A 106,274-nucleotide genomic window follows, 5' to 3' on the forward strand; every position below is an offset into this window, starting at 1 on the left:
AATCCTTTAACCAGCTCCTCCAGCCCAATTGGCGCCCCCAAACCAGCCACCTGCGTTTCCTCCACCCTCGGGAACTTCAGCTGATCCAAAAATCGTCGCATCCCCTCTTCCCCCGCTGGGGGCTCAGATCTGTACAGATCCCCATAGAAGTCCCTAAATACCTTGTTTATTCTCACCGCACTCCGCACCATATTCCCCCCGCTATCCTTAACTCCACCTATCTCCCTCGCTGCCTCCCTTTTACGAAGCTGGTGTGCCAGCATCCGACTCGCCTTCTCCCCATACTCATACGTCGCCCCCTGCGCTTTCCTCCACTGTGCGTCTGCTTTCCCTGTGGTCAACAGGTCAAACTCGGTCTGGAGGTTCCGCCGTTCCCTGAGTAGTCCCTCCTCGGGGGCCTCTGCATATCTCCTGTCCACCTTTAAGATCTCCCCCACCAACCTCTCCCTCTCCCTCCCCTCTCTCTTCACCCTGTGGGCCCTAATGGAGATTAGCTCTCCCCTGACCACCGCCTTCAACGCCTCCCAGACTACCCCCACCTGCACCTCCCCGTTGTCATTGGCCTCCAAATATCTTTCAATGCACCCCCGCACCCGCCCGCACACCTCCTCATCCTCCAATAATCCCACATCAAGGCGCCACAGCGGGCACTGGTCCCTCTCCTCTCCTAACTCGAGCTCCACCCAGTGCAGGGCGTGGTCCGAGATGGCTGTGGCCGAATACTCCGTTCCCTCCACTTTCGGGATTAGCGCCCTACTCAAAATAAAAAAATCTATCCGGGAGTAGGCTCTATGGACGTGGGAAAAGAATGAAAATTCTCTGGCCAGGGGCCTGACAAACCTCCATGGATCCACTCCCCCCCATCTGGTCCATAAACCCCCTAAGCACCTTGGCCGCAGCTGGCCTCTTACCCGCCTTGGACCGAGAGCGGTCCAGTGCTGGGTCCAGCACCGTGTTGAAATCCCCCCCATTATCAAGCTTCCTACCTCCAGGTCTGGAATCGACCCTGCATGCGTTTCATAAATCCGGCATCATCCCAGTTCGGGGCATATACGTTTACCAGTACCACCCGCACTCCCTGCAACCTACCGCTCACCATCACATATCGACCTCCATTATCCACTACAATATTCATTGCCTCAAACGACTCCCGCTTCCCCACCAGTATTGCAACCCCTCTGTTCTTCGCATCCAGCCCTGAATGGAATACCTGTCCTACCCATCCCTTTCTCAGCCTAACCTAACCTCAAATGTGTCTCCAGAAGCATAACCACGTCTGCCTTCAGTCCCTTTAAGTGCGCGAACACCCGGGCCCTCTTGACCGGCCCGTTCAGGCCTCTCACATTCCAAGTTATCAGCCGCCCCCCCCCCCCCCCTCCTTTTCTAGGCCAGCCACGTGCCCGCGCCTCCCGCACCCTCCAGTCCCCCAGACGGCGGACCCCCGCCCCGACCACCTCGCCTACTTCCAGCTCCCCTTTGGCCAATGCGATACCCCCCTCTGCCTATAGTGGTGCCTATCCTGGAACGTGACCCACAATCGCGCTGGCTGCAGCATACCAAACTTCAGCCCCTTCCGATGGAGCACCTCCTTAGCCCGATTGAAACCAGCTCTCTTCTTAGCCACCTCTGCACTCCAGTCCTGGTAGATTCGGACCTCCGTGTTCTCCCACCTGCTGCTCCGCTCTTTCTTGGCCCATCTCAGGACACACTCTCTGTCCATAAAGCGGTGAAACCTCAACACTACAGCCCTTGGCGGCTCGTTGGCCGTGGGTCTCCTTGCTAGGACCCGGTGAGCCCCATCTCGCTCCAGGGGTCACGGGAAGGCTCCCGCGCCCATCAGCGAATTGAGCATCATGCTCACATATGCCCTGGCATCGCGCCCCTCCACTGCTTCAGGGAGACCCAGAATCTGAAGATTCTTCCTCCTCGACCTATTCTCCAGGTCCTCAAATCTTTCCGCCCACCTCTTGGTGCAGCGCCTCATGCGCCTCCACCTTCACCGCCAGGCCCAAGATCTTGTCCTCATTCTCCGAGGCTTTTTGCCGCACCTCCCGGATCGCCGCCCCCTGAGCCTTCTGGGTCTCCACTAGCTTCTCAATCGCCGCCTTCATTGGCGCCAGCATTTCGGTTTTCAGCTCCTCAAAGCAGCGTTTAAGAAACGCTTGCTGCTCCTGCGCCCATGCTGCTTGGTCTCCACCCGTCGCCATCTTGTTTTTTCTCCCTCTCACTTTTCGCTGCTCCAAGATCACTTTTTTCACTGCTCCACTTCTGGTCCAATCTATATAATGTCGGTGGGACCTTGCTGTCACCTTCCCACACTGGAAGCCGTCGAACAATTGCCGTTGGGGCCCCTCTAGAGAGCCCAAAAGTCCGTTCCCGGCGGGAGCTGCCGAACGTGCGACCTACCTAGGCATAGCCGCAACCGGAGTAAAAGAGATTCTACACGTCGACAGGAGGTATGTGGAGACTCCAGAGATAGGGCTTTTAAGGGAACGGCGGAGGCTACAGGCGGAGTTTGGCTTGTTAACCACAGGGAGGGCAGTGGAACAGCTCAGAAATGCGAGGGGGGCGATATACGAGCATGGTGAGAAGGCCAGCAGGATGCTTGCACAGCAGCTCAGAAAGAGGGAGGCAGCTAGAGAAATGGGGAAAGTCATCGACGGGGATGGGAAGTTAGTTAGGGACTCGGCAGGGATGAGTAAGGCGTTTCGGGATTTTTACAGCAGGTTGTACAGGTCGGAACCCCCTGCGGGGCCAAAGGGGATGAGGCACTTCCTGGAGTGGATGACTTTCCCGAAGGTGGACGGGAAGCTGGTAGAAGGGCTGGGGGCCCCGATCGGGTTGGAAGAGATAGTGGAGGGCTTGAAGGCGATGCAGTCGGATAAGGTACCCAGCGGAGTTCTATAAAAAGTTTTCCGGGATATTGGGACCGGTGCTGATGAAGGTGTTTAACGAGGCAAGGGAAAGGGGGGTTCTGCCCTAGACGATGTCACAGGCCATGATTTCGCTTATCCTGAAGCGGGACAAGAACCCGGAGCTATGTGGGTCTTACAGGCCGATTTCCCTGTTGAACGTAGATGCCAAACTGTTGGCCATAATTTTGTCCTCCAGGATTGAGGATTGTGTGCCGAACGTCATTGTGGAGGATCAGACGGGATTCGTTAAGGGTAGGCAGCTGGTGGCCAATGTAAGAAGGCTGGTAAACGTGATCATGATGCCCCCGGAGAGTAGGGAGGTGGAGGTAGTGGTCGCGATGGATGCGGAGAATGTTTTTGACCGGGTTGAGTGGGATAATTTATGGGAGGTTCTGGAGCGGTTCGCATTTGGGAGGGGCTTTATTGACTGGGTCAGGTTGCTGTACCAGGCTCCTGTGGCAAGTGTACGGATGAACAGGACGACTTCGGACTATTTTAGACTGCTCCTCACTACTGCTTATGCTGGCTGTAGAGCCGCTGGCAATTGTTCTGCGGGCCTCAAGGGGCTGGAAGGGGCTGGTCTGGGGGAGGGGGGGGGGGAGGTGGCGCACAGAGTCTCGCTGTATGCGGACGACCTGCTTTTGTATGTTTCGGATCCAATTGAGGGGATGGAAGACATTATGGGAATTTTAGGGGAATTCGGCCGGTTTTCGGGGTATAAGCTTAATATGGGGAAGAGCGAGATGTTTGTGGTCCAGGTGAGGGGTCAGGAGAGGCAACTGGGGGAACTGCCATTTAGATTGGTAGGGGACAGTTTCAGGTACCTGGGTATCCAAGTTGCACGGGATTGGGACCAGTTACATAAATTGAACTTGGCCCGGTTGGTGGATCAGATGAAGGAGGATTTCCGGGGATGGGATGCGCTCCCGTTGTCTCTGGCGGGCAGAGTTCATACGGTGAAAATAACAGTCCTCCCGAGATTCCTGTTTGTTTTTCAATGTCTCCCTATCATCCCGCGGTCCTTTTTTAAGCGGATCAATAAAGTTATAGCGGGCTTTGTATGGGGGTGGCAAGTCCCCGCGAGTGAGGAGGGTAATGCTTGAGCGGAGTCGGGGGGAGGGCAGGCTGGCACTGCCGAACTTTAACAATTATTACTGAGCAGCTAATATAGCCATGGTTAGGAAGTGGCTGGTAGGGGTCAGCATGGGTGCGTATGGAGGCGGCTTCTTGCATGGACAAAGGTTTGGGGGTGCTAGTAGCTGCGCCTCTGCCGTTCCCGCCAGCGCCGTACTCCACCAGCCCCGTGGTGGTGGCGGCCTTGAGAGTTTGGGGGCAGTGGAGGAGATCAGTGGGAACAGTGGGAGCATCGGTCTGGTCCCCAATCTGTAATAATCACCGGTTTGCTCCGGGGAGGATGGACGGGGGGGTTCCGAATTTGGCGGAGAGCGGGGATTGAGAGGATGGGGGACTTGTTTATAGAGTGGAGCTTTTCGAGTATGAGGGCGCTGGAGGAGAAGTTGCATTGCGAGGGGGAAACAAATTTAGATATCTGCAGGTGCGTCACTTTCTGCGTAGACAGGTACCAACCTTCCCACTCCTGCCGCTAAGGGGGATTCAGGATAGGGTAGTTTCCAGAGGATGGGTAGGAGAGGGGAGCGTTTCTGACATTTATAAGGAGCTTATGGGATCAGAGGAGACGCAGACCGAGGAGTTGAAGTGAAAGTGGGAGGAGGAGCTGGGAGGAGATATAGAGGACGGCCTTTGGGCCGACGCGTTGAGTAGAGTCAACGCGACCACAACGTGTGCCAGGCTCAGCCTGATTCAATTCAAGGTCGTGCACCAGGCTCACATGACAGTGGCCCGGATGAGCAGATTCTATGGGGTTGAGGACAGGTGCGCAAAATGTGCGGGAGGACCGGCACGTTTTGGACATGTCCAAAGCTTAGGGGATTTTGGCCAGGGTTTGCGGACGTCATGTCCAATGTATTAAATACAAGGGTGGCATTGAGTCCAGAGGTGGTGATTTTCGGGGTGTCGCAGGATCCAGGAATCCAGGAGGAGAAAGAGGCAGACATTCTGGCCTTTGCTTCCCCGGTAGCCCAGAGGCGGACATTACTAGCATGGAGGGACTCAAGGCCCCCGAAGTTGGAGACATGGCTATCAGACATGGCTGGCTTTCTCTGCCTGGAGAAAATTAAGTTCGCCATGAGAGAGTCATTGTTAGGGTTCGCCCGGAGGTGGCAACCATTCATCGACTTCTTCGCAGAGAATTAATCGTCAGCAGAAGCGGGGGGGTGCGTAGAGTAGGGGGTTAAGTAATGGTGGGACCTGTGGGGGAGGGAGGAAATATTTGCACTATTTTTATATTTTTATGTTTACATTGTTTATATTGCTGCTGTTACAATGCCAAAAAAATACCTCAATAACATGTTTATTAAAAATACAGAAGGAAGGGAGGCAGAAGACGGGAAATTATAGGCCGGTTAACCTGACTTCGGTCATTGGTAAGTGTGGTGGTATGTATTAGGGGTAATGTGGTACCTGTGAAGCCGAGAGGCTATTGGCTGACAGGTCCCGGGTCCTGGTTGGATCTGCCGACTTCTGGCTCCGCCCTTAAGGCGGAGTATAAGAGCCCGAGCTTCTTCCCGCAGCCTCATTCTGTTGCTGAGCTGCTGGGGACAAGTCTCGCTTAATAAAGCCTAGATCGACTTCATCGCTTCTCGTCTCGCGTAAGTCATTGCGCGCTACAATTTATTAAGCGAGCTTAAAAGACTATGGAGCTCCGGATCGCCCCAGAGTGCCTGCGGATCAGCCCCCATGCAGCGAACTCGGCGGCCGTGTTCAAACACTGGCAAGCATGCTTAGAAGGCTACCTCCGAACGGCCCCCAGCCGGATCACGGAAGAGCAGAAAATGCAGGTTCTGCATTCGAGGGTAAGCCCGGAAATTTACTCACTAATAGAAGACGCAGAGGATTTCCCGACGGCGCTCGCATTGCTGAAGGGCATCTACGTTCGGCCCGTAAACCAGGTCTACGCGCCCCATCAACTCGCGACGAGACGGCAAATTCCCGGAGAATCGCTCGAGGAATTCTACGGCGCGCAGTATGCAGACAAGGCCCGCCCGCTAATACAGTCCACTACCTTCCCCCTGTCGACAGAGGCTCGCCAGGCCTTCAGCCGCATCAAAGCAGATATCGCAAAGGCCACGATGCGCGCCATCGATGAGTCCCTCCCCTTCCAGGTCGAGAGCGACGCATCCGATGTAGCTCTGGCGGCCACCCTTAACCAAGCGGGCAGACCCGTGGCCTTTTTCTCCCGGACCCTCCACGCCTCAGAAATCCGCCACTCCTCAGTGGAAAAGGAAGCCCAAGCCATAGTGGAAGCTGTGCGACATTGGAGGCGTTACCTGGCCGGCAGGAGATTCACTCTCCTCACCGACCAACGGTCGGTAGCCTTTGTGTTCGATAATGCACGGCGGGGCAAAATTAAGACAAGATCTTAAGGTGGAGGATCGAACTCTCCACCTACAATTATGAGATCTTGTATTGTCCCGGAAAGCTGAACGAGCCGTCCGATGCCCTATCCCGCGGCACATGTGCCAACACACAAATAGACCGCCTCCAAGCCCTCCACGAGGACCTCTGCCACCCGGGGGTCACTCGATTCTACCATTTCGTAAAGTCCCGCAACCTCCCCTACTCTGTGGAGGAGGTCCGTACAGTCACAAGGAACTGCCACATCTGCGCAGAGTGCAAACCGCACTTTTTCAGGCCGGATAGAGCGCACCTGATCAAGGCTTCCCGCCCCTTTGAACGCCTCAGTTTGGATTTCAAAGTGCCCCTCCCCTCCACCGACCGCAACGCATACTTCCTGAACGTGGTGGATGAGTACTGACGAGTACTCCCGTTTCCCCTTCGCCATCCCCTGCCCCGACATGATAGCGGCCACAGTCATTAAAGCCCTTGGCACCATATTCACACTGTTCGGTTTCCCCGCGTATATCCATAGCGACAGGGGGTGCTCCTTCATTAGTGACGAGCTGCGCCAGTTCCTGCTCAGCAAGGGCATAGCCTCGAGCAGGACGACCAGCTACAACTCCCGGGGGAACGGGCAAGTAGAGAGGGAGAACGGCACGGTCTGGAAGACCGTCCTACTGGCCCTACGGACCAAGGATCTCCCAGTTTCCCGGTGGCAGGAGATCCTCCCGGACGCTCTCCACTCCATCCGGTCGCTGCTGTGCACCACCACTAACCAAACGCCTCATGAGCGCCTCCTTGTCTTCCCCAGGAAGTCCTCCTCTGGAACGTCGCTGCCGACCTGACTGGCGACCCCAGGACCCATCTTGCTCCGGAAACATGTGCGGGTGCACAAATCGGACCCGTTGGTCGAGAGGGTCCACCTTCTCCACGCGGACCCGCAGTACGCCTATGTGGCGTATCCCGACGGCCGACAGGACGCGGTCTCCCTGCGGGACCTGGCACCCGCCGGCAACACACACACACCCCCGACACCGATCATAGATTATCATAGATTTTCATAGAATTTACAGTGCACAAGGAGGCCATTCGGCCCATCGAGTCTGCACCGGCTCTTGGAAATAGCACCCTACCCAAGATCAACGCCTCCACCCTACCCCCATAATCCAGTAACCCCACCCAACACTAAGGGCAATTTTGGACACTAAGGGCAATTTATCATGGCCAATCCACCTAACCTGCACATCTTTGGGCTGTGGGAGGAAACCGGAGCACCCGGAGGAAACCCACGCACATACAGGGAGGATGTGCAGACTCCACACAGACAGTGACCCAAGCCTGAATTGAACCTGGGACCCTGGAGCTGTGAAGCAATTGTGCTAACCACCATGCTACCGTGCTGCCCGGAGGGATCACCCCCTCCCTGTCACCGGCGCACCCCACGGCCGCCCCCTTCCCGGGGGGATCGGTCCTCCTCCCGTGCCTGCCCAGGAGTAAAACAGGAACAAACAGCGAAACGCTCCCGGAGACGACAACGCCCGAGCAAGCACCTGCACCACCACCGGGGCTGAGGCGATCGACGAGAAAGACCAGACCGCCCGCTCGACTCGTGGAATCCACATGACACCAAGAAAAGCAAGAATGTTGTTGTAACAAAAATTTTTTTTGCTCGTATTGTAAATAGTTCTCACAAACTTGTACATAGCCCAGTGTAGGGCTAAAGCTGTATTAACACAGTCCGAAATTTGTTCCAGGGCCAGCCTTGTAAACCCTTACCACCATGCGAACCACCACCCCGCCGGGTTCCTTTTTAACAAGGGATGAATATGGTGGTATGCATTAGGGGTAATGTGGTACCTGTGAAGCCGAGAGGCTATTGGCTGACAGGTCCCGGGTCCTGGTTGGATCTGCCACTTCTGGCTCCGCCCTGAAGGCGGGGAATAAGAGCCCAAGCTTCTCCCCGCAGCCTCATTCTGTTGCTGAGCTGCTGGGGACAAGTCTCGCTTAATAAAGTCTAGAGCGACTTCATCGCTTCTCGTCTCGCGTAAGTCATTGTGCGCTACAGTAAGATTTTAGAGTCTGTTATTAAAGATGAGATCGCAAAGTACTTCGAATTGCTTGGTAAAATAGGACTGAGTCAGCACGGCCTTGTCAAAGAAAGGTCATGTCTGACAAATCTGTTAGAGTTCTTTGAGGAGGTAACAAGGAAGTTAGACAAAGGAGAACCAATGGGTGTGATTTATTTAGATTTCCAGAAGGCCGTTGACAAGGTGCCGCATAGGAGACTGTTAAATAAGTAAGAGCCCATGGTGTTAAGGGTAAGATCCTGGCATGGATAGAGGATTGGCTGACTGGCAGAAGGCAGAGAGTGGGGATAAAGGGATATTTTTCAGGATGGCAGCCGGTGACGAGTGGTGTGCCTCAAGGGTCTGTGCTGGGACCACAACTTTTCACAATATACATTAATGATCTGGAAGAAGGTACTGAAGGCACTGTTGCTAAGTTGATACAAAGATCTGTAGAGGGACAGGTAGTATTGAGGAAGCAAAGGGGCTGCAGAAGGATTTGGACAAGCTAGGAGAATGGGCAATGAAGTGGCAAATGAAATACAATGTGGAAATGTGTGAGGCTATGCACTTTGGAAAGAGGAATTGAGGCTATTTTCTGAATGGGGAAATACTTAGGAAATCAGAAACACAAAGGGACTTGGGTGTCCTTGTTCACAATTCTCTAAAGGTTAACGTGCAGGTTCAGTCAGCAGTTAAATGCAATGTTAGCATTCATGTCAAGAGGGCTAGAATACAAAACCAGGGATGTACTTCTGAGGTTATATAAGGCTCTGGTCAGACCCCATTTGGAGTATTGCGAGCAGTTTTGGGCCCCGTATCTAAGGGAGGACGTGTTGGCCTTGGAAAGGGTCCAGAGGTGGTTCACAAGAATGATCCTTGGAATGAAGAACTTGTCGTATGAGGAACGGTTGAGGACTCTGAGTCTGTACTCGTTGGAGTTTAGAAGGATGAGGGGGGATCTTATTGAAACTTACAGGGTACTGTGAGGCCTGGATAGAGTAGACGTGGAGAGGATGTTTCCACTTGTAGGAAAAACTAGAACCAGTGGACACAATCTCAGACTAAAGGGACGATCCTTTAAAACAGAGAAGAGGAGGAATATCTTCAGCCAGAGGGTGGTGAATCTATGGCACTCTTTGCCGCAGGAGGCTGTGGAAGCCAAATCACTGAGTGTCTTTAAGACAGAGATAGATAGGTTCTTAGGTTCTTGATTAATCAGGGGATCAGGGGTTATGGGGAGAAGGCTGGAGAATAGAGATGAGAGAAACATCAGCCATGATTGAATGGCGGAGCAGACTCGATGGGCCAAGTGACCTAATTCTGCTCCTCTGTCTTGTGGTCTTATGCTGGGATTTGGAGTTAATTTACGGAGGAGGTAGACAGATTTTTAATTAGTTGGGTTTAAGGGTTATGGAGAACAGGCAGGAAAGTGGCGTTGAGGATGAGAGAAGATCAGACGTAATGGCGGAGCAGGCTCGAGGGGCTCAATTGCCTACTCCTGCTCCTAGTTCTCAGGAATTATACTTTGTTTTTCACTGTTTATTTTATATGCGCTTCTTATGATCCATATAGAAGTAAAAACTATGCGGTTGTGCAAATGGAAGCATTTTGAATGGTCAAGTCCTTTTTCGATAATTTTAACTAATTGTTATAAACGACCGAAACAGCCAATAAAAATATTGCCAGCAACTCATTTTTTTTAAAGGTCATTCATCACAATTAGGACTGATTGAGAATCAGCCTGTGCAGGAACAAATACTCCAATCAACAAGATGCATTGGCTGCCATTTCCTACGTCTTATAGATCCTCATTCAGTTTGATAAATAGTAGTTAACTTCCTCTGAAGAAATCAAAATAGATATTGACATGAATTCATGTGAGTGGAGCCCAGGGAGTCCAAGACCAATTTCAGGTGGCTTTGTCTGGCAGAATTCCGTTCCCTGTCCTAGAGATTTTCTGGAGACCTTGGAGCAAGTTGGTGGTCAGAGGCAGGCTGCTGATGCAGACCTACCAACCTGTGACTATCTGCAGCCATTTTAGGTGAGGAAGTTTCATCTGCAGCCATTTTATCAGCCCAGCAACTTTGAGGTGGTCCCAAAGAAGGCAGCAGTTTGACCGTGACAACAACACACCTCAGCACTTTCCTCCAATAAGAACACTCCTTTTCAAATTCATCTGACAACGCAAAATCAATTCTCCTAGATAAGTTGCACCTTTAAACAAACTTACACATGCTGTTAAATATAAGCTTGGGCAGATTTATTGTCAGCAATATCTTTTTAAATTTTTCACCAATTAGAGTGCCCATCGACAGACATTTGTTTTCCTTTACTAGGGTCAGGGAATAATTTGCAAACATAACAGTAGATTGCGTTGGTGGATTACGGAAAAAAATCAACCAATTTCTGATTTCATTTTTGAAATAAATTTAGAGTACCCAATTAATTTTTTCCAATTAAGGGGCAATTTAGCGTGGCCAATTCACCCATGTGATGAACGGTTACTGTAAACTATATCAGGATGGACACAGGCCTAAAACCAGAGAAGCTCAACCTGGAAGCACGGACACCAGAGGCAAAGGAAATTTTTTAATACTGGCTCCGATGCTTCGAGGTTTACCTGGACTCCTCAGAGACTCCCAGCAAGGGGCCGCGCAAGCTGCGTCTACTCCACGCCCTGGTGAGTCACAGAATCTCCGCCACGCTTGAAAAGGCGACGACTTATGAAGAGGCGGTCGCGCTACTCCGCAAGCGGTTCGTCAAAGCTATCAACGAGGTGCACGCCAGGCATCTGCTCTCTACCTGCCGGCAGAGACGGCTCGAAAACGGGGCAAAAGACCTCCAGGACACGCTAACGCTTGCCTCCTCACTGGAGGCGGCCTGACATAATTTGGATATGTACCCCGCGGACTCTGCGAGCCCCCCCCCCCGTACTTCCTCAGACTCAGCCATGTTACAGGCCTGCACCATGCGGCGACCCGCTCATCATGGGGGCACACAGTGCTACTTCTGCGGGCAGGGCCAGCACCCACGCTCATGCTGCCCAGCCCGCTCCATGATCTGCAGCGACTGCGGGAAGAAGGGGCATTTTGCGAGAGTCTACCTGGCCAGACCCAGGGGCCAGAAGAACAAAGAACAGCCGGCCTGAAACTCAGGCTCTCAGGCCCGCAGACCTCGCAATGCGGCTGCGCACCAACCCGACACGCCCCCTTCTGACACGTCATCAGCCTCGTGCGAATCATGGGAGCGGCCAGCTTGTCGGCGGCCAGCTTCTCGACCCGACATGCGCAGCCGATGGCGGCGGCCATTTTACAAGTCCGACTCGGCTGAGGACTCAGACTACCCACGAGTGGGAGCGATCACCCTCGACCAAAACACCTGCAGAACTCTATGATGCAGGCCCAGGTCAACAGGCGCGACACTGCATGCCTCTTCGACTCCGGGAGCAAGGACAGCTTTATCCATCCTGAAACGGTAAGGCGCTGCTCCCTGCACACCCATCCCGCGTCCCAAACCATAGTCCTCGCATCCAGGTCCCACTTGGTACAAATCAAGGGGTACTGTATCTCTCGTTCCAGGGCGCCAATACACGTTTCAAATTTTACATCCTTCCCCACCTCTGAGCCCCCCTGCTGCTTGGACTGGATGTTCAGTGCAGCCACCGAAGCCTGACACTGAAGTTCGGCGGACCCTTGCCCCCCCTCACAGTATGCAGCCTTGCGACACTGAAAGTCGCACCCCACTCGCTATTCGCGAACCTCACTCCCGACGGTAAGCCCGTCGCCACCAGGAGCCAGCGGTACAGTGCCCAAGATATGACTTTTATCAAGTCAGAGGTCCAGCGTTTATTGGGAGAGGGGGTCATCGAGGCTAGCAACAGCCCTTGGAGAGCACAGGTGGTGGTAGTCCGGTCCGGGGATAAGAAACAGATGGTCGTGGATTATAGCCAGACCATAAACCAATTCACGCAGCTTGATGAGTACCCCCTTCCTCGCATCGCGGAAATGGTCAATCGGATTGCCCAATACCGAGTATTTTCCACGGTCGACCTCAAATCCGCCTACCATCAGCTCCCCATCCGACCAAAAGACCGGCCCTATACTGCCTTCGAAGAAACCGGCCGGTTCTGCCACTTCCTCAGGGTCCCCTTCGGCGTCACAAATGGGGTCTCCGTCTTTCAAAGGGCGATGGATCAAATGGTGGACCAGTACGGTTTGCGGGCTACATACCCGTACTTGGACAATGTCACCATCTGCGGCCATGACCAGCAGGACCATGACGCAAACCTTGAAAAGTTCCTCCAGACCGCCCGAGCCCTTAACCTGATCTACAATGAGGAAAAATGCGTTTTCCACACAACCCGGCTAGCCATCTGTGGCAATACTAGGTATTGCGGTGCCTGAGAGGTGGATGACCATTGGCTAGACCCAGAAGTCTACCATTTGCTGATGTACATAGCTCCGCCCTGAGAGGCGGAGTATAAGAACCAATGCCATCCCAGCAGCCTTCACTTTCTGTATCGAAGCTTCTGGGGAACAGTTCTAGCAGATTAAAGCCTATTAGTTATGACTCACCTTGTCTCGAGAGTAATTGATTGCGCATCCCCATCCTCGGCTGTGTCGTGGAAAACGGGGTCCTAGGTCCCGACCCCGACCGCACGCGGGGCGCCCTTAAGGAACTTCCCCTCCCCCGCAGCCTCAAGGCCCTCAAACGGTGCTTGGGGCTCTTCTCCTACTACGCCCAGTGGGTCCCCAAGTATGCGGACAAAGCCCGCCCACTCGTAAAGACCACCACTTTTCCCCTCTCGGCTGAGGTTCGATTGGCCTTCAACCGCACCAAGGCCGATATCATTAAGGCCGGAATGCACGCGGTGGATGAAACTATCCCCTTCCAGGTAGAGAGCGATGCATTAGACATCACCCTGGCTGCTACCCTCAATCAGGCAGGCAGACTAGTAGCGTTCTTCTCCCGGACCTCACCGCCTCCGAGGTTCGACACTCTGCAGTCGAGAAGGAGGCACAAGCCATTGTGGAGGCTGTGCGGTGCTGGAGGCACTACCTAGCCGGTAGGAGGTTCGCGCTCATCACCGACCAACGGTCGGTCGCCTATATGTTCGATAACACGCAACGGGGCAAAATAAAAAACGATAACATTTTGAGGTGGAGGATCGAACTCTCCACCTACACCTACTACGATATCAAGTATCGTCCAGGGGAGCTCAACGAGCCGCCAACGTGCAGGACGACCGCCTGCAAGCCATCCACAATGACCTCTGTCACCCGGGGGTTACCCGGCTCATCCATTTTATCAAGTCCCGCAACCTACCTTACGCAACCAAGGAGGTCAAGGCCATCATCTGGGCCTGCCAGATCTGTGCGGAGTACAAACCGCACTTCTACCGGCCAGACAAGGTTCAGCTCGTGAAGGCCTCGGGGCCCTTTGAGCGACTGAGCGTGGACTTCAAGGGGCCCCTCCCGTCCACCAATCGTAATGCCTATTTCCTCACCATTATCGATGAGTTCTCCTGCTTCCCATTCGCCATTCCCTGCACCGACATGACCTCAGCCACCGTGATTAAGGCACTGCACAGCATCTTCACTCTGTTCGGTTTCCCCGCTTATATCCACAGCGACCGGGGTACATCGTTCATGAGCGATAAACTGCATCAGTATCTGCTCAGCAAAGGCATCGCCTCGAGCAGAACGACCAGTTATAACCCGCGGGGAAACGGGCAAGTGGAGAGGGAGAACGCAACACTGTGGAAGGCTGTCCTTCTGGCCCTACGGTCGAGAAGTCTCCGAACTACCCTGGCAGGAGGTCCTGCCTGATGCCCTACACTCCATTAGGTCGCTCCTCTGCACGGCCACGAATGAGACCCCTCACAACCGATTGTTTGTCTTCCCCAGAAAGTCTACCTCCGGGGTCTCGCTTCCACCTTGGCTGACGGCTCGGGGACCTGTTCTTCTCCAGAGGCACACGAGGAGCCATAAAACGGACCCCCTGGTCGAAAAGGTCCGATTACTCCACGCCAACCCCAGTTACGCCTACGTCGAGTACCCCGACGGCAGGCAAGATACGGTTTCCCTCCGGGAACCCGCTGGCACCCGCTGGATCCCCCACTACAGACGCCCCTTCCCGTGCCGCTCCCCTGCAGGACCCGGCACCCCCTACAACACACCCCTTCCCGGCCCCACTCCCCGTTGGTGAGCACCTACCACGCGCGCCCCTAGTGCCCCCCCCCCTTTGTACACCCCGCCATCACTGGCACCGCTACCCCTGGCCCCACCTATTCTCCCTGTGACCTGTTCCCCTGTCCTGACCCGGACTGAAGCTCCGACCGCCGTGCTCCCGGACGTCCCCTCAACCAAGACGTCCGAGTCCGCTGCACCACCGCCCGAACTGAGGAGGTCGATGAGGACAATCCGGCCACTGAGACGGATGGACTTATGATGGCACTTCACCCCCGCTGGACTCTTTTTTTAAACAGGGGGTGAATGTGATGAATGGTTACTATAACACTGTACCCTTGTCATCATGTAAGGTGATGTCCCCTTTAAGACCGGGCTTGGAACCCTGGGGAACGCCGCCTCCGGCTCCGCCCATCTGGGAGCCGTATATAAGGGGCCGCCTTGTGGGCAGCGTAGCTATTAGCACACGTCTCGGCACCAGTCTAGTTCTTAGTTTATTAAAGCCTTCTTTACCGTTTACACTCTAAGCGTCGTTATTGAGGGTACCACAACCTACCCAGCACATCTTTGAGTTGTGGGGGTGAGACCCACGCAGACATGGGGAGAATGTGCAAACTCCACACGGACAGTGACCCAGAGCCGGGATCGAACCTGGGACCTCGCCACCGTGAGGCAGCAGTGCTAACCACTGGGCCACTGTGCTGCCCATTTCTCATTTCTGTCATCCCATTTCTCTTCACCCTCAGTGACCATAACACCTATAGTTTCTGCTTTGGATGGTAATAAATATTCCATCGTATCCAATGTAACAGATTTTGGCCATATGCAATAGCTTTGGGGAAGGCCTCCTCCCTTACTTCGACAAAAATCATCAATATCTTGTAGTTCCATTGTCACTTAATGCCAAACTATCTTTCTGATTTGGTTCATCTTCATGCCTTGCCTTCATTTTTCTGTGTTTTTGACTGCAATGCTCTTGATGACGTTTTATATCGCTAAAAGTCTGACCTCAAATAAAGCATCAGACTGAGCAAGGGTTCACACAGTCAATCCCACTATTTATCAGGCTCTGCAAAAACAGTATTTATCTTTAAACTATGAAACTGTGATTCTATAACATGCTCTCTCCCCCTGCCCACTCCCTCATACACTGTCTCTCCACACACCCCTTCACACACTCTTTCTCTTCCCAACCCCCTCAGTTTCCCTACAGCCCCTCACCCTCCCCCGCCACAATCCCCCCCCCCCCCCCCCCCCCCACCACCACCCCAGATTCTTCCCTCGGCCCCCTTTTTCACCTCATTTTGGGTCCTCCATCCACTGCCTCTTTGGGCCTGGGGTCCTCGGTTCACTGCCTCGTCTGGGCCCTGGCATCCTCTGCCCGCTGCCTCGCCTGGGCCCTGGTGTCCTCTGTCTACTACATCGCCTAGGGTCCGTCCATTATCTTGGCCACCTGGGGCTGCTCACTGCCTTGCCCTCGCCTGGGGCTTGCTTCCTCCCCTCACTTGTTGGGGCCTGCTGCCTGGCCCGTGCCTGGGGCCAGCTGCCTCTCACGCACCTGCTGGGCTCCAGCGCAGGCTCACTTGCCCCAATCGTTTGAATTTCCTTTCTTGGAAACTTACCTTCCCCCCTACGTTTTGTTGCTCATCCAACCACAGACTGATTCCTCTGCATTTCCGCACTAGTGAGCTATCAGCAGTAAATAGAGGGAGGAATCATCCTGCGACTGGATGAGCAACTTTATCGCATTTTCAAAGATTAGTCAGTCAAACGCCATTCCGGCACTATCCTGTATGTTGACGCCCTTGTCATTTGAGGGCCACGTGCCTGGTGCAAGGTGTATTTCAATGTAAATCTGCCCCTACAATCTACCATAGCCAACCTTCTCCCAAGCAGGGGAGGCAGTGGCGTAGTGGTATTGCTACTGAACTAGTAACCCAGGGACCCAGGTTCAAATCTTGGCACTGCAGATGGATAATAATAACAATAATAATCACTTATTGTCCCAAGTAGGCTTCAATGAAGTTACTGTGAAAAGCCCCTCGTCGCCACATTCCGGCGCCTGTTCGGGGAGGCTGCAACGGGAATTGAACCCGCGCTGCTGGTCTTGTTCTGCATTACAAACCAACTGTCTTAGCCCACTGTGCTAAACCAGGCCCTAAAATTTTTATTCAATAAAAACCTGGAATTTAAAGTCTAATTATGACCGTGAAACGATTGTTATAAAAACCCATCTGGTTCACTAATGCCTTTTAGGAGAAGGAAATCTGCCATCCTTACCTGGTCTGGCTCCAGATCCACAGTAATGTGGTTGACTCTTAACTTCCTCCTCAAGGGCAATTAGGGATGGGCAATAAATGCTGGCTCAGGCTGCAACACCCACGTCCCATGAACAAATTAAAAAAAACACCTTCATGGTTTTAGAGTATGCAATTACATTTTTCCAATTAAGGGGTAATTTAGCATGGCCAATCCACCTAACCTGCACATCTTTGGGTTGTGGGGATGAAATCCACACAGACACGGGGAGAATGTGCAGTGACCCAGAGTCGTGATTGAACCCGGGTCCTCACCACCGTAGGAGCAGTGCTAACCACTGACCACCGTGCCACCCTACTTCATAGTTTCCTTAGTTTAGATTTAAGAACATAGTTTTGATTCAATTACATCACTTTCAAACTCAATATAAAATTCCATCATATTACTGTCACTCTTCCCCAAAGGCTCATTAACAAAAAGGTTATTAATTAGATAAAAGTAAAATACTGAAGATGCTGGAGATCCAAAATAAAAACAAAAACTCTGCAGGTCAGGCAGCATCAGCGGAGTTTAATTTCCATTTTTGCCATTTCTTTTATTTTATTATTTTTGGTCCATGGGTCCATAATTAAAACATACCTTTAAGTTGAAGACCCAAGCTGTGTTCCTAAGTTTTGTATTTTGGGGAGGAAGAACAGACTTGTTGCCACCAAGTGAACCTGATGAACAAACTTTGGAGGAAGTTGGTTCGGTTGGTTGGCTGGCAACCTGTGGTTTGACCAGGGCAGTGTTCTGCCTGACAACAGTCAGTGATTGGTTCCTGTGTGATGCTTTCTGAGAGAGCTTGGCAGAGGTTTTTAAGATCCTGGAAGGAGAAGGAATGCATTCTCTTTCTTACTGGAAGAATTGCTTTTTTGTTCTAAAACCAGTGAGTGCCTGGCACATCTTTGCAGTAAATTTGAAATCATCCTGAATGTACAGAAACAGTAGACAACTTTGTCAGAAGCTGTGAGAGCCTCTAAGGAAGAGGAGCTGTGTTTCTTCCTCTCTCTGCTGCTGGCTGCCTGCTGTCATTGTGAGACTGAAGTCATTACAAGTTGAAGGAAAGGGAAGTACCAAACTGAAGGCCTAACCTTGAGAAAGAAACTGACTAGAAGACATCCATCTAAATCAAAAATCCTTTATTATTTTATTTTATTAACATTTTCCTTACCTTTGATTTGATTTGATTGTCACGTGTAACGAAGTACAGCGAAAAGTATTTTTCTGCGGCCGAGAGAACGTACACAGTACGTACATAGTAGACAAAAAGAATAATCAATAGAGAACATCGACAAACAGTGACTGGTCACAGCGCGGAACAAGGGGCCAAACAAAGCAAATACATGAGCAAGGGCAGCATAGGGCGTTGTGAATAGTGTTCTTACAGGGAACAGATCAGTCTGGGGGAGAGTCGTTGAGGAGTCTTGTAGCTGTGGGAAAGAAGCTGTTCCTATGTCTGGATGTGCAGTTCTTCAGACTTCTTTACCTTCTGCCTGATGGAAGGGTCTGGAAGAAAGCAATGTCTGGGTGGGAAGGGTCTCTGATAATGCTGTCTGCCTTCTTGAGGCAGCGGGAGGTGTATACAGAATCAATGTGAGGGTGGTAAGCTTGCGTGATGTGTTGGACTGAGTTCACCACACTCTGCAGTTTCTTGCGATCTTGGACCGAGCAGTTGCCATACCAGGCTGTGATGCAGCCGGATAGGATGCTCTCTATTGAGCATCTGTAGAAGTTTGTGAGAGTCGATGCAGACATGCCAAATTTCTTTAGCTTCCGTAGGAAGTAGTTTCAACCACCATTTCCCCTCTGTGTTGTTTGTCTGAGTGTCTGTAGAGAGGGGGGTAGTTAGAAAGTGGAGGGGGGAATGTTGAGCATCAGGGCTGTTTAATTATAATTACTGTAAATAATAAAAGGTAGCTTGTGTTTAATTTTACAAACCTGGTGACTGTAGAGAATTCAACTCAACCAAAACCACAGCTATTGATATAAAATCTAAGTTCACCAGAGATGCGACTCGGGCCAAATGGGATTGGAATTGACCGTGTGCTAGCCCAGCGTGACAGAGAGATGTTTTGAGTCCAATATGACTCTACTTCAGAACAGTTCCAAAGAAGCCATTCGAACTCAAATAATTAACCCTGTTTCTCTCTCACAGATGCTGCCTGACCTGGTGAGTTTTTCCAGCACTTTCTGAGATTATTGATCAGCCCTTTCTCATTACATAACTAGCTCTAAAATAGCCTGTTTTCCAGTTGGTTCCTCAATAGATTGCTCCAGAGAACCATACGTTTCAGAATTCATCTTCCAAAATATTAGTGATAATTAGGTTTACCCAGTCTATATGTAGATTAAAGTCCCCAATAATGATTGTATTCCCGTTGTTGCATACACCTCTAATTTCCTGATTTATAATGTGTCCTGCATTATCATTACTGTTTGGTGGCTGATATGCAACCCTTCATTGTTCTTAGATCTAACCAAATTGATCCTACATCTTGATCTTCCGATTGAAGATCCTTGCTCACTAATTTAGCTATTGATTGGCACCCGCTATTTAACCCTTTGTGCAATGAGCCCCCAAGCATTGAACTCCATGGCTTACACTCACCTCTCCATAAGGGAGAAGTGACACACCTACCCCCCATAGAATCTCTACAGTTCAGAAGGAGGCCATTTGGCCCAGCGAGACTGCACCAACCCTCTGAAAGAGCACCCCACCCTATCCCAGTAACCCCACCTAAACTGCACATCTTTGGACACGAAGGGTCAATTTAGCATGGCCAATCCACCTAATCTGCACATCTTTGGACTGTGGGAGGAAACTGGAGCACCTGCAGGAAACCCATGCAGACATTGGGAGAAAGTGTAAGCTCCACACAGGCAGTCACCCAAAGTCAGAATTGAACCTGGTTCCCTGGGCACTGTGAGGCGGCAGTGCTAACTGCCGGAATGTGCACGGGCAAGTGTCGCATGTATTGATCGGGCAATGGGTCAGAGCATTGTCAGGTCTCCAAGATGCTCACATTTCTGTTTGCTTCCTTTCAGTTTTTGGGTTGAGAGGATGATGGCAGTGCTATTGATAATTGTGGACCAGTAGCAACAACCAGACACCATGCGGTTGCATTGGGTAGGACCAGTGCCCCGCACAAGAGGGGGTGACAGGGCCCGTTGATTCACCGAATGCAGGCCCACATATGGAGGTGGTTCAGAGGAGACACAGCCAGCCACGGGTCTACCAGAGGAGAGCATCATATCTCCAGAATGTCAGGCGTCCAGAGTCGGAGATGACTGCCTCTGTCCCGAGAGAGAGTGGACCACCTCTGCTAGATGATGCAGGAGTTGGCACCACCTGAACTGGGATGTTACCCATTGTCTGCAGCCCTGAAAGTTCCAGCCACGCTGAACGTTAATGCCAGTGTCTCATTTCAGGGCTGCATGGGGGACCTGTGTGGCATATCCCAGTCTGCCGCACATAAGTGCACAAGGCAGATGCGCTATTTGCGAGGACCCCATGTACATTAATTTGGACCAGGCACAGGTGAGCCAGGACCACCCGCTTCACCAACGTGGTTGGCTTGCCCCAAATGGAGGGTCTCATAGATTGCTCACAGGTGCCTTTGCATTCCCCATGGCGGCATGGGGAACCCTTTAGGAACTGCAAAGGACTCCATTCCCTAAAAATGCAGATCGTCTGTGACTAGGTCATATGAAAAATGCAGGTGTGTGCCCATTTCCAGGGGAGCATCCATGACAGCTGCATTTTTAGATGCTCTCAGATCCCAACCATATTCAAGGGAAACAAGCAGCTGAATGATTGATTGATATTTATTGTCACATGTACCGAACTACAGTAAAAAGTATTTTTCTGCAGCCAAGGGAACGTACACAGTACGTACATAGTAGACAAAAGAATAATCGACAGAGTACATTGACAAATGGTACATCAACAAATAGTTGATGGCTGGAGGGATGACTCCTCAGGACAAAGGGGTGGCTGGCCCCAAACACAATCTGAGACCCGATACAGTGAGGCTCATGCTTCAACATGTACGCTGCTTGAGCTGGCAGTAGGCCTGCTAAAGATGCAGTTCCAGTGCCTGAACCAGTCAGGGGGAGCCTTCCAGTACCAACCCCGAGAGGGTGCTGTGCATCATTGTGGTGTGCTGTGCTCTGCAAAACCTGGCACTGCAAGAGGTCGAAGGGCTGGATGAGGTGGTACATAGGTACAGAGATATCAGGAGCAGAAGTGGGCAATTCAGCCTTCGACCCTGCTCCACTATTCAATCAGATCATAGCTGATTTACTAACTTGATAGAGTTTTTCGAGGAGGTCACTAAGATGATTGATGCAGGTAGGGCAGTAGATGTTGTCTATATGGACTTCAGTAAGGCCTTTGACAAGGTCCCTCATGGTAGACTAGTACAAAAGGTGAAGTCACACGGGATCAGGGGTGAACTGGCAAGGTGGATACAGAACTGGCTAGGCCATAGAAGGCAGAGGGTAGCAATGGAGGGATGCTTTTCTAATTGGAGGGCTGTGACCAGTGGTGTTCCACAGGGATCAGTGCTGGGACCTTTGCTCTTTGTAGTATATATAAATGATTTGAAGGAAAATGTAACTGGTCTGATTAGTAAGTTTGCAGACGACACAAAGGTTGGTGGAATTGCGGATAGCGATGAGGACTGTCTGAGGATACAGCAGGATTTAGATTGTCTGGAGACTTGGGCGGAGAGATGGCAGATGGAGTTTAACCTGGACAAATGTGAGGTAATGCATTTTGGAAGGGCTAATGCAGGTAGGGAATATACAGTGAATGGTAGAACCCTCAAGAGTATTGAAAGTCAAAGAGATCTAGGAGTACAGGTCCACAGATCACTGAAAGGGGCTACACAGGTGGAGAAGGTAGTCAAGAAGGCATACGGCATGCTTGCCTTCATTGGCCGGGGCATTGAGTATAAGAATTGGCAAGTCATGTTGCAGCTGTACAGAACCTTAGTTAGGCCACACTTGGAGTATAGTGTTCAATTCTGGTCGCCACACTACCAGAAGGATGTGGAGGCTTTAGAGAGGGTGCAGAAGAGATTTACCAGAATGTTGCCTGGTATGGAGGGCATAAGCTATGAGGAGCGATTGAATAAACTCGGTTTGTTCTCACTGGAACGAAGGAGGTTGAGGGGCGACCTGATAGAGGTATACAAAATTATGAGGGGCATAGACAGAGTGGATAGTCAGAGGCTTTTCCCCAGGGTAGAGGGGTCAATTACTAGGGGGCATAGGTTTAAGGTGAGAGGGGCAAAGTTTAGAGTAGATGTACGAGGCAAGTTTTTTACGCAGAGGGTAGTGGGTGCCTGGAACTCACTACCGGAGGAGGTAGTGGAGGCAGGGACGATAGGGACATTTAAGGGGCATCTTGACAAATATATGAATAGGATGGGAATAGAAGGATACGGACCCAGGAAGTGTAGAAGATTGTAGTTTAGTCGGGCAGTATGGTCGGCACGGGCTTGGAGGGCCGAAGGGCCTGTTCCTGTGCTGTACATTTCTTTGTTCTTTGTTCTTTGTTCTGACCTCTTCCTGGTCTCAAATCCACCTCCCTACCTGTTCCCCATATCCCTTGAACCTGTTTTTTAAAATCAGAAATATATCTATCTCCTTCTTGAAACCATTAAATGATTCAGACTCCACTGCATTATGGGGCAGCAAATTCAACAAATACATCACCCTCTGTGAGAAGTAGTTCCTTCTGATCTCAGTTCCCACAAGGGGCAACATTTGGGGTGGAATTCTCCATCAGCCAACGGCGGAATCGGCAAACACAATTGGACAAAGAATGGCACGTGAGGCGAAAGTCGTGGCCGGCGCCTGGCACCCGACAGAATGCCATGCTCAACAGGAGCCTCAACAGCGGCGTCAGTGCGTTCTACTCTGCATGTGCAGTAAACGTTGTTGGCATATCATTTGCAGGTCTGACCTGGTATTCTCCGGGGCCTCCGTGATGATGTGCCTCTGCGAGGAGGAATTACTAAGGACGAGGTTCACTTGTACTTTCAAAAATTGGGAAACATGCGCTGTGGCTGCTGAGGGAGAGAGGCGGGTACGGAAAATATCCAACATCGCCATAGTGTGCTGACAGTTGAGCCAATGGTCGGAGCGCTTCTGCCAGGGCTGGGGGGGGGGGGGGGAGTAGCAGGGTGAAACCAGGAGGTGGGCCGTGGGGTCAGGGTGGATGGCATGGAACACCATTGCCGCAGCCTGCAAGGCAGCCATGTGACTGCGCACGCTGCTAACTGCCCACTGTGAATTTAGTGCCATGGATCATATGGGTGTCTCCCCAGGGCCCCCCTAGGTACCCAGTCGACCCATCAATGGGATGGGTGCTCTCCAGCGCACCAAGTGCCATCTTGTTGGCTGGGAAGTGTGTGTGTGGGGAGTGGAGTGCTGATATGTGGCTGCAGCTTGTAAGCCTCTCGAGTGCCAATCCCGGCTCCAGCGAATCTGACACCATTTTTCATTGCAATCGCCCGTGTTCTCCGTGGGGCCGGTGCTAGCCCATTAACAGTCGTTGAATTGCCCCGGGGCTGGCGCCAATTTTGCTGTCATAAATGTCCACCGATTCTGTCCCAGCGACCACACTGAAATGGAGAATCCCGCCCTTGGTCTATGTTTACTTTATCAATCCTTTTAGTATTTTATATACCTTGATCAGATCCCCTCTCATTCTGCTAAACTCCAGCAAGTATAAGCCCAAACTGTCCAATTTCTCGTCATACATCAACCCTTGCATCCCTGGAATTAATCTGGTGAACCTCCTCTGAAACTGCCTCAGATGAGGAGGAAGTTGAAGGGGGTGGCGATGGACAATCCCAGAGGAGCGAGAGGAAGGACCACAATTGGTGGCCAGTGCCCAAATGACACGCAGGGCTGGGGACGCCCTCATTGCCTCTCGATTTGGAGACGACCGGGACTATGGGGGCAGATATGTCTCCGGGTGGGGGTGTGAGACCATCTCACTTGCGTCTTGCCAGTAGGAGGTAATTCTGTTGATTGCTCCTTTCATGGGCAGGGTGTGAATACAACATGAGCGGTCGATGCAGGAAAATGATGATGACTTGCAGTGAAGACTGAGCAATGCTCCTTAGATCTCCTGCGAATATCTGACTACTGCCTGACTGAGGCATGAATGTGAACTGCCACTGAACAGGGTGATCTAGAGATGATGAGATGCTGAATGACACATCATAGCTGCTCCTGCCTCCTCAGAGGTCAAGGGTCCCATTGTGGATCTCCACCTCTTTGCGAGATGGACATATTTTCACGAGCTTTCAGCTGATGGTATTCTCATGATGAATGAATGCTGCTAGAAATGGAAGGCCTGTCCATTAGCCTGGGTGGGTGGGGAGTGTTGCTTTGGGTGCAGGGGTGTTTGTGAAGGCATTGCCAGTATCATGTCAGTATGACTGCGTAATCACAGTGGGGATGGAGGGTGGGTTGGAGAATTATTGAGCTCACAGAGAAAATGGAGGAAGCACTGGCGTGGCTTGGGAGTTGGCAGAATGTGCCGCAATGAATTGAAAGCAAGGGACACTTTATGAGTGATCAACACGACACTTAATACATTTAATGGTGCTAACACTGGTGATTAGTTGCTATTCGTGCCTATGTTCACCCATGCCCACTATGTTATTATCTTTTCTTTGCCTTTCTCAGCCACCCGCTATGTCTAGGTGTACCCCCACGATCTGCAGCTGAGGATGAGGCGACATGTTGCGTTTCATGCCCTGTTGCCTGAGATGACCTTGGTGGATGTGGCCTGGAGGGCCTAGACCCTGAGGATCCAGAGCTTTCAGGCTGCACGGGCGTTGCAGTGCTGCCCTCCTCGGTATACGGGAGCTGCAGATGTGTCAGTCACAGGCAAAGGCTGGACATAGATGGGCTGGACATACCCAGCGTCTCTTGGGTGAAAAGCCACGGGCTGCGCTCCTGCTGGTCCTCTTCCCTTTGGATACCCGGAGACCGCTTGGCTCCTCCAGGGATAGAGGGGTAGCTGGAGTGAGATTCAGAAGCCCCGCCGTCCTCTGGCACAGACACTCGTCGATTCCCACAAGTGCCTGCACCATGCAAATGAAGAGCTGCACCATGGAACGCATGCCCTCAGCCATGGAGGTCATGAGCTGAGCCATGGAATGATCATCCTACACCAAGGTCTCCACTGTGAACGCCACCCTCACAGTGTTGGCCTCATTGCCTTGGAGTGTCGGCACCATTTCCTCAGGCAGAAGACGATGGGCCTCCTCCAGTCGCCCTTCCAGTCTGAGGAGAGGTGCTGTCATCCCTTCCTGATGCTTGCACCTCTGCCTTTGCAGTTCCAGCAATTCTGGGATGACCGAATCCAGGGGAACGTCATGTGACCGTGGCTCAGCAGGGTCCTGGGCTCCGGCTTCCCGCCGAGTGCCGGAATGCTGGGATGTTGCTGCCTCCGCCTGCTATGGATCATCAGCTGTGACGTTCTCACCAGTGAGTGACCCAGAAACCTGCCTATAACCTAATACCACCGAAGTGTGAGTATCTACACTGGTGGAGGTGCAGGTGACAGCTGTGATGCCTCTTCGGTGCTCAACTCTGAGATTACCCCTTGGAGCTGCTCGGGTCTGTGGTCTCCGGAGGGCGAGAGAATGGGCCGGGCTGCTCAACTGATTGACCAGCAAGGGAAGTGAGATGGCATTAGTGCAGGACAGGGTCATACTGATAGAAGAAATTGAACTCATGTGAGGTTTGCATCATGGTTCGATGTGTTCAAGGTTCTCACTTGTGTCTCTTGCCCCCACCTTTCCCTCTGTCCGAATGCGGTCCTGCTCCTGGCCAGCCAGCTCAAGGGCTTTCTCTTCAAACGTGATGAGAGTCTTCAGCTCGGGCATCACACCAGCTGGTTGTGCCCGCTCACGCCAGTTGTGCTCGAGGTTGCTCCGAAATGAGACAGATGGGGAGAATGTGGGCAGGAGTCATGCCAGGTCAAATGGTCATGAAGTCAGGAACGACTGGGGGAATAATAGGGAGTGTGGCAGGATGAGCATTGAGACCCCGTGAGGTGGCGGGGCTTGAGATCATCATAGAAGTGTGGTGGGTGCATGCGGCTGGACACATGAGGAGGCAGACTTACCCTGGCTGTATCCTCGTCCTGTTATGCAGTGAGCTAGTGCTCACTATCGCTGCCACACCTCCCACGCAGCGTTGGTCACCTTGCTGGGTGGCCGTCTGCTCACGTGAGGGTAAAGGAAAACATATCTCTGCTCCATCCCGTCCAGCATCTTGGTGAGGGCTCCCTCTGAGAAAGGTGGAGCTGTCTTCCTGGCTGCCATCGCCATTCCCCCCCACCACCGCCCCTCTCCTCCACCCCACAAACCCGCCGATTCAAATTGGAACAAGTGCTGAGATCAAGTAATTCCTGGGCGAGCGAATCAGTGGCAGGCCGCAGCTGATCCATAGCAGACGCCATCTCCCTGGCCTTACACTCATCCCTCGAGCAATTCGACAACAAGGACTCCGACAACAGACTCCTATGTATTGACTACAGCTCCGCATTCAACACTATAATCCCAGCCAAGCTCATGTCAAAGCTCCAAAACTTGGCTCCTCATTCTGCAACTGGATCCTTGTAGCGCACAAAGACTCCGAGAGACGAATAGAGTGAAGTTGATAAGGCTTTATTAAGCGTGACTGTTCCCCCGCAGTTCAGTAGACGACTGCCTGCGGGGGAGGACTCCAGGTACTTATACTCCGCCTTCAGGGCGGAGCTAGAGGTCAACGTCCAACCAGGAACCGGGATCTGTCAGCCAATGACATCATGGCTTCACAGTCCCACATGACCCCTAATGCATACTACCACATTCACCCCTTGTTAAAAATGAACCCAGCGGGGTGATGCTTCGCATGGTGGTAAGGGTTTACAAGGCTGGTCCTGGGAGGAAAACTTTCGCATGTTATTACAGTATGTACAAGTTTTTTTTTTGTTTAAAACTATTTACAGTAATCGTCAGGAAAAGACAAAATGTTCTCGTTAAAAGTCCACATATTGTACTGTTAGATCGACGCCACAAGTCGGTCGGGCGGTCTGGTCGTCCGTGTCGATCGCCTCGGCCCCGGTGGTGGTGGTGGTGCTTGTTCCGGTGTTGTCGTCTCCAGGAGCCTTACGGTTTCAGCTTGGGCTTTATTCCTGGTCGGGCCTGGGAGGAGGACTGATCCTCCTGGGACGGGGGCGGTCGCGGGGTGCGGCGGTGGCAGGAAGGGGGTGGGGTTGGGTGATTGGTGTCGGGGGGTGTGTGTGTTGCCGGCGGGCGTCAGATCTCGCAGGGAGACCGTGCCCTGTCGGCCGTCGGGGTACTCCACGTAAGCGGACTGCGGGTTCGCGTGGAGGAGGTGAACCCTTTCGACCAACGGGTCCGACTTGTGCGCCCGCACATGCTTTCGGAGCAAAATGGGTCCTGGGGCCGCCAGCCAGGTCGGCAGCGACGTTCCAGAGGAGGACTTCCTGGGGAAGACAAGGAGGCGCTCATGAGGCGTTTGGTTAGTGCTAGTACACAGTAGCGACCGGATGGAGTGGAGGGCATCCGGGAGGACCTCCTGCCACCGTGAAACTGGGAGGTCCCTGGACCGTAGGGCCAGTAGGACGGTCTTCCAGGCCGTGCCGTTCTCCCTTTCTACTTGCCCGTTCCCCCGGGGATTGTAGCTGGTCGTCCTGCTCGAGGCTATACCGTTGCTGAGCAGGAACTGGCGCAGCTCGTCACTCATGAAGGAGGACCCCCTGTCGCTGTGGACGTATGCGGGGCAGCCGAACAGTGTGAATATGGTGTTCAGGGCTTTAATGACTGTGGCCGCGGTCATGTCAGAACAGGGGATGGCGAATGGGAAGCGGGAGTACTCGTCCACCACATTAAGGAAGTATATGTTGCGGTCGGTGGAGGGGAGGGGTCCTTTGAAATCCAGACTAAGGCGTTCAAAGGGGCGGGAAGCCTTAGTCAGGTGCGCACCATCCGGCCTGAAAAAATGTGGTTTGCACTCTGCGCAGATGTGGCAGTTCCTTGTGACTGTACGGACCTCCTCTAAAGAGTATGGGAGGTTGCGGGACTTGATAAAGTGGTAAAACCGAGTGACCCCCGGGTGGCAGAGGTCCTCGTGGAGGGTTTGGAGGTGGTTAATTTGTGCGTTGGCACATGTGCCGCGGGATAGGGCATCGGACGGCTCGTTCAGCTTTCCGGGACGATACAAGATCTCGTAGTTGAAGGTGGAGAGCTCGATCCTCCACCTTAAGATCTTGTCATTTTTGATTTTGCCCCGCTGTGCATTATCGAACATGAAGGCTACCGACCGTTGGTCCGTGAGGAGAGTGAATCTACTGCCGGCCAGGTAATGCCTCCAATGTCGCACAGCTTCCACTCTGGCTTGGGCTTCCTTTTCCACTGAGGAGTGGCGGATTACTGAAGCGTGGAGGGTTCGGGAGAAAAAGGCCACGGGTCTGCCCGCTTGGTTAAGGGTGGCCGCTAGAGCTACGTCGGAGGCGTCGCTCTCGACCTGGAAGGGGAGGGACTCGTCGATGGCGCGCATCGTGGCCTTTGTGATATCCGCTTTGATGCGGCTGAAGGCCTGGCAAGCCTCTGTCGACAGAGGGAAGGTCGTGGTCTGTATTAGGGGGCGGGCCTTGTCTGCGTACTGGGGGACCCACTGGGCGTAGTATGAAAAGAACCCCAGGCAGCGTTTTAGGGCTTTTGAGCAGTGCGGGAGGGGAAATTCCATGAGGGCGCGCATACGTTCGGGGTCGGGGCCTATTATCCCATTGCGCACTACGTAGCCCAGGATGGCTAGCCGATTGGTGCTAAAAACGCACTTGTCCTCGTTGTACGTGAGGTTCAAGGCTTTAGCGGTCTGGAGGAATTTTTGGAGGTTGGCGTCGTGGTCCTGCTGATCGTGGCCGCAGATGGTTACATTGTCGAGATACGGGAACGTGGCCCGCAACCCGTGTTGATCAACCATTCGGTCCATCTCTCGTTGGAAGACCGAGACCCCGTTTGTGACGCCAAATGGGACCCTTAGGAAATGGTATAATCGCCCGTCTGCCTCGAAGGCTGTGTACTTGCGGTCACTTGGGCGGATGGGGAGCTGATGGTAGGCGGACTTGAGGTCCACGGTGGAGAAGACCTTATATTGGGCAATCCGATTGACCATGTCGGATATGCGGGGGAGAGGGTACGCGTCTAGTTGTGTGTACCTGTTGATGGTCTGGCTATAGTCTATCACCATCCTTTGCTTCTCCCCTGTCTTTACGACTACCACCTGCGCTCTCCAGGGACTATTGCTGTCCTGGATTATGCCTTCCTTTAGTAGCCGCTGGACTTCGGACCGAATGAAGGTCCGGTCCTGGGCGCTGTACCGTCTGCTCCTAGTGGCGACGGGTTTGCAATCCGGGGTGAGGTTTGCAAACAAGGACGGGGGTTGCACCTTGAGGGTTGCGAGGCCGCAGATAGCGAGTGGGGGTATTGGGCCGCCGAATTTGAAGGTTAGGCTCTGTAGATTGCACTGGAAGTCTAATCCCAGTAATGTGGGGGCGCAGAGTTGGGGAAGGACGTAGAGCCTGTAGTTTTTGAACTCCCTCCCTTGCACCGTTAGGGTAACTATGCAGAAGCCTTTGATCTGTACGGAGTGGGATCCTGCAGCTAGGGAAATCTTTTGTGCGCTGGGATGGGTGGTCAAAGAACAGCGTCTTACCGTGTCGGGGTGGATAAAGCTCTCCGTGCTCCCGGAGTCGACTAGGCATGGCGTCTCGTGCCCGTTTATCAGCACCGTTGTCGTCGTCGTCTGGAGTGTCCGGGGCCGAGCTTGGTCCAGCGTCATTGAAGCGAGACGTGGTTATAGTAGTTGAGCATCCTCTTCGAACCCCGTGGAGCCGTCGACACTGGGGTCCGTTGTTGCCGTCCAAGATGGCGTTGGGTGTGAACAAGATGGCTGCCCCCATGCATCGCACATGGCTGGGGGGTCACAAGATGGCGGCGGGGGTGGACAAAATGGCCGCCCCCATGTGTCGTACAGGTCTGGGGTGGTCCAAGATGGCGGCGCCCTTCCTCCCCTCGTGGTGGCCGGGACCCAAAATGGCGGCGTCTGCGGGTCGCACATGGGGCGCTGGGGGGATTGGGGAGCGTTAGGAACGCATGGGGCTCCCTCTTCTCTGGGGACAGCGGTGGTCGGGACCCAAATTGGTAGCGTCGGCGGGTCATACGTGGGGCGCGGGGGGGGGTTTGGGGGGCGTTAGAGACGCGCAGAACTCCCTCTTCTCCGGGGAGAGCGTTGGTCGGGACCCAAAGTGGTAGCGCCGGCGGGTCATACATGGGGCGCGGGGGGTGGGGGGGGGGGGGTTGGGGAGCGTAAGCGGCGTGCATGGCTCCCTGTTCTCCCGGGACAGCGGTGGTCGGGACCCAGAGTGGCTGCGCCTGCGGGTCGTACATGGGGCGCTGGGGGGGTTGGGGAGCTTAAACGGCGTGCAGGGCTCCCTGTTCTCCCGGGACAGCGGCGACCTCGCGGGACCGGCACACAGCCGCGAAATGGCCCTTTTTCCCGCAGCTCTTACAGGTCGCTGCGCGGGCCGGGCAGCGCTGCCGGGGGTGTTTCGCCTGGCCGCAGAAATAGCAGCGGGCGCCCCCGGTGCGACTTGGCGTTTGGACCGCGCAAGCCTGTGGGGTGTCCGGGGGGGGGGTGGGTTTGTCGCGACGGGTACGTACGGAGCCCAATGGGCTGCCGCGCGGTCGGGGCCATAGGCGCGGGTATTTTGCGCGGCCACGTCTAGGGAGGCTGCTCGGGCCCGTGCCTCTGAGAGTCCTAGCAACTCTTTTTCTAGAAGTCTTTGGCGGATTTGGGCGGAGTTCATATCTGCCACAAAAGCATCGCGCATTAACATGTCCGTGTGTTCATTTGCGTTCACCGACGGGCAGCTGCAGGCTCGTCCCAAAATTAGTAGCGCGGCGTAGAATTCATCTATCGATTCTCCGGGACTTTGCCGTCTCGTTGTGAGTTGATAGCGAGTGTAGATCTGGTTTACTGGGCGGACATAGAGACTTTCTAGTGCTGCGAACGCCGTCTGGAAATCCTCTGCGTCTTCGATGAGAGAGAAAATCTCCGTGCTTAACCTCGAGTGCAGGACCTGTAGTTTTTGGTCTTCTGTGACCCGGCCGGTGGCCGTTCTGAAGTAGACCTCAAAACAAGTCTGCCAGTGCTTGAAAGCTGCTGCTGCGTTCACTGCGTGGGGGCTGATCCTCAGGCTTTCCGGCATGATCCTGAGCTCCATAGTCCTTTAGTCACGCTTAATAAATTGTAGCACACAAAGACTCCGAGAGACGAATAGAGTGAAGTCGATAAGGCTTTATTAAGCGTGACTGTTCCCCCGCAGTTCAGTAGTAGACTGCCTGCGGGGGAGGACTCCAGGTACTTATACTCCGCCTTCAGGGCGGAGCTAGAGGTCAACGTCCAACCAGGACCCGGGATCTGTCAGCCAATGACATCATGGCTTCACAGTCCCACGTGACCCCTAATGCATACTACCACAATCCTCGACTTTCTGACCCACAGACCACAATCAGTAAGAATAAACAACAACAATTGTCTACAACAGTCCTCAATACCGGGGCCCCAGAAGGCTGCAAACTTAGCCCACTACTATACTCCCTGTACACACACGACTGCGTGGCAAAATTTGGTTCCAACTCCATCTACAAGTTTGCTGACGATACGGCCATAGTGGGTCGGACCGCGAATAACGATGAGTCCGAATACAGGAGGGAGATGGAGAACCTAGTGGAGTGGTGCAGTGACAACAATCTCTCCCTCAATGCCAGCAAAACTAAAGAGCTGGCCATTGACTTTAGGAAGCAAAGTAATGTACACAACCATGTCTGCATCAACGGGGCCGAGATGGAGATGGTTAACAGCTTCAAATTCCTAGGGGTGCACATCACCAACAGTCTGTCCTGGTCCACCCACGTCGACACTACCACCAAGAAAGCACAACAGCGTCTATACTTTCTCAGGAAACTAAGGAAATTTGGCATGTCCACATTAACTCTTACCAAGTTTTACAGATGCACCATAGAAAGTATCCTGTCTGGCTGCATCACAGCCTGGTATGGCAACTGTTCAGCCCATGACCGCAAGAAACTTTAGAGAGTCGTGAACACAGCCCAGCCCATCTGCACCAACCTGCCTCCCATCCATTGACTGCATCTACACCTCTGCTGCCTGGGGAAAGCAGGCAGTATAATCAAAGACCCCACCCACACGGCTTACTCACTCTTCCAACTTCTTCCATCAGGCAGGATATACAAAAGTCTGAGAACACGCACGCAGCTTCTTCCCCGCTGTTACCAGACTCCTAAACGATCCTCTTATGGACTGACCTCATTAACACCACACCGCTGTATGCTTCACCCAATGCCGGTGTTACCTAGTTACATTGTGTACCTTGTGTTGCCTTATTAATTATTTTCTTTTCTTTTCTTCTCATGTACTTAATGATCTGTTGAGCTACTCACAGAAAAATATTTTTCACTGTACCTCGGTATACGTGACAATAAACAAATCCAATCGAATACAATCCAATCCAGATTACAACTGTGATGTTCTTTGCTTTCTGAATGAAGAAAGCTTTGAAGTGTAGTGTCTCATAAAGAACAATAAGCTACATTTTGAACAAAGCTAATTTATTAACACTACAACTAAATTCAACTTGCTTACTGAGATATAAAAGATGATAAATAAACTAAACTGCAATTCCATCTACAAAGTTTCTGAAAACATGACGATTCTCTCTCACGATTTATCACACACTCCCCGAATCAAGGGTATCATATGATCCACATGTATGTGCTTGATCGCGATCTAGTGGTTGGCTGCATTTACATTAGATTGTTAACCCTTCATTAACCTTACAATATACATATTGTCAGAACTTTCTTTGAAGAGTTGCCTTTTAATCTCTGTTCCTAGCTCTCGAAAACCTGCCTTTAGGACCTTGTCCCTCTTTCTACCTACGTCATTGGTATTGATGTGGACCATGACTTCTGACCTCCCCCAGAAAAAGACCATGATGGTGTTCAGTGACACCCTGTACCATGTCACCAGGGAGGCAACCTTCCCTTCTCGAGTCACATCCGGGACACAGTGACACAGTGGTTAGCACTGCTGCCTCACAGCACCAGGGACCCAGATTCATTTCCTGTCTTGTGTGGAATTTGCACAATTCCTTGTGAGTTTCTTCCGGGTGCTACGGTTTTCTACCACAATCCAAAAATGTGCAGATTAGGTGGATTGGCCATTTTAAATTGCCCCTTGGTGTCCAAATGTTAGGTGGGGTTATGGGGCTATGGCAAGGGAGTGGCCCTAGGTGAGGTGCTCTCTCAAAGGGTTGGTGCAGACTCGATGGGCTGAATGGCCTCCTCCTGCACTGTAAGGATTCTGTCAGCAGAAACCCCTGTCTTTTCTTTTAATTATCCTTTCCCCTACCACTATTACTCTTCTCCCTCCCCTCCTGTGCAGCTGACACAGGTTTAGCTCTGGTTACACTCGTAGAATTACAGAATCCCAATAGTGCAGGAGGAGGCATCAAGTCTGCACCGACCCACTGAAAGAGCACTCTTCCGCTGCCAATCCACCTAACCTGCACATCTTTGGACTGTGGGAAGAAACCAGAGCACCCGGAGGAAACCCACGCAGACAATCACCCGAGTATTGGACCCGGTTCTCTGGCGCTGTGAGGCAGCAGTGCTAACCACCTGTGCCACCGTGCTGCCCTCCCATAGAATCCATAGAATTCCTTCTCTGAGGAACCACCATCCTCACCAGTATTCAAATGGTAAACTGGATAGTGAGTGAGACAGACTCAGGAGATTCTTGGCTGATCCTTCTGGACTATCTGGTGGTTACCCATTTTTTCTCTGTCTTACGGATGGTGCCACAGTGACGCCAGCCGTTGCTCGAGTTCTGAAACCCGGAGTTCCTGTTTCTGCAGCTAGTGACGCTTCCTGTAAATGTGATTGTCTGGGCCACAGGAACCTTGACTTTCCACATGACACAAGATGCACATTTCATACGCCAGTGCCAACTTGGCATGCCTTAAATTTACTTTACAGACGATGGAAGCCAGAAACCTAGACCCTACCACTCCTAAACAGCTGTTTACTGTGAATAAACCTTACTATTACTAGTGAAACCTCACAATGACAAATAATCCGCATTTTGAAAGAGAAATTAGAAAATACTTATCAACCCTCCCCCAAAATCACTTAGCTGTTTCTATGCAGCGTGACACTTTGAATTTTTCTCAGAACACTGCCAGTCCTGGGGCTGCCCTCTCTGACTTATGTACAGACTGATGTTGCTGCAATGGGAAGGGTAGGTGTGGGGTGGGATGTTGAGTGGGGAAGCTTGGAGGGGGTGGCAATGGAAATTTTGGTTGACCTGTCATTTGTCCTTGTCACATCAACACGGCATGGTGTGTTCCCGACTGCATATACACCTGCTGACCTGCTCTCTCTGAGTTTGACTATCTGCGATGACGGTGTGCTGCTTTGAGTGCGATGGACAATTAGATGCTCGCACTCGGATAGATGGTTGGTGAAAGGGAAAAGTCTCTATATGCACATCTGAAATTCAGCCCCTGAGGCATTGTGATGATATAATTTAAGGAACAGTGCCGGGACCTGCTGAAGCTGCCAGAATGCAGCCATGTCCATGGGAAGATGTGTCAATATAAAGTTTCTGCTGTCTGTTCCTTCATTCAACGCTCAGCTACAATTTCTCTTGTCTCTATAGTTTCCTCCAGTGTAACTAACCAGTTGGTCAACCATTATAGTTCTTCCTCACTAGATTGACAACAGACATCTCCTCCTAAGGACCAACAAAATGATAACAGTTTCCTACCTCACAGCAGGAACTGTGTCCAGAGAGACTTTTATATTGGGCCCAAGCTGGGGTCAGTCCTCCTCGTCCTGAGGGCCAATCTCTGCCCACTATCCTCTTCCGGGATCGGAAGGCCTTACTCTGTTACGTCCCTGTCCTCCTCCCCTTCCACCGAAGTGAAGGTTCCACATTTCGGGGCACTTTCTGCCAAATGTGGGTCTGGTGAATTAAGAACTTTATACCACTTTGGGGTGTTGTTAAAATTCAGCCCCAATCTTTCTTCATCTTTAATGTGCTCTTTCGCTTCTTTCATTGACTGGACAGGTTTCAGCTCTTCTGTATCTGAAATGAAGGAGGGACAAGGGCTAGGTTGTGATGAAAGGACTGAAGAAAGTGAAAACTGTGTGCTTATACCATCTGCAACCAGGGATTCAGGAAAGAGCAAGGGATGAGTGAGAAGTGTGTTAAGAGAAGGACACATACCATCATCATCAACTGCCTCAATGCATAGAATCATGGGGGGGGGGGATAAAACCGAGAGGTGAAATTTGTCCTCCTCAAGGTCTTTCCTGCTGCTACTTGTTATTGACATTTTGAGCACATTTTGAGCACAGAAGGACGCCATTTAACCCATCGTCTCCACCCTGTTCAACAAAGATTTGACCACACTAATCATATTTTCCAGCATTTGGCCGACAACCCTGGAGCAAGTGAATATCTAAATGCTTCTTAAATGTTACGAGAGTTTCTGACTCAACCACCCCTTTATGGCAGCGAGTTCCAGACACCCACCACCCTCTGACTGAAAAAGCTTCTCCTCAACTCTCCTCTTAGCTTTCTGCCTCTTACCTTAAATCTATGACCCCTGGGTACTGATCCCTCTGTTCATGGAAAAGTGCCTTCCTATCCACACTATCTATGCCAGATATGCATATAGACTATATCAAATGTATTACCTTCATCAACACTCGATTACCTCATCAAAAAATGTGATTACATTTGTTCAGACATGACCTTCCCCTAGAAAATCCATGCTGACTATCCCTGATTAATCCGTGTCTTTCCGAATGCAGATATATTCTGTCCCTCAGAATTCTTTCTCGTGACTTACGCACCACTGAGGTTAGATTGACTAATTTCCTAGTCTATCCCTACCACCCTTCTTTAAAAAATGTATTTTTATTCCAGTTTTTTTATAGCAGTTGCATCAAAACAAAGGAAATGGAGAAAAAAGCCACAGGTATCAATGCAAAAGACGTACAGCACACCACCAGAGTCATTGACAACATGGGAACAAATTAGACTGGATGAGTCGGGGAGAAAATTCCTAACGTGTTCCTCCCACAAATACAAGATTACTCTGTAGCAAGCAGGATACAGTCAACAACAGAAATACCCATAGCTTGAGAACAGAAATAAGAGAGGAATAAAAATGATTGAGAACCCCGGAGCTAGGGGGGAATTATACTGATAGCCATAATATAATCAAACTCCCCTCCAGGCTCAGGACAGAGCAGACAACCATCGCATAGCTACAAGACAATAAGGAGAGGGCCCAGTACAACACGTCCAAATAATCTCAAGCCTTGGATTTCAGACCTCAAATCCAGGGCCTTCCATATAAAATTAAGAAAAGTTTGAAGTGTAATAAACAAGCAGCAAGCAAGAACCTAGCTACCAAACCCCACCCACCGGTCTCAGGTCCAAGGGAAGAACAGGCCACTGGAACATTGAACAATGACACACCCCCTTGAGGGACACCAGAACAACCAAAAGGCTCAAGGCCAAGAAGGATATCAACAGATTCCAACTGGAAAAGGGGTTCTCTGCCCCAGGGAAAAGGAGGGCCATCAGGGAAGCTCAGGAGAAGGGCCAGCTCACCTCCTCCCAGCACCAGGGAACCCACCCCAATAACCAGGGCCACTCAGTCTCAAGACCACTCATCAAAAAGGCCTGCTCATTTAACCATGACACCAAGACCCACCATCTAAACGTCCCCACAAGTGCTCAAGAGAAAACCAAGAACAAAGTGCGGGACGCAACGGAAGCCCCACCTCCATGGTCTCTTAGAAGGAAGAAAAAGACAGAGAATAAACAAGAAGTATCAGACCTATTTATTCAGCAGAGCTGCCCAGGCTACCGCCAAGGCATATAAAAGTAGATGAGAGTCTACCAACTGACTACCACCCTGGGGGAAAAAAAAGAATAACCCTTGGTAATAACGCTTGTTCCGTCCCAAGGTCATTGCTGACCCTAGTGCACGTGAGCCCTCTCCCTTTTTTAATAATAAGACAATGTTAGCTGTCCCTTTGGCAACTCACCTGTGGCCACAGAAGATTTTAAAATTACTGCCAGTACATCTGATACCTCCTCCGTTGCCTCCCTCAACAGCCTGGGATACATCTTGTTTGGCCCAACAGATTTATCCACTTTTAAGACTGCTAAACCTCCTAGGAACTCCTCTCTATTATAATTTCCTCTAATATTCAGAGTCTTCCACACTGATGTCTATACCTGCATCGTCCTTTTCCATTGTGAAAACTGACACAAAGTATTAATTAGGGACTGTACACATGTCTTCCAGTCCCATACACACATTACCTATATGATCTCTAATTTCCCCCCCAAATTATTCTCTTGTTCTTTCTCCAATCCCGAATTTAATTTCCATGCAGTCTCTGAGCTTTCCTAACTTCCTTTTTAAGGTCCCTCCTGCATTTTGTATTCTTCTCCCAGGACTTTAATTTATTCGTTCATGGATCGTGGGTGTCGCAGGCTGGGCCAGCATTTATTGCCCATGCCTAATTGCCCTTGAGGCGACAGTTAAGAGTCAACGGTATTGGTGTGGATCTGGAGTCACATGAAAATGAAACGAAACAAAATGAAAATCGCTTATTGTCACAAGTAGACTTCAAATGAAGTTACTGTGAAAAGCCCCTCGTCGCCACATTCCGGCACCTGTTCGGGGAGGCATGTTACGGGAATTGAACCCGTGCTGCTGGCCTGCCTTGGTCTTCTTTCAAAGCCAGCTATTTACCCTGTGCTAAACCAGCCCATTAGGGACCAATGGGGCAACCTGTGGGTGGAGCCAGAGGACATTGGTAGGGTGTTGAACGAATACTTCACATCTTCACCCAAGAGAATGGAGGATGTAGGTATGGAGCTCAGGGAGAGAGACAGTGAGGTTCTTGAGTAAATTGACATACGGAATGACAAGGTATTGGAGGTGTTGGCAGGCTTAAATGTGGACAAATCTCCAGGTCTGGATGAATTGTGTCACAGACCACTGTGGGAGGTGAGGGAGGAGATTGCCGGGCCTTTAACCCGAATGTTTAATTCCTCTCTGGCCGTCGGGGTGGTGCCAGAGGATTGGAGAACAGCTAATGTGATTCCACTTTTTAAGAAGGGTTAGAGAGATAAACCATGGAACTACAGACCAGTGAGTAGGGAAACTTTTGGAGAAAATTCTGAAGGAGAGAAACTAGCTCCACTTGGAGAGGCAAGGTTGATCAGGGATAGTCAATATGGCTTTGTCAGAGGGAGGTCATGCCTAACAAATGTGATTGAATTTTTTAATGAAGTGACCAGGTGTGTAGATGAGGGTAGTGCAGCTGATGTAGTTTATATGAATTTCAGCAAAGCCTTTGACAAGGTTCCCACATGGGAGACTTATAAAAAAGGCAAATGCAATTGAATACAGGGTAATTTGATAAGGTGGATTCAAAATTGGCTTAGTTGCAGGTGACAGAGGGTGATGACAGAAGGCTGCTTTAGTGACCGGAAGCCCGTGTCCAGTGGCGTACCACGTGGTCTGTGCTGGGTCCCCTATTATTCGTCATTGATCTAAATTACATAGATGACTATGTGGGGGGGTTAACAACAGTAAGTTTGCAGATGATACAAAGATTGGGCGGGTGGTTTACAGTGAGGTTGAATGATTTGGGTTAGAGGAAGTTATAGATGGGATGATCAAATGGACAGATAAGTAACAGATCAAATTTAACTCTGAAAAGTGTGAGGTGACACACTTTGTGAGGCGACATTGGAGAAGGAAGTGTTCAATGAATGGCCTGACACTGGGAAGTTTCAGGAACAAAGGGAACTTGGTGTGTTTGTCTGCAGATTTCTGAAGGCAGAAGGGTAGTTTAATAGGGTGATGAAAAGGGCATATCGGACATTGCTTTTGTCAATCGAGGCACACATTACAAAAGCAGGGAGGTCATGTTGGAGTTGGATAGAACTTTGGTGAGGCCACAGCTGGAGTACTGTGTGCAGTTCTGATCACCACTTTACAGGAAGGATGTGATGGCACTGGAGGGGGTGCAGAGGCGATTCATCAGGATGTTGTCTGGGATGGAACATTTAAGTTGTGAAGACAGGTTGAATAGGCCTGGGCTGTTTTTGTTGGGGCAGAGAAGACTGAGGGGCGACTTGATTGAGGTGTACAGGATTATGTGGGGCATTGTCAGGGTGGGTGGAGAGCCGCTGTTTACCTTGGTAGGTAGGTCAAGTGTTTTTCATGTCTCGCTGCAGACTCGATATACTGAAGGGCCTCTTCTGCACTGTATTTTCTGTGATTTTGTGATTATGCGGCACCTTCTCTGCAATAACGAAAGAAGTGTGTCAGTGTTTGTTTTTAGTTGTTCACGGGATGTGGGCCTCACTGACTGGGCCAGCAATTATTGCCCATCCCTAACTGCCCTTGAACTGTGTAAGTTGCTTGGCCATTTCAGAGGGCATGTAAGAGCCAACCAATTTGCTGTGGATCTATGAAAACAGCGGGCAACACCAATTTAGCGTGCTGATTTCTAAGCAATGAACAGTATGGTTTGAACGTTGTTCATGCACTATTGTCTGTTCAACAACAACCTATTTATGAAGCACCTGTAGATTGTTGTAAGATCTGAAAATTTTGTTACATTGCCTGCTCTGCTGCCCCCTCTGTTGGGGACGTTTAAACAACATTAGCTCAATAATGGCCGCTGCCTGCAGCATACATGATGTGGAGAGGCCGGAGTTGGACTGGGGTGAGCACAGTAAGAAATCTTACAAGTCCAACAGGTTTGTTTCGAATCACTAGCTTTCAGAGCACAGTTCCTGCCTCAGGTAAATGATTCATTCTAAATCATTTTTAGCATATTGAGGATTATTTAGCAAATGTTGTCCAACTGCAGAATCGCATCTAATGTTGGACACAGTATTCTGAGTTTTGTAAGCATGGACTGGTTGGTTATAGTCTGCACCTTACCAGTTGCGAACAGCAGAAGGGACATGCTGTTTGATATGATGCACCGGTCTTTGGGACGTACAGGCTACATACCTAGCTTCATACTGGCACTGAATGGTATACACCATATTACTCATTTGTGTGATTAGAAAAGCATCCTTTTGGCTTGTCGGCAGCATCCTGTTTGTGGAGAATACAACACGTGCTGCTACCGCATATGATCAGCATGAAATAGCCAGCTTCACCTGTTGCTCAAATTTCTGATAGATCGTTTCCTTTCAGGGTAATCCGAGGTAGACTGACACGTTTCAGGGCCAAGAATGACGGCCTTAGGTCCATTCGTGAGTTTGAGCAATAGACCTGCAGAACAACGCTGACAGTGTGACTCATTTGTGAGCACTGGAAGCTACATATACCACTTCACAAGACCCTGTTCTTTGCAGGCAGAAAGAACATGTACACACATTGCAACTGTTTCTGCTGCACAAAATAAGAGATAACCATTCATGGCGCCTTGACCAATCAGAGTCAAGCTGCCTGGTTTAAATTTCAAATAATGTTTGGCAGTTAACTGTCAATCACCATCAACTGGTACATTCTTCATAGCAATGTCTCTACCAATCAGAATCCACTTACTGACCGATCAACACTCTCTTCTCATACAGTATGAAGTTCCCCCGACACTGGTATTCTTGATGAGTGCAAGATAAAAAGCTTTGATAAAATGTATTTTTTCAGCAACACTCATGGTCTGTAGACTGGATTAATGACTCTCAAGTGCATGAATAATAATGCTTTTGAATATTTCAGAGAGGCATGTTACCTTTGCATCTTGTCCTCATCAGGACAAACCCAAGAATTCCCAATTTCAAACGCTCACAACCATTGCTTTCTTCATGACAACTCCTTTGCTAATCAGCGCTGACTTGCTACCACATACCGCTGACATAAATTTTCCTGATCATTTGAAAGTTGGTATTCTTGCCTCCTGATAGTTGCAAGATTAAAGGCTTCTGCAATTTGTCTCATTTTTCCAGCAATATTTAAATGATCCCTTTAATTAGAATACTCCTGGGTTTATTTCAGTGGGGATTATTATAGTGTGTAGAACAGATTAATCCCTCATGAATTGCAACACTCAGATGGGTTTAGTAACTTCACAGCTCATTAGGTCCCAAGTGAGAGGGAGAGTTTCAACCCATAAATTCTATTCTCTCGGAACAGATGTTACATTAAAAATACATACATACCAAACAAAGCAGTTTTGCTCCAAGGCTCATAATTACAACCAGACAATCGTCAGATAGTTCAAATTTCCTGCACAATCATGATGACTTTGTGAGTTTGAGCTGGCAGGGTGACGATGTGAGTGTGGTAGCATGCTGGTTATGTTATTAGAGAAGTAATCTAAAGATCTGGACCAATGATCTGGAGATGCGAGTTGAAGTCCCATCGTGGCATTTGGGGGTGGAAGTGGGTGGGGGATTTTATATTCAGTTAATTGAATAAATCTTGAGTTTAAGAAATCTAGCAGCAGTTGTGGCGACTGTGAAACTACTGGATTCTTGTAAAAGAAATCTGGTTCACTCTTGAAATTTTTCATCCTTACATGGTCTGGTCTATATGTAACTCAGACCCACAGCAATGTGGTTGACTCTTAACTATCCTCTGAAATGGCCTAGCGAGTCACTCAGCATTATTAGGATAGGAACATCCTGGCTTTGCCTGCCTGTGACGCCCACATCCTGTGACTGAATTGAGAAAATAAATCAGCTGATTGTGATAGTTTGAACACACCATCAAGGTAAACACTTCAGTGTGCAGTCACGCCTACCTGAATCACGGGAGGCCAGATCTTGCATGTTAAAGTAAAAAGGGTGATGGCGAATCACCAGCCCTGTTTATGTCCCTGCCTGGTTAAATCAATGGAATTGAAATCGGGGGGAAATGTAGAGCATTTTTTATCCTCCATATCAAACATTAGCCTCACCGTCAGAGATATCGATGAGGCCACAAGTTTTAGTTCTGAGTCATTATGAGGCTGAGGCAGGCCGCTGTCAGCCCTTAGACTCCAGGTAAGAGTTGTTCTGACAAGGTCAGTGGCTGACGAACATAATTGGGACAGTTCTTGTGTCCCTATTGCCTCATTTGCGCCCAGAAATGGGGTGGCCAAGGTAACAAAATTGTGTATGCAGTTGAAATCTATAAAATTCTAATAGGCTGGGACAGGGTAGATGCAGGAAGAATGTTCCTGATGGTGGGTGTATTCAGAACCAGGGGTCACAGTCGGAGGATACGGGGTAGAACATTTAGGTCAGAGATGAGGAGTACTTTCCTCACCCACTGAATAGTCGGCCTGTGGAAATAGTTATCACAGGAAGTAGTTGAGGCCAAAACAAAATAAGGGCGACATGGTAGCACAGTTGCTTCACAGCTCCAGGGTCCCAGGATCGATTCCTGGCTTGGGTCACTGTCTGCACGTTCTCCCCGTGTCTGCGTGGGTTTCCTCCGGGTGCTCCGGTTTGCTCCCACAGTCCAAAGATGTGCAGGTTAGACGAGGTTATGCTAAATTGCCCTTAGTCTCCAAAATGGTTGGGAGGGGTTGCTGGGATAGGGTAGAGGTGTGGGCTTTGGTAGGGTGCTCTTTCAAAGGGCCGGTGCAGACTTGATGGGCTGAATGGCCTCCTTCTGCACTGTAAATTCTATGATTGCATGTTTTCAAGAAGCAGTTAGGTATAGCACTTAGGGCACAGGGGATCAAAGGATATGGCGGAAAAGCGGGATTAGTTGGATGATCAGCCATGATCATAATGAATGGCGGAGCAGGTTCGAAGGGACAAATGGCCTCCTCCTGCTCCTATTTTCTATGTGTCTATGCCCCACCTGTCCCATTTCTCGTGTTTTGCCGGCCAGAACTCCCATTGAAAACAGGGAGAAGCTTCCCAGCTAATTGTTAAGTCAGGGTGAAATGCTGCAACTATGAATGCTGAAGTCAATTTTATCTCTGCCCATAGATTATCACCGATTCCTGGTCATAATCATCAAAGCTGAGAGGTAGATGTTTACTTTATACACATGTTAAGAGGGGACTAATCTGCAGACAGGGAAGGCAGAAAGGCAGTTTGACACATTGTAATTTTACCACCGTTCCTTGATGGTTTCGAGCCTCAAAGTATTATCGTGAATCTTCTTGCTGCTGTTGCAGCAGTGTTAAATTCCACCCGCCGCTTCCTTCCATTTCTGATGCTTGCACCCCACCCCTCCCTCCGAGGGCCACTGCTGCCTCTGCAGTATCAGGCCCTTGTCAGACTTCTCAGTTCAAGGTCAGCAAGCTGCTGCTAAAAAGCACACGTTGTGTTAACAACACCTTGTATTTATATAACACCCTAAACCTAGTAAAATATCTCAAGGTGCTGCATAGGAGCATATCAAGTACAATTTGGTATGGTGCCACCTACAGAACTATTCGGACTGGTTAGTTCTAGAGGTATTTTTTGAAGAACATTTTAAAGGAATAAGAGGTGGAGAGTTAGGGTGGTTCAGGGTGGGAATTCCAATGTTATGGGCTTTGGTAGCTCAAGACATGGTGGAGTAACTAAAATACTGTGATGACCCCATGTGCTTGTGTGATGTCTCCTTTAAAGTTAAAGTGGTGTTTCCTGATTATTTTCTGAAGTTGCCATGGAGAACAGCGAAGAAGCAAGGGGTAAATAGAAAGCTAATTGTATTGGGGTAAGGTTTCTGCCCAAGTTTCTGTTTAACGGTACTGAAAACACTGAGAATCTGTGCAAGAGGGAACAAGCACAGTTCTTTCCAAATGAGAGTTTCTGTTTGCCAGTTTTCGAACGGGTACTTGTGGTGAAGCAGGATTCTGAGAGTACAGCAGAGACTGTGTTACTGTGTGTGCGTGAGAGAGTTGGAAAGGACAGAGAGTTGAGGAGAAGAATAGCAGGAGATTATGGGACAAGATAGCAGGACAAGACGCATTGTTGCCAGAGCCCACCAGACTCAATGAGAGGGTTGGAGGTGAGATGCAGCCGGGGAACAGAGAATCGGCGCATTGGCGCCGGACAGAGGCCGCTCTACACGGCTCCCCCCGGTGATTCTCCACCCTGGATGGGCCGAGCAGCCGTGCATGAAATCCATGTCCCGCCGGTGCCGTCCACATGTGCTCTTACTCAGCAGGACCTCGGCGTGCATGCATCCGGTGGCGGCCTGGTGGGGGGTCCGATCCCCGGGGGACCTCCGCCGATGCCTGTCCCGCAAACGGGGCTTTCTGATCGATGGGCCGGCCTCTCGGGCTGGGGGCCTCTTTTGCTCTGTGCCAGCCCCTGTAGCCCTACGCCATGTTGCGTTGAGGCCGGCGCAGAGAACAAAGCCACTGCCCATGCACACATTGGCGCCGGTCCCACTGCGCATGCGCATACCCACAGCGCCCATCTGACGTCGGCATCGGCAGCTGGAGCGGAGTGGGCTGCTCCAGTGCCATGCTGGCCCCCTGTATGGGTCAGAATCGCTGCTCCTTAGGGCAAGTTGACGCCGTCGTGAAACGTGACGGCGTCTACAACGGCGTCAACACTTAGCCTCAGGATCAGAGATTCCCACCCTGAGTGTGTGGTGATTTTGTTGGTGAGGATCACGGCTTGCATGTCATGGCTTAGTAAATGCAGGAAGGTGACAAATTTGGGGGCAATGGCATTTGAGGATATTTCGTAAGCCTTTGCAATTGACAGATTCAAATCTTTTATGAGGTCAAAAAAGACCAGGTACAATGGTTGGTGCTGTTCTCGAGTTTCTCGAACTTGCTGCGCAGTGAAGGTCATGTCTGTGATGCTCTTGATGATCTAAAAAAAGTACTGTCACCATGGAAGGAGTTCCTCGGTCACTGGGAAGTTGAGGAAGATCATTTGAATGATCTTTATCTGTGGCAGGCAGCACAGAGCTCCACTGTAGTGAACATGATCAAACTACTCTACCTTCTTGAATGTACTCATGATCACAGTATCCCCGAGATCCCCTGGCATGCACTCTTCTTCCAAGGTGAGGTTGTGCAGCCATGCCAAGAGTGGATCTCGCCATGCCTGGACTTGGCTGTAATCTACAGAAGATGCAAAACTGTTCAACCCGTGCTGCCTTCAATCGAAAACTAAAACCACTCCAACCTTAGCCACAATTAGCCAAAATTTTATGCCACCTGAGATTAGTGACTTGAAACTAAAGTTATCTTGCAGGTTCTGCACCAATACAAAAGCAGAAACAAAGTTGTGTTGACGCAGGAGCTGCAGTCTAATTGGTCCATTAGGATGTACTCATATTGGAGACCTATAAGGGCTAAAATATTTTTCTGAAAGAACTTTGGGCGGGATTCTGTGATCCTGAGGCTAAGCGTTGACGGCATCAACATGGCCTCAGACTCAGCAATTCTGGCCCCTACAGAGGGCCAGCACGGCACTGGATGAACCCACGCCGCTCCAGCTGCTGATCCCAATGTGGGCGCCGCGGGATCCGCGCATGCGCAGTGGCACCAGTGCCAATGCGCAGTGGCTCCCTTCTCCGCACCGGCCCCGACGCAATATGGCGTAGGGCTACAGGGGCCGGCGTGGAAGAAAGGAGGCCCCCAGCATGAGAGGCCGGCCCGCTGATCAATGGGCCCCGATCGCGGGCCAGGCCACAATGGAGGCCCTCCCTCTCCCCCCACAGGCCGCCCCCGGACCCTTCCATGCAGAGGTCCCGCCGGCTGAGCAGGTTAGAATGGCGGCGGAGGGACTCGGAATTTTTGCTACGGCTGCACGGCCCATCCCGGGCCGAGAATCCGCGGGGGGGTCGTGTAGAATGGCCTCCGACCGGCACCGCACCGACCACGCCAGCGCCAATGGCGCTGATCCTCCGCACGTCCCAGTATCAGGACGGCGTGGCGCGATTCGCGCCGGTCAGGGCGATTCTCCGGCCCGGCCCTGGGCTGAGAGAATCCCGCCCTTTATTTTCAGAGGAGCTTTGCCCAAACGTGATCATATCTGAATAGGATAAACCTTATGGTTGACATATTAGATCAGGACAAGCGGTGAAATCAGATTCAACAAAGCACACTATTTATGAGTTGGTATCATGCAATGTTCTGGAATATTATAAGAACGTGACAAGCCCACTAGTACCTTCCAGAGATCATCTTTATCCAGTCAGGCTCCAATCTCAGTACCGATGTTCAATATGGAGATGGTGCTGTGTTACAGTTCACACAGGGAGTCCAAGTTGCTGTGGCATCAAGCACCTTTTAGAGGCATGTTGTAGCCTGAAGCGATGGATAGTGATAGTAGAGGCTCCAGCATTCTTTCCATCACAGAGCTGACCAGGAATTTCTTCACATTTACTGCCTGCCATTGGCATGTTGGATGATTTTGTAGGTTGACAATCAACCTGTTTGGTCACATCGGAAACACAATTTCCTCGACAAGTTAGTCCTGAGGTGGGACTTGAAGCCAGAGCTTCTGACTCGGAGGCAGGGATTTTACCCATTGCACCACAAGACCTCCTCAATAAGGTGTATGCAGGCAAGCTATTTTCTCTGGTGGTATTTGGGGGATCCAAAACAACGAGATTCAACTTCAAAATTAAAACTATGGGATGATTTTTCCGGCATTAGGTGGGAGCGGAGAATCGAGAGGAAGTTCCAAAATGGCTTTCACGCCATTGGAATTTCCCGGCTCGATTATTCCCACCACCTACCGGAAACATAATGGGATTTCCACCATGGAAGGTTGGGAACCCTATTACCATTAATTTAAACATCATCAGCGGGCTTTCCCGTTGCATCAACCCCTCACGTAAGGATTTAACTCCTCCCCCACACCCCCTTCCCAATGCGTGATGTGACAGGAGCGGGATTTCTAATATGCATTGACAAACACGGACCTGGCGAGAGCCCCCGGGGAGAGGAAAGTAGGTTATGCCTGGGCACCACCTTGACGGCTTCTGTTAAGTGGGTTTAGGGTGGAAGGGGTTCCCTTGTCCGTGGGGTACTTGTGTTTCTTTTCTTATTTTCATCGTTTTCCGCTTGGGGCATCCTGACCTGGCAGAAGCCGGGTTTGCTGGCGGGGTAGGCTCTGTCAGCATGACGTACTGAGACCTGGTTCGAGGATTTTCTTTCTATAATGTGTCAAAAGATATGGCAGGAAAATATGCGGCTGACAGGCTACACGTCGATTTTCACAGCTGACTTGACAAGAGTAAAAAAAAAAGAAAATCCCGGCGTACGTCTTTCGAGAGCGATTTGAGGGGAAAGTCTTCAGCCAAAAGGTCTGAAATCTGGAATGCTCTCCCTCGTAAAAACTGAAATTGATAGGTTTTTGTTTGGAAAGAGTATTATGTGTGTTATGGAACCAAGGAAGATGCATGGAGTTGAGACACAGATCAGTCATGATCTAATTGAATAGTGGAATAGATTGAAGGATTGAATGGCCTCATTTGTTTTCTCACGCTAACTTGGGACAAGCAATAAAACAACCTTGTAAGTGTCACCCGCATCTCAAGAACAAATAAACATTAACGACTTTAGGTTTGTGGCTTTAGATACAAACTAAAGGTCCATCTGAAAAGCATTTAGACAATGAGATACAGTTAACGCTTTATTCAGATATTAACAAGAATGATCAGACTATGCTCTGCTACAAATATTAAATTGGTTTAACCGTGACTGTTTAAAGCACAGTAGACATAGCCTTAAAGGCTGACTCTCACAATTAAGGAATGCTTTCACTGTGTGAGATATGCTGAAATAATGCCTCAAGTGTGGCTTACTGGCCTGGCTCACTGATGTTGTGTTTTAACTTGAACTGCCAGAGCATCACTTTGATTAAAAGTAAGTGAGGCAGCAGGAGGCCACCTTGGTTTTTAAAAGGGATAGAATTATACTACAAAAGCAAAATGCTGCAGGTGCTTGAAGTGGCACTGAGGATAGTTAATGTGAGATTGCCTCTTCAGATCAGACTATGTTAGCCCCTTATTCTGAGCACTAGAGGGCACCCGCTGCAAAACAATCTGATGTAATGTGGTTAATAATTTAACGTGGGTGTGCTCTGAGTATCTGTGACAAGGTCACACAAACCCGAAAAATATGTCTCAAATTCCCCAATCTGTTACCAGTGGAGATATCAACCCAGAAAGTGAGTTTACAGCTCTGTTATAAACATGGAACAGGAATTACACTAATGGCATCAAATGTTTATGCTGCATAATTATGTGGTTTAATTTGACAACATAAATATTAATGGGAAAATCCCAAAATAACTACTAAAGGTGCGAGTTTGTTCATTTTAGGGAACAACCTCTGAAGTTGTTGAGAATGTGCGCCAGTTCTTGGATGTCATAACAGTGTGTTGATGTGCTTGGGAACTCGTTATCGATAAGACTAATTGCTCGTTTTCAACCATTCAATCCCATTGATAAACTGGTACAGTTAGTCTTATCCCAGTTACTTTTCCTTTCCTGCCAACAGTGCTTGCTCTTGTTGAAATTGTTGCTTCAGTTTGGCTTTTTTCTCCAAGTTCCATTTGGTGAGGTTCTCATGATTTTTAAAAGCCTGCAGTAAAGACACAGAAAGAATGTAAAATTCAGTGCACTGTAGGATTGCAAAATGCTGTGAACAAGCTTGGTTTTCCAGTGAGGAAACAATCTATACTCTACCAATAACTTGATCACTCTACATTTGGCACGTTGGTGCAGCATGCCAACGTGTCTACATGCAGCAAGACCTGGACAACATTAAGGCTTGGGCTGATAAGTGGCAAGCAACACCCATGCCAAACAATGGCCATTTGTAACAAGAGAGAATCTAAGCATCTCCCTTGGACATTCAATGGCATTACCATTGCTGCATTCCCCACTATCAACATTTCTGGGGGCTGCCATTGACCAAAAATGGAACTGAACCAGCCATTTAAATACTGTGGCTACAACGGAAGGCTGGGAATTCTCTAACAAATTACTCACGTCCCGACCCTCCGAAGCTTGTCACCATCTACAAGGCACAAGATAGGAGTGTGATGGAATACTCCCCACTTGCCCGGATGAGTGCAGCTCCACATCATCTTGGACAAAGCAGCCCACTTGATTGGCACCTCTTCCACCACCTTAAACATTACCTCCTTCCACGACCAATGCACAATAGCAGCAGGGTGTACCATCTGCAAGATACACTGCAGCAAGTCTTCAAGGCTCCTTTTCCAGCACCTGCACCTTCCAAACCTGCAACCTCTAGCACTTAAAGGTAGCAGACACATGGGAATACCACCCCTCCAAATTCCCCTCCATGCCACATACCATTCTGACTTGGAACTATATCGCCATTCTTTCACTGTTACTAGATCAAAATCCCTAACAGCACAGTGGATGGACCTATGCCACATGGACTGCAGTGGTTCAAGAAGGCAGCTCAATACCATCTTCCCAAGCCAATTACGGATGCCAATATACTGTGAAATAATTTTTAAAAAATGTTCTCCTTACTGGCAGTCACTCTCTGCAACTTCAGTGTACCCATCCTATCCTGCTCTAAGGCCTGAGCACCCAACAGCCCTGTCTTTACCAATCTTACATTGGTTCCCACTGCCCAAATGCTTTGAATTTAGAGTGCTCATCTTAGTCATTAAATTTCTTCACTTCTTCCTATTTCTGAAATGTTTACCAGCCCTTCAACACCAGGTCACACAACCTCGCCATTCTTCTATCAGTGGCGTCTTCAGCACCCTCATGCCCTTCGCCACATCAATATGCATTCAAACACCTGATCATTCCACCTGCTTCCTTGATCAAGTCTTTGTGCCGACCTGTCATAATTTCCTTTCGCTCAATGTCCATTCTTTTGATTTAAGCTCTGTGAAGCGTTTCAGGATGTTATTCTATCTTAAATAAATGCAGCAATTGTTGGTATTCCTAGGGCAGACTCTCTAATGGACTGTGATCCACAGCGGTGACTCTCTAATGGATTGTACTTCCCAGGGAATACTCTCTGATGGACTGTAATTCCCAGCGATGACTCTCTGATGGACTGTAATTCCCAGGGATGACTCTCTAATGGACTGTTGGTCTGTGATCCTCTGGGTAACTCTCTAATGGACTGTAATTCTTGGCTGTAACTCCTTAACAAATCTGTATTTCCTCAATATGGTTATGCCACTATTCTTAAATATTGTACTATCCTTTCATAGTTGCAGTTTATTGCAACAACCCAATTGTTTACTGCACCCTTCAAGTTTCTCAATAGCAAATCCCTCAAATCTCTTTCTATCTCGCTCTACGGTTGAAGAGTCGGGTTATTCTGCTGAGCTAGAGCAACCTGTTTCAATAACACATCTCATGGCTGTCAAATGTCAGATATGTACAATCTAAAAGTGTCCTCGCTGGCAAAGACTATAGAAACCCACTGATTTAGCATATCCACTCACTTCTATTCATCCTCACTCAGTTCCACTGGGACTTGCCTTCTTCCCAGAATCGTCTCGTTACCAGAATTTATTGGCCTGGTATTTTGCATTTGCCTCCGCATCTCAGTTCCCCTGGCACCTCTAACTCTCTCCACCATCCCTCATACATTGTTTGCAAATCATGTTCAGAATTTTTAATGTACAGCAGAGCTGAAAGTTGACAGCCCTACAGTCTGCTTTCGTACTATTTATTCTTGGGTTCTTTCAGTTTTGCCTCATCACAGGGAGAAAGTGTTTAATTCAGCACACTTAATGTGATATACACACTGGCTAGTACTTAACCACCCAGACTATTGTTCTTTCTGATACCACAGAATATATTCTACAACAGAAATTTAATTTGTTGAACAGGATGACAGCACATATTCACAGATATTGACGAATTGAGAGTTTCACATAAACTGCATTCAATATGGCTTCAATGCATCAAATTAAGTCCCATTAAAGAGTCATATGTGGGAACTATGGATTCATGAGAGATAACTTAATGTTTTTTTCGACTGATTCCTTTTAGTCTTGTCCTTTGCTCTGTCAGACGTTCACATTACAACATAAACTACTTTGTGGGCTTAGTGGGCTGGTTTAGCACAGGGCTAAATCGCTGGCTTTGAAAGCAGACCAAAACAGGCCAGCAGCACGGTTCGATTCCCGTACCAGCCTCCTGAACAGGCGCTAGAATGTGGCGACTAGGGGCTTTTCACAGTAACTTCATTTGAAGCCTACTTGTGACAATAAGCGATTTTCATTTTTCATTTCATTTGTACAGACCAGTACTGCAAAGTGACCCAGTCCGGCACGGCACTGCAGGGTGACCCAGTCCAGCACGGCACTGCAGGGTGACCCAGTCCAGCACGGCACTGCAGGGTGACCCAGTCCAGCACGGCACTGCAGGGTGACCCAGTCCAGCACGGCACTGCAGGGTGACCCAGTCCAGCACGGCACTGCAGGGTGACCCAGTCCAGCACGGCACTTCAGGGTGACCACCCAGTCCAGCACGGCACTGCAGGGTGACCCAGTCCAGCACGGCACTTCAGGGTGACCCAGTCCAGCACGGCACTTCAGGGTGACCCAGTCCGGCACGGCACTTCAGGGTGACCCAGTCCGGCACGGCACTTCAGGGTGACCCAGTCCGGCAGAGTACAGCACGGGCACGGCACGGCACTGCAGGGCGACTATCTATCCGTATTTTTGGGGATTGACCCATAGTTTCATTTTTTGACCCCTATTTCTTCCGGGTTCTCTCAGCTATTTGTCCTGTTTTTCTCAGGCAGTGACTGGGAGATTGCTGGGAATCTCCTGTTGCTGCCACCTGGTGATCAGGCTAATTTTTTTTGTCAGTCACAAGGTGCAGAAAGGGCCCCAGGAGAGTTAAACTGCATATTTAGAAAGACACATTGAACCTAATTAATTCTTTCAGTGATTAAGGCCCCCATCCTTTCCTTTGTCACCAGCACCATCCCACACCGCTCTCACAGCCAACCATCCACCCCCCTCGCCCCCCCCCGCTGCTCTCACCAGTCCATTCTCCACTGGTTCGAGTCATACTTGATACAAAGGAAAATAGATGTTGTTGTTAGAGGTCCAACATCTCAGCTCCATGACTTCACTGCAGGAGATCCTTAGGGGAGTATCCTTGGATCAATCATCTTCAGCAATGACCTTCCCTCCACATAAGGTCAGAAGTGGGGATGCTCGCACAATGTTCAACACCATCACAACACCTCAGATACTGAAGCAGTCCGTGTCCACATGAAGCAAGGCCTGGATGACATTTAGGCTTGGGTTGCTGAATGGCAAGTAACATTGATGTGACACAAGTGCTACACAATGACCATCTCCAAATAGAGAGAATCTAACCATCTGCTCTTGACATTACCATTCCTGAATCCATTATTATCAACATTTTGAGACAAGTAAGCTACCTCCCAACTCCTCAAATCCTGTCCACTATCTCCAAGGCAAAAAGTCAAGAGTGTGGTGGAAAGATTCTGACATGCCTGGATGAGTGCAGCTTCAACATGAGTCAAAGGCCGACACCACCCAGGATACAGCAACTTACTTGATTGGTATCACGTCCACCACAATCATCATTCACTTCCTCACCATACGGTATGTGCCATCTACATAATTGCTCTGCCAACTTGACTAGGCTTCTCCATCGGCATCTTCCAACCCTGTGACCTCTATCACCTAGAATGTCAGAAGATGCATGGGAATACCGCCGGTGAAAGTTTATCTCCAAACCTCATACCATCCCGTCCTGGAACTATATTGCTGTTCCTTCATTGTCACTGGGTCAAAATTTTGTACCTCCTTCCTTATAGCACCCTGGGTGTATCCGCACCTGATGGACTGGAGTGGTTCAAGGTAGCCCACCACCATATTCTCAGATCAATAAGGGATGGACAATGAATGCTGGTACAGCTTACGGTGCAACATCCCATGCATGGATTGAGAAAAGGATGCTTACACTCAGTGTGGTACAGCTTGGCATATCTGTGTTTTGTATGGCACAGCCAAGCACAGTTACTGTAAAATTCTTCTTTAAACGTCCTTCCCAAACTCATGATGATTTTCTATTTTTACAATTCTTGCCTAAAGCGTCATTGTTCATTATGAAATGATTATTTAAATCGGACAATTACTTTCTCACTTGCGCCTGTCAATTGGCATATGATTTGCTGCTACATAACTGTAACTGTGCAGAAGCCAAGAGAGGTGAGGCTACCTCCAGGACATACACTTGGATATATGAACTTCACAACCAATGCAGTATAACTCTGGTATGAAGCCAGCTTGGATACTTTTGACCTTCAATTTGAATGGTTGAGATGCATGAACTAATTATTTTTCAATCCAAAATACTATAAAGAAATAATATGCATTTATATAGCACATCACAAAGTGCTTTACACCCAATGAACCATTTTTGGAGTGTCACCTTCATAGCCACTCACCCAGTATCCACTTGAAGCAGACCCTCAGGAGCCAATGTGGAGGTGACAAACATACACTTCCAACAATCTAACAGAGCTCTCACTCACACATACTTGATATAGAAAGAAAACTCTCATTCATGAAACTCGTTTAAAGGTTCTAAATCCCTTCAAGTGGTCAATCTGATATAAACACACTTCTATTCAGCAACCACAAATATAGCAAATCTTTTAATAGCCTCCTGAAACTGTCAATGAAAATGTGAACTAAGCCAAACATTCAAAATGGGCTCATCTGCAATAACAACCTGTGGGAAATTCCAATAAGGAACTCCATTGAAACTGCCGGAATAGATGGCTAATCTTTCTTTTTCTAACCTATACGAGATGGCCTGTCAATCAGAGCTGTCCAGCAAGCAGTGTTTATTTTCATATACCTGACAGTTTGAGACTTTTTTGTTTCATGTTTAATGGGCTGGGCATTTAAATCACATCACATCATGATCAATCATGACATTCAAACTAACCTCATCTGCCCTTCAAGAGTGTTTACCTCTCCCCCACACATTTGTGACTGCCGCATTGTTGGTTAAGCGCAGCAGTATATTCAGCAGATCCATGTATCAGTCCTATGTGATTCCCAGCCGCACCCCCTTCTCTCTACGGACAAGAATGATATTGACTGGTAATTACGGCAGGACTTGCACACCTGGGTCCTGTCCTCTATTCTTCAACGTTTTATTAACTCCACGGATTTGTCTCAGCTCTGCAGATATCCGGCATGCAGTTCCCCAAAACAGCGATTTTTTTATTTATTTTTTTTAAAAAGAGGTTAGTTGTGGGATATATATTGGCCAGCAAGGATGTCCCTGTTCTTCTTGGGATACTTCCATGAGAACCATGGGAACATGGCAGCGCGCTGACGCAATGGTTAGCACTGCTGCCTCACAGCACCGAGGTCCCAGGTTCGATTCCGGCTCTGGGTCACTGTCCGTGTGGAGTTTGCACATTTTCCCCATGTCTTCGTGGGTTTCACCCCCACAACCCAAAGATGTGCAAGGTAGGTGCATTGGCCTCGCTAAGTTGCCCCTTAACTAAATAAAAAATAATTAAGCAGCAGGTCCACTGAGCTGTCTATCCCTGGGAACAGTCAGGATGAACCTACCTTCTTTCCTGAGACCACCATTATGAGACAGGCCACAGCGGTCAAACCGATCATCAGGTAGCACATCTTCACCCTTATTTTGTTCCTGGCTGAGTAAAGCATTTCAATCCTGCGGAAATATTTCCAAAAAGAACCCAATATAAAAAGAGGGAGAATGACTGTGGGATCAAACATCCAAGACCCCACATAGAATGTGTTTGCACAGGCTCACCCGAATTAAACGCACACTCAACAACCATGCAACCCCCAGCCTTCCCACCCATATAACACTCCGGAACTCCTCTTCCTGCCATCAGAACCTGCATTCATTCAAAATTAGATAACCTCATAATCAAGCTCCTCATACCCCATTGAACCAGCCTCCCCATACCCCATTTAAACAGACATTTCCAATAATGGATGCTTTTATAGGTCACTCCAGAATATACTGACTGAGCAGGTGAAACAACTCAATACGGAGACTGGACAACCCTTTGTGACAGTTTCGCAGTAAGCTACAAGTTGTTCTCCACTTTTTACAGAATAAGTTAAACTTATTACAATCACATTGAATAAAGCTTTCATAGAACCCCTACAGGGCAGAAGGAGGCCTTGCGGCCCATCGAGTCTGCACCGGCCCTCTGAAAGAGCACTCTATCTAGGCCCTAACTCCCGTAACCTCTGTAAAATACCTAACCTGCACATCTTTAGTCTGTTGGAGGAAACCGGATCACCCAGAGGAAGCCCACGTAGACATGGGGAAAAAGTGCAAACTCCACACAGCCACCAAAGGTCGGAATTGAACCAGGTCCCCGGCGCTGTGAGGCAGCAGTGCTAACCACTGTGCCACTGTCCCGTCCATTTCAATATGGCTGCTCATAACCTCAAGACTGTTAATAGGGTCCAAGCCGTTTGATGAAGCCCAAACCAAGACACAGAGCTTTTCTTTGCCTATTGATAGCCCTCTCATCTTGTTCCTTGTGTCCTTGTTCATGAGTCACTGAAAGCTAACATGCAGGTACAGCAAACAATTAAGAAGGCAAATGTGGGGAAGCGGGTAATGTTCGAGGCAACGACTATAGTGGCGGATAACGGGGGCAGATACGTGATGGTGAGTGGCAAACGACAGGGGGAGACGGTGGTTTTGGTAAACGTATATGCCCCGAACTGGGATGATGCCAATTTTATGAGACGGATGCTAGGACGCATTCCGGACCTAGAGATGGGAAAGCTGATAATGGGGGGAGATTTTAATACTGTGTTGGAACCAGGGCTGGATAGGTCGAAGTCCAGGACTGGAAGGAGGCCGGCAGCAGCCAAGGTACTTAAAGATTTTATGGAGCAGATGGGAGGTGTAGACCCGTGGAGATTTAGCAGACCTAGGAGTAGGGAGTTCTCGTTTTTCTCCTATGTCCATAAAGTCTACTCGCGAATAGACTTTTTTGTGCTGGGAAGGGCGTTGATCCCGAAGGTGAGGGGAACGGAGTATACGGCTATAGCCATTTCGGATCACGCTCCACACTGGGTAGACTTGGAGATAGGGGAGGAAACAGGAGGGCGCCCACCCTGGAGAATGGACATGGGACTAATGGCAGATGAGGGGGTGTGTCTAAGGGTGAGGGGGTGCATTGAAAAGTACTTGGAACTCAATGATAATGGGGAGGTTCAGGTGGGAGTGGTCTGGGAGGCGCTGAAGGCGGTGGTTAGAGGGGAGCTGATATCAATAAGGGCACATAAAGGGAAGCAGGAGAGTAAGGAACGGGAGCGGTCGCTGCAAGAACTTGAGGGTGGACAGACAATGTGCGGAAGCACCGGAGGAGGGACTGTACAGGGAAAGGCAAAGGCTACATGTAGAATTTGACTTGCTGACTACGGGCACTGCAGAGGCACAATGGAGGAAGGCACAGGGTGTACAGTACGAATATGGGGAGAAGGCGAGCAGGTTGCTGGCACACCAATTGAGGAAAAGGGGAGCAGCGAGGGAAATAGGGGGAGTGAGGGATGAGGAAGGAGAGATGGAGCGGGGAGCGGAGAGAGTGAATGGAGTGTTCAAGACATTTTATAAAAAATTATATGAAGCTCAACCCCGGATGGGAGGGAGAGAATGATGGGCTTCTTGGATCGGCTGGAATTTCCCAAGGTGGAAGAGCAGGAAAGGGTGGGACTGGGAGCACAGATCGAGGTAGAAGAAGTGGTGAAAGGAATTAGGAGCATGCAGGCGGGAAAGGCCCCGGGACCGGATGGATTCCCAGTCGAATTCTATAGAAAATATGTGGACTTGCTCGCCCCGGTATTGACGAGGACCTTTAATGAGGCAAAGGAAAGGGGACAACTGCCCCCGACTATGTCTGAAGCAACTATATCGCTTCTCTTAAAGAAGGAAAAGGACCCGCTACAATGCGGGTCCTATAGACCTATTTCCCTCCTAAATGTAGATGCCAAGATCCTGGCCAAGGTAATGGCAATGAGAATAGAGGAATGTGTCCCGGGGGTGGTCCACGAGGACCAAACTGGGTTTGTGAAGGGGAGACAGCTGAACACGAATATACGGAGGCTGTTAGGGGTAATGATGATGGCCCCATCAGAGGGGGAAACGGAGATAGTAGTGGCGATGGATGCCGAGAAAGCATTTGATAGAGTGGAGTGGGATTATTTGTGGGAGGTGTTGAGGAGATTTGGTTTTGGAGAGGGGTATGTTAGATGGGTGCAGCTGTTGTATAGGGCCCCGATGGCGAGCGTGGTCACGAATGGACGGGGATCTGCATATTTCCGGCTCCATAGAGGGACAAGGCAGGGATGCCCTCTGTCCCCATTATTGTTTGCACTGGCGATTGAGCCCTGGCGATAGCGTTGAGGGGTTCCAAGAAGTGGAGGGGAGTACTTAGGGGAGGAGAAGAACACCGGGTATCTTTGTATGTGGACGATTTGCTACTATACGTGGCAGACCCGGCGGAGGGGATGCCAGAAATAATGCGGATACTTGGGGAGTTTGGGGATTTTTCAGGGTATAAATTGAACATGGGGAAAAGTGAGTTGTTTGTGGTGCATCCAGGGGAGCAGAGAAATAGAGGACCTACCGTTGAGGAAGGTAACAAGGGACTTTAGTTACCTGGGGATCCAGATAGCCAAGAATTGGGGCACATTGCATAGGTTAAATTTAACACGGTTGGTGGAACAAATGGAGGAGGATTTCAAGAGATGGGATATGGTATCCCGGTCACTGGCAGGGAGGGTGCAGGCGGTTAAGATGGTGGTCCTCCCGAGATTCCTCTTTGTGTTTCAGTGCCTCCCGGTGGTGATCACGAAGGCTTTTTTTTAAAAAAGGATTGAAAAGAGCATCATGGGTTTTGTGTGGGCCGGGAAGACCCCGAGAGTGAGGAAGGGATTCTTACAGCGTATCAGGGATATGGGGGGGGCTGGCACTACCGAGCCTAAGTGAGCATTATTGGGCCGCTAATATTTCAATGGTGAGTAAGTGGTTGGGAGAGGAGGAGGGAGCGGTGTGGAAGAGATTAGAGAGGGCGTCCTGTAGGGGGACTAGCCTACAGGCTATGGTGACAACCCCATTGCCGTTCTCACCGAGGAACTACACCACAAGCCCGGTGGTGGTGGCTACACTGAAGATTTGGGGACAGTGGAGACGGCATAGGGGAAAGACTGGAGCCTTGGGGGGGTCCCCGATAAGAAACAACCATAGGTTTGCCCCGGGGGGAATGGATGGGGGATATGGAATGTGGCAAAGAGCAGGAATAACGCAACTGAAAGATCTGTTTGTGGATGGGAAGTTTGCGAGTCTGGGAGCGCTGACCGAGAAATATGGGTTGCCCCAAGGGAATGCATTCAGGTATATGCAACTGAGGGCTTTTGCGAGGCAACAGGTGAGGGAATTCCCGCAGCTCCCGACACAAGAGGTGCAGGACAGAGTGATCTCAAAGACATGGGTGGGGGATGGTAAGGTGTCAGATATATATAGGGAAATGAGGGACGAAGGGGAGACTATGGTAGATGAACTAAAAGGGAAATGGGAAGAAGAGCTGGGGGAGGAGATCGAGGAGGGGCTGTGGGCAGATGCCCTAAGCAGGGTAAACTCGTCGTCTTCGTGTGCCAGGCTAAGCCTGATTCAGTTTAAGGTATTACACAGGGCGCATATGACTGGAGCACGGCTCAGTAAATTTTTTGGGGTGGAAGATAGGTGCGCGAGGTGCTCGAGAAGCCCAGCGAATCATACCCATATGTTTTGGTCATGCCCGGCACTACAGGGGTTTTGGATGGGGGTGACAAAGGTGCTTTCAAAAGTAGTGGGGGTCCGGGTCGAACCAAGCTGGGGGTTGGCTATATTTGGGGTTGCACAAGAGCCGGGAGTGCAGGAGGCGAGAGAGGCCGATGTTTTGGCCTTTGCGTCCCTAGTAGCCCGGCGCAGGATATTGTTAATGTGGAAAGAAGCCAAGCCCCCGGGGGTGGAGACCTGGATAAATGACATGGCAGGGTTTATAAAGCTAGAGCAGATTAAGTTCGTTCTAAGGGGGTCGGCTCAAGGGTTCACCAGGCGGTGGCAACCGTTCGTCGAATACCTCGCAGAAAGATAGATGGAATGGAAAAAAGGCAGCAGCAGCAGCCCAGGATCGGGGGGGGGAAAGGAACCAGAAGGACTCTCAGGGTTGTTAATATATACTGTATAATATGTATAGGTCGTTGCGACAGATAATTATATATTGGACTGTTAAATTATATTTTTGGAGAGTGTTACTTGTGATAAGGCAGTTGCCAATTAGGGTTAGTTTTCATTTGTTATTTATTATTTATTCATTTTTTGCTTATAAAATAGGTCATTGTTATTTGTGTTGTTATAATATTGTGTAAAGGATGCACAATGTACTGTGTTGGTTGACCAAAAATTTTCAATAAAATATTTATTAAAAAAAAAAGGCAAATGTAGGCCTTTATAATAAGATGATTTGAGTACAGGAGTAAAGATGTTTTACTACAATTATATAAAGGCTTGGTGAGATCCCGCCTGAAAAATGGGTATACAGCTTTGGTCTCCTTACCTCAGGAAGTAAATACCTGCCATAGTGGGAATGTAATGAGGTTCACTAAATTAATTCCTTGGACGGAGGGATTGTCCTCCGAGGAAAGATTAAACAGGCTGGGCCTTTATTCCCTGGAGTTTAGATTGAGAAGTGATCTCATTCAGACTTACAAAATTCTCACTGGGCTCGACAGGGTAGATGCAGGAAGGATGTTTCCCTCGGCTGGGGTGGTGGTCGAGAAGCAGGGGACCAACTCAGAATAAGGGGCAGGCCATTTAGCACTGAGAGGAAGAAGAATTTCTTCACTCAGAAAGTGGAATTCTCTTCCCAAGATTGTTGTGGCTCAGTCTTTGAGAATGTTCAGGACTGAGATTGATAGATTTTGACATATTTAAAACTTAAGCTATATGGGGATAGTGCTTGAAAACTGTGCTGAAGTAGAAGATCAGCCATGATCGCATGGAATGGCAGAGCAGGCTTGATAGGCTGAATGGCCTGCCACTGCCACTGTTTCCATTTGTCTATTGTTTTTACCTGATTTTTATATTACAAATTGCACTTCTTAGCCTAGCACTAACGGGCTGGTTGAAAAGGAGGAAATACAGCTGGAAAATGTTTCACCCGGATTTGAGTCGTTCAATAGCTTTGTCTAAAAAAGCAGTACGTGTCCAAATTGGAGTGGAATTTTTTCAAATCTTCGTGATAAATTTGCATATTAGCCAAACCAATGCAAGACATTTGAGTTTAGGCAGAATTCATAAATTTGCAGGAAATAAGCACAAGGTCTGCAGTCTGAATGTTACAGTCACTCTTCAGTCAGCACACAGCCATTCTCTTAACACAAGGTGGTGTAAACATTTACCTCCCATTCCATTGCACCTTCATGGGTGGCACAGTGATTAGCACTGATGTCTCACAGTGCCAGGGACCCGGGTTAGATTCCAGCATAGGGTGACTGTGTGGAGTTTGCACATTCTCCCTGTGTCTGTGTGGGTTTCCTCCGGGTACTCCGGGATCCTCCCACAGTCCAAAGATCTGAAGGTTAAGTGGATTGGCCATGCTAAAATTGTCCCTTAGCGTCCACAGACGTGCAGGTTGGCTGCGGCTGCAGGGAGTGAGCCAGGGTAGGTTGCTCTTTCGGAGGGTCGGTGCAGACTCAATGGCCTCCTTGATTCAGTGATCCCCGGGTAAATATGATTTAGCTGAGACTGTAATTAGGGATGCATGCCAATAGTTTACCAGTCTTGTTTTCCCTTGTTGAATAGGTTTGGAGTGATCCCACAATCCAATCCTCCCAAACAACTCAAACTGAAATCATGGCCTGTCCAGTCACAATTTCTAAGATGCATTGCCCCCCTGTTGGAGGTGTACTGTCAAAAGATCCCTCTTAAAGAAGGGCAGACCAAAGCACTGGACCATTCCTGCTCAGTAATACTTTTGCCAGTTGAACTCTCTGTTTGAAGCCAGTTTTGTGATTTACTGGGAAAAGCATCTTCAGTTGGGGGAAAAAAATGAACATTGTAACTTTTGTCTACAATTGATTTTTTAAAATGTACTTGCAAAATAATTCTGCCAAACCCAACATTAGTCAGTTGGATTGCCTGCCTGGACTTCAATAACTTAGCCAGTCTTGTTACTAGTATTAGGGTGTATTTCTGTTCTAGATCCATCAGGCAATAAACTTGTATATTTTAAATTCACTTTGCATTCTCTTCTATCATAGCTTTCTATCAAATTTCAGTAAGGAATGGCGGTTAATGACAATGAACAGTGCTCTGGGGAAGATCTGAACACATAGTGAAAATACATAAGTGAGAGGAGAATCAGACTGAGATCAATCAAACTCAGCCATGGCTACACAGAAAATAAGACTAAGGCACCATCTCCCAATAAAGAACTGCAGCTTTCCTCAAAATCAACCACGTTCCCAAGTTCCAAACTAGGAATCTCCTATTTTCCGACATTATTTTGGGAATATGATCATTTTAGTTCAAATCAGTCAATAAGCAATAAGGATGGCTAAATGAAATAGATGCACAGAACTTGTGCTTCATTAACAAGTCAAATGTTTACTTACGAAACCATTTCTGGGATATCTTGTTCCGTTTTGAAACGTCCAGACCACAAGAGAAGCTTTTTATCTAATGTCGAAGGTATTCGGCCTTGAAGTTTGTACGCAGAACAAGCTTTAAGAAATGCAAGTGCAGTTAGAAGTAAAGGTAGACTGAACAACCCACACAATCAATTAATCAAGTTAGGACCACGTGTCTCTGATTTGGCCCACATCCCTCAGTCACCAAACCTGACTCCAAAGTACAGTCACTGGCATTGGTGCTTTTGGGCCTTTGTTAGTTGAACTAATCACTGAGCTGCCCCAGTGTCACCTGACAAAATTCAACATTGCAAAGGCTCATTTTGGCTCTCCACCAGTATAATACAAGTGACTCTAACAAACTGAAAGCAAGCTTACCAGTTAAATCTGAATGTAATTTGCAATGTTTTTAGGACATGTTACCTGCAGAGCTCGCAAGTTGTGGCAGATGCCCACATCTGTGGGCATTGCATGCTCCCTCCACTAGACTTCCCAGGCTGAGATAAGACCTTGGAAGAGAGGCAGGCAGCCAACCACAAATATCCACCCCACACTGAACCACCCTCCATGGGCCGTACGCATCCGGGAATCTCCTGGGACAGGTGGCCATTGTCTGGGTTCCTGAGAGGCATCGGGTGTTGTTGCCAAACTGGGCTTCTGAAATCAAGAGCTATGTTGGCTCGTTATCAACTAAAGACACATGGGAGTCGAGCATTTCAAAGCCCCTGGTCATGAAGCTCAAGAAAAGGCTTACAGATGGAAGGAGCGATCTTTCCTAGCTTACAGAGCAATGCTCAGAGAACATTGGAGCAGAACCTGGAAATGAGAAAGTCATTTGGGAGATAAAATAGCCAATTACAATAATATTTCCCTCAGTGAAGAGATTTTCCTTCCTAAAAATTGTAACTTTTCTCACACTTCAAATTATAGAATCAAGCAGCACAGAGAGGTTAGGTAGTTTATCCTGACTGTGCTGGCGTTTTGAAAGGCTTACCCAATTAGAGCAACTCCCTTACTCTTTCCCCATAGCCTTGCATTTTTTTTCTTTCTAAGTATAGATCCAACCGCCTTCTGAAAGCTACTATCAGATGTTTCTCTTGCCTTGCAGGCATTGCATTCCACATCTTAACAATTCTCTGTGTTCGAAAGAAATTCTCTGAATCTCTCCCCCCCCCCCCCCTGGCTTTTTGCCAATTATTTTCAATCCATGTCCTCCTGCCTGTGGTATACCATAAACTTTCAGCTTTCAAATGCTTTCAGCCTGAACAAAAACAGGCAATATATCAGACGATGCAGGGAGCCGAGAATGGTTGGGTATAGTCTGCGTGAGTCATACTATCTGTCGTCTAATGTGTCTAACAAAAGGTTGAGGCAATCACTTTCAGAGAATGTTGAAACATGTTCACCACTGCTCAACCCTCAAGCCTAATTCTGCTTTTGCAACAGTCATCCCACTTTCGCCAGCAAAGTTTAATTGAAGTTCCTCCAAACTTTATAGATCCTACATGCTGATTAACATTTAATACCTGCACCAATCACCATCTGTCTTTGCGAATTGACCACTTGGTACTTCTAATGAAACCATCATATTTCTTTGTAACAGACTGCAGCGTCAAATCATCGTGCAGGGCTGAGGCAGGAAGAAGGGGCAGATTGCTCTCGAAACTTCCGCGGATAGTTTTCTTAGTCTCATTGTCCATTCACTGTCAAGTTGAGGTTTTGGTGTATTCCAAAGTGCTCGCTATTTTTTCGACTTGTAATAAAGCTCTTGGGCAGCACGGTAGCATAATGGTTAGCACAATTGCTTCACAGCTCCAGGGTCCCAGGTTCGATTTCTGGCTTGGGTCACTGTCTGTGCGGAGTCTGCACGTTCTCCCAGTGTGTGCGTGGGTTTCCTCCGGGTGCTCCGGTTTCCTCCCACAGTCCAAAGATGTGCAGGTTAGGTGGATTGTCTATGCTAAATTGCCCTTAGTGTCCAAAATTGCCCTTAGTGTTGGGTGGGGTTACTGGGTTAATGGGATAGGGTGGAGGTGTGGGCTTGGGGAGGGTGCTCTTTCCAAGCGCCAGTGTAAACTCGATGGGCCGAATGGCCTCCTTCTGCACTGTAAATTCTATAAAGGTGTCTTGGAACGGGAAAAATAAATGTTACGAGTTGCCAGACTTGAGAAAATATAAATTACTTTCTAAATTAGGATGATAAATTTAGGATGAGGGGTGGGTGTATTAATCCACAGGATGCAGGGGTTCCGTCACCACACCAATATTTGTTTGCAATATGTTATATACAAGAGCAGCTCCAAACAGTGCTGTTAGCATCCCAGTTAAGACTGCCTCACAAAGCCTACACAGGTGCTTATATGGGCCCCCTCAATGAGCTATCATTGAGGGAGCTCATACTCCAATTGGCTAACCAATAATGCAAATTGGAGATCATTAAACCACCCCCCCCCCCCCCCCCCCCCCGGAAGGTCAGAGGAATTCCTGCCAGCTGGCATTCCTCTGAGCTTCTTCCTGCTCCTCCTGTCCGGGTCTGTCACCTCTGTGTCGTCCGCCGGGTTATTCTCCGAAGTGGGTGGGGTGTACCTTATAGGTGCCTGTCTTTTCCTTGACAACCTCCTTGGAAGTTGGACTTCCTCCTCCTCGGGGAGAGGTGTCGCGGTGGCCTCGTCGAACGTGTCCATCTCAGACTCTGACGACTGGATGACGGGGTCTGGAGAAATTGCTCGGGGCTGGGGTGTGGGTATCTTTCCCGTCTGAGCTATCCCAGCTTGAGGCGGTCCTGCTTCGACTGCCTCCAGGTGTGGTTCCGCTGCCCTTATTTGGTCTAGGTGTTTCTTCAGCACCTTACCACCTATCGAAACTTTATATGATATGGGCCCTGTTTGGGACTCTACCGTGCCTTTGACCCACGTTGGTCCATTCCCATAATTCTTGACTCAAACCGGTGCCCCCACCTGGAAATGTCTCTGCTGCTGACTATTATCATGCCCCTGCGTTGGACCTCCTGTTGTTTCTCCACTTTCCCCGTTAAATTTGGGAAAAGGAGACTGTGCCTCGTTCGCAGCCGCCTTCCCATTAAGAGTTCAGCTGGCGGTATGCCCATTGTGGAATGCGGTGTGGTCCTGTAATTAAACAGTCAGCGGGAGAGCTTTGTGTCCATTGACGCTGCCGGCTGCTTCTGGAGTCCCGCTTTTAGTGTCTGGACCGCTCTCTCTGCCAGGCCATTGGACGCTGCATGGTAAGGGGCCGTTTTGATGTGGCGGACTCCATTTCTCTTTAGGAATTTTCCAAATTCCCCACTTGTGAATGCCGTTCCGTTGTCCGACACCAATACCTCCGGAAGTCCATGTGTTGCAAATGTGGCCCTGAGCTTTTCAATTGTCGATGCTGTGCTTGCCGCGTTTACCCGGTGGACGTCCAACCATTTGGAGTGGGCGTCCACTATCACCAAAAATATTGCGCCCATGAAAGGGCCGGTGCGGTCAATATGCAGGTGGGTCCGTGGTCTGCCTGGCCATTCCCACAGGTGAAATGACACAGCTGGTGGCACTCTTTGCCCCTGTTGGCACTCCTGGCACCGACGTACCAAGGCTGCTATGTCTGTGTCCAATCCTGGCCACCAAATGTAGCTTTGAGCTAGCATCTTCATTTTAGACACCCCTGGGTGTCCGTGATGTAACTCAGTTATGATTGCCGACGGCCCTGAGCTGGGACTATTACCCGGGCTCCCCATAATAGGATACCGTCTTCTACTGTTATTTGGTCCCTTCTGCTCCAGTATGGGTGCATCTGGGGCTCCACTGGTCTCTCCAGTTCCCCTGTTAGCAGTAAATGCTTCATCTTGGCTAAAACTGGGTCTTTTTGCGTCCACAACCGAATATGTTGTGCGTCCACTGGTAGGGTGTCCAAAAAATTTAGAGTCATTACTGTCTCCTCTACTTTCGGTATTAGCGGCAGGGTGTCTGGGAGGGGGAAGTCTGCTCAAAGCATCTGCATTTGCTACTCGCGTTCCCAGTCTGTGCTCCCGAACGTATCTATACGCCGCCAGTAGCAACGCCCAGCGTTGGATTCTAGCTGATGCAATCGGGGGTATTGACTGGTCTTCTTTTAATAACGGCTTATGATCCGTCACTATGGTGAATTTCCGCCCGTTCAGATACTGGTGAAATTTATTTACTGCAAATATCACCGCCAGTCCTTCCTTCTCGATTTGGGCGTACTTTCTCTCAGCCATCGCCAAGGTCCTCGAAGCATAGGCTATTGGCCGTTCTTCCACATTCCTTCCTCTATGGGCTAAGACGGCTCCTACCCCGTAAGGTGTTGCGTCACACGTGACCACCAACTCCTTCCTTGGGTCATAATGCTCTGGGACATTTTCGGATGACAGCAGTTCCTTAATGTCCCTAAATGCTCGGTTTTGGCGGGCGGACCATTTCCATTCTTGTCCCTTTTTTAGTAGCTGGTGGAGGGGTTCTAGGATGGACGCCCTATTTTCAATAAATTTGCCATAATATGTTACCAATCCTAGAAATGATCGTAGCTCCTGGACCGTGGTGGGAGCTGGGGCTTCTTTTATTGCCCTTACTCGGTCTTCCAATGGGTGTAAGCCCGACTCGTCTACTTTATATCCCAGGGTACGTCACTTGAGGGGCCAGAAAAACACATTTTTCTCTTTTCAGCCGTATGCCTGCCTTTGCGAAACGCCTGAGCACTTCCTCCAGGTTCCTTAAGTGTTCCCTGTTTGTCCTACCCGTGATTAAGACATCGTCCAAATAAATCGTCACCTGCGGTAGTCCCTGCAGAATATTTTCCATCGTACGCTGGAATATAACGCAGGCTGATGACACTCCGAAGGGTAGTCTAGTATAACGAAAAAGTCCCTTCAGGATGTTGATCGTAGCGAACTTCTGGGAGTCCTTGTCCAATTTTAACTGCAGGTAGGCGTGGCTCATGTCCAGTTTCGTGAACAAACGCCCACCTGCCAATTTGGCATATAGGTCGTCTATTTTCGGGATCGGGTATTTGTCCAGTAGTGCGTATTTGTTTACCATCTGTTTGAAATCTCCACAGAGACGTATCGAGCCGTCTGGCTTCAAAATTGGTACCACCGGCCCTGCCCATTCCGAGAACTGTACTGGTCTGATAATGCCGTTGCGCCGTAACCCTTCTATTTCGACATCTACTTTCTTCCTTAATGCAAAAGGTACCAGCTTGGCCTTACAAAATTTCGGAAGGGCTTCTGGGTCCACGTGCAAGGTTGCTTTGGCGCCTATAATTTCCCCCAAACCTTCTTGGAAGACCTCTGTGTATTTTTGGAGTACTCCACTCAACTGCCCGCTTCCACTCTGGAAAATTTTCATCCAATCTAAGTTTAGGTCTTTCAGCCAGTTCTGTCCTATTAAGTTCGGTCCGGAGCCCTCTACTATCGTCAATGGTAATCTGAGCAATTGTTTGTCATATTCCACGGGTACACGAGTCGTGCCTAGAACTTCCAGGGGTTCCCCCGTGTAGGTTTTAAGTTTCGTCGATGTTTTTGTTCGGGTTAGTGGCTGGAGTCCATCTTTGATTTTTTAAAAATGCTGCCACTCCCATTACTGATACGGCCGCACCCATGTCTTTTTCCATTATTGTCGGCCGACCGTTCACCCGTGGGGTAATCTTAATAGGTTCTGCTTTCTTCGTCGCAATATTATATAACTGTTCCCCTTCAGAGGAGGATGGGGCATCTAGGTTGTGTACTTCCCTGCGTCCCCACTTGCTATTCCTCTTTTGCCACCTCCTTCTAGGGTTTCTATCACGGTTACCCCACTCTGTCTGGTGCCAGAAACGGTCCTTCTCTGTTGGGGGCGCCTCAGCCGGTAGTTCCTTCTATCTCCAGTTAGTCCTAGCAGACTTGGGGGCAGTTCTGGGGTTTTCCTTTGGCCCTCTGTTCCTCAGGCTTTTCCTGAGAGCAGCTATCTGGTAGCTGGACCCATTGTGGTAGTCCCTCTCCCAGGTATCTACCTCCATTGGCGTGCCCTGTAGTTCCTGCGCCCCACTTGCTGCCTTTTCTAGGGACAGTGCGAGCTGTAACGCCCACCTGCAGTCTAGCTGCGTTTCCGCCAACAGGCGCTTCGGTATTTGGAGGTCATTTATGCCACACACTAACCGGTCCCGAAGCATTTCATTTAGCGTCGGGCAGAACTCACATTTTTCCGCCAGCCTTCTCAGGCGGGTCAAGAAATTCGTGACTGACTCTGTCTTCCTGCTTCGTTGTGTAGAATCTGTACCTACGCAAAATGAGGGGTGGTTTTGGGTCATAGTGCTCTTCCACCAATTTTGTCAATTCTTGGAAAGGTATTGTGTCCGCCGTATCGGGATAAGTTAGACTACGTATAATGGCGAAGGCTGAGGGTCCGCACGCCGACAGCAGTATAACCCGTTTCCTTCCGTCCTCCGTTATCTCATTGGCCTGGAAAAGTAACACATTCTCTCCACATACTGGGACCAGTCCTCATTAGTCGGATTGAATGCATCCAACTTCCCAAAACGAGGCATTTTTGAAAGAGCAAGGCTTACCCTCCGAGTGCGGCAGCTGGTCTCCGCAAGGTTCTTTGTTTACCTCGTCGCCACTGTAATAATCCATAGGAAGCAGGGGTTCCGTCACCACACCAGTATTTATTTGCAATAAGTTATATACAAGAGCAGCTCCAAACAGTGCTGCTCACATTCCAGTCAACTTAAGACTGCCTCACAAAGGCTACACAGGTGCTGAAATGGGCCCCCTCAATAAGCTATCATTGAGGGAGCTCATACTCCAATTGGCCAACCAATAATGCCAATTGGAGGTCATTACAGGTGGTTCAACCATCGGGAAAACAGGAAGATGCCTGGGTGTCCCTAGCACCGAATTCTTAGCATTTCCCACCACATCATTCGGCTAGAATATAAGGATTTTTCTTCATAATGAAGAAGGGGAAAAGGTGAAAGAGAGAAGCTCGGGGACAGGAGATAGGAAAGGAGCTGGATGGGAAGGGGTAGAGAGAGGGGGGAAAGGGGGAGTGGATGGAGAGGGAGGAGGAGGAGGATGGAGAGGGAGGGAGGGAGGGAGGGAGGGGCTGGTTTAGCACAGTGGGCTAAATAGCTGGCTTTTAAAGCAGGCCAGCAGCGCGGGTTCAATTCCCGTACCAGCCTCCCCGAACAGGTGCCGCAATGTGGCGACTAGGGGCTTTTCACAGTAACTTCATTTGAAGCCTACTTGTGACAATAAAGCTATTTTCAATCAGATAGCTGGAAGTGGGAAATACAGTAGAAAGTCAGAGAGAGAGAGGAAATTGGAAAATGCAAAAGACAGAGACAGGGAAAGGGGAATTATTATTCAGCTCTGTGGAAGTTGGGGTGGGTATGTTTTAAGCATGCTTTCCCACATTCCAGAAGACTTTCAAGGCAAGGTTGAAACTTTGGACTTTGGGGTGGCACGGTGGCACAATGGTTAGTAGTGCTCCCGCCTAGCACCGGGGACCGGGGTTAAAAAGGTTAGGTGGGGTTATGGGTTTACAGGGATCGGGCGCTCTTTCAGAGTGTCGGTGCAGACTCGATGGACCTAATGGTCTCCTTCTGCTCTATATTCTATGAATGTCACAAGTGTACAACTTCTCATATTATTAAGCAAAGAACTTGACAATCCCTCTACGAGGTTCACGCACAGGAAGTGGTTCAGTCAGGGGAGGCAGTATAAATATCAGCACAATTGTGCAGAACAGGAAGAATGGTGTCAGATGAAGCAATAGATCTTTCCTGTCAGTCTTTGTTCGTATATTTGAAATGCTGTGAATTCCAGTCCTGGTACCGAGCCTCACAATATGCTACATGGGTTGGAGTTCAGGGTTTCGAAAACGTGACTCCAATTTTCTCACCCACACACAGCATGACTAGGACCTTTGAACTGACAGCCAAAGCTCCTGGTTTTAGCCTATTAGGTTGCCCAGCCAATGTGGGGAAATGAAGCAAGACTGACTAGCTGGATCCTGCCAGTGTCCCTCCCAGAACAAATCCTGGACTTAAAACGTATCCATCATCATTTCAGTGGTTGGGTGGTGATTACCCTACCCCATGTTAGTGCGTCAGTAATACCTAAACAATTCATATCTCCAGTTTGGATTTGTTTCTGTGCGTGCATGTGTATTCATGCCTGTGCGTGCATGTGTTCATGTGTTTGTGTGTACGTCTGTACCTGTGTATCTGTTTTTCGGTATGTGTGTTTGTGTCAGTACCTGCGTCTCTTTTTGAGTATGTGTGTGTCGCTGTGTATCTGTTTTTCAATGTGTGTCTGTGTGTGTATTTGTGTGTGTGCCTGTGGATCTGTTTATCGTGTATGTCTGTGCCGATAGTATGTGTGTATGTTTGTGTCTGAAGCTGTGTATGTTAGGTGAATTGGACAGTCTAAATTCTCCCTCAGTGTACCCGAACAGGGGCTGGAATGTGGCGACTGGGGGATTTTCACAGTAACTTCATTGCAGTGTTAATGTAAGCCTACTTGTGACGCTAACAAAGATCATTATTATTATGATGATTATTTCCAGTGTACCACTGTGTATGTGTATTTGTGTGTACCTGTGTCTCTGTTTATCAGTGTGTGTGCGTGTTTGTGCCTGCGTATCTGTTTTTGAGTGAGTGTGTGTGTATCTGTACCTGTGTATGTTTTTGAGTGTGTATATATCTGCCTGTTTTTGAACATGAATGCATTTTTTTGTGTGTTTGTGTCTTACCTGTGTATAGTTTTGTGCGTGGATGTGTGTTTGTGCCTGTGTATCCGTTTTTCAATGTGTGTGCATTTGTGACTGTACCTGTGTGTCAGTTTTGAGTGGGTGTGCTACTAAACAAGAAATGTGATTCCCAAGCTACTGTGGAAGAAGCCTGAAAGACCCATCATCTGAAGCAAAGACTCTTTCCTCTTACATTTACATTTCTTTCCTTCCCCCCGTGTGTGTTTCTGGTTTGTGTGTGAAGATAGAGGGTAGAGGGATGCAAATTACAGTCGGAGTTAGGTACTTACTAATATTTAACGAACTGTACCTGTTGCGTATTTCACAATTATTCTTGTTATAAATAAATTGGAATGGTGTTTCAATGTACAAACCTGGTGACTGTAATTGTTGGGCAGCCAAGCACCAAAGATTTCGGGAATTTTTATAAGAATTATTGGTTAATTCACTTGTGTTGTGAATCCAGGGCATGTGGAGCTGGAATTGACCGTGCACATGCCCAGGGTGTTGTAACACGACCTGTGTATCTGTTTTATGTGTGTGCATGTTTGAACCTGTGTATCTATTTTTCAATGTGTGTGCGTGTTTGAACCTGTGTACCCGTGTTTCAGTATGTGTGTGTATTGTCGATCCTCCCAGAGATAAATAAAATCATAGGGGTATTAAAAATCCTTTGTATTAACACATTTATTTATTAATTATTTTCAGAGATGGGGAAAAATGACTATTTGACTGACAGGTAAGTAGGAACTAATTTGTGAACAAAGAGATTGCTCATTTGCCTATTGGGAAAGGGGTGCATTCAGGGGTGGACATGTGTGTGTGTACTTGTGCATCTGTTTTACAGTGTGTGTGTGAGTGCTTGTGACTGTACCTGTGTATCTGTTTCTTGAATATGTGTTTATCTATATCTGCATACCTGTTTTTGAGTGTGTGTGTGACTGTAACTGTGCATCTGTTGAGTATGTGTGTGTTTGTCTATGTCTATTCTGTTTTTAGTATGTGTGTGTATCTCTGCATGTTTTTCAGTGTGTGTTTGTGCCTGTACCTGTGTATCTGTTTTTGAGTGTGTGTGTGTTTGTGTGTGTGTACCTGTGTATCTGTTTTTGAGTGTGTGTGTGTTTGTGCCTGTACCTGTATATCTGTTTTTGAGTGTGTGTACCTGTGTATCTGTTTTTGAGTGTGTGTTTGTGTGTGTACCTGTGTATCTGTTTTTGAGTGTGTGTTTGTGTGTGTACCTGTGTATCTGTTTTTGAGTGTGTGTGTGTGTTTGTGTGTGTACCTGTGCATCTGTTTTATAGTTTGTGTGTTTGTGACTGTAACTGGGAAAGAGGTGCATTCAGGGGTGGACATCTCTGTTGGAATTGTGGGTGGAGTGTTTGGAGGAGGGATGTTATTTGTCTAATTGGACCTTTAGAGTATATCTATGCATGTAGTTTGGATGTGTGTGGAGGGGGTGCGGTGATGTGTGTGGGGGTGTTCTGGTGTGTGAGTTTGGGTGGAGGTGTGGTGATGTGTGTGTGTGGTGGTGTGTGTGTGGGTGGGGATGCGGTGGTGTGTGTGTGGGTGTTCTGGTGTGTGAGTTTGGGTGGGGGTGTGATGATGTGTGTGTGTGTGGTGGTGTATGAGTGTGGGTGGGGATACGGTGGTGTGTGTGGGTGGGGGTACGGTGAAGTGTGGTTATGTGTAAGTGTGGGTGGGGGGTGGTGGTTTGTGGTGTGTGGGTGGGGGTGTGGTGGCGTGTGTGTGTGTGTGTGTGTGTAAGTGTGGGTGGCGGTGCGGTGTGTGCGTGGGTGAGGATAAGGTGGTGTGTGGGTGGGGGTTTATGTGAGTGTGGGTGGGGGGGGGTGAGTGTGGCTGGGGGTGTGGTGGTGGTATGTGAATGTGGGTGGGGGGTGGTGAATGTGTGTAGATGGTGGTGGTGTGTGTGGGTGGGGGGGTGATGATGTGTGGCTGGGGGTGTGGTGGTTTGTGTGAATGTAGGTGGGGGTGTGTAAGATTGTGGATGCTGGTGTGTGAGTGTGGGTATGTGAGTGTGTGTGTGTGGGGTGTGTGTGATTGTGTGTGGGGTGTGTGAGTGTGGGTGGGGGTGTGTGTGTGGGGGGGTGAGTATGTGTAGGTGGTGATGTGAAAGTGTGTGGGGTGTGTGTAGGTGGTGGTGTGTGAGTGTGGGGTGAGTGTGTGTGTAGGTGCTGGTGTGTGGGTGTGTGAGTGTAGGTGGGGTGTGAGTGTGTGTGTGTATAGGTGGTGGTGTGTGAGTGTAGGTGGGGGGGTGTGAGTGTGGGGTGTGAGTGTATGTAGGTGGTGGGGTGTGACTGTGGGTGGGGAGTGTGAGTGTGTGTGTAGGTGGTGGTGTGAGTGTGGGTGGGGATGTGAATGTGGTGGGGTTACGGTGGTGTAAGTGTGGTGGGGGTGCAGTGGTGTATGTGTCTACGTGGGTTGGTGGGGGTGTTTGGGAATAGGGTGGGTGGTGTGTATGTTGGGAATTTCAGAATAGAACTGATTGGGCTCATCTCCAATATCGCCCACTCTTCCACTGCACATGTGAAGGTAACTGGAGATCTAAATATGTCATTCCCAGGTTCATAACTCAAGATTGGTCAGTTTGGTGAGATAGTGGGCATTACCTTCACACCCCTCACTGTGTCCCTACATTGAGAGGTGAGAGGGGCTGGGAGGAAGCAGTCAGTACAGGGATCCCCTGTGGTCGTTTCCCTTAGTAACAAGTATACCGCTTTGGATACTGTTGGCGGGGGGGGGGGGGGGGGGAGAAACTTACCAGGGGTAAGCCATGGGGTACAGGTCTCTGGCACAGAGTCTATCCCTGTTGCTCAGAAGGGAAGGGGGGAGAGGAGTAGAGCATTAGTCATTGGAGACTCCATAGTTAGGGGGATAGATAGGAGATTCTGTGGGAACGAGAGAGAGACTCGCGGTTGGTGTGTTGCCTCCCAGGTGCCAGGGTGCGTGATGTCTCGGATCATGTTTTCGGGATCCTTAAGGGGGAGGGGGAGCAGCCCCAAGGTGTGGTCCACATAGGTACCAATGACATAGGTAGGAAAAGGGATAGGGATGTAAGGCAGGAATTCAGGGAGCTAGGGTGGAAACTTAGAGACAGGACAAACAGAGTTATTATCTCTGGGTTGTTACCCGTGCCACGTGATAGTGAGACGAAGAATAGGGAAAGAGAGGAGTTGGACACGTGGCTACAGGGATGGTGCAGGAGGGGGGGGGTTTCAGATTTCTGGATAATTGGGGCTCATTCTGGGGTCGGTGGGACCTCTACAAACGGGATGGTCTACACCTGGACCAGAGGGGTACCAATATCCTGGGGGGGAAATTTGCTAATGCTCTACGGGAGGGTTTAAACTAGTTCAGCAGGGACTTGGGAACCTGAATTGTAGTTCCAGTATACAGGAGGTTGATAGTAGTGAGGTCATGAGTAAGGTTTCAAAGTTGCAGGAGTGTACCGGCAGGCAGGAAGGTGGTTTAAAGTGTGTCTTCTTCAATGCCATGAGCATCCGGAATGAGGTGGGTGAACATGCGGCATGGGTTGGTACCTAGGACTTCGATGTTGTGGCCATTTCAGAGACATGAATAGAGCAGGGACAGGAATGGTTGTTGCAGGTGCCGGGGTTTCGATATTTCAGTAAGCTCAAGGAAGGTGGTAAAAGAGGGGGAGGGGTGGCATTGTTCGTCAAGGGCAGTATTACGGTGGCAGAAAGGACGTGTGATGAGCACTCGTCTACTGAGGTGGTATGGGCTGAGGTTAGAAACAGGAAAGGAGAGGTCACCCTGTTAGGGGTTTCCTATTGGCCTCCGAAAAGTTCCAGAGATGTAGAGGAAAGGATTGCAAAGATGATTCTGGATAGGAGCGAAAATAACAGGGTAGTTGTTATGGGGACTTTAACTTTCCAAATATTGACTGGAAACGCTTTAGATGGTCTGGTTTTGTCCAATGTGTGCAGGAGGGTTTTCTGACACAGTATATAGATAGGCCAACGAGAGGCGAGGTCATACTGGGTTTGGTACTGGGTAATGAACCAGGACAGGTGTTAGATTTGGAGGTAGGTGAGCACTTTGGTGATAGTGACCACAATTCCATTACGTTTACTTTAGTGATGGAAAGGGATAGGTATATACCGCAGGGCAAGAGTTATATCTAGGGGAAAGGCAATTATGATGCTATGAGGCAAGACTTAGGATGCATCGGATGGAGAGGAAAACTGCAGGGGATGGGCACAATGGAAATGTGGAGCTTGTTCAAGGAACAACTACTGCGTGTCCTTGATAAGCATGTACCTGTCAGGCAGGGAGGAAGTGGTTGAGCAAGGGAACCGTGGTTTACGAAAGCAGTCAAAACACTTGTCAAGAGGAAGAAGGAGGCTTATGTAAAGATGAGACATGAAGGTTCAGTTAGGGCGCTCGAGAGTTACAAGTTAGCTAAGAAGGACCTAAAGAGAGAGCTAAGAAGAGCCGGGGGGGACATGAGAAGTCTTTGGAAGGTAGGATCCAGGATAACCCTAAAGCTTTCTATAGATATGTCAGGAATAAACGAATGACTAGGGTAAGAGTAGGGCCAGTCAAGGACAGTAGTGGGAAGTTGTGCTTGGAGTCCGAGGAGATAGGAGAGGTGCTAAATGAATATGTTCCGTCAGTATTCACACAGGAAAAAGACAGTGTCGTCGAGGAGAATACTGAGATTCAGGCTACTAGACTAGAAGGGCTTGAGGTTCATAAGAAGGAGGTGTTAGCAATTCTGGAAAGTGTGAAAATAGATAAGTCCCATGGGCCGGATGGGATTTATCCTAGGATTCTCTGGGAAGCTAGGGAGGAGATTGCTGAGCCTTTGGCTTTGATCTTTAAGTCATCTTTGTCTACAGGAATAGTGCCAGAAGATTGGAGGATAGCAAATGTTGTCCCCTTGTTCAACAAGGGGAGTAGAGACAACCCCAGTAACTATAGACCAGTGAGCCTTACTTCTGTTGTGGGCAAAATCTTGTAAAGGTTTATAAGAGATAGGATGTATAATCATCTGGAAAGGAATAATTTGATTAGAGATAGTCAACACGGTTTTGTGAAGGGTAGGTCGTGCCTCACAAACCTTATTGAGTTCTTTGAGAAGGTGACCAAACAGATGGATGAGGGTAAAGCAGTTGATGTGGTGTATATGGATTTCAGTAAAGCGCTTGATAAGGTTCCCCAAGGTAGGCTACTGCAGAAAATATGGAGGCATGGGATTCATGGTGATTTAACAGTTTGCATCAGAAATTGGCTCGCTGGAAGAAGACAAAGGGTGGTGGTTGATGGGAAATGTTCAGACTGGAGTCCAGTTACTAGTGGTGTACCACAAGGATCTATTTTGGGGCCACTGCTGTTTGTCATTTTTATAAATGACCTGGAGGAGGGCGTAGAAGGATGGATGAGTAAATTTGCAGATGACACTAAAGTCGGTGGAGTTGTGGACAGTGTGGAAGGATGTTACAAGTTACAGAGGGACATAGATAAGCTGCAGCGCTGGTCTGAGAGGTGGCAAATGGAGTTTAATACAGAAAAGTGTGAGGTGATTCATTTTGGAAGGAATAACAGGAAGACAGAGTACTGGCTAATGGTAAGATTCTTGGCAGTGTGAATGAGCAGAGAGATCTCGGTGTCCATATACATAGATCCCTGAAAATTGCCACCCAGGTTGAGAGGGTTGTTAAGAAGGCGTACGGTGTGTTAGCTTTTATTGGTAGAGGGATTGAGTTTCGGAGCCATGAGGTTATGTTGCAGCTGTACAAAACTCTGGTGCGGCCGCATTTGGAGTATTGCGTGCAATTCTGGTCGCCGCATTATAGGAAGGATGTGGAAGCATTGGAAAGGGTGCAGAGGAGATTTACCAGAATGTTGCCTGGTATGGAGGGAAGATCTTATGAGGAAAGGCTGAGGGACTTGAGGCTGTTTTCGTTAGAGAGCAGGTTAAGAGGTGACTTAATTGAGGCATACAAGATGATCAGAGGATTGGTTCGGGTGGACAGTGAGAACCTTTTTCCTCGGATGGTGATGTCTAGCACGAGGGGACATAGCTTTACATTGAGGGGAGATAGACATAGGACAGATGTCAGAGGTAGGTTATTTACTCATAGAGTAGTAAGGGTGTGGAATGCCCTGCCTGCAACAATAGTGGACTCGCCAACACTAGGGGCATTCAAATGGTCATTGGATAGACATTTGGACGATAAGGGAATAGTGTAGATGGGCTTTCGAGTGGTTTCACAGGTCGGCGCAATATCGAGGGCTGAAGGGCCTGTGCTGTGCTGTAATGTTCAATGTTCTACATTCAGGGAAACTGGACAACGTGTTGTTGACTGATCCAACATTTACATTGCTGTCTTTTAAATTAATACAGCACCTGTAAAACAAGTCACTGAGGTTTTTGTTTTAGGAAAGGTCATCACATTTAGGAGGTTGGAAACATCCATTTCATTGAAATACTAACATTGAGCCCAGCTTGTTGAGTGTCACTAGGGTCCTTAATGTGGCATGAATTTAAGGAAACTATCAAAGATAGTCTGCCAGATCAGATTACCATACGTACCAGACAAAACCTGCCAAATAAATAGTGCTCATTGTACTGTTATCAGCTCATTGAAAGAGTTATCCAGTTGAAGCCACTTCCCTTCTCTTTTCCCATCATCCTGCAAATGTTGCCTGTGTGAATTTATCCAATTCCCTTTTGGAATTTTATACTGTTTTGGGCCACGTGCTGCAGGTCACAACAATTGCCTGTTTAAAAAAAGGCTCTCCAATAGCACCCCCGGCTCTTTTCCCAGGAGGAAATGTTTTGTCTAAACTCATTGGCCGGGATTTTCCAGTCGTCGGGGATTCACTTTTCCCACCGGCAGCGCACCACTGCCAGTTAGTTTAGCAGTGGCCCAGGATGGTTTCAATGGGAAATCCCATTTACAAGCAGCAGGAATTGTCCCGCCGCCAGCGAATGGCACACGGCCGGGAAATACGCGGCTGGGTGACCGGAAAGACCAGCCTATTGTCCTTACCACTGCTCCTTTTAATAATTAGGGGCCAGAATATCCTGTGTTAATGTACCTGCAGGTAAATGTAACACAACTGGCAAGAATGGATCCTTTCATAGAATCACAGAATCTCTACACTGCAGAAGGAGGCCATTCGGCCCATCAAGTCTGTACGGACCATCTGAAAGAGTTCACCATCCCTGTAAGCCCACCTAAACTGTACATCCCTTGATACTAAGGGGCAATTTAACAAGGCCAATCCACCTAACCTGCACATCTTTGAACTGGGGAAAAAACAGAGCACCCGGAGGAAATCCACACAAAACGGGGAGAAAGTGCAAACTCCATACAGTCACCCAAGGCCAGAATTGAACCCAAGTTTCTGGCGCTGTGAGGCAGTCATGCTAACCACTGCACTACTGTGACGCCTTCACGATATCCAACAGGAAGAAGCAGGAATTGTATCTTTTACCCCGCTAGCCTCTATATTCAATGGATCATTTCCCACCATTTCCGCAATTTTCAGTGTGATACTACCACCAAATACCTTTTCAGCATTTCAAAGGGACTGTTCACTCCGTCGATCTTGTTCACTCCTCAGTCACACATAAACGCCCCTCCCTTTCCTGTGGGAGCTTCTCACACAGCGCAGTAGATGCAATGCCTGCCCTTTTACCTCCTCTCTCAAGGCCCCAAGCACTCCTTCCGACTGAATGTGTACTTCTTTCAATCTAGTTGACTGTATTTGCTGCTCACAGTGTGCTGTGCTCTACATTTGGGTCACCGAAACAAATCAGGCTTTGTGCAACAGCCCCGTTCAGTCTGATAGCATAACCCGATTCTAATGAAGCTTGCCTTTTGATCTGGCACTCAACAGCCTTCCGGGCAAAACACCAAGTTAACAATTTCAGTCCATAACCACAGCCTCCATTTTGTCCCTTTGTGGGTTTGGGTTTCGTTCTCAATTTTGCTTCTGGACACCAGGTATGCATCGTCCTGTCATTCGCACTTCCTCACACACATCGTGGAGGACTCATCTGTGGGCAATGGAGTGGTTCAAAGAACAAAGTCCTGGAATCTGCTGGAAAGCCGCCAGGTTTCACTGGACTGTCCATGGGAGTTCTTTCCTTGCACCCCCCACCTACGACAGGAACAAAATTCTTGCGGAGTTGGGAAATGGCCCTTAAGTATCGCAGTTTTCTGCTTTCCACTGGGAAGGTGGCAGGCAGGCGGCTGGTACTCATCCGGATTCCTGCCCTGCACCATTCTTCCAGCTCCAGCCTGTTGGTAAAATTTCAGCCCCCCCCCTATCTTCCGTCTCTTTACCTATCTCATTCCCAGTACCTGTGGTGCTACCACACTTTTATTTAATTTCTGTTTCCCACACGACTTCCCTCTTGTCCTTTTCCACCCTCCCACCTTTCACTTGACTAAAACCTATTACATTCCTTATTTAAAAATAAATTTACAGGACCCAATTGTTATTTTTTGCAAATTAAGGGGCAATTTAGCGTGGTCAATCCACCGACCCTGCACATCTTTGGGTTGTGGGGGTGAGACTCTCGCAGACACGGGGAGAAGGTGCAAACTCCATACAGACAGTGACCTGGGGCCGGGATCCGTAGGCAGCAGTTCTAACCACTGCGCCACAGTGCAGGCCAACCCATTACATTCCTTACTTTTTTTCCCAGTTCTGATGAAAAAGTTCACCCTATTTCCTGGTACGTAGATGCCGTCAGACCAGCACATTTTTGTTTTTTTGTATTTAATCTGATACCGACTAGATGGATGATCCTTACCCAGTTGAGGTGAGCCAGCTTGTACAGTTGAGTCTGTCGCTTTAACAGCGCTGTCCTGGTTCACTTTACTGCACAGAGATCGCCTGGGGTTAGGTTTCAGCCAGGAGACCTGGGTGGGAGATCTGCCAGTGACTGCGGCTGGGATCTGGCTCCTCGCTCTCAATAAACCTCGCCACATTTTGCACTTACTCCGGGCCAGATAAGACACTCAGTGAGGTTTCACGCAGCTTGCTGCTGGTTTCAGAGTTCGGGGAAGTTCCGGACCAGGAAGAATGACTTCTCAGCAATGACGAGCGGATCTGATGCAACAACATATAAAGGAAATTCAAACTTTCTGTTGTTGCTGCTGCTGCCCTCCCCCAGCTGTCTGACTCATCTGGGGAAGAAAGCAGCAGACTTCCCAGAAAGGGGAGGCCCTCAGACTAACTGACAGTGAGCGGCCGGGATTGGAGAACTCCCTTTACCTGCTGTACGACCAGCCATTCAGGGACACTTCCCCACCCCTTTAACCGCCACCCTCCCCCAACCATCACCTCCCTCCCACTCCCCCAACCATCACCTCAAACCCCGCCCCCCTCCCCAACCATCACCTCCCTCCTCCTCCCCCAACCATCACATCCAACTCCCTCCCCAAACCATCACTCTCTCCCCAACCTTCACCTCCCTCCCCCTCCCCAACCATCACCTCTCTCCCCAACCATCACCTCTCTCCCCAACCATCACCTCCCTCCTCCTCCAACCATCACATCCAACTCCCTCCCCTCCCCCAACCATCACCTCAAACCCCGCCCCCCTCCCCAACCATCACCTCCCTCCCCTCCCCCAACCATCACCTCCAACACCCTCCCCCAACCATCACCTCCAACACCCTCATCCAGCCAGCACCTCCAACCCCCTCCCCCAACCATCACCTCCAACCCCCTCCCCCAGCTATCACCTCCAACCCCCTCACCCAACCATCACCTCAAACCCCGTCCCCCAACCATCACATCCAACACCCTCCCCAAACCATCACCTCCCTCCCCCAACCATCAACTCCCTCCCCTCCCAACCCATCACCTCCAACCCCTTCATCCAGCCAGCACCTCCAACCCCCTCCCCCAACCATCACCTCCCTCCCCCTTCCTCAACCATCAACTCAAACCCCGTCCCCCCTCCCCAACCATCACCTCCCTCCCCAACCATCACCTCCCTCCTCCTCCCATCACCTCCAACCCCCTCATCCAGCTATCACCTCCAACCCCCTCACCCAACCATCACCTCCCTCCCCCTCCCCCAACCATCACCGCCCTCCCTCCCCTAACCATCACCTCAAACCCCATCCCCCCTCCCCAACCATCACCTCCCTACCCCTCCCCAACCATCACCTCCCTCCCCAACCATCACCTCTTTCCACTCTCCCCGACCATCACCTCCAACTCCCTCCCCCAACCATCACCTCCCTCCCCCTCCCCCAACCATCACCTCCCTCCCCCTTCCCCAACCATCACCGCCCTCCCTCCCCCAACCATCACTGTAGACCTCATCCCCCCTCCTCAACCATCACCTCCCTCCCCAACCATCACCTCCCTCCTCCCCAACCATCACCTCCAACCCCCCTCCCCCAACCATCACCTCCCTCCTCCTCCCCCAACCATCACCTCCAACCCATTCCCCCGACCATCACCTCCAACCCCCTCCCCCGACCATCACCTCCAACCCCCTCCCCCAACCATCACCTCCAACCCCCCTCCCCCAACCATCACCTCCCTCCTCCTCCCCCAACCATCACCTCCAACCCATTCCCCCGACCATCACCTCCAACCCCCTCCCCCGACCATCACCTCCAACCCCCTCCCCTGACCATCACTTCCAACCCCCTCCCCCAACCATCACCTCCAACACCCTCATCCAGCCAGCACCTCCAACCCCCTCCCCCAACCATCACCTCCAACCCCCTCCCCCAGCTATCACCTCCAACCCCCTCACCCAACCATCACCTCAAACCCCGTCCCCCAACCATCACATCCAACACCCTCCCCAAACCATCACCTCCCTCCCCCAACCATCAACTCCCTCCCCTCCCAACCATCACCTCCAACCCCTTCATCCAGCCAGCACCTCCAACCCCCTCCCCCAACCATCACCTCCCTCCCCCTTCCTCAACCATCAACTCAAACCCCGTCCCCCCTCCCCAACCATCACCTCCCTCCCCAACCATCACCTCCCTCCTCCTCCCATCACCTCCAACCCCCTCATCCAGCTATCACCTCCAACCCCCTCACCCAACCATCACCTCCCTCCCCCTCCCCCAACCATCACCGCCCTCCCTCCCCTAACCATCACCTCAAACCCCATCCCCCCTCCCCAACCATCACCTCCCTACCCCTCCCCAACCATCACCTCCCTCCCCAACCATCACCTCTTTCCACTCTCCCCGACCATCACCTCCAACTCCCTCCCCCAACCATCACCTCCCTCCCCCTCCCCCAACCATCACCTCCCTCCCCCTTCCCCAACCATCACCGCCCTCCCTCCCCCAACCATCACTGTAGACCTCATCCCCCCTCCTCAACCATCACCTCCCTCCCCAACCATCACCTCCCTCCTCCCCAACCATCACCTCCAACCCCCCTCCCCCAACCATCACCTCCCTCCTCCTCCCCCAACCATCACCTCCAACCCATTCCCCCGACCATCACCTCCAACCCCCTCCCCCGACCATCACCTCCAACCCCCTCCCCTGACCATCACTTCCAACCCCCTCCCCCAACCTTTACCTCCAACCCGCTCCCCCAACCATCACCTCCCTCCTCCCCAACCATCACCTCCAACCCCCCTCCCCCAACCATCACCTCCCTCCTCCTCCCCAACCATCACCTCCAACCCACTCCCCCGACCATCACCTCCAACCCCCTCCCCCGACCATCACCTCCAACCCCCTCCCCTGACCATCACTTCCAACCCCCTCCCCCAACCATCACCTCCAACCCCCTCCCCCAACTATCACCTCCAACTCACTCCCCCAACCATCACCTCCAACCCCCTCCCCCAGCCATCAACTTCAACCCCAGCTGCCTCTCACCCTCACCTCCTTCCCTAACACGGCCACACCTCCCTGACTTCCTACCCTCTCATCCACACCTCCCCCTCTCTCCCTCCTACCCTCACCTCGCGCCCCACCATACTGACCCTCATCTCCCCGCCCATCCTCATCTCCCTCCCCACCCATCCTCATGTTCCTCCTTCACCTCTCCACCCTCCTCCATCTTCACATCCCAAATCCTCCTCCAACCTCACCTCTCCCCACCCTCCTCTGCTCTTCACCCACCATCCTCATCCCTGCACCCTTCTCATCCCACCCTTCTATGTCCACCCCCAAACTCTTCCTCATTCCCCCCCATTCTCCTCCTCCTCCTCACCCCACCTTCCTCTGCCCTCCTCACCCCCACCTTCTGCCGCGCTCACCCCATCCTCCTCTGTCACCCTCACCCTCCTCTGCTTCCCTCACTACCACCCTCTTCCACTACCCCCATCCCCACACTCCTCACCCCGCGTTCCTCACCCCCACCATCCTCCACACACCCCCATCACCCTCCACATTCCCACCATCCACCTTCCTCATTCCCACCCTTCTCCGCCCTTCACACCCCACCATCTTTCGCCCTCACCCCCACCCACCTTTGACCTCAACCCCCATCCTTCCCCCTCCCTCACCTCCCTCCCTCCCCCCTCCCCCTTGGAGTTGGAGGGACAGGGCACAAATCACAAAGGCATGGATACCAGACTGGTGCCACGAAATACAAGAATACCAGTGAGTGTTGGTGAAAGAGATTCTCACTGATCCACCATTGTTCAGGGTCTGTTGTAAAATGATCTGGCCATTTGCTGCTGCCATTATCAAAATGTTGCGCTGTTCCACAGGGGTCCAGTTATTTCAATTCTGTAAATGGGTTTAGCTAGTTAACCTGCCAACTGAACCAAACTGCATTAATATTTTAAAATGACTTCCATTTTAATAGCACTTTGTATGGCCACCGGCCGTCTCCGGACATTTTACAATCAATTAAGTACTTTTAAAAATAAATGTAGTCACAATTATAATGTAGTGAACCAATCCCCGTAGAACAAGATCCCATACGCCGCAATGTGATTGTGATGAGATCATCTGTTTTTTTAATGTTGATTAAGGGATAAATATCGGTCGGGACACCAGGGGTGACTCCTCTGTCCTGCTCGTCTTCAAAATAGTCCCAAGGGATATTTTACATTCTCCGGAGCAGGCAGCTGCAGATTTGGTTTAACATCTCATCAGAAAGGTAGTCCCTCAGACAGTGCAGCATTCCCTCGCTCCTGCACAGGTGTGTTAATTTTCTCTTGTGCTCAATCTATGGAGTGGGTCTTGAGCCTGCAACCTTGTGCTTTTGAGGCAAATAACTCCAATAGTGACTTGGATAGAAGTAAGATGCAGTCAGCAACAAACAATCATTGGGTGGCACAATGGCATAATGGTTAGCACTGCTGCCTCACAGAGCTAGATACCCAGGTTCTTGGGTAACTATCTGTCTGGAGTTTGCACATTATCCCCGTGCCTGCGTGGGTTTCCTCAGACAGTCCAAAGATGTGCAGGTTAGGTGGAATTGAGAAATTGCCTCTTAGTGTTCAAAGGTAAGGTACTCTTTCAGAGGGTCGGTATAGACTCGATCGGCAAAATGGCCTCCTCCTGCACTGTAGGAAGTCTATCGTTCTATCTAAAACTATTCATTCTCGAGCATACGAGGTCTTTGCAGAGATAGGAAGCTAGTGGGCAACAGTTTTTGGCTTATGAAAGAAGTTGAAGGGTCTCTCTAGAAACACTATAAAACACTATAAAATTACCTCACAATGACGGCAGCGAATTATAAAACATGTGTCCCACCACATACTCCTTAACTCAAATTTAATAACACCACGGAACTGAAAATTCATACACTGGGATGTGAAAATATTGGATATTTCTCACTGTACAAAAGTAATTAAATTGTCACTTTGGAAATAAGTCAGGAAAGTACACGGCAAACCTTCATGTGCAGTTAATCAGTAGCATGATTGTTAAACACTCCTGCTAGAATATCTTGTGGTGCAGTTGGTAGCGTTGTTGCCTCTGAACCAGAAGTTCCAGGATTTGATCCCATGAACCATAACTTGGCCAAAGACATTGATTATCACCTGATCGAACGGCCACGCTGCGCCTGAACAGCAGTGTACCATGGCGCAATGTAGCTAATAGAAGCCGGGAGGCCTCGCTCCCAGGATCTACCCAGCTTGCATTGCCTCGTCAGACACTTCGATGTGAACCCGGCTGACTGTGGGCAGGATCACGTTTTGACAAATCTGCATATTAGAGCAATACAGCTAGTCTCACTTTAATATGCAATTTCCTGATGCACCCGAGGCATTGGTGTCTATCCCTTTTGGCTCCGAGACCTCGGGCGAGCACTGTTCAGTACTGGTCTCCACAAATGGGGACTGTACGGAACGGCACTCATGGGTATCTCCCAGGGGATTGGAGGCACCCAGGTGGTTGCCCTTTGGGCAACCCTGGCACTGCCACCCAGGCACTGCTAGCCTGGCACCCTGACAGTGCCACCTGGGTGCCAACCTGGCACTGCCAATGGTGCTCAGGTGGCACTGCCAGCTGGAAGAGCAATGTCAGGGTACCAGGTTGCTAATGTGCCAGGCTGGCATTTTTTGTGCAGTGGAGATCGGGCCGGGGCTGTCCTGTGCGGTGTTGGGATGGTGTAGGTGGGCGGGGGCCTCCTTATAGTGAGTTGGGGCTAGGGGGAGTCGTGGGTTGTGTCGGGGCTCCAGAGATCAGGACGCCATTTTTAAATGCCGTCCCAATCTCTCACTTCACTGAGTAGTTCTGGCGAGTAGAGCTCCTCAGTGCAGAAAACTGGGCTATGTGCAGCTTTAGCTGCGAGAGCCAGGAAACACACGGCTAAACGTGCTCGATATGGGACTTTATTTACAATTAGTTAAATCGCGCCCAGTGTTTCTGGTGACAGGCTGGTGAGCTGTTCCACGAATAACTAGCTATGGGCACAGAGATAAGCATGTCTAAAAGCCTCCTAAGTCTATGAGTGTCAGATATTCGCCTCCACACAGCGCTTTGCAATGTTTGTTTGTCACAATATGTGGCATGGGTGCCAAATCCACCAGAACTCAGAATCAGACCTATTGTGAATTCCTTGAGTTGAGAAAGGCCATTTAGGGAGTGGATAGATAAGTGCTCCAGTTAATTTTCTTTATATACTTGAGACCTATGGACCTTGGCCTGTGTTAAACAGTTTAAAAGTATGTTTAATGATGTATTCAGAAGGGCTGTAAACATGTATTTCAAAATTGTGGCTTAGCAAAGGAAACAATTAGGTGAAAACAGAAAACATCCAAAAGTCATGGCACATGAAATGTCTCCTTGTTGCGCCAAAGCTGTAATACTGCAAATCAGGTACAGTCACCTCCAGCAAGGTGGCTCGAGACATACACTGGAGGCTTCCAGTAATTAACAAAGGGGTTTACTGATGAAAGGCAAAGGCAGTTAAGTGACAGAACACAATAAAACAAGATTAACATGTCAGCTCACTGGTCCACACTGCCCAAGGTCCTTCTCCCAGGGCCCCGCACAAACTCCCTATTGGCCGAGGTTCGTGCACTTTCGCGCAATTGATCCTGAGCCAGTCACGTGGTCCACGGTACCACATTTCCCCCATCTTATGTCCCTTATTACAACTACCCCAAAAGCTATATACAGATGTTACAAATGTTAATTGCGACAAGAGAAAGACAGTCTATCAAAAAGTTAATTGGTCCAGAAACCTCTGTCTCCTCTCAGACCGCCATAACCCTACTCCAGGCTTAGTACCAGTCTGGCAAATCGAATGATCAAATAGTCATTGTCACTTTGCCACAATGACATGTGAACGACCTCATCGGCCTCAACGCGTGCAGCTGGTTGAGTAGATTCAGGGGCCCCTGGCCAAATTGAGTTAACAGGAGTGTTCACAAGACTGGTGGGACTTGCTGACTCCAAGCTGGGTGTTACTGCCCCGCTGATGACTCAAATGGTCAATATGCTTCCTGACAGTCTTCCCCGTTGATGTTGACCACATGTGACACCGGCCCCCTATCGGGCCCCACGCAGACCTGATGCAAAATTACAGACCAAAACTGTGTCTCCCACCCGGAATGACCTGTTAGCCCCCTACTTTGTCTGCTGGCCTCTGAGAGGCGTCATGTGACTCCAACCTCCCCACCAAATTTGGAAACTCAAGATCCAACCGGGTTCTCAACTGACCACCCATGAGCAGCTCAGTCGGTGTGATCCCTGTGTAGGAGTGGGCGGGTGAGTTCTACAACAACAAAATGATGCACCCGGGGCAGCACGGTAGCATTGTGGATAGCGCAATTGCTTCACAGCTCCAGGGTCCCAGGTTCGATTCCGGCTTGGGTCACTGTCTGTGCGGAGTCTGCACATCCTCCCCGTGTCTGCGTGGGTTTCCTCCGGGTGCTCCGGTTTCCTCCCACAGTCCAAAGATGTGCAGGTTAGGTGGAATGGCCATGATAAATTGCCCTTATTGTCCAAAATTGCCCTTAGTGTTGGGTGGGGTTACTGGGTTATGGGGATAGGGTGGAGGTGTTGACCTTGGGTAGGGTGCTCTTTCCAAGAGCCGGTGCAGACTCGATGGGCCGAATAGACTCCTTCTCCACTGTAAATTCTATGGAAAAATTAGTGAACCGCTGGCGAAGTTGTTTATCGGATTTCTTACTCATCGCTCTTTCAATCTCTTAGCTCTGCTTCAACCTTCTGATGCAATGCTCATGGCACTGGTCTACCTCTGAATAACTTGGGCATCAAATCGGGATTGACATCGATTTTGGCTTTTACACTTCTCATTCCTTGAGAAAAGAGTCTTTGTGCCCGCTGAAGACATTTTGAAGAGCGCCAGTGATATTTAAAAAAATTATAGCCAATTGAACTGAATCTTCTGTCACCAGTTTCTTCCCATCAGACTGCGTGTATGCCCTTTCCTGACAACCAAGGGCAGAGTGGCCTCCTGTCCTTTGTATGCAGGTGGGTTGGTGGTGCGAAGGATTTTCAAAGTTTCCCCGGTGTCCATGGAACGTTTCGCGGTAGTGTCTTCAAACTTAAAGGCTGAGTTCTCACACAAACGTATTGGAACGCCTGCTCTTCCACTACAGGCACCAAAGCCCCGTTGTCTACTTCCACTTTGAGAAATTTACCGTTGACCCTTAAACAATTGGACTGATACATTGCACGCTCTTCTTCAGGTCTCTTCTCCACTATGGCCAGTGGCACTGTGGACCGCTATTGTTGTTTCTTTTCATTGACGTGCTTTGCATAGCCTGGCAAAGTGCTTGAATGTGCCCCCTGAGGCTGCATTAGAAACACACAAACTCCCGAACATGACAGGTCTCCTGGGAATGGCCTCCCCCTCAATGATAGCAGTCCCCCTTTGACTTGGGTTGACACCCTGGGCGGGATTCTCTGACCCCCCCCCGCCGGGTCGGAGAATCGCCGGGGGGCGGCGTGAATCCCGCCCCCGCCGGCCGCTGAATTCTCCGGCCTGAAAATGCGGCAGGGGCGGGCACCCCCGGCGATTCTCCGGCCCGCGATGGGCCGAAGTCCCACTGCTGTCATGCCAGTCCCGCCGGCGGGAATCAAACCACCTCCCTTCCCGGCGGGACTGGTGGCGCGGGCGGGCTCCGGGGTGCTGGGGGGTGGCGGGGTAATCTGGCCCCAGGGGGTGCCCCCACGGTGGCCTGGCCCACGATCGGGGACCACCGATCCGCGGGCGGGCCTGTGCCTTGGGGGCACTCTTTTCCTTCCGCCTCGGCCATTGCCTCCGCGAAGTGACCCCTCCCCTGCGCATGCGCGGGGATGACATCAGCAGCCGCCGACGCGCCCGCGCGGCCTTCCGCCGACCGGCGAGGTCCCTTCAGCCCCGGCTGGCGTGGCGCCAAAAGCCTTTCCCACCCACGGCGGCGCGCCAACCACTCCGGTGCGGGGCTAGCCCCTCAAGGTGAGGGCTTGGCCCCGAAAGGTGCGGAGAAATCCGCAACTTTGGGGCGGCCCGATGCCGGAGTGGCTCCCGCCACTCCATCCCGCCGGGACCCCCCACCCCGCCGGGTAGGGGAGAATCACGGCCCCTGCCTTTTCCTTGTCCTTTGACTCCGGTCCCATCCCTTGGACCGTGTCTGGCCATATCTTGGTTAACCCCCTCTTCAGCCATGCTTTGCATCTCAGTGATGCCTTTTCCAACACACTCCATTACCTGAACTATCTCTGTCACTTTTTCCAACATTACAGTGGTTTTAATCAGGAGCATCTTCTGGAATTGCAGGTTATGGATCTCACAAACCAGCAATATACCATTAACCGTGGATCTCACAAACTAGCAACATATCACAAACGCGGATCTCACAAACTAGCAATATGTCACTCATCGCGGATCTGAACTCACAGTGCTCAGAGAACTGGTGAAGCCGAGCTATGAAAGCTGAGACAGGCTTTTTATGATCCCTCACTGCAGAATAAAACCTAATAATAAGAAGAAGAATCTTTATTGGCACAAGTAGGCTTAAGTTAACAGTGCAATGAAGTTACTATGAAAAGCCCCTGGTCGCCACATTCCAGCGCCTGTTCAGGTGCACAGAGGGAGAATTCAGAATGTCCAAATTATCGAATAGCATGTCTTTCGGGATTATATATAAACCTATAATGTTGGAAGGCAATTGATGGCCTTGGGTTGAAATGTTCTTTGATTAGTTTCACTATCTGGGTCAAAGGTTTTTGGGTCGGGTACTTCTGGGGATGTGAGGTTCTTAATCAAATTATACATTTGTGGCCCGCAACCTGCGAGAAGAATCACCTTCTGCTCATCCTTGGCTGTGATCGTGATCGCCAGTTTAGAACAAATGGAGCTGTCCGATGCACTCACTCCAATCCTCAGCCCCTTGGTCAAATGGGTGTACGTTACCAATGATAGTCATTCTCACTCACGGTTTAATGTTTCCCGACTTTTGCTGGCACTTCTCTACTTGTTCACCTGCTCTTTCCTTCCCCCCTCAATTCACGACGACTGACGGCTGATGATTTACCTCATCGCCAATGTGGTTGCTTGAGACATCATCCGCTGGAGGTTTCCTCAATAAAACAAAGGGGTTTTATTGATGAAAGCCATTAAAGTACCAGGCACAGAACACAATGTAACAGGTCTTAACACTTTGGCTGAAGAATCCACAATGCCTGGGCTCCTGCTCCCAAGGCCCCCAAGCAAACTCCCTTTTGGCCATTGTTCACACATTCCTGTGTGGTTGGTCCTGAGCCAGTCATGTGGTCTGTAGACCCCGCCCCTTTAAAGGGGCCGTGCTACATCAGATCTCCAACCCAATTCGTCTGGGGAAAGGGCTTTCCCTTCCTTCAAAAGGCAAATATAGCAAAACTATGGCAGAGAATTTATGTTAGCCTTCTATAGAATAATAAACTGCACTTGGAGAATGCACACAGTTCTGGTTTCTGTGTTATGGAAAGGATACAGAGGCATTGGAAAAGGTGCAGCAATGATTTAAAAAGATGATACCGAACCGAGAGAACTTTAATCACCAGGAGCAAATGGACAAGCTGAGGTGCTTGACAAGACAAGATTGAGATGTGACCTAATAGAAGCCCTTAAAATTATGAAGGAATTTCACAGGATTGACGTAGAGATGATGTTTTGGCTTCTGGAGTCATAAATAATAAGATCGGCACGATTAAATCCAACAGAGAATTCAGAAGAAACTTCTATATTCAGAGAGTGGTTAGAATGCTGAGTGACTGAGGTGAATGGAACATACATCCAAGGGGAAGCTACAGACCCGGAGGGAGAAGAAAGTAGTAAAAAGATATACTGATAGTCTTAGATGAAGTAGGGTAGGAGATGGCTCATAAAGGGAATAAATAATGGATTGAACTTGTTGAGTCACATAGCCTGTTCTTGTACTGCCAGTTCTATGAACTTTATACCATAAGTTGCTGTGATGAATGCCAGTTTCAAAGTTCACTTCCAGTTTATCACGTCCTAGATTCACCTTGATAAAACCTTGTTGAAGTTCCCAAAGGGTGTCTTCAATATCTGCGCAGAAACCTCCAAGGGAGGAAGCCATATCTTTGAGAGTCAGTGGACACATTTAGCCGATGTTGTATATCTGGATCAAAAACCCAACAATGTAACAATATTTGGGTTTGGGCGTCACTCTGAACTGATTCGGCCCAACTTGTTGGTGGCACGAGTGTTAGAACTGGCCCCAGTATCCCTTGACAACCGAGTGGAGGTGAAAAAAAGAAATCATTCTTGAATTCCAGCCAGTCATCCATGTTGTGGATGCGGGGAGGAGATCAGGGTGGGACCAACCCAACTGCCAACACTCCGTGTTTACTGTTAAACACATCAGCAATTCTGAGTTGGATTGTGTTTTGGAAATCGTCCAATTCCATTGCAACTATAACCCAGCATGAGTCGGCACTTTGCAGGAATGGTGAAAGCAGGAATATAAGGTACATCTACCCTTGTAGTTTACTGTGAAAAATCATTTCAAGTCGAGCACTGGGGTGAATGGCAGGAAGTGAATGTTGTCCCAAAATCATTTGTTGCTCAAAATGGTGCGATTTGGACTGAATAATTTAGTGTCATCAAGCTGTCCCTTTAGATTTTGGTTGGACAACTGAGCTGTATCTATTCTGGAACTGATATATTCCATTAAATCTGTTATTGGCAAGTAGAATCCCGAATCCACCTGTCTTGCGCCAAGTATATCAAGATCAAAATCATTGGCATTCTTTATGTCTGCACAATCTCTCTTGGTTGTCTTGAAAGCATCCAAAATGGCCCACCATCCACCAGCTGTCTACTTTCAGAGAACTTTAACAGGCCCATCCCCTCCTTTGCTGTTGTCACACACATATTGGATGAGAGAAGAGGCAAGCTGAGACTGCATAAATCCGATGAGACCCAGGGCAGGTATTCTCCTTTCCAGAGGCTAACTCCGGTGGTGGGCAGGAAAGCCAGCATGATTCCCGATGGGTGACGGGGTGGCTGAACATATATGATTTTTGCTCATTTTTAGCTCATTAATCATGCATCCGGTAAAGGATTCGGCAAATCATGTGGCTCGGTGGGCAGGAATTTGCCTGCTTTGCCATTACCTCAAGGAGTCAAAGGTTCTGCCGCCATATTTAAAGGGCACCTGGACAGGCACTCACTCAGTGCAGCCCAGGAGCTCTGCATTATTCCCTGCCTCCTGCAGCTCAAGTCCTTGCTCATCCTGGCCATGACAGGCCCATGCATCCCCTCATCTCGGTGTGAGCTGCTACCAAGGCAAGGCTTCCTGCTGCCTGCATCCTCAACACCTCAGTGGATACACAAAGAAATTGAAGTGATACATTGGTGAGCATGTCCCTTACAGCTTTCCCTCCATGACAAAGCCAGCAGGCCAGTGCTGAGCACTTTGTTAGGAAAACAAAGGTCATGTTAAGAGATTTAAACCTTTATCGATAAACATTGGAAACAAGGTACAGTTTTAAGTGGGTTGAATTTAATGTTTCTGTGCCTGGAATGTGTTTGTTTGTATGGGGCTGGTTAAGTTTCAACTGTGTTTCTATTGTGCTTAAAGAGGGCTAAGTCATGAAGAATAAATAAACCAGCAGTGATTACTTAGCAACTGGGGCTTTGTCAGGTAGGGAGCCTTTTGAGTTTTAGTTAGCTAATTGGATTGCAGTTGGAGTTAGATATTGAGAGAGAAGGCAGCTCTCAGCTCTGCTAGAAGCAGTTAGTTTAGAAGGCCAGTGAGAGAACATCTCTCTCAGCTTTGCGAGAAGAAAATCCACACCATGGTGTAATGGTTAAGAAAATAAGTGCAAATATATGAAGAGCAGCTTCTTGAAGAAACTAGAGAAATACATAGAAAATAGAAGCAGGAGGAGGCCACTTAGCCCTTCGAGCCTGCACTTCCATTCATTATGATCATGCTGATCATCAAGTTCAATATCCTGATCCCATCTCCCCCCCCCCCCCATATCCCTTGATCCCTTTAGCCCCAAGAGCTATATCTAATTATTTCTTGAAATTATACAATGTTTTGGTCTCAACTACTTTCTGTGGTAGTGAATTCCACAGATTCACCACTCTCTAGGTGAAGAAATGTCTCCTCACCTCAGTCCTAAAAGGTTTACCCCTTATCCTCAAACTATGATCCCTAGTTCTGGACTCCCCACCATTGGGAACATTCTTTCTGAATCTACCTTGTCTGATCCAGTTAGAATTTTGTAAGTTTCAGAGACCCTCTCACTCTTCTAAACTCCAATGAATATAATCCTAACCAATTTAGTCCCTCCTCATATAACAAAATAGAAATATCCAAGAAGCCTGGAGTTAAGTGAACAGAGACCAAGGTATAGTTCAGAAGAAATCAAGGAAGAATAAACAAAGTGTTCTGAGTTAAAGAGACTATTGCAGTAACCAGATTTAAAGTGAGACAGCAGCTTTTAAAGGTAAATGTCTGATGTAATTTTAATACAGTTTGGGAATTGAGAGTTAAATCAATTGTGAGTTTGCATTGCAGTCAAGACAAATAAATCCTACAGGGGTTGGTGTAAAATCCTGGACGGGATTCGCTGCTAAAAGTGGAGCGGAAGCTTTGTTTAAACGTGTCAATTGGAAAACCTGACCAGGTCTATGGAATGCAAACTGCCCTGGGAAGACATGTTAATAACACAAGATTTTAAAGTGTGCTCTTGGGAATGGAGTTTGAAAACTGTCATATGACAATCATTTAGGGTATTTCTGGGGAGAAATCCACAGACAATAATTTGGGCTGTATGTATGTATTTGACCGCAGTCATCTTGTGTACTTAAAAGGGACTTTGAGTGTTCATGAGACTATTGTAGCTTAAGATGTACTTTGTAATCCATGTCAATCCTAAAACCTGTGTGTAATTTTTAATTTAAAGGGGAGTAAAGGGGTATTGTGTTATAATTCAATTTTTCATTTTTAACACTTTTTTTAACTTCTTGTTAAAACTAATTCGGGGCCCTGTGACTCTGTTCCTCCATGATTTATAGTAAAAAATTCCAGTCTTTTGAGCCAGGTGCCATTCTGGGATCTTCCCATCCATCAACGGGGTCATAACAACATCCTCTGGCCTCGGTCTAGACATGGCATCCCCATCACACCCTTTTCAGGTAAAGGACTTTTTGAAGACCAGAGATGGATATTTCTCCTATACAGTCCATAAGTGCCTGTGGAGATGTTTCTCTGTGACCAGGATGACTACAGCCTTGTGCAAGAAGCCTACACTACCCTTGAAACCCTAAAGAGAGGCCACTGCCTAAGTAGCAGAGAAAGACTAACCACCTGATTCCTTGTCAGGCATGGCCATTCAACTTGGAGGAGCGGCGTTTGGAGTTGCAAGTTGGCTTCCCTCCATGAGCTGTGTCCCTCGAAGGCATCCAACTCCCTTCCTCCCTCCCTCCCTCCCTCTCTCCCTTCATCACTCTAACTGCAGCCGCTAAGAAATGGCATAGAATGAATGGCAGTTCCAGAATTAGCTGGGATCTCGATGTTCTGGCACCTCTGAGTCAGGAGTAAACATGCTCGGGAGTAAACCTGCTGCACTGTGGTATTCAACATAGTGCGGAGAACACAAGTGAACATTTTTGACATCCATTTGCGTCAATTATTAGCTTGTGATTATAATCGGCCACTTGTGCTAACTTTAAACTCCACCCTCCCAAAAAGACTCACCTCCAACTTTGCCGGACCTACTGCACCAGCTTCTGGCCTCACCATGTCACCTACCAACTCTCCCACCACCACCACCAGTCCATCATAGATCTACGATTCCTCTCCCCTCTCAGTGGTATCCCCTCTGTCATCTTTGACCCTCCCCCCGTCACCCTATAATAATAATCTCTATTGTCACAAGTCGGCTTACATTAACACTGCGATGAAGTTACAATGAAAAGCCCCGAGTTGCCACATTCCGCCATCTGTTTGGGTACACGGACGGAGAATTCAGAATGTCCAATTCACCTAACAGCACGTCTTTCAGGACTTGTGGGAGGAAACCGGAGCACCCAGAGGAAATCCACGCAGACTTAGGGAGAATGTGCAGACTCCGCACAGGCAGTGACTCAAGCCAGGAATCGAACCTGGCACCCTGGCGCTGTGAAACAACAGTGCTAACCACTGTGTTACCGTGCCACCCTAGACTCTTTAACAATTCTCATCCACATGCCTGTTCGCCCCTCCGAGCCGACACCCGTTTCTGCCGCATGCCATGCAGACCATGCTCCCTCCTGTTATCCAGGTCAGCTGTCCTGTACCCCCTTCATGATCCTTCCCCAATGTGATCGTAACCCACCAGATTCTCAGCCTGGACTTGCCACTCTGTCCCCCCACTGCCCTTCTGACTGTATCTTTTCCCTCCTATCACCAGTGCCGAGTCCCTTGCCTCCCCAGGACTCCACTCAATACCACTGATCCTGCCCCCTCAGACACGCTGCCCTACCCTACCCCATTAAACCTTCCATCCCACCCCCTTCCTTGCAGCCTTCACTTGCCTCCCTCGTCCAGTTTTGGTGCAACATTTGCGAATGTCACTTGAGTGAAATTATGCAAGCTCTTCAAAAAGGAGAAAGCGACATCGACGGACCTCAAAGTCATGGAAGAGGTGAAGTTCGCAGGCGCCCGGCATGTACATATAGTTATAAAACTGAATTAATCTCTCCTCAATTTCTGCAGTGCATAGTGCTGCTACTGTGTGTCGGTGGTGGAGGGAGTGGTACTATATAAATGTAAGTCTTTTTAAAGCCATAGAGATGTTTACCATGCAGGCAGGATTTTAAAATATGCAGTAGAAGAAAGAGAGAAGTGGGAAAAATCAATAGCATTGGGTTTTCTGGTAAGTTAACACGTTTAAAAAATCTTCAATTCTCCATTGGAAGAAAGTACTGAGACCACAAAGTACATAATGTTAAAGCTGTTCAGTTGAACTGAAGGAAACAGAATTGAATTGGAGTTCAAAGAAAGAGGAACGCTTGACTTTCAGCTTCATTTGTCAGGGATTAACATGGGAACACCATCCACAAGATGCACTGCAGTAACTCACCAAGGTTCTTTAGATAGCACCTTCCAAACCCATGACCACTACCATCCAGGAGCCAAGAGCAGCAGATACGTGAGAACACCATCACCACCTAGAGGTTCCTCTCCAAGTCACTCACTACCAGACTTGGAAATATATCGCCGATCCTTCACCGTTGCTGGGTCAAAATCCTGGAATTCTCACCCGAGCAACACTGTGGGTGTACTTACACCCCAGGGACTGCAGCAGTTCAAGAAAACAGCTCACCACCACCTTCTGAAGGGATTGTAATAAATGCTGTCTCAGACTTGGAAGCCCACATCCAACTGTGCAGGTGGCCAGCCGGTGCCAGTTTCTCTGAAGGTGATAGTAGCTCTCAACCTTCATTTGAGTTACTGCAGTGCACCTTGTAGATGGTGCACACTGGTGCTACTGTGCGTCGGTGGTGGAGGGTTTGAATGTTTGTGGAAGGAGGAGCAATAAAGTGGGCTGCTTTGTCCTGGATGGTGTCGAGCTTCTTGAGTTCTTTCCAGGGGTTAGTGGGAGATATATGTGGTGTGTCCCAATCAGCTACCCTCAGTTGCGTCAAGCTTGACACTGACGTTCTCTTCAGAAGGGTCATGAACTTCATTCATTACTGGACAGACAAAGCCAGCCAGACTGACCGAGTCAGAAGCTTTGTGGCGATTGCTAGCTTCTCCTATATCCAGGATCGTATAGACTGAATTCATGTGGCCACCAAGGTGCCAGTGGATGAGCCGGATGCCTTCCTGAACAGAAAGTTGTTCCATTCAATGACTGTATCGATCGTATGCAACCACAAGACGCAGATTCAGCAAGTCTTGTCATGGTACCCTGGCAGACCATATGTTGTCCACATCCTGTGACACTCACAGGTGCCCAGGCTATTCATCACTCCAGCGTGGCTGGATGGTTGGCTCCTGGGTGACCAGGGCTATCCCTTGAAAACGTGGCCCAAGACGCCACTCAGGCACCCAATGACAGAAGGAGAGGTGTAATCTGCGAAAGATGAGGTTCCGCTGCCTGGACCGATCAGGGGGAGCACTGCAATATCCTCCAGAGCGTGTGTTGCTTATCGTCATTGTATGCTGCGCTCTGCACAATTTGGCACTGGCAAGGGTGAAGCCAGTGAAAGATGACGAGAGCGAGGCAGCTTCACATAGGTCTACTGATGGGCCTGATGGGGAGCCCAGAGAGGCACAAGATGAGGATGTGGAGACCGATGTGAGGAATTTTCAGGGACCAAGGGGGACTTTGATATTGCACAGCTTCAGCTAGGCTGCCAAGTCATTGACTCTACCTCATGCCAAAGGCACAGCCGCCTTACCACATATTTGTGCTGAGGCAACCTGAGATCTCAAAGTCATCACTGACTATGCAATAAATATACATGCCCCTGGTGTGCCTCCCCCTATAACAACCATCAAGCATACTCAGACAAATTAAACAAAATCAATCTTTATCTTTCTATGCAAAGTAACAGAAATGCAAACATAACGGCCAGGATTCTCCCATTTGGGGACTAGGGGCGAGCTTCTCCACTCCCGCGCCGGTTGGGAGAATCGCCTGGGCCGCCAAAATTTCCTGGGAGGCGGGAACAGCCCCGTTGAGTTCCGCAGGCCGGAAAATCGCCGGAGACACCCAAAATGGCGATTCTCCGGCAACCCCGCTATTCTCAGGCCCGCACGGGCCGAGCGGCCAGGCCAAAACGGCGGGTTCCCCCCGGCGCCGTCCACACCTGGTCACTGCCGTTGGGAACAGCGCGGAAACGCTGGGGGGGGGGGGGGGGCGGTCTGCGGGGGGGGATCCTGCACTGGGGGGTACCTCAAATGTGGCATGGCCCGCGATCGGTGCCCACCGATCGTCGGGCCGTCCTCTCTGAAGGAGGACCTCCTTCCTTCCGCGGCCCCGCAAGATCCGTCCGCCATCTTCTTGCGGGGCGGAATCAGAGAGGACGGCAACCACGCATGCGCGGGTGACGCCAGTTATGTGGCGCCGGCCACATCATCTATGCGGCACCGCCTTTACACGGTGACAAGGCCTGGCACGTGTAGATGACGCGGCCCTGATCCTAGCCCATTGTCGGGGCCTGAATCGATCGGGATCGGGGCCGTTTCGCGCCGTCGTGAACCTCGACGGCATTCAGGACGGCGTGGGCACTTCGGCGCGGGAGTGGAGAATCCCGCCCATTGTCTCCACGCCCGCCGGAAAACGGGCGAGAATGACTCCAGACTTTTTCCTCGAATGTCGTCAGTGATTCTCCGTTTTCCAGAGGGCTGTCAGAGCCCCGGCATGCATCCCGCAGCTCTGGCTGCCAGCGGGGGCCTGCTAGCCCCCTGGAAAACGGACCGCGCAGGCGCGCATGCGCACGATGGCCACAAGCGGGTTCGTGCATGTGCGCGGTGGCCCACTTCGGCACGGGCACTGCCGACATAGCGGAGCCGCACAGTGGGCCTGCGCAGAGTGAGGTAGGTCCCCCCCAGATCCCGATGGCCCACCGATCGGTGGACCCCCATCGCGGGCCAGGCCACCGCTGAGGCCCCCCTCGGAGTCAGATTTCCCCCGCCCCCCCACCGCGACCACGGGTCCGAGCTCCCGCCGGGTGGTACCAGATGTAAACCACGCCGGCAGGAGTTCAACCGGAGAATCGGCAGCCCGGCTTCGGAGCGGCGTAGCGGGAATTTGCTGCGCCCCCAGAGATTCTCCGACCCGGCTCCAGCTCGGAGAATCCCAGCCAACATTTTTTGGTGTTATCATTCACACCATAATGAAAGTTTACAAAGTTGAATAGGGAATAATGTCACCCATGAGAAACCCCTGTTGTGTCAATGAGCCTTAAACTTACCTTTGCCGCTGCTGTGTCATGGTGCCTCACCCTCCCCTTCGCTGGCAGTACCGCAGTCATGTCGGCTCTGATGTCTTTGGCAGTCTGCCTCTGGCCACACGGAGCCTGAGAGGCCTCTGCCTGTGTGTCCAGTGCCATGGCTGGTCACTCTTTAGTGTTTTCAGCATCATTAAGACCATAAGACCATAAGACATAGGAGGGGAAGTAAGGCCATTCGGCCCATCTTTATTTATTTATCACCCTCAATGTAATAAAGCTTCGCAAGGCACTTCACAGGAGAGGTAACAAATTTGACATTGAACCTCATAAAGAGGTTTGAGGCCAAATGAACAAAAGGGTTGAATATGAGAGGTGAGATGAGAGTGGCTACCTGAGAAAACAAGGCAGCATTTGACCGAGTGTGGCGTCTAGGGGCCCCAGCAAAACTGAAGTCAACGGGAATCAAGATGAAAACTCCCCACTGGCTGTATTCATAGCTGGCACAAAGGAGGTTGGCTATAACTGTTGGATGTCAATCATCTCTGGACATTGCTGCAGGAGTTCTTCAGGGTAGTGTCCATCTTCAGCTGCTTCATCAATGGCCTTCTTTCCATCATCAAGTCAGAACTGGGGATATTCGCTGATGATTGCACAATGTTTAGCAACATTTACAGATGCAGTCCAAGCCCACATGCAGCAAAACCTGGTCAACATGCAGACTTGGGCTAATAAATGGCAAGTAACATTCACACCACACAAGTGCTTGGCAGAGGCCATCTCCAAGAGAGAATCCCTCCGACATTCAATTGCATTACCATCACTGACTTTGTCAATATCAACATCCTGGGAGTTAAATATCAAAAAGAAAATAAATAATTGAATAAAATAATTACGTAATTAATTCAAACCCGTAAGTATGGTAGGACAGGTGATGTGTCCAGGCTGCAGTATAGGGGAGCTCATGGATACTGGTGTTATCCAGGGCAAGCACATCTGCAGTAAGTATCTGTGGCTTGAGGAGCTTCGGCTCAGAGACATTGAGTTGGAGGCTGAGCTACGGACATTGTGACACATCAGGGAAGGTGAGAGTTGCTTGTAGGTTTGTTTCAGGAGGCAGTCACACATCCTAAGGGCAGAATCTTCTGGTATGAAAAGTGGTTTGGGGTGTGACTGCAGCTGAAACAGGTAAGGCAACCCCACAGGGACAAGAGTACAGGAGTGTCAGCCTCTGCAATTGTCAAACAGGTTTGGGATTCTTTCAGTTTGTCTGGATGAGAGTGGGCAGCAGGGTAGATGAGCTGACTGACCATGTCTCTGTGGTATAGGAAGCCATTCAAGTGGGGGGAGCACATAAGAATGTAGTGGTAGTAGGGGAAATTAATAGTGAGAGGGATTGACACTGTTATCTGCAGCAAAGAGCCAGAGTCCAGATGGCTGTGTTGCCGACCTGGTGTCAGGGTTCAGGATATCTGCTTCGGGTTGGAGAGAAACTTGCAGTGGGATGGGGATGATCCTGTTGTTGTGATCCATCTAGGTGCCAATGACATAGGTAGAACAAGGAAAGAAGTTCTGCAAAGGCTCTAAATTAAATAACCTCCAAGGTTATAATCTCTGGATTGTTACCTGAGCCACATGTAAATTAGCATAGGACAACCCCATGCAAATTAGCATAGGACAAATAAAATTAGAGAAGTGAATGTGTGGGAGAAGTGGGTTCCAGCTCGTGGGGCACTGGCACTAGTATTGGGACCTGTACCTATAGGATGGCCTCCGCTTGAATCATGCCAGAGCTGATTTTCTAGCTAGCTGCACTACTGGGGAAGTAGAGAAAAGTTTAAGCTGAATAGTGCAGACAAGAGATCAAATTTAGCAAGGTGTGGTATACCATGGAGTAGAGGCAAGGAAGAAGAGGAACGTACTAATATGGGAAATGATAAACAGATCATGATAGGGACGGACAGAGTCCAAATCCACCAGTAAATCAGCAGGTAAGGCGAGATGCTGCAAAAATAATAAAAGGCCAAAACGTAAGGCTCTGTATCTGAATGCACTTATCATTCAAAACAAAACAGATGAATTGAAAGCTACTAGAAATGAATAAGTGTGATCTGAATATCCCATTACAAAGACTTGGCCTCAGAGAAAAACCTGAATATTCAAGGGTCTGTGGTATTTCTGAAGGAGAGGAAGTTGAAAACAAGTGGAGGTGTGGCTCTGTTAATTAGTGATGGTACTTAAGCAGCCGCTGGACTTCAGACCTGATGAAGGTCTTGTCCTGGGTGCTGTACCGTCTGCTGCTCGTGGCAACGGGCTTGCAATCCACAGTTAGATTGGCAAAAAGGGAGGGGGGCTCGACCTTGAGGGTTGCAAGGCCGCAAAAGGTAAGGGGGGGTAAGTGCCCACCGAATTTGAGGGTGAGGCTCTGGAGGTTGCACTGGAAGTCCAGGCCCAACAGGAGTGCAGTGCAGAGATTAGGAAGGACATAGAGGCGGAAGTTACTAAATTCTACACCCTGGACCGTGAGGGTGACTGTACAAAAGCCTCGGATCGGGACAGAGTGGGATCCGGAGGCTAGGGAGATCCCTTGATTGACAGGGTGGACCGCGAGGGAGCAGCGCCTTACCGTATCTGGGTGAACAAAGCTTTCGGTGCTCCCGGAGTCCAGCAGGCACGAGGTCGCGTGGCCGTTGATTTTAACCGTCGTCGAAGCGGTGGCCAAGTTGTGCGGGCGAGATAGGTCCAGCGTCATCGAAGCGAGCTGCGGGTAGCCATCGGATGCTTCGGGTGGCGAGCATGTGCGGTTCCGATGTTGGGACCCTGTGGGGAACAAGATGGCGGCGCCCATGGTGCGCACATTGCGGGGTCGGGACAAGATGGCGGCGCTCATGGTGTGCACATTGCGGGGTCGGGAAATTGCGGGGTCGGGCTTGTAGGACCCATAAAAGAGGACCCATGGGGCGCACGTGGCTGAAGGGGGACAAGATGGCGGCGCCCATTGGTCGCACATGGACCCGGGAGGAGAAGATGGCGGCTCCAATTGTGCGTCTGGCGTGGGGGAGGGGGCGATAGCGGGCACAATCGCAGCGACTGCGCGGGCCTGGCACACAGCCGCGAAGTGGCCCTTTTTACTGCAGGCTTTACAAACTGCAGTGCGGGCTGGGCAGTGTTGGCGGGGGTGCTTCTGCTGACCGCAGGAGTAGCAGCGGGGACCCCAGGGGTGCGTAGATCAGCGTAAGACGCAGGCGTATTGCAAAGGCAGGGCCCAGGCTGAGGAGGTCGTCGGCGGGGTCCAGGAGGGGTAGGAAGGGGTAGAAGGGTGGGCAGCGCAGCGGGAGAGGTACGATTGTACGTTACGGGATGCGACCGTCATGGAGAGCGGCAAGGTTTTCATCTCCGCCAGTTCGAGCGTGGCCCCTTCCAGCAATCGTTTTCAGATGCGGTCCGACGCAATCCCCTTCACGAAGGCATCGCGCATGAGGAGATTTGCGTGTTCGGCGGCCGTGACGACCTGACAGTCCCAGTCCCGGATGAGTGGAATTAGGGCCCGCCAGAAGTCTTCGATGGACTCACCAGGTAGTTGCGAGCGGGTGGCGAGTACATGCCTGGCGAAGAACGTGTTCGCCTTCTGCACATAGTGTTCTTTGAGGAGTTCCATTGCTTTTGTGTAAGTCGTGGCGTCTTGGATCAACGGGAACACGCTGGAGCTCAGTCTGGAGTACAGGATGTTGATCTTCTGTGCCTCCGTTGGCACGGGGTCCGCCGCGTCGATGTAAACCTCGAAACATGCTAGCCAGTGAGTAAAGTCTTTCCTGGCGTCGGGCGAGTGCGGATCCAGCTGCAGGCGATCGGGCTTAATTCGGATATCCATTCTGTGGAAAATCTGACTGTAATAAATTGATGCACAGACAATTGCACAAAGACTAAAGTTGTGTACAACTGTGGCTTTATTACAGTCAGATGCGTGGCCTCCTGCTGCAGCTGGCGAAATGGCAGGGCACTGGAGGTCATGCATATTTATACAGTTCTCCATGGGCGGGGCCAACCGGCAGGAACTACCGGCGAACCTGCAGTGCAGGTCTTACCTTACATCTCCTATTACAGTGGTTCTCAGAGGGGTGGCTCTGTTAATTAGTGATGGTATTAGCCCATTCGAGAGGAATGACCTAAGTTCAGTAAACCAGGATGCCGAAGCAGTTTGAGATGAGAAACTGTAAAGGCAAGAAGTCACTTGTGGGAGTGGTGTACAGACCCTTTAATTGTAACTACAACGCAGGGCAGAGTATAAAAGAGGAGACAACGGGAGCTTGTCAGAAAGGGATGGCGATAATCTTGGGGGATTTTAATCTACATATAGATGGGCAAATTTAGCCTAAATGGAGAATTCATAGAATGTTTTCCTTAATTCCTCAGAACAACACATTCAGGAGCCAGCCAGACAGCAGGCTATGCTAGACCTGGTATTGTGTAATGAAATAGGATTCATTGATAACCTCATAATGCAGGCATCCCTGGGTAGCAGCGATCATAATATGATTGAATTTTAGATTCAGTTTGAGGGAGAGAAGAGTCCATCCAAGACTAGTAATTTAAACTTAAATAGGAGCAACCATGAGGGTGCGAAAGGAGAGCCTGCTAAAGTGAAGTGGTAAGAGAGGTTAAGAGATAGAACAACAAATGTTCAATGGCAGACAGTTGAAGGGATATTTCAGAATATACAGAATGGACACATTCTAATGGAAAAGAAAAATTCCAAGGTGAGGACCCATCCTCCGTAGTCAAATAAAAATGTTAAAGGTAGTACTAAACCTAAAGAGAAAGCATATATTTGCCGATTATATTGTCGAATAGAAATGCAACAACTTTATTCAAGAAGGGAGGGAGACAGAAAGCAGGAAATTATAGGCCAGGTACCCTCACATCTGTTATAGGGAAAATACTAGAAACCATTATTAAAGATGTTCTAGCGGGAAATTTGGAAAACTCAAGGCAATCAGACAGAGTCAACATGGTTTTGTGAAAGTGGAATCATGTTTAACCAGTTTATTGGAGTTCTTTGAAGGAATCACATGTGCCGTAGATAAAGGGGAACAAGTGGATGTACTGGACTTAGATTTCCAGTAGGCATTTGATAAGTTGCCACATCAAAGGTTATTACGGAAAATAAAAGCTCATGGTGTAGGGGGTAACAAATTGGCATGATTAGAAGGTTGGCTGGCTTAACAGAGCCATGATTAGGAAGTGGCTGGTGGAGGGGGGTCAGTCGGCATGGGTGCCTATGGAGGCGGCTTCATGCCAGGACACAAGTTTGGGGGCGCTGGCAACTGCGCCTCTGCCGTTCCCGCCGGCGCGGTACTCCACCAGCCCCGTGGTGGTGGCGGCCCTGAGAGTCTGGGGGCAATGGAGGAGATATGTGGGGGCAGTGGGAGCATCGGTCTGGTCACCAATCTGCGATAATCACCGGTTTGCCCCGGGAGAGTATGGATGGGGGGTTCCGAAAATGGTGGAGAGCGGGAATTGAGAGGATGGGGGACTTGTTTATAGAGGGGAGCTTTCCGAGTATGAGGGCGCTGGAGGAGAAGTTTGCATTGGCGAGGGTAAACAAATTTAGATATCTGCAGGTGCGGGACTTTCTGCGTAGATAGTATCAACCTTCCCACTCCTGCGCTAAGGGGGATTCAGGACAGGGTATTTTCCAGAGGATGGATAGGAGAGGGGAGCGTCTCTGACATTTACAAGGAACTTATGGGATCAGAGGAGATGCAGACCGAGGAGCTGAAGCGAAAGTGGGAGGAGAACATGGGGTGAGAGATAGAGGATGGTCTATGGACGGACGCGTTGAGTAGAGTCAACGCGACCGCAACCTGTGCCAGGCTCAGCCTGATTCAATTCAAGGTCGTTCACCGGGCTCACATGACGGTGGCTCAAATGAGCAGATTCTTTGGGGTGGAAGACAGGTGTGCAAAATGTGCAGGAGGACCAGTGAACCATGTCCATATGTTATGGGCATGTCCAAAGCTTAGGGGATTTTGGCAGGGGTTTGCTGATGCCATGTCCAAGGTGTTAAAAACAAGGGTGGCATTGAGTCCAGAGGTGGCGATTTTCACAGGATGTCATAGGCTCCTGTGTCACAGGATCAAGAAATCCAGGAGGAGAAAGGGGCAGACGTTCTAGCCTTTGCTTCCCTGGTAGCCTGGGGATGGATACCATTAGCTTGGAGGGACTCAAGACCCCCGAAGTCGGAGACCTGGCTATCGGATATGGCTAGCTTTTTCTGTTAGGAGAAAATCAAGTTCTCCTTGAGAGGGTCACTGTTAGGGTTCGCCCGGAGGTGGCAACCATTCATCGACTTCTTTGCGGAAAATTAACGTCAGCGGGGAGGGGGGGGGGGTTAGGTTAGCATAGATTAGGGGGTTAATTAATGGTGGGACCTGTTAGGGAGGGAAGTGGTATTTGCACTATGTTTATATTCTCATGTACATAGTTTATATTGCTGCTGTTACAATGCCAAAAAAATACCTCAATAAAATGTTTATTAAAAAAAAAAGAAGATTGGCTGGCTAACAGGAAACAGAGAGTTAGCATAAATGGGTCTTTTTCTGATTGGTAGGATGTGACAAGTGCTGTTTCACAGGGATCAGTGCTGGGGCTTCAACTTTTTACAATTTATATAAATGATATGGATGAGGAGACTGAAGGAATAGTTGCTGAACTTGTTGACAACAAAAAATGGGTATGACGGTTAATTGTGAAGACGACTTGGGAAGGCTATAAAAGAACATAGATAGATTGTGAATGGGTAAAAAAATGGCAAATCGAACAAAATTGGGCAAATATGAAATTGTCCATTTTGGCAGGAAGAATAAAGAAGAAGCTTATTATCTCAATTATGAGATTTCAGAGCTCTGAGGTGTAGATGGATCTGGGTGTCCTAGTGTATGAATCGCAGAGGTACATCAATTAATTAGGAACGCAAATAGAATGTTATTTTTCATTGTAACGGGAATTGATTACAGAAGTAGGTTATGCTTCAGTTATACAGGGCATTGGTGAGAGCACATGAATGAAATGAATGAAAATCGCTTATTGTCACAAGTAGGCTTCAATGAAGTTACTGTGAAAAGCCCCTAGTCGCCACATTCCGGCGCCTGTTCGGGGAGGCTGGTACGGGAATTGAACCGTGCTGCTGGCCTGCTTGGTCTGCTTTAAAAGCCAGCGATTTAGCCCAGTGTACTAAACCAGCCCCATACATATGGAGTATTGTGTGCAGTATTGATTATTGATGTATTAGAAGCAGTTCAGAGAAAGTTTAATTGGCTAATCCCAGGAAAGGGAGGATTGTTTTAGGAGGACATGTTGGAGAGGTTAGGTTTGTATCCACTAAAGTATAGAAGAGTAAGAGGCAACTTCATCAAAACCTTTAAGGTCCTGAGAGGTATTGACAGGGTGGATGTGGAGAGGATGTTTCTTCTTGCCGGAGAATGTAGAACTAGGAATCACTGTTTAAAAATAAGGAGTCACTCATGTAAGATGGGGATGAGGAGAAACATTTTCTCTCAGAGGGTTGTGAGTCTTTGGAACTCTCTTCCTCAAAAGGCGGTGGAGTTTTTGAATATTTTTAAGGCAGAGGTGAATAGATTCTTCGAATTCCTACAGTGCAGGAGGCCTTTTGGCTTATCGAGTCTGAACCAACCCTCTGAAAGAGCACCCTACTTAGGCCCACTCCCCCGCACTATCCCCATAACCACACCTAACCTACCTATCCCTGGACATGAAGGGGCAATTTAGCACAGCCAATCCACCTAACTTGCACATCTTTGGACTGTGGGAGGAAACTGGAGCAGACACAGGGAGAACGTACAAACTCCGTACAGACAGTCACCGAGGCTGGAATTGAGTCCGTGAGTCTGGCGCTGTGATGCA

The 106,274-nt window shown here is 49.5% G+C and overlaps 1 protein-coding gene and 1 long non-coding RNA gene across 2 annotated transcripts; both read right to left on the minus strand.

The window, feature by feature from the left end:
• Nucleotides 1-18,093: 18,093 nt before the first annotated feature.
• On the minus strand, nt 18,094-39,583 carry LOC140420911 (uncharacterized). The gene is made up of 3 exons (XR_011946639.1): nt 39,375-39,583; nt 34,903-35,223; nt 18,094-18,847 (listed from the first exon to the last, which is right to left on the minus strand). It is a non-coding gene; the product is annotated as an uncharacterized lncRNA (long non-coding RNA).
• An 8,134-nt stretch (nt 39,584-47,717) lies between these two features.
• LOC140420912 (protein FAM162B-like) lies at nt 47,718-79,741 on the minus strand. The gene is made up of 4 exons (XM_072505058.1): nt 79,345-79,741; nt 61,774-61,882; nt 54,688-54,796; nt 47,718-48,683 (listed from the first exon to the last, which is right to left on the minus strand). Exons 1-4 carry the CDS (start codon nt 79,520-79,522, stop codon nt 48,576-48,578), a joined length of 504 nt encoding a protein of 167 aa, XP_072361159.1. The 5' UTR covers nt 79,523-79,741; the 3' UTR covers nt 47,718-48,575.
• Between the last annotated feature and the right edge of the window lie 26,533 nt (nt 79,742-106,274).

Source organism: Scyliorhinus torazame, chromosome 5 (genome assembly GCF_047496885.1).
Source record: "Scyliorhinus torazame isolate Kashiwa2021f chromosome 5, sScyTor2.1, whole genome shotgun sequence".
Classification (NCBI taxonomy): Eukaryota; Metazoa; Chordata; class Chondrichthyes; order Carcharhiniformes; family Scyliorhinidae; genus Scyliorhinus; species Scyliorhinus torazame.

Coding starts and splice junctions, on each gene's coding strand:
- LOC140420912 (XM_072505058.1), bottom strand. CDS start 79,522: ATGTGGCGAGGTTTATTGAGAGCGAGGAGCCAGATCCCAGCCGCAGTC. Junction 61,883..79,344: donor AGCTGGCTCACCTCAACTGG/GTAAGGATCATC, acceptor CATTTCTTAAAG/CTTGTTCTGCGTACAAACTT. Junction 54,797..61,773: donor GATATCCCAGAAATGGTTTC/GTAAGTAAACAT, acceptor ATATTTCCGCAG/GATTGAAATGCTTTACTCAG.